The following is a 141,583-nucleotide window of genomic DNA, read 5'->3' as shown; positions in this document are numbered from 1 at the left end:
TATTAAGTACAAATAAATAAAGCTTAAAAAAATTTCAATGACTTGCCTGTGAATAACAATATTCATGTATGTTGTTACACATAAGACTTGGATGTCTTATGTGAAAACATAAGAGAAAATAAACGTCATATCTGTTAATGAAAGGTTCTTTTAAGTTCCTTTTTAATCGTCAATAAAATGTTTGTAACTGAATGCTATTCAAATACATAGAAAATAATAAATTATTATAAATAATTTCTACTGCCTGTAATGTTTATATTTATTAGGATTTTGCATACATGATAGAAATGAATAAGCTAAATATCGCTGTCTTAATTTTAAAAGAAAGACAACATAGTGAATTTTAGCAAATCAGTACATATGTAGGAAATGAAAATCAGGAGACTTGACTCTCATCTGCTCATTCTGTTTATCTATCTATACACATAGATCTCACCCAGCCTCCTTTCCTGACAAACAAGATTTCTTTCCATCCTGCAACTAACTCCCGATGTCGCCTCTCCCTTTTTGCTAGAACAGCTGCTAAGAAGTTTTTTTTTTTTAATAACAACAACAAAACCAACAAAACCCCCCAGGTTCGCATGCCTTGGTCAGCTCCACCCTGCCAAGCCCATGTTGTGTTGTCTACCAGCAAGGAAACTGGTGCTTAACTACCTGCACCCAGGATTCAAACTTGAGGAATGGGATGTTTTCCACTCTTTAACTTAAAGAGATTTCATGCAATCTGAGACTAGTCAGGGACTAATGACACTCTATTGATAACAGCACAGAAGTCTGACAATGAAATCCAGTTACAAACTATACATCCTCAGAGTCCCTAAACCATCACATCTTTATTCTTTTCTCACCTCAAATTTAATCCGCAATCCATTGCATCAAATGGATTTATACCAAAGCAAAACTGATGCTTTCAGACAACTGTGAAGGGGGTCACGACAGGGAGGCTGACAAGAGTTTCACAGCTGCAAGGCAACAGTAGGCCAGACCAGTACCACTATGTCCATAAAGCAGAAGTTTTAACAGTTCTGTGGTGCTGTTACGGCTTCCCCAACTTTAGCTGTATCTCTTCACTCATTATTTGTTACCTTAAATATCTGGGAACTTGATGGAATTTCTGACAACTGTTTCACCTTTTTAGTTTTAATTTCCATGCTAGTTAGACCTTTTGTTGGCTACAACAGTCCAGGCAATGTTAGGTTCCATGACACTGGAAGAACATTATGACGATTTAAACAAAATTCAACAGAGCTTGATAAATGGAATACAGGTAAGAGTAACTCGAAGAAATTAGCTCCCTGGGGTGTATGGGAGGGATGTAAACTGAATACAAGAAACAACAGTTATTCTGTCATTTTTGATAAAATAAATTTAACTTCAGATTATGTTAAAATGATTTTGCAAATTCTACCATTAAGGAAGACCTCGCACACCATAGCAGCCGTTCTCTCAAACCAACTTTCTCAGGTGCATCAGGCTGCTTTATTATTCGTCACAGCATTATATTTCATCTAAAGTTAGAAATATAACAAATATAACCGTGGTTTATCCAGTCCTCATCCGCATTCACTATCCGTTGGTGTCTGTTAAACAGCCAGTCAGGAGGACGGTCATTATGCAGCTGTTTACTGAAATGTTTGTTGCATTCATTTGCCTATTTCTAGGCTAACCATATTGTGTGGTTGGTCACGAAGTCAGATCATGTTGCTTCTATTCTGACAGGAGCTGAACCAAACAATTTAAAATCAGAAGCTGGCTGTGAGGTCTGGATACGATCTTCCAGACAAGTAACACAAGTCCTAAAGTCCATAAAGTTTCCAGCATGTGTAACATTTTCTCCACTGTTCACCGACCATTTGAAAGCATGCAAATAAATATTACAAACACCATAAGTTTTAGTGAGATAACTGAAAGTCTGTATTTATCCAAATGTTTCCACATTATGACTTTTTTCTTTAAAGTTTGTTTATAACCCTAGTCCACAGACTGTGAGCCCAGCACTGCTCTTCTGTCCTTCACAAAGAAGCTCTAAATGCACTCATTTTAACTTGAATGTGTGAATCTTGCAACTTGTTGAAATTTCTCTTTAGAGTCCCTCTCCTGCAGCAACAGGGTAAGTTAAGGAAGAAAAGATTTACAGTCCTCACTTTTTAAAGAAATTTAAAAAGACCATAAAGATACAGAAACTCGGAGAAGCATACAAGTACTCTTGGATCCTGATGTCTACAGTTGAGAGCTGAAGATATGGAGGATCCCACAGATGCCTTACACAGATGTAGATGGTGACTAAAGAGAAAACAGCACAGAATCAATCTCTGAGGATGAGGAGATAACGTTATAATCTGGCAAAGAGCAGATTTTCAAGTGATATAGATTTAAAGAGGAACTTTGAAGAGGTTAGCTGCTGGCAATTTGAGCAGACTATGGATTCAAGCAAGCACACATTATGCTCATGTCATTGTAAACCCCACTAAAAAAATTATTTTTACCTGAACTCAAACATTTGTTTTGCCAACTTGGAACTCAATATTGCATTGCCACGTACAATAATTACAGAGAAATGTGAATGAACCCAAAAGATGTTGAAAATGACTGACTAAAAAGTGACCCCAAATCCAGGTATCTGATGAGGGCCATTTAGCTGCACCATGGCTTCATAAAGCAAATATAAAGCACGAATACTGAGTACATTGCAAAATGACTGTGACTCAGTAGTGAAAGCCCTAGCTGTAAACATCTCCAATATCCCCTAATGTGATTAAAAAGAAGAGAAAAGGAATATCATCTACAAACGACTTGCATTTCAACTGCTCGGTTTTACCTTTTGTTGTAAAAAAAAGAATTCTGATAGTATTGAATACTGAGGAGAGAGACACGCATCCTATGTCCATTCATAAAAACCAACTCTCCCATTTTGTCTGCTAATCTTTACCAGGTAAGTAATCCTTTCCAATCTTGTACTGAAGAAGCCATCAAATGTAAAGAAAACTAATCGATAATGTAATTACTGGTAAACTAATAGCAGAAAATCCAATAAAACAGCCTTTTAGGATCTAATAATGCATCACCTTTACTAATTAAGTAAAACTCCAAAAGATGGAACTGCACTCCAAATGTCCTGCTGGATATTTGCTGTTGAATATGAACAAATAGAATATGAGCAGGAGATAATGATGAGCAGAGCCAAAAAAAAAAAACCCCAAACAACAAAGCGCTGCGGTACCTACGCGTTTGAGAAGTAATGACCAACACATCACATAAACCCAACCTGGGGCGAGCGGCACACAGCGACTCAAGAGATGTCATGTTTCTGGAGTGACAGGTCTGCAGGTCTGCCACAGTTGTGTTTTTTAGAGAGTTTCTCCAAAAATAATATACCTTCCCTCTTCTCCTTCGGTGGTTAGCACTCCTATATAGGGAGCATCAAAGAATTTGGTTCTGCTTTTCATTTAACAATGTTCACATTCTGCTAAAACGGCAATCTTGATAGCTTTCCAGTTAAAAGAAGAGGGATGCATACTGCTTCTATAAATGGATCATATTCTTGCCCAGAAGCAGAGCCTGACAAAAAGGGAGTTTATAGAAAAGGGTCACTTGGAATTACATGTATTTCCACTTAAGCAGTAGAGTAATATCTGGGATGCAGTTGCTGTTATTAAGCATAGTAAGGAAGGGCCAATGCAATTCATTAAAACGTGAGCATGGCCTATATTACTTGCAGATTTTGCTCCACAACCATAGTCTGGTCCTATTCTGAATTTTTAAATCAAGGACTGGTGACCGATCTCACTGCTGGCAACTCCTCAGCTCTGTAGGTCACAATAGTAGAAAAATGGTTTGTTGCTGCAGCTAGGCCCTCTGGATTTGGTCTGCTGTTTGCACCAACACTGAATCGACATCAGATTATTCCATCCATCTATCAGAAATAGTCCCCCAGTATCAAGCTGAAATCTGGGCTTATTTGCCAAGTCGTCTGCTCACGGTTTCCTATTTTCCTGCCTGTGACTTTCTGCTTCCTCCTGTACTTGGGGAAAGGGCTTATGATGTTCAGTTCCAAGGCAAACGCTCTGTGAGAAGCGGAGAGAGGCAAAAAGCAACTCTGCAGCATCTGCTGAAGAGTGCAGAGGCAGGAGCGGCCAGCGTGTGCTGCAGGGCATGTTTTGGGGGTGAGGACATGTTCTCTTCCACCCCATAGCAGACTCACTGGACTGCAGTGCTCTGTCGAAGGCCCAGGTCCTCTGACCGGCAAACGCTGTGAGACCAACCCCTCTATGGCACAAGAGCTTTGGGACTCAAGTTAGCACCGACTTCACTGATGCTACACCCGACTTATACCCACCTTATGACAATACCTTTTCATGGTCAGAAGGGTATTTTCATTATTTTTTAAATGATTATATCAATTGTTTATCAAATAGATAAATAGAAATCAAAACTGGAAGGAAAAACTGAAAAGGATTCTGGGCATCATGTTGCCAATTACGATTCATAGCATTTTCCTGCTTGAACACCCCCAACTCACCTTCCTTTGTATTGACAGCAAAATTACACAGAATTTTTCCAGCTAAATTAAAGTCTTGATAAGAAAAGGTCAGCCAGATCCCAGCATACATTTATAAAGACAAGAGGCAATCACCTCTTTAACATATGGTTAAATCTCTCCATTCGGTACATTACATCCCTAGGAAGCAGGACACCTAAGGTCTTATTCAAAGGGTTTTTAGTTAGAAGTAGCTAGTGGGAGGAGCAGGACTACAAAGGCCACTGAGGGAGGACAGGGAGGACTCCCTCAGCAGGAGGCTGGGCAGTGCACCAGTGTTTGCAGCACCTAGCGCTGAGGATGGGACTGGGGTGGGCGCTGCATAAGGACGGGGTCAAACCCGCCCCACGGCCAGGCTCACATCCCCTTCCTCAGGCACGCCACATGCTGTCGTCAGTCCGAGACGAGCAGCTCTGCAGGGCTGCCACGTCCACCACCCTCCCCTCATCCCCAGCTCTTTGGGCACCGAGAGCCGCAGCAACCCCCGCTCAGCCCCCGGGGCCACCTCGGCCACGTGCCTCCTGCGGCACAGCCGCCCCCAGCCCCTTTCCTCCACCCTGCTCACAAGTGTGAAGGGTCCCAGTCCCGCTAGCTCCATCACCTCCATTTGGTCCAGCGTGCTCTGCCAGCACCCTGTACCCAGCAGCTTCTGCAAACCACAGCTGCCACCCCAGGATGCACCAGGACCACGACCGTCCGGGAACCCATTCCAACCATCCAGATTCTCCTCACCTGAGCAGGAATCTAGACCTGAACAGGAGCAGCAAAGCATGTGCTTGCAGCAAGCCTGTACTTGAAATCACATACCAAACACCAGCCCAGACCGACAAACAAAACCCAAACAGGGGCAGAAGCATCAAATACAGCGTTATGGTCAGGAACAGACCAAACTCTCTGCTGATGGGCTGTCTGGATTCGGGACCAGGCAGGCACTGCCCATGGTGCAACGAGCAGTGCTGGGAATCCAACGGGAATCCAACACGTCACCGTGCAGAGCTGCACAGGGCATCACCAGAGGCAAATGCTCTCAGGAGGGATCAAGATAACCCTTTAAAATGTATATGTCTTTGCATTCCCTACCCAGAAGGTGCACTCAGTGTCTTTTATACGTTTGTATTTGCAGAAGGAAACACGGACAGGCTCCAAATGAGCATCCACGGTGACAAGCCAGCTCACGCGTGGTGCAGGCCTGCACAGAGCAGCCATAAGGAAACGAGGAGAGTGGATCCGAAGCCTCGGGATGGCCACCCCGGGCCGCGCCGGCAGACGCGGCCGCTACAAAGGGTGGCGCGGGAGGAGCCCTCCCCCGGCCCTCGCTGTCCCCCCGGCCCCTGCTGCTCCCTGCGGCGCCGCTGCCCTCCCGGCCCCGCGCACGGAGCCGCCGCCGCCGGGGGGCACCGCGGCGGAGCGGGACAAAGGTGGCGGGCGGGCAACGGTGTCCTGCGGCCACACCTCTGCGCTCCGCCGCAGCGCCGACCCCGGCTCCATCGCGGCGCCGACCCGGCTCCATCCCCGTCTCTGGGCCCTGCCCGGCCGCTCGCCCCGGCCCCATCACCCCCCGGCCCCGCTCGGGCCCCGCGCCCGCGCCGCCCTCGCCCCGGCCCCGGCCGCCGGGCGCTGCCGCGGGCGTTGCCGCTCACCGTGCCGCGGCCAGAGGAGGATGCCGAGGGCGAGGGCCGGGCGGGCCGCATCCATCTTCCCGCTGCAGCGGCCGCTCCAGCGCCGCTGCCGAGGGCGGGCGCGCCGCCCCGCCGCCTCCCCGCGGCGGAGCCTTGCGCTGCCGGGCCGGGGGCTGCGGAGGCGCCGCCCCTGCTGCAGCGCCGCGCTCGGCGCCATGGCAACGCCGCGCGCCGCCCCGAGGAGGCGGCCGAGGCCCGGGCGACGCCGGCCCCGGCCAGCGCGGAGCCGCCGGGGGGCCGCGTCCAGGGCCAAGAGCGCGGCCCGGGGACAGCGGGGCCGCTGGAGCACAAGGAGGTGCCCAGGGCGCGAGGGCATCCCGAGCACGAGGGCGGCCCGGGGACACGAGGGCGGCCCGGGGACACGAGGGCGGCCCGGTCCCGCAGGCCCTTGCCGCTCCTGCAGCTCAGGGCCCCCGGGCCTGCCGAGCCCCAGGGTGCTCCAGCAACGGGGACAGGGTGCAAGGGCCAGTGCCGCAGCCACCCTCGATGGAGGGTGTTGCGATCACAGGATGGATGTCCGCAGCCTCCTGCACGCTGCGTACATGCTGCACAACACAGCAACAGCTGAATTAACTCTAACAAAGATTCCCTAAATAAAAGTCAAATTTTGGTTACTATATTACACAAGGAGAAGAGAATATGAGAGGACAAGAGCTTGGAGAGAACTAGTCAGACCTATTGATAGTATTTCTGGTTTCGGCAACATCCTTTTGAGGAAGTGTATAAATACAGCTGGACTCTAGGAGAGTGAATAACGAATAATGAAGTATTATAACTGAAACTGGATAGAAGTAACATAGAAGGAAAACTGTAAGTAAGTACTGGAGAATACTTGTATCTGTTTAGAAACCAAAGCTTATTAAAATATTAATCTGTAAATGAAATTCATGTTAAAACCTGTATCATCTTTAAAGAGATCTATGAATATAAAACAGAACTTTTTCCCCATACAACAAATCATTAAGGGGCCAATATTAACAGTTCTCTGCAGTAAGACTGCTCCTAGAAAATACTAGGATTTTGACCACTGTTTTTCTATGCCTCCTCCATTAGGATGCTTTCATACATTTAAGAATTATTTATAATAAATGTAAAGCTTGCAAGTTTACTAGAAGAGACAGAATAGATCACCATTATAGTGATCACTAATTGTTATTACAAACTACTGATGTTTTTATAGCTCATTGAGGTTTGTAACAAGATGTGACAATCTTCTTTAATGTATGTACTAGTGCATTCAAAAAACTAGTTAGCTGGTTTATGGTTCTAAATATACTAATAGGTCACATTCCAAAACCGGAACCCATTCCATCTTCAGTCTTAAGATGTAGGTAATCTCTACTTCTGTGTAGTATCTCCTTACTCTTAATAAAGTGTACCCATCACACTTTCGGAGCTGGCAGACAGCAACAGACATGCAAAGCGGCACGTCAGTCAGCACACCTTCACTAAATGCAAGTTTCTGAACTCAGCATTAAGGGCCAGTGCTTAAGGTAAGAGAGAAAAAATGAACTTGTAATGCTTCCTGGGTTTCAGTGCATCCCAAAAACCTAACAGTCACAATTGTTGAACCCTAAAGCATCTTTTACAGATAGGTATTTAGAGTAGATAGAAAAGCTGCCCTCCAAATTCCACTTACTTTCCTGACAATTAAGGCCTTTCAGAAACTCAGCAGGCAAGGTACAGCGCATCAGGTGAAAGCAGTTCTGCTATTTAAATCTGGTGAACACAGTTCTTATAGACTATCTCCTGCAGTGATACCCAGCTATCAAATTTAATACAGGACCTTTAAAAACACCACAGTTTGAGTAATCCTTAAAAGATGTCCAGTTAAAATTTGGAACATTTCCTCCTGAGGAAATCTTTACACAATTGCAGACTAAATAGGAGATTCAGCTATTAGATACACCTGAGGAAACTAGAATTTGCTTAGAAAAGAACATTAGCAGATTATTCATAACTGCTCATTACCAGTCATTTATAGAAAACTCAAGGACTTCTAGAAATAGTTTCAAGCTGTATCCAGTTTACAAGATGAAACTGAATAGAACTGAGAGCATTGGTTTAAATCAAACTGAAGGTCATAAATCAACATAATACTACCCCCAAATTGGTGGTGTTTCTTCACATGTCTCTGCTCAAAACAAAATCACATTCCTCCTAGGAGGCAAAGCCCAAACATGATGCTGTTTGAAGGGCCCTACCTGTCAATGAGCAAGATAATTCAAATCAAAGTCGGCAAAGCTGTTGACTTCTATTCTTCCATTACCTTAGGGAAACTGAACAGACAAAAAATATGTGTAAGGATGTCTGGTTAACTGCTATGCAACATAAAAGACAAGGTGATAAACATCGATTGGTAACAGCAGGTAACTGAGACAGCACCACCCACAAGAACCCTTAAGACATGTTCAAGAGCCGTTAAAGGAAGGACTCAGATGTAACTTTGAAGAGATTTAAGCAGAAGCTTTGAAACCAGTAATGCTGTCATGGGATATTAGAAAGTGTCTTAAAGGAAAGAGCAAATTTGCTGTGAGAAGTCTGAAGAGGATTGTAGGACCACATAAAATCTATCACAGAATGTTTAGAATCTGTCTTAGAAGAAAGCGCTACAGCTGGATCAGGGAGAAACAAGTATGGTAAAAGGGAAGTGAGGGAGAGAATAAAAGCAGACAAATGCGAGTAAGCAGGCTGCTGGTCAGGAGTCTCTGCCTGGCCAAGCATTGTGCTTAATCACCACAGCATATTCTATACCTCTGTTAAACCCTATTTCCTGTATGAGCATGCTTCCTATTCTGGAAGCATTTCTTTCATATGAATGTTTAGAGTCCAGATATGGATGCTGGAAAGACTTATAGTCCTGGTCCGAGACTAGAGAGCGTGAGCATCACTAAGAGCATACCCATGTTCCTCTAGCAAACTTTAAGCCTGTTTTGTCAGCAAGCACGAACAGGATCATGCCATTTCTGCAGTTCATCCAAGTTTCATCCGAGTGCCTGTAAAAGCACCGTCCTCTTGTCTGTTCGTGGCCAACGTGCAGTCCATGCGTGCATCACTATAACTCACACTTCCTCAGCATTGGCCAGATGTAGGCAACATCTTGCGCCCAGCAGACTGGGATGGAAGAAATCTGTATCCTACAGTCCACCAGACCTGGAATAATCCATAGCAAATGAGTCCCTCCTGCTTCACCCAATTTCATTTGCTACAGTATACATGAAAGTTGCAGCATAAAAAAAGCCCAAGGACAGAAACTTTTTTTTTTAATTATATTATCCTACTGACTGCTTTTCTACCCAAAGTCAAAATATGTCAGAACCACAGATTGAACAACAATCAGCTGTCATCTGTGGATATTTGAAATTCCTGACATGTTCCATCTCTGAATTCCATTTTCCCCCCACATAGCCTAGGGCAGATCTAAGTACCCCATCCTGTTCTAATGGAACATCATCCATGTAGTTGAACACAGATAAAAGTCCATAAGCAGCCAAGGCAGGTAACAGTTTCTGATGTTGGCAGCAATACCACCATGAGAGGTCCTCCAAAGAAGTTCAGTAAAGCCAGAGATAACAGAGTAGAATCAGCAAACTTCAAACATGTTTTAACTCAAGCAGACAAGCTCTTTCCCACTCTCAGTTATGAGTAATCATACGTATTGAAACAGGTATGCCCTCTGACTGGAATGATCTGGTGAGATGTACAGCAGATTCTGACGTCTCAGCATAGGCACTTTCATGTAGGCTGCACCTTTCCTGTTTGGACACACCTGCAGACTATAATAATCCATACTCTCCAAGTCAAGGTAGCACTGAATGAAAAGACTTCACCGGAAAAAAAAATAGTTGCAGTAACAGGAACAAGTCCCATCTACAATGCCATATTCAGTGCATAGATTGGTTAGAGGTATCAGCATTGTTCATGGTGTAACAGAAGACAGATTGAGTGGAGACACACGACGTGTGGGAGTGTTGTTGGCTGACAGTGAAGCAGGAAGGAAAAAGGGAGTAGCGATTTCCGTGGACGAAGTTTCTCCTTGGTTGCGAAGTTGTAAAATCTGCCGCAGCAGAGCCTTCCCTTCTTCTCTAGTCTGAAAACAATTTATTAAATAAAAAAAAAAGAAAAGAAGAAAAAAAAGCTATGTTACATGAGTTGAAGTACAAGTCCATTTTCCATGAATGGATGATTTCTGAGTCAAATTCCATACACAAGCAATGTAAGCTACAGTAGTATGGCACTCTGCAAGACTATAAGATATTAAAAGTATTCTCTTCTTTTTCCTGCTATTTAACAAGAATAGTAAGATATGTCAAGCTTTTATTAAATAGCCCTTACTTCATTTGTTTACTTCATTTCCACATTACTTTGATATTTCAGGTTAAAATGGTACTAGAAATCATCAAGAGTGTCCAAATATTTCATCAAAAAGTAGACTGGGTAAATTTCAAATAAACCAAATTCTAGTTCTTCTCTTTCAAGTTCCAGACATCTTTGTTAAGTATAAGCCAAACACCTTGAACTCATGACTACTGAGTCCCCTGCTAGTCTGAAGTTAAAAATCCAACCAGTTCACTTACACCTTCAGAAGATCTTGTGATACTGAGTCACATACAGAAAATAAGTACTATTACATCCTCTGCATTGTATACATACAAACAAAATCAGAAACATGAGCTCACATTAATACTAGTACAATACAAGCTGCCTTGTGACCATTAGGCCCTTCTTCACCCCCAAGATTTTCTACAATCTTGAGACTTCCCCCAGGAGTCTCAAATGCTTTTACTTAGTCAACATGAATCCAGTATGACATGGCTCAGTTTTACTACCTATGCTGTATTCCCCCACCTTAGTCAGTCACGGCAAACAGCTATCATTCCTTCAACAATAGTTTCTGCCTACTCTGAGAGGAGCCAAGATCAATGACAGAAATCCCCTAAGAAGGAAGCACTGGGAAGTGTGCGACTACTTACATCATTGAATGCACAGCATTTCTGAGCACAGGCTGAGGCTTCATCCCAGAGTTTACACTTGAAGTAGTACTGGGCCAGGTAACGGAAGGCAGTACTGACCTCCAGGTGCTCTACTATCTCCTACAAGATCAGGGGGGAAATATCATCTTTGAATACCTTCCAAAGTAATTCTACATCATGTTTATTTCTCACTTCTATTCCTAAGATAGTCTTACCCCACAGGAATAGATATCCTGGATGTATTTGATATAGCACTGAGCAGCCTGTTCAGATTCATTCAGCTGTTCATGCAGCCTAGAAAAGAAAAAAAAGATGAGTCACTGTAATAAAAGGACATTGTGAAAGTTGCCTAGAGCAGGAACTCCTAGATCTTCTTGGTCTATGAGAAGGTACCTATTAAACCTGACCTAAACTAGTCAAGCCTTTCCCTTTATAATTTGCAAGACAGTTGCCATGTCCTGCACTTCAGGAAATAGTTTACCAGCATAAGGCCAGTCAGATGCTAAATGCTAGAAGCAGCTGCAGATATAGTCAAAACAGGGACCTTTACCTATTCTATTGCATTTTCTTTTCTAAACGGACCTTCTCTATCTTATTCTATTTCCTCCAGTGCTCCTTCTTCCCCTTTTATATGCCAAAATCTTTGTATAGCAGCTTCACCTTTCGCTTGCCCCCTTGTTTTTTTTATTTTTTTTCCCATTATATTACTTCTTCCTCAACAAAAGTTGGTACTAAAATTGAAGTCCTCACATTTATTGCAAGTTAAACCCTTCTCCCATGTTGCATCCATACATTTGATAAAACCAATATATTACCTCATATAATATCCAGCATCATGTACTTCTTTCTGAGTAGCTCTCAGAAGTGCTGCCAGTGCCCGCCAAAATCATTCCTAGTTTTAGAGGTTCCTTCCAATATACACTATCCTATGACTCCCTCTCTAACTATCCTGAGGGAAACCTAAAGCTAAGGCTGGACACTAGGTTACTAGCACTAGTAGTGCAGTAACAGTGGTTACCACAGTCCTCTAAGAAGGCTACATTACTACGTTGCTCAGAAAGTAAATATTGCCTAAAAGCAATTCCACTCATTTTCCATTTATTATTTCACCAATAGGCATCATAGTGCTTTAACTTCACTTAATACAATCTTGACGATTCAATGCTACTATATACTCACTTTGCCAGTTTCACCAATGCCATTTTCTCCACATCACCAACAGCATAGGCTCTCCAATAGCACTGCCAAGGGAAAAAAAAGAAGTCAGTCAAGCACCAGACAAAACTGACTCCAGCTCACAACTCTCATGCAAGCATGATACAAAATGAGAATTACACAGCTCTGCAAGAAAGGGACAAGTCCAGGGCATGATTACAAAGATGATTTGGAGACTGCAGCATCTTCCCTGTGAAGAAAGACTGAGAGAACTGGGCTAGTTTAGCCTGGAGAAGACTAAGAGGTGATCTTATCAATGTGTATAAATACCTTAAGGAAGAGTGTCAAGAGAATGGGGCCAGACTATTTTCAGTGATGCCCAGCAACGGGACAAGAGGCAACAGGCACAAACTGAAACACAAGGAGGTTCTGCCTGAATTTGAGGAAAAATTTGTTGACTGTGAGGGTGACACAGTCCTGGAACAAGTTGTCAGAAAGGTTATAGAGTCTACTTTTCTGGAGATACTCAAAACCTGCCAGGATGCAGTCCGGTGCAACATGCCCTAGGTGACCCTGCTTTAGCCAGGGACTTGAACCAGAACATCTCCAGAAATCTCTTCAATATACAATCTGTAGACAACTCTTTTTGCCAGCTGCTCCAGATATATTGAGGCAGAACTATTCAATTGTTATTGCAACAGGAGCAGTTTAAATAAGTCCCCAACAACATACTGTATGCATTTCCTTACATTCTGAGTCTAGGTTCAGGACTGCAATAACTATCAACAGCTACTCAAAGGTTCATCTCTGTCACTCTCCAAGGGACAGTTCTGGCAGTGCTGGCCACACAATTTTACTGCAACTCCACCTAGCGTCCTGGAAGACATTCTAACATCCAGCCTATCTTACTGTGTATTTTAGCGCTCACTTACCTTTTTGGCTTCCACCAACTGGTTGAGTTTCTCATAGCATTCTCCTAGAGCAACTAGCATACGGGAATCATTGGGTCTGTAAAAAAACAATTCCTAAATGTAGTTTAATGAACAGCCAACCCAGACAGTATCTGGCCAGTCCTTCATCTTCTCTCTTACATGAAATCTCACCTAGACTCCTGACCAGCACTCCTCAGTATTTAACTGACAAAGCCTTTGCTAAGGGTAGCAAATACAACTGAAAGAATTTAGCATAGTGAGACTGCACAAATCATGGAGTTGATGATTTTGCCCCTTTTGCCCAACTTATTTCCTGCATATAATTTTCTTAGCAGGCAGCAAGCAGTTCACAGTGAACTCCAAGAAATTTGGCCATGTTCTTAACTCTACCTGAGCTGGTGGGCCCGTCGGTAGTAATAGAGACAGTAAAACGGCATTTTGAGGATTTCATAGGTTTGCCCCAAGCCATACCATGCTCTGTAGTCCCTTTTGTTCACCTCTATTGCATGTCTGTTGAAGAAAAAGAAACACACTAATCAGGGAGCGATCCAGACGAGGACAAAATTCAGCAAAAGACTAACAAGGAAATATAGTAGATATTAATCCAATCCTTGTGTATGCAGACCTCAATGTTATTTTGTGGGATGCATAAGAGATACCTATAAGCTTGAATAGCTGCAGATGTGTTCTTCATTTCCATATACTCATGTCCCATAAGTGTCCAGGCTCCCAGATATCGAGGATTTAGTTTCAAGGCTCTCTGGAAATAAAGTGCTGCTTTTTCATGCTGAGAGCGTAAGCTATAATAATTTCCTAAAGCAAAAAAACAACAACAAAAACAAAACAAAAAAAACCCATAAATTTAAAACACAAAACACAGCAGAGAGATAAGAAACTCATGGAAGAGGCATTATTTACTACCTTTTAACTTAAAATAGCTGTCTGTTCTCCATTGTTCTGTTCAAATCCTTTTCCAGCAGCATGAACCAATTCAGATTCCATCCCTTGCCTTGAAAGCCTATTTCATGATCTAATAAATGAATTTCCCAGACCTGATACAGAACTATTTCTTTTGGAGTGTCAGGACTACAAATGAAGGGATTATGCACTACATGGGTCTTAGTAAGGTTTTCTTCAACTCCTCTTTGCATTGAGGATCTTGAAAGTGGCTTTTTCAGAGAGAAGATGGAAAGGGCTACTCTGTCATTTTGCCTGCATTTTAAGGCTGTGTGAGACCACACTCACAAATTGATTTCTACACCCTTGCTGGTGGATCCTTTCGTAAGAATTATTAAGACTTCCACAGTCTGCAGACAGCATAAGAACAAGTAATAGAACTGGTTCTCACCAATTACACAGCAGGTCTCAACACGATACTTGTCTATCTCACAGAGATTGTGAGCGAGGTAGCTTAATTCAGGCTTCATGCTCTAGTAAAACAAAAATGAAACTGGTGAGGGAAAAGCACATTACACTTTCTGGTAGACGAAAATCTAGGGGGTTGGCAACACACATCTGGCACCTATTCAATGGAGTGGTAAGGGGCAGAAAAAGGCTGAAAGCCTATCTTCAGAGAGGTTACGTAACAGCTGCTTTGCCAATGGGTACAGAACCTCTGATAAATACTAGTATGATATGCAACATACCATAGGCAACATAAAAGGTGCTTACCCTAACATACAGCAAGTTGGAGAAAGTGTCCATGTTTTCTATTCTGTAAGGGTCTTGTTTTCTTAGCTCGTTAAAGATGGATAAAGCTTTGTCAATATCTGAACAAGGAAAAGCAGATGTGAGAACAAAACCTACAATTGCTAAGTCTGCATCAAACGGCTCGGTCCTGCTAGTAAGCATCACTGACCTCGGATGTTGTGGTAGGCAACTGCAATCTGAGAGATGATGTAAGTGCTTTTAGAAAATCCTGCATCAATGAGACTCTGATACTTCTGCAAAGCCTCCTCTATCAGCTGCAGCTCTGTATAAATGTGCGCAAGAAAGAACTCTTTCATCCATGTATCCGGTAAGGACAGGAACTTCAACTAGCAAGAACCAAAGAAGAGATGACAATCAGTAGTATTCTAAGAGCCATGTGTGGCAAAGAATCCATTATCTTCCCTCCTATGGTCTTGTAGATGGTCTTGAGATAGGAGACTTTCCTGTAATCTTTTTCTTAGGCCATAATACCAACTATGAAAGAGCTGCATTAACACCAAGAATATCAGGTTCTTCCACTAGACAAAGTGATGCCTATAAATTAAGAATATTGAAACAAGAAAGAAGCATTAAGACAGCTGGTCTGAAAAACAGTACAATATGAATCACATTCAGTCACTCCCTCTGTGCTCCTGTGACTGACCAAACAGAATGACTGCAATTCTTCTGTAATTTCAACAACTACTGAAAAAAAGAAATGATCTTCTTTTTCATATATGAGAGCATTTGTCTTCTGCTTCTGCTACTGGCCTTACTTCTCCACTAAATTCAAATGGCCTTCAAAATATGTTATTTTTCTTACATATTTGAATATAAACAAATAAATAAATTGTTGGTATTTGTGTTGTGCCAAATGAATACAACTGCAAGTAATCTCATCAGAAATACTTTCCTCTTTTTCCACAAATCCATAAGACTCTCTTCTGTACCATCACTGCTTTTTAAAGTATTCTACCAGCCAGAATCGAGTGAGAATTCCTGGAGTGGTCACATCAGTCCCATGCATAAAGAAAAAAAAATCTTCTAATTTTCTGTATCTAAGTTCAGTTATTTGATACACTCCCTCATTTAATATGTGTGGCTTGTATTTGACAAATGGCACATCTCTCTCTCTCTCTCTCTCTATATATATATATTTTAGTTTGGATGAGAACTACACTTCTGAAGTGAACTTCTCAATTACCCCAACTATCCTATTTTGTTTCACATCAAGAAATTATATCAGAGAATGTAAACTATATTGTCTCAGGATGAAACTAAACTCAGAGATGCACTCTACTTACTAATTACCTATGACTAATAAGGATCTAAGCCACAAAATAGAACATTACAGCTAGTTCAAAGTAAACTCTCCAAATCATGTACAGTGGAAATACAAGGTCTCCAGATAAAATTTTTTCTCAATACAGATTCAAGCCTACTACACTGCACTTGCTAATAATGAAAGAACAGCCTTATTAAAAGCTTATTTGGTTGAATGGCTGTTTACCAAAGGATTAGTATCATTAATATAGACACAATAGTGTCAACAAAACCACAAACTTTCAATCATTCAAAAACGTTACCAATAGCATTTTTATATATAATTTCAGGCCACCAACAAAACTAATTAGCAACTGTGAAACCAGAACCAGATATGTTAATAAGAAAAAAAGAGATCTAATAAAGATCCCACTTACATGGCAATAAATATCTGACAACTATTTCAAAATGTGTGAAGTAGCCATTCTCATGGGTGAATGAGAAGTTAGCCCTGGCTGCAATAAAGATTCTCAGACTACAGCATGGCAAATAATTACAGAAAAATACAATTCAACAACAAATTTACTGTTTGGGTTGCTTCGCCTGACAGAGTCTCGCAGAAGAATAAGGCAGTATGTGGCACTAATCTCATGACAACTAATCTCTTAGTTACTGAATCATGTTAGACTCATTCATCAACACGTCCTGATATTTCCCAGTTTTTACCATCTCTTTATCTGTGATCAAGTTGCAAAGCTCGAGCCAGGCTCCCCAGTGCAAAGGTAAGACGTGAGCAGCTTCCACAAATACATCTATGGCTTCTTTCACCAGATCCAGCTTCCGCAGCACAACACCATACCTAGAGAAAAAGTTACCAAATTATCAGAGGCATATACTCTGTGTACCCATATAAGTGTACATGAGTACATTAGAAATATATGAAAACACTTACAAATAAAGGCCAAATCCGTCCAGTTCTCGTGCTTTGTGTTTCTTACTAAGCTCTACTCTTAATTCTCGTAGAGCTTCGTTTTTCACCTGCCCTTTTTCCAGAGGTCCTGCATGAAGACAAGGTCAAATAGCTTTCAACCAAGGTTCTTACCACAATAATTGTGAAGTCAAGGCTTAATTCAGAGTCTAGCACTGAAAGCTTACCACCCTCTGGTTATTCTTCTCTTCTTAAAAGATAATCTTTAAGTCTAATCAGCTACTTTAAAAATAGAACTACAAGATGCAAATCTGTAACCTGCATCAAGCCAATATATTGAGAGTGAAAGCAAACTATGTTACAGTGCATTATCCAAAGAATCAAGGTGAAAGTCATACAACTGAAATGATTTGCCTGAAGAGGCATTACTGGAAGCTTTACTATATTGTCTTATGTTCCTTGACATCAGAGACTTACCCAAACTATCCACTGTTTCATCATCTTTCTTCTTTTCTCCCGACTGTGGAAAATAGAATAAAAACAAGCTTGTTTTACAGTAGCATATTCCTTAGGTCTTCTATAACTCTAGCAGCAGCACCTCAACTGAGTTTTCAAGAGCACCAGAGACAATTCTACTTGTCTCAGTAAGAAAACAAACAACCAAAAAAAAAACAATCCTCCCCCCATATAATTTGCCTTTCTATACTGTCATTTGGAATGGGACCAAAAGCTAAGGTGTGCCAGCTTCTACAGGAGAGAGGGGAGGAAAGCAGATGAGTTCTGTGATAAAGTGATTTTTCCCATCTGGCTTACCAGGTACCTAGAGTACATATACAAGAAGTAAGCCTTCTGGCTCTTGCAGCCCCGCAGAAAATACGCAGCCCTGTCATATTCCTTCAGATCGAAGTAAGATTTAGCCAGTGTATAGGCATCCAAGTCACGAGCATCCTCCTGCAAGGACAAAGAAGAGTCCAAGACCTCAGAATCTGCTACACTTTAAGTCAATTATCAGTTAGAAACATATCAAAGAAACTGTTCAGAATAGTAAAAATATAATTTATTCATACTCAAGGTATCGGCGGTGTACCCATTGATAGCCTCTCCATTCCTTCCTGTGATTAATTCCTACTTCTCAAAGTAGAATGGTCAGAAACATTTAAAGTAAACTGTGCTATTCCAGAAGACAAACTGTGCCAAGCCACTGGAAGACATGAACTAACTGAATCTAAATCAGATTGCAGTGAATTAAAATCTTTAATAAAGTTGAACAAATCAAAACTAGACAGCAGAACTCCCAAGTTCTGCTTGCGGACTGTCTGTGGCAGGGTCCTACCAACGCGCACTCAGGGCGCTGTCACCCGGGCACCCGCGCTGCAGAGAAACGCGCGCAGCGGGGCGGCCCCGCACGGCCCCGCGCTTCGCTGGCTTTGGGGCGCGGGTCGGGAGCGGGGAGGGCCGGGGGCGCGGGCGCGACGCGCACCTCGGTGAGCGCGGGCGGCGGCGGGAGCTCGCTCAGCGGCAGCGGGTCCAGGGCGAAGGCCAGCTCGGAGGCCCTGCGGGGAGAGAGGCGCGGTGAGCGCGGCGCGGTGAGCGCCGGCGGGGCGGCCGGGGCGGCGCTCACCACTTGCCGCTGTGCTGCAGGCCGCGCTCGCGGCTCCGCTCCGCCACGCTCAGCAGCTGCTTCTTGATCTCCCGCAGGTCCGAGAAGTCGCCGCCGCTCAACGCCGCCACCGCCATCCTGCCGCGCGCCGCCGACCAATGGCAGCCCCGCGCCGCCGACCAATGGCAGCCCCGCGCACTGCGCACCGCCCCGCGCCGCCGACCAATGGCAGCCCCGCGCACTGCGCGCAGCCCTCATTGGGCGGTCTCGCTCCCAATCAAAGCAGCCACAGTGAGGTCGGGGCTCCCTATTGGCCGCCGGTCGCGAGGGCGCGCTCCGGTCGCGCTCCGGTCGCGTAGCGCGGCGGGATGGCGGCGGCTGCGCGTCCCCAGCGGCTCCCCCAGCGGCTCCCGGCGCTCCCCGGGCCCGCTGCTCCCCCTCCTGCTGTGGCGTCTCCGGGCGCCCCCAGGGTTGCTCTACCGCCTCGCTGAGGCGGCCGCGCGCCGGGGCTGTGACCCCCTCGCGCAGGCGTCCCCGCAGCGCTGCTTATCCGCGCGCCATCGTGCCCCCGCCTACTTTCATTCGTTGCGCAGAGTTTTGTTTTCCCTTTCCTTATTTTTTTCGGTTTCGTTCTCAAATATTGTGCACGCCCTTCGTTTGTTTTACATACTATCTATAAAGTTTTCTGTGTGTGTATGTGTATGTTACCTATCTTTACTAAGATAGATAAAATATCTCTTTAACAGCTGCGTACACTGAGGTGTTATCTCACTCACTTGAGCAAGAGAAAGGCAGAAGAAAAAGCTGGTTTGGAGGGCAGCTGAGGAAAGGTTAGTATAGTCAGCAGATTTTGCGAGGTCCTTCTCGAATTAGCATCAGCTGAAAATCTAGTTTCTGTTTCATGTATTTTGCCTTTTTTTTCTTTTTTTTTTTCTTTCTTTTTTTTTTCTTTCTTTTTTTATTAAAAGGTACTTGGTGTGCGTTTTAGACTGGCTATGGTAGTTCCTCAGCATGGATGCAAGTTAGGGAGACTGGTCCAATGACCCTGAAACTTTGTATTTCTTATGCGATCAGGAAACCCCAGTCTTTCCCCATGTTTCTAGCTGGCCAGTTCTTAGCTTATAAAGGAAACAGTTGCTGCTTAGTCTCTGTGTGCTCCCTTGCTCTTAAGTTCCAGTCTTCAAGGCCATCTGATTGCTTCCTATGGTACCTCAGTTTGCCTCTCTGTTGACAGTGCTTCCCAACTTAATATCCTCGCAAAATTTCACTTGTATGCTTATAATTTCTGTGTTGAAATTGTGATTTAAAAATGTTGAGTAAATCAGCCCTAATTCTGGCCTCTCTGGACTGTAATCAGTCCTAGATTGTTCCTCTTCATTTCTGCCTGTTTTTGTTTCCCCCTTCCATTTATCCTTCTCTGACAACTTTACCAGAGTTAGACTGGAATGCAATTTGGCTCTGAGTTTTTTTTTTTTTTCCATGGTGTTTAGATCTTAACAGTACAGAAATGTAAGCACTTGTTTGGGGGTTATCTGCCCCATAACTACCTAAGCTTTTTCAGAAAGGTCTTAGTAGCTCAGCTTGTGCTTATTGCAGTATCTAGAATGGCAATTTGGAGTTTTTTCGTTTGTTTGTTTGTTTTTAAGAAATTAAGAAGGAATACTGTGGAAATTTCATTTCCTTGCATCTTGCAGCCTATATGTTATTTTTTTTTGTCTCTTCTGTTCATAAAAACACTGTATTCTTTGTACGATGCAAACATCCTTCATTTTAACTTCTTTTATTGCAAAAGTGAGTTGAGTCAGAGGACCCAGTGCATGAATGGGTCAAGAGGTCACAGACTGACAATAAATCGATTAGCATGGTGTCGCCACAATTAATTCATGATTATCATAAGGAGAGTGTTTTGGTGGTGGTGTTTTTTGTGTGTATGTGTGTGTGAGCCACTGAGTTTTCAATCCAGATTGATTTCTAAGATCACTTACTTTCTGTTTGCTGAGGAACAAATTCTCAACTGTGCCTGCACATCTATCAAGAGCCATTTACTTTGGAGCTGCCTGCTGAAACAAAGGTGGTTTTACAGAGGTTGATAGAAATTAAAAGCTCAGTTTGCAGTTAGAGGTGGGAAACAATGAGTATCTTATAATTTTTCTTAGTCTTTGAAATAGACAAAAGTTGGTCAGCTGGTTGAAGTCTGTTTTTAATGTTGCACTGTTTTTCTCTTTTAATTTTAGCCAAGTATGTTGCAAATTCTGTTGTAGCTTAGACAGTAAATACCTGTATTATACTGCCAGGCTGTAAACTGAAGATGTGAATAAAAACTTCTTTCTTACTCTATTACAAGGTTGCATCTGATTAGCACACAGCCTACCCGGCTGTCTCGTTCCTCCCTTCCTCAAAAAACAATGATAAGAGAACTTGATATTTTTTTACCAGAAGGTTAATTTTGTTGTCCTTAGTCACTTATGCTCTCCGTATTTGGAGATCAGCTATTAGAGTGTACAATTCTTCTTTATTCCCAGATTTTGTACTTGTCTTTGTTATTTGCCCTAATTTAAGGTTTTTCAGTTTCTATAGGAGTCGAATGACTCTTGGTAATTTTATCAAAATCTGTTTGCCTTCTCTTCAGCTTTGGACTCACAGGATATTGCATGCTATATTCCTGGCTATATGCTAGAAGCGCTCAGAGATTTCGACAGGAAAGATGGAACTGTCTGCAAAAAGGCAAAGTTTTACTGCTGCAGATGCTTGCTGAAATGTAAGTAAAATGTCGTTGATGTCTCGATGTGGATATATGCCATTAGGCGGTTGCAGTCTAGCTGTTCATTTGATTGCTGCTCTATAAAAGCAGCAGCTCTGTCACATATGACATGAAAGTTTTCCTATTCAACAGCTCATTGTACGCGACCAGGGATATTTGAACGAGTGAATGCCCCGCCGTAGTTGCCGTAGAGCGGCAGTGCTCGCTGCTCTCGGTAGGATTTGTGGTTATTAAACAGGAGGTGGCGCTTTGGTCCCTTCCTTGACGCAGCAGAAGGGCCCGGGAGGCACGCACTGATGGCAGAGGTCAGTAATCCAATTTCCCAAGGCTTGTTTCATAATGAGAACTCATAATTCTTCCTGTCATTCCGTTGTTTAATAGATGCATCTTTTAAGTGACACTCAGGGCTGGCTTTTAGAGCAGGAGACTAATTAAGTACTATGTGCATGAAACTGATAATATCTCAGGGACTTACAGATTATGTACTTGCTGGAGACTATTAGAAGAGCAGAATTTTGCACACCATGTCATTGCACAGCTATCTGTCTCTCGTGCTCCATAAAAACATGGTGACAGAACTACTGAAGACCAGTGAAAAAACAAAAATTACGTCCATCACACAGATGAGTTGTGTAGGTGAAGTTACATCAATAGGATTAAATTTTTCAAAGTTAAAATCTTCAAATGTACAGCTGTTGTTCACTAAAATCTAATGTAAATGGTATTTATAAATATTGAATAGTCTTACTGGTAGGGAGAACTTTATCTGTTGACAGACGTTTTAGCATCCAGAGCTGAAAATGTAACCAACTTATACATGATCTGAAGCAGTTTCCTTATTAAAATTCTATCAAACTATCCTTTTTAATCTGTTTAAAAATCACCTCTGACCACAAGTTGTTGCCTAATTTTAGGCTGAGAAGCTTGATTTCATAAGAATTTCTTATCTAGAGTTATGTGACTCCTAGCTTTGCTTGTTATACATGTCTGCCAGGACATCATTAAGCTTAGAGCTTGGAAACCACGTGACCCTAAAATGCAAGGGAAACCATTTGTACTTGATTTACACCAGGAGTGAAGAATAAATCCTCTCAAGCTGTGGCCGAGTTGCAAAAGACAGGAGATTGCTTGTCAGAGATGAGAAATGTTACATTGAAATGTGTATCAACAATGCGACACAGATATTGAGTTCTCAAGAATGGGGTTACTTTTATTTTTAGGAGGATTCTTCAAACTTTTAATTGCAGGCAAACTTTTTCCAATATTCTTCTTATCATGTCTCTGATGACAGCAGCCCATGTTTTTAAAGAAATCTCATTCTTTGCTATTAAAAATGTAATTAGCAGGTGCTTGCCATATTTTTGTAAGTGTTTAGAAAAGAATTGTGAAAGTTTTTGATCTGATATTCTTGGGTATATTCCCAACAGCATATTCAATGAACCATTGAACTGTGTCATCCTCCTGTGATTCTTCTGTGAGATAGATTGTACATATTTGTCCTATAAATGCTGTAAATACATTACTAATATGTAGATGCTTGCAAAATTTCAATAATCAAAATAATGACTGGAAGAGTGTATATAACTTCAGTAGACAGTGACTCAGGGATCTTCTTATTCTGACTGTAACTTTTTGCATTTCTAAGAGAGTCTTCATTGCAGGTATATTCCTAGCCTGAGAGGTTAGTAGTGTGTAGATCTTTGTTAGTGGGAAGTCTTTAGATGCAATTGAACTGTGGAGCCAAATAATCAGCACAGCTGCTTGTGACAGGTACAAAGCTATCAAATACTTGTCCATAGACTGTATTGTATTTATTTTTTGTTCGTTGTACAGCAAAATCTTAGGGTAGATAGGTAGCAAAGCTTCTGTTCTTTTGTATGTTTTTAGGGGCTTTGATATAACTTCTGTCCACTCTAGTGTCTTTTTTTTTGGTCTTAGTGTACTAGGATTGCAGAATTTTGTGAACAGAAGTTCTGGAATAAAATGGCAAATATTTGAAAAAAAATGGTTTGAATATTAAGCAGGGATGAGATATTTCTTAATCTAATAGAAGAGGTGCTAAACTGGGGGGATAAATACTTGTAAGTGAACAGGACGTGAGAAATTGCTTGCGTAAAGAGGAAGCTTTAGCCTGATTGTGATTGCTCTGCATAGCACGGCTGTTCCTGATGTAGCTGTCCTGAGATGGCGCAGTGCTGGAGGTAAGAGACAGATCCGTTTAGGGAATGTGAGAGGGAGAATTAGCAAGAAGACGGCTGCAGGGGAATTAGGAGGATGAACCAGAAGGTTCAGAAGAACAATACTAGCATTATAGGTCTGGAATCTCTTGGATATAATTAGTTGTCCATGTAAGGGGGAGAATACCAAAGAGTGATAGAGCTAGAAGGAAGGGGGTTTTAATGCTATTAATTCAGCCTCTCTCAATTTTAGCAGCAGTTTTTCTGCTTTTGTTCTGATGAAATTCTTACAGAGCTGACTTCAGTAACATCACAGAATGGTTAAGGTTGGAAGGGACCTCTAGAGATCATCTAGTCCAGACCCTCTGTACAAGCAGGGACAGCCAGAGCAGGGAGCACAGGGTGGCATCCAGGCGGGTTTTGAAGATCTCCAGAGGAGACTCCACAGCCTCTTTGGGCAGCCCGTGCCAGGTATCTGTCACCCTCACAGTAAAGAAGTTCTTCCTCATATGGAGATTAAAATTCCTATGTTTCAACTTACACCCTTTACCCCTTGTCCTGTCACCGGCTACCAGAAGAAAAGAGCCTGGCCCCATCCTCCCTACAATCACCCCTCGGGTACTTGAACATGTTGATCAAATCTCCTCCCAGACTTCTCTTCTCCAGACTAAGCAGGCCCAGCTTGCTTAGTCTGTCCTCATATGACAAATGTTCCAGTCCCTTAATCATCTTCGTGGCTCTCCGCTGGACCCTCTCTAGAAGCTCAATGTCGTCCTTGTACTGTGGGGCCCAGAATCGCACACAGTGCTCCAGATGTGGTCACACCAGAGCTGAGTAGGGGGAAAGCACGTCTTTGTGCTTCCCCTGGCCAAACCATGTTTCTTCAGAATGCGTATTAAACAGGTCTGAGGGAAGGGTCAGTCTAGTAGAAAAATGTTTGAACAGCTCAAAGGTTTACAGGCTGCTATTAGGCCATAAGAATAGAGGAGCCACAGCAGCTGGGACAGAAACTGCAAGGTGTTGCAAGGGGTAGGAGGTTGGGAGTGGAGGTTGGATTTATTTGGAAAGCAACTGTCATCCTCTGCCATCCCTCTTTGGGATACTGTGGAGTTTTCAGTAAGACTGATGAGGGGTGGTGAGTGTATTGAAGCAGATTACTTTTCTCTGCCTGCCTGCTCTTGGAAGATCTTACTTTGGGATTTTTTGCACTCTGATGCGAAACAATTGTCAGGACCATCAACAAGATACTTGGCTATGTTAGATCATTGGTTTGGCATTTTTGTGTCACTGAGACCTAGAGAAATCTGTGTGCTTATCTTTCTTCATAGGAACTGGTTCTGGCCTGGTTTATTGCAATAGTGAATGTGGAAAATGTGTGACTCCTGCCAGTAATTCTAGAGGTGATTACTGTACACTGGACGAGTCATCAACAATCGTCACAATTTTTGCAAGTGCGCGAGAGCTTTAGAACTGCCCTGATTGAAAGCATAAAAAAGCAACCTTTCCTTATGATAGACATTATAGAAGCAAACCACTCACTGCAATTTTTTTTTCTTAAATATTATTCTTAAGTAAGAATTTAAATGAGAGATGCAATGCAGAGTCCTGGAAAGCAAGTAGTCTTCATCCACAAAATGATATCATGGGTAACAAAGTGGGAAGCTATGAATAAAATAACTGTGAGAAGTGTGCAAACCCACAGGAGACAGAATTATTTAGTATAAACTGGTGGTTCGACAAGTGATACAGAACTAAGAATGCTACTAAAACCAAACAAATAAATAAGCAGAAGAAAGACTTGCTTGTTAGTGAGGTACGTTGGTGTGGTCAGTGATCTGTTGGGGCAAAAACAAACAGTCCATGCTGTACCACATCTGAAATGCACTGAAAAATGAGATGTTGGTGTTTGAAATCTTCATGCAGGGTGGAAGGGGTGTTTTTTAGTATTGCTTTTCCATCTCCAATTTGTGATTCATTCCCAGTCCCATTATTTCTTCTCTTCCGTGTACGTGCTTGTTAATCTTATAAATCATATGTGCTGCAAGCAAAAACAGGGAGCCTTTATCATTAATTATTGGAAATTGACTGGAGAGTATCTCCTGTGACCAAGGGGCATTATTGTGCTCGTCATCTCTATGACTATGGACTATCTAAAACGTCTGATATCTACAGAGTGTGTTAATGTGAGTAATGGAGCATAGAATGGGATTCTTTTTCCCAGTTTGATGCTGTGCTATCTAGCCCTCAGCCCTTAGGAGACAAACAGTGATAAAGTACACTGTGGGAGGAGGCTTAGAACTGCCCTGATTGAAAGCAGACCTTCCCTTATTACAGGCGTGATGGAAGCAAACCACTCACTGCACTGATTGTGTACTCTTTTTCATTAAAAAAAAAAAAAAGGTACAGTGTAGAGTGCCAGAAAGCAAGTAATCCTCATCCTCAAAATTACAGCATGGGTAGTAAGTTGGGAAACTTTCCTACTGTACTTACATGTCAGCAGTTTGTATTACAATATTTACCTTTGTGTCCAAGGTGGGAATTTGAGGCCGTGAGAGACAAGCAGTTCAGTTTTGCTACAGTTAAGTCTGCTCTACCCACTTCAGACACTTTAATTGACAGTAAAATAAGCAGTTGGATTTCACTGTAAAAAAGATGAGTTGTGTGTAAATGTTCGCTTCTGCTTGATATCTCTGCAATGGCAAAATGTGTAGTTGAGAGACAACAGTTTCTTAAACCGTCGTTGAGAACGAGTCTTGCACAGGCCAGTCTCAGCACCTTTAGTTTCCTTTGCCGCAGTTTCATCATCCTTCCTCGCATGTCCCAGGCTGCTTTTTCCTAATGCCTGTGTCATGGTGGTGGTAGCAATTGCGCAGCCACAGAATCAATTGGATTGGGAAAGTGATCGACCTTTAGCAAATTTTGAATGAGAGAGTATGATCTAGCTTTCAGCTGAATCAGTAGCTTTATCCAGTTTGTGGGGAGGCTGTGGAACTGCTCACATGGATGCCAAAAAGGCTAGGAGAGAAATGGGACCATCTTTTACAGTAACAACTTGGGCTTGATTTCCATGCAAGTGATCTGGGAATCCATGTCTTTTATCCACTAGTGAGGAAGCCAGAGGGGGAAAGGAGCTGTGTTAGGAACTTATGGAGCCGAACTGAAACAACTGCTTGCTGGAATTGACCCAGTGATTCAATATGGAAAACTGTATTTACCCAGACATTATTATTTGTAAAGATCTGCATGAGAACTGCAGAAATGTATGTATTTTGAACACAAAAGATTTCCTGTATTCCTAAAGTGCTGGTGTAGTTTGGATTGTAATAGGCAATTTAACATTCTGAGCATTTGATGTAAACAGCACTATGGTCATAGTTTTGTTAAGCTTACTTGTTTTATGACTCGGGTATTTTGAGCGCAAGATAGTTTGATAATTTCTCGGCATTACTGGGGCTCTACGGGCCCTTGCACTTAGCTACAGCAACCCTTGTGATGAGCCTGTTCCATCTGTTAATCAGAGAATGCTGACTTCATACAGGCAGCAAGTATTCCAGCTCTGAAGGAAGCACTGATTTTTTTTTTTCTAGTATAATGGAAAAAAAAAGTCTTAATATAAGAATACTGACTCATTTCTGATGGTGCTGCTGCATAAAGGGTGGTGCTGGAGCAGCAGTGTTATAAAAGGTTATGACAGCTCTCAGAGTAACTTGAGTTTTTTTGGAAGTAGGAAAAGATAGAGGAGCATCATTACCCAGAAAATGCTATGAGAGTTGGAATTGTTTTTATTCTTCATTCTCAGCCTGTGCAGAAAGGACACAGGGAACACTTCAAATTCAAATAGTGTATTAAGATGCAGTTCAGAAAACTTCTTTAACTTTCAGCAGTAATAACTTCATTGGGGTCTAATCAGTAGCTGAAGTCATTTATCTTCTGTTTCACAGCAGGTGCTGGTTCTTTCTATACTCCTTCTCATATCAGTTTTCCTGTTGGAAATCTGCCTGTGATTCAAGTAATGCAGGATTGTGACATCAGAGCAGGCTTTTGTGTGTTCTCAGTAATGACTTTTGCTTGCTTGCTTGCTCAGATCTAAATTGCTGTCTTGTGAGGTTAATTGAGATGGAGTGCCATAAAATGTTTCTGAGGATTCTCGAGTCATCATAGAATCACAAAATGGCCTAGGTTGGCAGGAATCATCTAGTCCAACCCCCTGCTCAACGGGAACACCCAGAGCACGGGGCACAGGGCGGCATCCAGGCGGGTTTGAAGATCTCCGGGGACGGAGCCTCCACAGCCTCTCTGGGCAGCCTGTGCCAGGGCTCTGCCACCCTCACAGGAAAGAAGTTCTTCCTCACATGGAGATGGAACCTCCTGTGTTTCAACTTGTACCCACTACCCCTTGTCCTGTCACTGGCCACCACCGAGACCAGTTCTTCATATCTGGGAAATCTATTGACTCATGAAAAATGTTTTCAGTTTTGAAGAGATTTTTAGAATTGCAGCTTTTGATGAGCCTGAACGTAGTATCAGATTGTGCATGTATAACTAGCCCAAGCTCTGCCTTTGATGTGCACCATTTGCTTATTGTTTTTCCTGCCAAGACAAAGAGATATCACAGTGACACTGCTAAGAACCGCCTGAGATCTTAGTAATTCTGTCATTTACAACCCTTCATGTTGGTTGCTAAGCTCCAGTTCCTGCTGTAACAGAGGCAAAACTTGCTCTGAGTTTTAGACTTCTTTTTTTTTTTTTTTTTTTTCTCTTTTAAAGAGACCAAAGCAATTGGTTTAAACAATCTTCAAAAAATTATGACTGGGCTGAATCGTCATGGTTAGAGTAATTGGAGTGGATTGTGTTTAGCGTGCTGCTCTGCATCCTGGAAGCCAGGGAGAAGGAAACAGCCTAGGGGTGGTAGGTTGAGTAGTCATCCCCATCCTGTAGGTGAGCAGTAGGAAGCTGTTGCTGATGGATGGATGCAAGCCCACTTAGTATGGAAATGCTGTAACCTGTGGTGTTGCTGTTGCTTTCACCTGTCAAAAATCTGTATTTTTATGGAAAAGCTCAGTTTTATACCTTCCATCCTTGTTTTAATGGTAACGATTGTGTACCTAGATGGTGCACTGATCAAAGAACTGAACAGGCTTGAAGTCCATTGCAGTTTTTTTCTTGTTGTATGTCCACTAGAGCCAGCATAACAGTTAAAGGAGTGAAAAAGCTGGTTTCGTCCTTCCACATTTGTTAGTGGCAAAGATTTATGTTGGAGGACAGATGTAGAAGATATTGATAAGCAGTGATTTTTCTGCCTTCGCCAAAGAATCTTGAGCATAGAAGTAAAATAGTGGCTGAAGCTAATAGTTTACTTATGCATCAGAGCTCTGCTGCTGTAAAAAAATCAGTACAGATTTCTAATGTAAAAACTTTTAAATACGCTTAGTGAAAATCATTATTTGTATTTGGTCTGCCTAGGCATTTTTTTCCTTTTTTTTTTTTTCTATGTGTGTCTCCATTTGAGAAAGGAGCAGGATGTTTCACGGTGACCCATTACTGTGTTTTAAGGCAGCAGTTATTTTGCACAAATTAGAGGATTAATTTTGACATTACGAAGTAAATAAATGACCAGCACCAACAGCTTCTCTTGATTGTAAAAGGAAATTGTGGTTGTTCAGCACTTCATAAAATCAGGATGCTTGGTATCATTTCTGTTTTTGTATTCGTGTTGCTGAGAGAAAGTATTCAATAGGAAAGATGATAGCTTTAATTTGACCTTTTCAAATGAAACACAGTATTTCTCTAAAATCCAGTCATTCTTTTAAGCCTAGTTTCCTAATATTCTGATGTTTTCTGCAGTCTTCTTCAATAATAATAATAATAATAAACTCCAAATAAAGATTTTAGATAGTTTGTTTAAATAAAACAAAGACCACTCCAGCAGTAAAATCTGTTGTGAATGTGTTCCTCATGGGAGTGTTTCTGTGAGGTAAGTGAAGGCCTCAAAACCTTCAGGAAAAGCAGAGCTGTATATTTTTGAAAACAAAAAATAAAAGTGAATATTTCTTGAAAGAATCCATGGTTCCAGAGATGCTGAAAGTGCTAGTGCTATAGGTACTCTTGTAGAAGTTATATTAAAAAATTAGATAGTCTTGGCAACTACAGATAGCTTGTACTTGCTGAGCATCGTCAGTGCTCAAAAGCAGGAATTTGACTGTGGTGTCCAGGCAAGAAGATAGAATTAACATGCTCATCTAATTTGATTTTTTAAAGCCTTTAGAATAAGCCAAAGTCTGGCTAAGTAAATGGGGAGTTTGCAAAGTAGGACTTTTGAGTTTCATGTTATTCTTACCCTGACAGGGGTGGGGAGGCAGAAGGGGATAAGATGTAGGTGACAGGAAGAAACTTGAAAAATAAGCAGTAGCCTAGACAACACTTTGGCAGAGCCCTCTCAATTTGTGAAGTTTGGGAATATTTTTTTCCCTCCCTCTAGTTCTGAAAAAGGCAAATAGTAATTAGGTATTACGATCAAAGCAGAACAGGTTGTATGTATTCTGCAAGGAGACAGCGTCTGAGATTTGCTTCAGATGTAACTTTGAAGAATAGCTCAGGTATAATATTAAGCCTCTTATGTGTACAGCAGTTCAGAGAATGCTTCAATAACATTTTTTTTCTTCAAACTGTCATGTCTTATTATGAGACAAAAAAACCACAAAGCGATTTTGAGAGATCTTGTTACTCATAAGCAGATGCTATATGTTCAAAAAAGTCTGCACAGATTTCTCTGTCAGGCATATTGTATACAGTATGGTCTTGGTACTACTTTTAGAAAAATCAGCTTCTAGCAGTCAGAAGTATAATACTTGCTGTGTTGGCTTTGCTCTTGTGTAGGTGTATATTGTATCCTAGTGCATATAAGTGATATTGGTCAGTAAAAAGTGCTAAGGAAAACACTCTGTGATGTCATGATGTGGTATTTTGGTAGCCTCTGACCTTTTTGGGGCCAAGAAGCCCTTGTAGTCTGAAGCAGTAAAGCTATATGATCCCTTGCGAGGCACAGGCAGTGAGCAGGAACACATGAAACAGTTTGGTTCATTTCCTCCTCCAATTTCCCCAGTTGTTTTGAAATGTAATGGTTTGTGAGCCTTGCTGGAGTGCTGAGTTTCTGGGGACATTGTGAATACCCAAGTAAACAACAACTCTGGATTACAGTTTTTTTTTTTTTTTTTTTTCACTTCAGCTAATTATTTTAGCATTCCTGTCTCTTTAGCTGACTAGCTTATACTGATTCAAATTAAAGATAAAGTAGCACATATGTAGACTTCTGCCACATTAATTGCTGCAAATGGTTTCTGCTGTCACTGTATCTGATATAAATGTAAAATTTATTTCCTTAATATAACAATGTATTATATCATAGTAGATATCCTGAGGAAAATGAAGTTAAATATTACTAACCATGTTCTGCATGTAATTGACTGTGTTTTCTGTAATCAAGAGTGATGCTGTTCTGAAATAAAATTTAGTACAACTAAATTGTCTGGTGCTGACCACATTTTTGCTATATTAGAAAGTGTAAGAAGCTCAATAGTGACTTTTATGAACCACTTTTTTTTTGCAATAATTGACAGAAGTTGGTTTATTAAGAGCCTCTGTTTATCTGTTGCTTTAGCCTCAACCCTCATGTACTGAATACTAGCTAAAGCCATCAAAATAGTTTTTAATCATTTTAATAAGTTTTTAAACCATTTCTGACAGGTATACATGACATTCATCTAGATGCCCAGGTCTTTATTTTTAAATACATATGCAGAGTATGTCTCTTCTCCTCCCTTTTAAGAGCAAGAAGTATTAAGACCCTGTAAACCCTGCTACGTTAATAAACAAGAAATGCAGCATAGGGGAATTTCCAGTTTGTAGGGATGATTGGGGATAATGGAAGTGGATTGACTTTGTTTTTCTTTACTGTCATTCAGAGTTAGGAGGACTCCAAATCATCGTGGAGTGCATATGAAAATAAATCAGTACTGTATAGAAATTCCTAGTAATAGTCTTCACTGTGAAAAGATAAATATCGCACCATATACGTCTACTGCTAGTGGTATATAGCTTACTACTTATCATTCTGCTTTAATAGGTGCTGACATGTTCTGGAAAAACTTGTGCGTCACTTGATGATTTCTCTTCCCCGGTTGCATAGTTGGGTTTGGTCAGGTGACCATTAGTGATTAGGCTCATAGTGATTTAAACAATTACTGCTTCTTTTCTGGAGTTATCCCTTCATCTGCTGAAGGGTGACTATATATTATTCTCTGCTCATCTGTTGTAATTGAAAATAAAACAGGTTAGCTTAAATCACCATGGTGTTTCAGTGGACTAGAAATGTGTAGCAATCATTTGAAGGATAGTCATGTCTTAAAAATGTTCTGACTTGTCTGAGGTGGTCTTGCCATATTGCTATTATCCTGTCAGGTTAGATAGGTAGCAAGAGTCTATATCCAAAGGCAAAAGGAGGCTTTTTATATTCCCTCAATCAATGCTTTCTGACTCTAATTGAATATTGAGAGCAGATCAGATGCATTTGTTCTTGTTTATATAACTTGAAATTTTTCCAGCAGTTCAAGTTCAAGGAACTGTCCTTCCTCAACTTCTTGACTGCTCTAGATTAGCAGGCTAAAAGAGCTCTGTTGGTACCTAGCTCATCTAAATAATTCATCTCTACAGACATATTCAATTAATAACTAACAAACAAGGACCAAAGAGCAGTGCTTCCAAGAGTCTGAGTCTTCTGTGAGTGACAGGTACAATAAGCGGAAATGATTGGACTGAATCCAGTCAGTTAATAAATGGAGCAGTCGGCACTGGTAGCATGTCACAAGAATGTAAACACAAGATTTATCCAAGGAACATTTAATTAAACTGGAAGGTAATGGATAATGGAAGATACAGTGTGTAGCTCTTCCATTACAGAAAGTACTGCATGGCTTAGATGAGTTATTGCTGGGGGAACTAATGGCCTTATGTTTTCCAGGTCACAATATGAAAGTACTATATAGCATTTTTGAAAGCTACATGGATTACATTGATATAACCTTCAGAATTTTTCTTAAGCTAAGTTTGTTATTGGACAAAAGCAACAAATTCTGGCAGCATGTGTGAAGAGTTTTGGGTACTGTTGTTTAAAGAGTACATTTGACAAATAATACAATAAGTCAATAGGGGACACAGTGTATGATCTGATTCCTTCTGTCGATGTCTGTTTTGTGGATGTCAGCCAGCTCTTGATAGGCACGGCACTTTCTTAATATAGTCTGTAGTGTTAAAGCCTGTCATCTCTTAAAATGTTGTTACTGTTCTTCAGCTAAACTTGTCCTATTCTCATTGTACCCCTGTCTGTCCCTCTCTAATGGAGCGGACGTGGGTGACCATGATGCTTGTTTGCTAGAGACTTAGTGCTGCATATTTATTCTCTTGGGAGGATTCTGCATCTTGTACTCTTGGGAAATTGCATAAAGGGAAACTAATCTTTGCCATGTATTTTTGCAGGGGGCTTGCTCTTATAAGACAGTACTAGCTGAGGGTTAATTGAGTAATACTTTCCTGTTCATGCTGTAATAAAGTGCCTTTGTGCAGTGCATGAATGTTCTCTTCATTTAAACTTATTCTCATGCCCTTTACATTTGCTGACAAGCATCCCTTTCCTTTCTAATACTTGAGCTGCTCAAGGTACACAGAATGGAACAAAGAAACTTTGATCCAGAAAGAAGAAGAATTCAATATGGGAGACAGATTATTATTTTGTTCTAAAGCATCAGAATGTTTCACTATTGTCCCTTTGACTGGAAGGTAGTATGTAAATGAACTAGCCCTGTGAAATCTGGTATTTAGACCTGTTGCAATCAAGGCACTATTCCTCCTTGAGCTGTCCTGCTACTGTCCAGTGTCATGGACAGAAGGAGGTGAGATGAGACCCAAGATCTGTCTTCATATCTTTGTCTCCGTAATAAATGTTATAACTGGCTGGTAGAAGCTGTGCTGTTAGAACCACCCTTTTTTTTTTACTGAAAGTGACACCTGCCAAGTCTCCCTCATTTCCGAAGGAATCTCTGCTTCTGATACGTTTGGAAATTGATGTATGTGTTCTGTTCAATAGCCTCTGGTGGATGTATTCTGTCTGAACTTGTGCACAGCTTCTTTGAATGCACTTCTATTTCTAGGGTGTCCTTATATTTCTTGAGTGCACTTTCCTCGTTTTTTGTGTTGTATGATATCCTTGATAGGGTTTTCTTCAGTCTGCTATAATGTTCTATGTTATCACATTTATCGGTCTGAATGGCAATAATGGAAATTCCTTATTACTACTATTTACTACTTTACAGACACTGGTCCTCCCTAACGCTTTGTAGATATTGTAACCGTTCTTGTCAGACTGTAGTGTCAATCAGTGCTAGCAACAGTGCTGTCTGTTGCTGGTTGGGTATGGAGCTTAAATTTGCCAGTTCTGTGGTGTTCTTTAGTACAGGAAATGAATGTCTATTCCTCCTGAAGTGTCAAAAGCATTCATATTGGTCAGACATGTACAACTTAATAATATTCTGTTTCTTCTTGTATCACTGTCCTCTCACAGATCTACTTATTTTTTGTCTTAAATTAGGTAAGATTTTATTCAGAGGAAAAATTTGTCTTTGTAGTTTCCCAACAGAGCAGGAAGTGTATAGTCTAATTGCTGTGCTGTATGTGAAACAAAGCTGAGGTTAAAGATAACATCCTGGTTAAGTGACAGGCAGTATTACAGTTTTACTTAGGGAATACTCACAATGAATAATGTTTTAATTTATCATCAATAGTGCTTGTGCTGCTTCATAAAAAAAAATGCAGTGTTAAATTTTAAACTAGTGGATATTTTTGATTGGGTATTTTCCAGTTACTAACTTGCTGATTTCAAGTTTGTTTTATAATCTCTCCAGAGATTATAAATCTAAGGAAGAAGTTTACAGTCTAGTTTGACAGGTTCTTGAAAACAAAGCCTAAGACTGAAATTGCAAAAGAGGATGGACCTTCAGTTGGGGATATGGAGGTGGCTGGGCTTCACAGGATAGAGCACCTGTATTTAAGGATGCTTTTCAGTCACTTTTGCTTAAGGTAACTGTGAAAATAGTGCCATTAATATGTATCATTAAAGCCTTGCTGCCTTTATAGAAATAAATCTGGCTTCTCCAGACTGGGGACTGCCAATCCCGTTTGGGAGGGCATCTACCTTAATCTGACATCTTGTTTAGCAATGATAACACTGGAGAGTCCAATTAAAGTATTTCAAGAAGACATCCCAATACAAGACTACATTGATTGTCCGCTAATGCATATTGAATTTTAGCTAAATACAGCCCCGGGTGCTGTACTGGAAAACAGGGGAGCTTGCTGTCCAAGCTCTTAATTCATTTTATATCGATTTGGCTACTAATGATATAACCTTCTCCTCTAATTAACTGACATCTGCATTAGGCTGAACAAGAGCTCCCCTGCTAGGATCTGTCCACTAGGTTGTGTTGTGAGATATGTCCTCCTTTTATGTTAGGTTGTGTCTAGATTACCTTGTTCCCTGGAAAAAAAAAAAAGATTGCATAAAAGATTGACTTTTTGTAAAATAACTTGTAAAAAAAAGTTTGTCTTTCTGTTGCCCACATTCCTGCCTATGTGCCTAGTATTCATGTTGCTGTTGAGTCTGGCCAGGGCTGGTTGACTGCAGGATCCTTCTCTGTGCACTGTTTGCTCCTTAGACTAATGAAAGCCTGCCAAGAAAGTAGAAATGCAGACAGAGAGAAGATATGAACACCTTAGGGTAAATGGATCATTTTGTATGTCTCAGAGCATCAAGCAACCCTCAGATGTAAAGGATATTTAGCTCAAAACTTAGTTAGGATAAAAGGGGTAATCTGCATGTAAATCTGCACATGATTTATTACCAAATCCAGAATCTGCCAGTTCTCAAGGCTTTGTTTTGTTTATAGTTAATGAGAATTTTTAATTTTGGCTTCTGAATAGCTAGAATCTGATTTTAATGCAAGACACTTTTTGCAGCACTTAACAGATCAAAGGCCATTTGTTTATAGAAGTGCATGAAAAGCAGCTGTGTTTTTTGTGCTGTGTGCTGCTGCTGTGTATGAGTTTATACATGTTTATACTGGGAGGAAGTTGTGAGTTGATCCTGAGTAAAGGTGATGTTAAATCAGGACTCTATGTTTTCAGCTTTGGAAGATGAAGAAGTTGAAGCTCTCTTTGCCTACAATGTGTTGAAGGTCTTTTCTTCTTCTTTGAATACAATCCAAGCCACCCTATTTTTCCATGTTATTTGTAGAGTTGACAGTCTCCTAAGAAATTAAGGTACCATTGGTCATTTGGTTGCTGTTCAGTCAATTGGACAGCTAGTAACTGTTTCCAAATGTCTGTGTTCCCCTGCACTTCTGAAGCAAGTACCTGTGAGGAGGAGAAACCGAAAATTGTCCTCAGAGAGAAGTTTGACATAACTTTTCATTCAGTGTGTCAGAAAGCAGCTTTTTCAGTCAGCGTGTGAGGATGGAGTCACTTAATGGTCAGCAGCTACCCCATCCGGGACCGGGTGTAGCATTTTCTGCCTCCTGCCTGGTGGGGATATGCGCAGGGCTGCGAGGATCATCAGGGGCCTGGAGCATCAGCCCTATGAGGAAAGGCTGAGGGAGCTGGGCCTGTTCAGTCTAGAGAAGAGAATGCTGAGGGCTGGTCAGTGTCTATAAATGCCTTAAGGGAGGGAGTAAGGAGGATGGTGCTGGCCTCTTTTCAGTGGTGGCCAGCGACAGAACTAGAGGAAACGGCCACAAACTGAAGCACCCGAAGTTTCACAGGAACTTAAGGAAAAATTTCTTAACAGTGAGGGTGACACAGCACTGGAACAGGCTGCCCAGAGAGGTTGTGGAGTCTCCTTCTCTGGAGGTCTTCAAACCCGCTTGGACGCAGTCCTGTGCCACGTGCTTTAGGTGACCCTGCGTGTGCAGGGGGTTGGACTAGATGATCCCTAGAGGTCCCTTCCAACCTTAAACATTCTGTGATTCTCTGATTCTGTGATACTAAGAACATGAGCTTACTGTGGTGTGTGTACTGTTCAAAGACAACAGATTTGTGAAATGAGGCTGCTTTATTTCTCTTAGGGAGCAAGTTGGTTCCTGTGTTATTTTAGTCCTATACTGATTAATGTGATCTGTGTGTAACAAAATAGTTCTAGTTCTGCTTTAGATACACTAAAATAATGATTGCATTCCTGTTTCTGCTCAGAAAGTGCACAGATTTCAGTTGTAGCTGATGTTTTTATTGACAACAATAGAACTCCTTTTTTCCTTATTGTGCCATGTTTGATGCCAGTAATAAAAGATAAAAACATTCATTATATTGCTTTCCTAGCATGCCTCTTGGAACATATTTAGATGCGTAATCAGCTGCTGAGAGCAGTCTTTTTTTTTCACCCCTCAGTGTTCTTCAGCACCCAAGGCCTTTGCTTCCCTTTACTTTCTCTTTACTAACCTTCTAACCTTTCTAACCTTTACCAACGTACTAACCTTTAGTAATACGTTCTTGCACAATTCACATGGCCTTTCACAAAGTTACTAGAGCAAAAATATAATTGATTTCTACAGTCTAACATACTGATAATGTAACGACAAGAAAATTCAGATTAAATAGAATGTAATGCATTGGTCTTGCATTGTACTTTTATTTTACAAACACTGAGAATGACTGGATGTAACAATATCTCATTGCAGTTTCAGTGTTGATTTGCCTTCTATAATGATCTCAACAAATGCTTCATGGTTTGTACTCCCTGAGTATCTGGGCATCTCAAGGTCACTATCTTGTCCAAGAACTGGAATTTTGCAAATGGAAAGCAGGAATCTTCATTTCTAAGAAGAGGAATTCTTTACCTTGAAACATTAATACTTCAGTGCTGACAGAATTAAAATGCAGTGAAGTTTTGGGTTATTGTTCAGTGCAGAGGAGGCAGGAAAGCTCAATTAAGACAGCTTTTAAGTCACACTGATAACTAAATATGTGCTTAAGTATTGGTGACGGACAGGAAAAGTGGATTTTCTAGACTGATGCTTTTCCTCCGCTGGCAAGGAGAGCTCAGGAAACCGTGTGCGACAACTAGCCTATACTTTTTTGTTTTATCCTATTGATTCCTAGTTATTCCCTTGAGTATATATTCATTAATTTTGCTTGAAGGAATCAGGACAACAAGTCCTGATTTAATTCTTGATCCATCACTTTGTTTTGTTTTTTGTTGAAGGGGCTTGCATGTATAATCAGTGCTGTCACCTTCTGTTAATACAAGTAGCCCATGCATTCACTTTAGGAGCAATGATGATATATTCTAGTAGGCCATGGCACAGATTTTGCAAAATCCGGTTTCTTTCCAGCTATTAGCTGTGCACAGCGAACAAAGGGAATGAGGAAAACACAATCAAGAATGTAGAGGAATAATAAATATTAACATTTTGTCATTGTGAAAAAATAACATAGGTGTGCCCCAAAGGTATTTAATGCCAATTACCTTTAATTTCAAAATTATCAATAAATGCAAGGAAGTAAACAGTACCCATAAATATATAGGATGCTTGAGGTAGTCATCAAAGGGATGCAATAAAGCTGAAGGAGTAGATGAGATGATTTCAGATGAAATTTGGTGCTGGCAGATGTTAGAAAATTGTATAAGGAGTGATCAGAATTCTCATTCTTATTAGAGATAAGGGGAGTTGATTAGGTGCACTCGACCACCTAATGATCTAGGTCAACATAGTGAATATCACTTCTCAGTGAACAACAGTAGCAGTTAGAAGGAAATAGTCTATCTTAAGATTTTGAATTTAGAAGTTTGAGAGTCTCCAAACTCTGAAGCCTCCCAACAGTTACGTTTTAACTATCCTTTGACTTTCTTGTATGAGCTATTCTACTTTGAAAGAGAATAAAAGTTTAAATCGGATAATTGCAAAAGGCACAGGCCAAGAAAGTGTTTTAGCTGGGGGTTCTGGTTGATACCAAAGAGACCAGTGCACTGACTGCCAGAGCCCACTTGCAGTAGTTTCCATTAATCCAGTACAAGGAAGCTGAACAATTCCGAGAAGAGACAATCTCCCTGGGAATTTACATGGTCCAGCCTCTGCTGCAGGCGGTTTGGGGCTGGGGGTGTGTGACAGTGGTTGGATAGTGGTACCATGGGCTGGCGAAGACAAGAGCATACCGCAGAGCGATTGATGCACATCCACACTTGAGTTTGTCTTTTCCTTCAGAATCGTTACTCTGTAGTTTACATGTAGATGGAGGGTTTTTTTTTTCATCCCTACCCCCTCCCCGGCGCTTTTTCCCCCCCCAGTCATCTGGTTTTGTTCAAGAGCTGAAAACAAAAATACAAGTGTTTTGTAAATGTACAGGATACATGTTTGCAGAGGAAAAAAGATTTGATTATTGAATGGGCAGCTAGGCTAGGTCATGGAAGAGGAGTTAAGCCTTAACACAGACAACCAGATCAGAGCTGAAAAGGTTGTAGTTGTAAGTCTTAAAATATAAGCTCCAGTGCATACAGGAGGAGTACTGTTAGCATAAATGATAGTTGGATTTTGGGTGAAATCTGTTAGCTGAGTTGAGGTCAATTTAAAATAAATGAATAGTAATTGATCTAATAAATCAATCAACCCATCATCTTTTTCCTCTCCTTACCATTTTGTTTTGCCTGATTCACTGCACTGGATATGTAATTTGGTGATGCTTGAAAAGAAGGGCCAACCTGGATCTTCTAGTATTGCAATTTTAGCTCCATGGAGCGAATGTATGTAGTAAGAATAAAAAAGCAGCCGAGATTTTATTCCCAACTTTTCAATAAGTCCCCTTGTGACAAGTCATGGCCTCGCTATTCCTCAGTGATCTTCTGTGTTTAAAACATACCTATATACAAACAAACATACATCTTGCATTTGCATGTGATTTGCAGGTATTTAGGAATATTAAGCCTGAAGTAATCAGTGCACTAAAAATATGCTTCTAGTGTGATATACTGCAGTTCCAGGTTGGATGTAGAAGAGCAAGCAGTTGTGTAGTAATTATCAAGACTCATACATTAAAGATTTTGTACAATCTGGTTTAAAAAAATGTGAGAGGGGTAAAGAAAACTCTACCTTACTGTTTCTGCTAGTCCTCACACAAAATACAAAGGTCCTGTGATTTGGAATAGATGTTTTTCCAAAGACAGTGAAATCCAGAGAGCATGGAAGAATTAGCTGTGAATCTCACATTTCTACAAAAAGACTGAGCAATTTCTGCTTTATTGCTCTGAAAACATAATGGAGCCCTAGGGACCACTGCCACAACTAGCTTCTGAGAGCCACTGGCACTTAGCAAAATTGACCTCAGTTAATCAAAATAATATTTTAAAAAGCTTCTGTGCTGATTTGGGAAGCTGCAAAAGAAGTAATGGTATGTAGATGGTTAAAGAAATTTCAGTTCCTTGAAGAGGAGCTCAGTGGTCTGTAGCACCAGTTTGTAAGGGGCAAACTTAGATAAAAGGGAAAATAATTTAAATGCTAGACTAGCATGAAGAAATGAAATGGAGGAGAGTAGAGCATGACAAGCACAACACTCTTTGCTCTTCCTTTATTAAAAACACTTCTTGAGGATATTGTAAATGAATCCGCAAGCACATAAGAGACTTCAGCACTAATAGCTGCAAAGAGAACAGAATTATCCAGGGTGCATGGAATATTAACATGCTCCACTATGAAGAAATATTTGCCGTAGTTCTGACTCATGTGCCAGGGATTTTGAAGTCATTTTTCCTTAGTGAAAGGAAGGATTCATATACCTGATGATCCACAGTTCTTGAGAGTTCTTGAATTTTTTTGAAGAGCCTGTGGAGCAATTTCTGATAGTGGAATCTAAACTGGCATGTAGGTTTGAGGTCAGTTGGGCTGTAACAGTGTCCTTTTTTAGGGGAAAGTGTATCGTATTATGCTCTGTTTATTTATTACTGTGGAGTGCAAGATGTTTTAATATAAATCATGAGGGAAAATATCATCTGTTGTATCATTCCATTTGAACGTCCGGTATTATTAAGAACAAAACCAAAACAACTAAAATAGCACATATGTGATGAAAACAGTTTTGAAAAAAAATCCCACTCCCTCTGTTTAGTGACTCAAGGCTATGAGGTCTTTCTTGTGTCACCACATCCAGTCTCCTGCTATCACAGGCTAATACATCCTTTTCTGAGAGTAAATGTCTTATGATTTCTGTGTCTCACAATAACTGGATAACTTTTTTATTTCAATGGGATTCAAATTAGTTGCTTGTAGATGCCCGGGAAATTTATTTTCAACAACAATTCCAGCATTATAAAACAGCCTGCAGCTTTTTCTTGATAAATATTTCTCCGTAAAATAAATGAAAACCAATAGTTCTGACTCTCTGCAAGTGTTGCAATGCCAGATGCTTCCATTAAATGTTTCCCCTGACCAAATGCCAGGGCAAAGGAAAGGTTGGGAATAGGAAAGAACATAATTTAAAACAAGAATCAGCATTATAGAGAACACACTCCTACCTTACTTATCTGAGCTGCATGCTGGAAAGAGGAAGATTGGAACACACCAAAGCCTTTAATTTAGTTCTGTCTGAGAATATACATCCCCTGGTACAGTGTGGAATTCTAGATTCTTCTTGCTGGAGAAAGAAAATGGAAGCCTCATGCAACAGTTATAGGAGAATAAGATGTACAACAGAATATATGTGCATGTGTTATACAGTTGTATAGGCCTTTTCTTTTGAAAAGGAGTTTCAGTTGTTCCAGCTCTTGGTATCTGGTGCTTTTCTATAATTTTGCTCTTCATTTTGATCAGCAGTTAACTCTAATAGCCTCCCCTGTTCTCAAACTCAGTAAATTATTGCTGCAAAATTGCTTCTAGAGGCTCCAGTCTGCGTATCTTACTCTTCAAGCATCTAGTAGTGTGAATTTGGGAGTCTTACCACATGGTGAAACAATAGGGGAAGCTGATTTTGTCTTAAGATTAAAATTTTGAATCTTGCATAAGAAAAAATGTCATTTGATTGGTCCTACCTGTTTTCCTATAAGCAGAAAGATGAGCAAAGAATCATGCAAGGAATTATTTAGCTTAGTGGTTGTGTTGCTCTGCCCAGAGGTAAATACCTAGTTATCTGCACCACTTATCAGGTATGTCATTTTAGAAGAAACTTGTTTAAAATCGAGTAGAGCCTCTTTTTTTCATCTTAATTAGGCAGTAACTCATTGATTCCAAGTGGGCCATCATTTTCTAATTATTTAGTACCTCATATAATGTCATTAAACATCTTTCAGTGGATAGGATTGCTCTAAAAGCTTTAGCTCCAGAGATCTAATATTAGACTCTTGGCATCCATCCCTGTGTGTGAAAAGCAGTCAGTTTGTTTACCAGGAATTTGGATTCGCATTACTGGGGGAATTAGCAGTGAGCTATTAGTCTGATTCAAGCACTTAACAATTACTGATCATCTCCTCCTAGCCTGTGGATAATGGAGATGATCAGCTGTAAATGGAAGGGATGTGGGGCTATTTTCATGAGGGCACTTGGAGAAAGTGCTGTATCCCATGACCTCTGCTAACCCTGGGTTTTGCAAGAAACCCAAACAGCGAATCGCTTCCTGGAGGAGGGTTAATCACCTATAAGAAGTTCCATTAGAGACCAAGCTCAACCTCAACAGAACCTCCCTCATCTTGAAAAGGGCTCAGCCACAAAATCCCTGAGGTAGAAGTGATTAGCTACTGATCATATTTACCATCATCTGTTTTGACGTGAGAAGCCCCTGCAGAATAGCAGTTGGTTGTGATTCCACAGCGGTACTGGTGGGTTTCGCACTTCTCTGCTGTCATGCCCAAAAGCTTTGGCTGCTGCAAAGACTCCTTGGCAATTACTCTTGAGTTTTCCCTCATGTTATTCTGTAAAATTGGCTTCTTTTTTTAGGAATTATGGTGACTTGTAATTTGTATGGTATGTTGAAAAGATAACTTCATTCTTTATGGGTGCTGAATTCATGGTGTTGCCCCCTCAGTCTGAAGTTATTTTTTAATGTGGATTTTTAGGAGTAATGGCAGGGATTTGTAGCCGGGAATTGTTTGAAGCCAAGGTTGGGTTTTTTTTGCATATCTATGATAGACATTGTGCCTCCCTTTGTGCAGTTACTTGGTCCTTATTTAAACTTAGGCAATTGTTGGAGGAAGCGAGAATGATTTTAAGGAAGAACAGGTACTTTCATCCTGAGCTTCCAAATTCAAGGCTTATCTCTGGCATCAGCTTACTTTTGACTGTAGGCAAGAAATGGGTATTCAAGCCTGTTGAGCATGAAAAGTCTAATATGGTGACTCTGAAGCTTACTGCTGTAGAAGAACTATCTGACTGCCCTTCACAAAAGCTGCATTATACCAAGTGAAGGGACTTCAAACACAGAAATCTGTCACAGCTTTAAGTCCCTGACAGTGAGTGATGTCTGTGCAAGTTGTTTTGAGACTGGCATGTAAGAGCACCTGTCTAATTCTGTTCCTTGGATTCCGTTCTCATAAGGCCTTTGATAGGAGTGTAGCTTTCACTGAACGCAAAGAAAGGCAGGAGACTTCCAGAGCTGCAAGATAAGTTTTATTAGTGTGATTTGGCAGCATTATACACTCTTAAAAATAACTTACATTACAACAATGAAAAGATTTCCTCCTTTCTGTGTGCTTGCTGGGAGCTCAACGTTAAGAGTGTCAGGATGCAGAATTTCTATTGGATTATTTTTGTATGTAGACAAAGATACTCTGCAGGATGTTGTATTCCAGTTTCTGGGGGCACTGAAGCTGAGTGGTTTTTGTTTTGTTTGTTTTTTTTACTCCTTTAAATTCCATCATAATAGAGATATAAAGAACTATTCTGGATGGCTTTGGGTAAGTCTGCTGGTCTTTCATCATTCATGGTGTTGGCAGAATTGTACTGATACTGATATTGCAAGCCAATTTTTATAGTTACACTTGTGCATGCATGTGTGCTGTGCGGCTGAACTGTGATATTTGGAGATCAGGTGTTACAAAAGCCTAAGAGAAAAAGGATTTGTGCAAATTAGTGTGAGCATCTGTGAGTGCACAGAATAACTGTTTGCAGTTATTGATGGAACAATCATTAGCAACTATGTATATAAAGGTGCATATCTACATGGAAAAACTTATAGCACATTTAGATAAAAATCTGAAATGTCGTGTTTTGCTTTAACTTCTGTCTATAGCAGGATTTGTTTAACTGTAAAGCATCTTCCTTTGTACTACAGGGCATGACAGGAAGTTGCAACTGCAATTCATCACCCTTTTACAAGAATTAAGAGGCTACACTTCACACAAGCTGATATGGCAAAACTTTAATATTTTGTTGTTAGCATTTTGTGTACAATAAATAAAATACAAATACTTTTTCCCAAATCAACCTGTGTGAGAGCACTGGTAGAGGAACATGGGATGAAAAGGAAAAGTTCAGTGCAGATGGCTGGGAGATGAATGCCAGACCTAGCACAAGTGCAGATTGCTCGGGGAAAGCTATGCTGTCATTCTTGCAGATGTCCTCCCTGGTGCATGGGTTATGGGGAAGAAAAACATTTTTCTTCTTTCCTGTCACTCTCCTGTAAACTCTGAAGATGGTGGAGCCTGCTACATTACAATCAAGAGACTTGACACAGATTTCTAGTTTTGCCATGGGGAAGATGGCCAAATGTAGATCTCAAAGTCCTCAGATAACATGAACTTTGCTTTCATTAAAAGGGGGGAGCAAGTGCTGTCTCTTGATCCAGATAGCCACATTTCAGTAGGGAAACGTCAAAATTCATATTCCTTTGAATTAAGAATACTAAACACTCTTTGTTCCTACTGCATGGAAAGTTGTTAATTCTCTGCCAGACAGAGGAGGTGGTTCTGCTCCATGCAGTGATTTTTCTGCTATAGCTGTCTAGGCAGTAAAGAGAAGGCTGCAATTTGAAACTGAAATACCACTGCAGGAGGACAGTGATTCCTATGCATGCAGCAGTGGGAAAAGCTCTAGTAAAAAGGTATCTGACTGGGAATCACAGCATGTTACCTAGCTGGAGTCTTTCTGGGCACAGATAAAGCAGAGTAAAGAGATACCCACTTGCTCTGCATCTATTAAGGACAGTAATATTGCTCAGCTGTGCATATTATTCAGATTTGTTGCATCTCACGGGATATGCAAGAGAAACCCTGTATATATGCACAGAAGCTGCCTGGACCTGACTTCTTCACTCTCCTGAAAGCATAATCTGACTGATGAGGCAACTCTTACAATTGATTGTAGACTATTAACCTATGCTCAGAAATCAATATTCACTTTAACACCACATTTTAACAGGCCAACGCAAAAAAAAAAAAAAAAAAAAGAGCAGTTACACGGTGCACACTTTTACACGCAGAATAAACAGGTCCTGAAATGGAACCTGGCAGCAGAGGAGGATATTGGGCAGTGGGGCAGCGATAGGGGAATATGGGGAAGCGCAAGGCAGTTCCAGCTCCCAGAGGTCTGAATGTCCCAGGGGGATGTGGTGCACATAGCTTCAGTGAGCCTACATATTTTCTCAAAACGTTGCTAAAAAGACACACTCTTACACCAGACAAAAGGTCAGGGTTATCTGGATAAGGCTGATTTCACTGCGTTTGAGTATGGAAAGCCATCCTAACCTATAAAAGCCATGCCTCTTAGTACCACTGCAAGGGCAAAACAGACATCAAAAATTTAACCTGGAGCACAGTGTCTTTGATCTGGGATGGTATTTTTCATATGCCTAAAAAAAATGGATTTGAAAATTTTGAAAAGGGAACTGAATGTAATACAGAACTGGTGTTCAACAGCAACTTTGGCTATGTTTACCTAGATACAGATACAGCCCATCCTGGAACGTGAGGACTTTCAGTTTTTTTAGGCAAAGTTTTTTGCTGTGCTCCCTGCCCAAGGAAGAACTCCAGAAGTTTGGGCAGTAGGACACTGTCATTTTTTTCCCTGCAGTCAGAAAGCACACTCCGTATAAGTTCTGGAAAAAAAAATCAGCCTTTTTTTTTTTTTTTTTTTTTAATATTGCCTTGGAAATTAGTCTGACTGATTGTTCCTCAACATGCTAACACGGCAGAAGTGCCAGTGGCAGCAGATCTGCAGCTACATCACGGGGAAAGTAAGGCATAGGCCAGGAGGAAGTTTTTAGTGACTGCAGGTCTGGGTTAAAGCTGTTCTATGCCTCTTTTTGGAAGCTGTCTGTTTGCCAAGAGTCAATTAACAAGGAGGTGCCTGGACAAGGGGCAAGATTAATAACATGGGGGCAAGAAATGCAGTTTGTGTCAAGTCAAGGTGGGCTGAGCAGCAGGGCCAGGAACAAAGCCAGAGATGGCCAGGAAATAGCAGCTCCAGAATATACAGAGGAAGCCAGAGGCATACTGCTGTGTTCAGAGATATCTCGTTGTGTCTTCACTTCAGCCACCTAGGAAATGTAAAGGAAGAATTAAGCCCAGTTAGACCTACTCATGCTCAATCCTCTGGCTCCAAAGCCTCCAGTCTGAGCACTGGCTGGAGACCACAGGAAGCTTCTGGGGCCAGGCAGTGTGGCCTCCTGTTTTTGTTTGCCTGTGGAAAGAATAGTTTGAGTTGAGGTGGCCCAAGGTTCTACACACTCATGCTCCCTCCCTTTGATGTCCAAAGTGGCATGTTTCCAGATGCTGGTTTTTCTGCAAATATTCTCTCTAGGCACCTTTACTCAGTGTTTTGTGCAGGCAACAAAGCAGTGCATACCTGGGACATTTCTGAAGCAAGAGATGTACTGGCGCTGTCACCTTGGAAGCTTAGGGATGATGAATAAAACAGTTCTTCCTGTCTTTCCAGAGCTGCCTGCTTCAGGTGCATTTGAGACCAAATTGCATTTTCTGCAAACAAAAGTAAAGCAAGAGTCTTGCATGTTTTTCTTGCACACACCTTGGAGATTAGCACACACAAGTGTGGGTAACTGTATCAGGAAATGTGCTCAGTCTGTATGTGGCTGCCTTTTGATACACAGAATGCATATTCTTTGCTCAGTGAGTGGCCTGTTACTGTGTGGGTTTATCTGAGACCTGCAGGAGACTGCAAATCAGATTGGCCCTATACTTGAGGACAATGGGGTCCCTTTGGAACTTTGCCAGCCATTTCTTAAGCAGCAGATATGTAATATCTCAGGTTTGCTGTTTATGCTCTAGGCATATCTGTGGTGCTGGGTGTAAGGCTTTTCTATATAGCAATAAAAATATTTAAATATTAATTATTTACCTAATGATTATAGTTTCTTTATTTGATGTCCTTTGGAAGCTTTTATGAACATAAAATATTTAAAACTTATTTAAGTATTTTGCTAAAATGCCAGGGAGATAAAAGAAATGCAGAGTTAGGTTTGCACAGTTGTATGTAACAAGATTTGGGATCTACTGCTATAATGCTGAATCTAAACACAGGGGCTGTGTCAGGAGTTACAGGTCTTGTCCTAGTAAGTGAGGGTCAAAGACAAGTATGAGAAAGGAGGAAAAAAAAAAAAGGCCTCTCATAATCTTGCTGCATTGATGTTGCTGCTCAGCAACCTATAGAGATCTGAACCTCTCTACTGACGTTGATTTATGTATTTATCGCAACACCTTCATTTGAGTGTTGTGTGGAAATAGCTTCAGGGACAAATGCTTGAGATGAACAGACATTTTGGTAAAAGATACAGAAATGCTTCTGAGCGCGAATCAAGGCTGGTTGCACAGGCTGGGCAGGACAGCATGGAAACAGTTAAGAGGAAGAGAAAAGTACATTTAGAAGTACAATGAACTTCTCTGGATATGAACTTCTCTGTGCTGAGCTGTTAGTTGCTCTGTGACACTCACCAAGGCATTTGTTACTTTCAAACATGCTGAGTATCTGGTCACACTTCTCCTTCTGGTTGCCGCTGCTCTCACACGTGCACCACAGGGAGACCTCCACACTGAAGTTACTGACATAGTTGGGTGTCATAGGTGTGCCTGTCCCAAACCCCCAGAAAGTGGAATCAGGTTTTACTTTAACCAAATGAAAGAAGTATGATTAGTCTGGTTATCTGGTTATTATTACACCAATTACATATATTATATATATAAAAAAGCCTTTTGCCAGAGAAATGCTGCACAGCTGTACTGTGCCATTTAGCCAGAGTTCATTTATCATGGAAAGGCAAAGACACTTGGAAAACCAAACTGTATCATCTAGATGCTGAGCTGTTCCCACTCTCTACAACTCACCTTTTAACAAGATGCATGTGGTACAGACCCCCAGGAAGCCACTCACAAGGGGTATTAGCAGACTGACAGTGAATGTCTGGACCAAGACAACCTTCCTTCTAACAGCTGGCAGTTATCTGCATTCACGTTGTTCTCGCTGGCTCTGAGAAGCTAGTATATACAACTTCTACAACCCAGAGGAGTCTAAACACTCAACAGTGAGGCAATGTCAGGTTTAACAAGGATCCTACTGGATTCTGCTGTGATGGCAAAGCTTTGCAGTGTAGCTTCTGCTGCAAGTATGGTTTGTTCATACAGCAAAGAGGGACTGGGTGTCAAACATTTATAGCAGTTTGCACCAGCTGCTGCATACAGGAGGGCAAGAATCCTGGGCAGGTGCTGTTGCTCTGATAGCAGAGGATAGGACTAAGGAGTCCCATGAAGGAGTCGTGGGCTGCATTTACATCACAAACAAGAAGGAGCACTAGCATCAGGCTGGGGCACATTCGTTGGCACACTGAGCGTTATGACCTGCAGCAGAGCAAGACAGTCTCCCACAACATGAGTGTGCCTGCAAGCTTACTACCTGTAAGCATCCAACCTGTATTTTCCTGCGGGTATCACTTACCAATCATGCCCATGTAGGCCTGCAGGCATGCAGCATGGTTGTGCTGAGAGCAGCCATCCGGGGACATGTCCGTAGGTTGGCAGTTTTGCTGGAAATCAGCCAGTCGGGATCTGTAGGAAGGAAAACAAGACCATCAGTGTCTATTCTTAGTGTCTCTCCATCTGTTCTCTTGTTTTGGCTAACGTCTTATGCTGCCAAACCTACTTGCAGATGTGGTCTTCCAAACAGGAGTCCAAAAGCCAGAGGCAGTTGGGTTTGGTGTTATATTGGAAGGAACAGTCAGGTACAATAGTTTTCCGGCGTCGTTCCCCACAGAGTTCATCTTGACATGGGCAGAATAGGATCCTTTTGGTGAAATCCTCAGGGACTTTCTCAAAGAAATTTCTTAGCGCTCTGTGGCATTTGCGATGATCGCACATGTCCTCACTTCCTGCTCCTTTAGTGCAGATAGAAGCATAGTCTGTGCGCAGACGAACACATTTTTTGCTCAGATTACAAACGTGAGTTGCTTTCAGGCATGGATTTGTTGTATCTCCTGCTAACTGTGAGCCTACAAAGACAAAAGAAATCCCACAGCAATTAACCATTTTCATTGATGATGTTAGGGTGTTTCTTTCAGAGAATGCATCACTGTAAGTTACTCCCTGTTTCATGGAGTCTGGGACTGTGCAGTATTTACACTTGGTAGGGGCCATATGTAGGCAAGTACCCAAAGAAAGCAGGCTTCTGATTAAAGGTGTCATTACCCAAACCATTATTCTCCCTTAATAAATTTCAACCCCTGAGAAGTTAATAAAGGGCAGCATTATATCATGTAGCCTCTTACAATCCCTACCTGATACCAGAGCTGCCAGTTTATTGTAATCTGTCTTCCAGTGTTCTTCATTTGCTGGACTCTCATATGGGGAGGTCTCCAGATTGAAATAACCTACGCAAGACACAAAATGCTTTATGCAGTGGGATAAATGCTCTGTGATTAGCATATGCTTTGGACTGACTTTGTTATTTGTGTTTGACTGTTTCCTTGGGCTGGAGCTCAGGAAGGCTCTGCCTTGCTCAGAGCTGACCGCCAAACACGGTTCTGTTGGAGGGATGAAGTGCTATTGCGCAGCAGGAGCATCGCATGTTGCGACTGGATTTCCTCCAGCTGCAGTTGGCTTGTGTGGTCTGGCTCAGCACGGGTGAGCGTTAGCCATGTGTGTGCTCCCACTGGTGGAAGCATCCCGGCGAAGCTGGAGAAATGCAGCAGCCTTAGGGTGCCATTACATGGTGTGTTATCGACACATGTCCGTTTCCAGGGATGGAAAGAAGAGACTCAGGTGATTTTCACAGGAATCTGCCCTCAGCACTCAATTTAAGTCTCTTAAAGTAACTATCTTTGTTTAGTAGGATTCCTAGTATATTTGAAGGGTCAGTCCCAGACTGGATCAGTTCTCTATGCTTATCGAACAGAGCAACAACTCTTTACTAGGAAATGTGGTTCCTAAGTGATACCTGCAGTGTTGGGAAGTGGCCTCTGACAGCTGTTTTCAGGTGGGCAGGCCTACTAACACCTGTAAATTTACAATCATCTCACCATCTGTCATGCTGGAGTGAACGGTCCAGAAAATGCGCAAGCAGTGCTCCTGTCTCCTCATGCGCCGGTGACACTTGCAGTGCAGTAAAGAACTGTTTCCAAGGACCAGCTCTGCATGCAGACATCTATCCCTGCTTTGGTGATCCAGTGGAAGGAAGCGAGTCCTAGCAAGGACACAGCTTTCCAGGATCCTGTAGGTGCCATTGCAGGTGGAGTCCAAGAGGCACAGCTGCTCCGCTGCTATGCAGTCACTCCTTGGCAGGGCCAGGAGGTCTCCTGGGCAAACAGGGAAAGGGAGGGGGTGTTAGGAGTTCCCCTGTGGTGAATGGATGCACGCAAGTACCTTGTCCTTGTTGCTGTTGGGATCCTTTTTTCAGCAGACCCCTCAAAAAAGGCAGAGCCATTGGGGTCCTTGTACAGGGTACTAGGGAACAAACACTCTAATCCTTCAGAAACAAAGGGGTGAGTACTAATGCAGGAAATGGGGGAGAAATGACCAAAGGATAAAAATATGTAATATTATCTGTAGCTTTCAACCTGGGCAGGGTCAGGAGTGCTCAGTATTTGCCCTGAGCATTAAATCCCTAGGGGAACCTCAGTGTTGTTGAGAGCTGGGTCTGATACAGCTTCAGAGAAAGCAGCAAGCACCAATATCATACACTGAGTGCTGCGAGCTGGGGCCACTGCCCCTGCCAAGAGGTGTCCTGAGGAGGGGTGGAACAATAACTTGGAAACTTAGGAATAACCACATGTATTAGCTCCATAGTAGAAGAAGCCCTTAGTGTTAGATGCAAGTACCTTCATATCAAAGAAGTGCCAATACGTGAACAATCTACAATATGTAGAACCCAGTCCCAAAAATACCTGCCAGCAGTGCCGAGATGCGTGCTTGGTTTGCATGCCTTCATCTCGTGGTCCCTTCTGAACTCTGTGCGTCCATTTGTATTTTGTAGCATGCACACATATTCATATATACATACACACACACACACATATATATGCACACACTCATTTCTCCCTCTTTTTTTAGAATAGAAAATCTATAATGTAATTCTTCTCTATGGTATTAAATAATCCCAAAATAACAACATAATCTTTAAAAGTTGTCTCCTTTTCTGTTTTTTGGTGGTGGTGGTGGTGGCTGGTTGGTTTTCTGTTTGTTTTTTTTTGTTACATGGACTCTGCTCTCTCCTAATAATAATATATGAGGGACGGGGAGAAGAGGGCTCTGATATGATCTGGTCTCTGGCAAAAGTCAACAGTAGGTGAATTAACTGTATATTCTTTCTTCATTTGTGTAGCATATCAATCTGTGGTTACAGTATGAGTACAATGATTGCTAATAGAATTTATATACACGCTAGGACACTTCCCTTTAGGATAACATTGCTTAGCTGCTTTTAGGAAATGACTGCACTGAGCCTAACATCTACTTTGGATGTTCTCTGGGTATTTGTTCTTGCCTATCTTTCCCTTGTTCAGCAGGTGCAGTACTACTTTTTCAATCTGCTTACTCTAGAGGTTAGAAAAAAAATCTTGGTGTAATTCATATTATCTGATATACTGTCTTCACTAGCTAGTTTGTTTTCTCACTTTCTTCTCTGTTACTGACTTCAGTAGTTTATTTGCTGTAAGCAGGGGCCCATGCAATTCCATGCTAGTCTTCTACTTTTCCTACAGTCCAGTAATGTTATCTAGGTGTCTTCCTCCCACTTGTACATGTTTCTTGGCTTTTAGAACAACCGATTGTACTTTGTGTTGATCTGGCTGTGATGTAGAGACTGTATGACTTTGTAAGTGCTCTGGAAAAAAATGTATCTCTCACCACAAATGTTTTATACGCAGCAGCTCGGGTTTTGGTTAGTCATTACTCCTAGGTACTACCTTAATAACCATGCGATTACATCCTGTAAGGTTGCAAGCAATGTAATTCCCAACAGTAATGGGTCCATTATTTCCAGTAGGTTGGAATTCTAAGCTGAGCAAATGAATATACCCCAGCAGACAAGACGGATGTACCATCTCTAGCACCGTCCCATCTCCAGCTGTGACCTACAGCAGCTCTGTAGTAAGTTTATAAAAGAACAGGACATATTTCCAAGCCTTAAGAATTCTGCTTAACAAGTACTTGAGCTTGAAGTGACATTTTAGAAACCTTAAAGTGATATGGTAATTGCCAGACTAGATCAGATCTAGGTGTTAGTGGATAGACTGTATTTTTACCACAGGCCTCTTAACAGTTCCTTTGGGTAAAGCTATAGAAAACCTTAAAGCAGAAAAATTGAGAACAATTATCCTCTAGGAACTTCATCTTTAAATACTTATGCATTGTCTTAAATCCTAATACATAACACTTTATTTCATTATTAAAAGTATTTACTTAGTATTTATAGCTCCACATAATCACATAAAAGAATTAACATACTACAGTCTAGGCTGCAGAAAGTATTCAAGTGTGTATAGGAGACCTTCTGTAATTAAAATATAGGGGGGAAAAAAGCTAATAATATATGCACTATCCATTATTATTTATACCTTGGGACAAAGGGATAGCTAACATAATATATTTTTATTTTTCATTTCACCTCTTGTCATATATTTATTGCAAAAGGGACAAGTGCAGAGGGGAAACGTTTCCTTTATTAAATACAGATTAACTAAGAAGCATTAGTATTTGGAAATAAGAACTTGGGGAAATCTATGGTGATCACACAGTGGTAAGTGCTACTGAGATCTCAGTGCAATAGTCCATTTTGCAGTCTGTAGCAGCAGCAACTGCAGCTTTGAGGGTCTAGGGGCACTTCAGAGCAGTTTCCTAACTTAGGTAGTTCTGGTCAGCGAGCTAGACAGACCCCATGAAAGACGAAAAGCAGAGTTGTTTCTGACCTCAGCTCTTGGTACTTAGCAATAGTAGCTGCCAGGGCAGGACAAATGGCTTAAATGCAGAGCTGCCTCTTTGTAGGAGCCCCTTAAATTGGTCTTTGCAGAACTACTAGCCTGAAACATTGCAGAAGCCCAAGGTCTGCATGGAGGAGGGTAGTGGAACACCAGCTCCCAGCAAAGTAATCAGTGAGAGCGGTAGGGTAGGGATGTGCTGAGAAAAGTCTAGTGTCTCCTCCAAGAGTTAGAAGAGTTCTTGGCCAGAGAGAGGCATTTTCTTCTCCCTGGGCATCACTTCACTTTGGTCACATCCACATTTGCAGCTCATGTTTCGAGTCAGGGAGGCAGCGTGGATTCCCTGTTCAGAAAAGCACCTCCCCGCACTGCTACCCGCACCCCGGGGCCGCGGAGTGGCCATGGCCAGAGCCGCGGAACAGCGTTTCCCACCTGGGACACGCTGCCAGCTCGGAGCAGCCATGGGGAGCCCCGACCCCGCAGAAACCGCCAGCTCAGCGCGGCCACCGGGACCGCCGAGCAGGGTGCCGCCGGCTTGGCCCCGACGGGAGCGCCCGACCCCGATGCCCATCCCGGCCCGGCCTTGCCCGCGCCCCGCGGCGTTACCGGCTCGGGAGAGGAGCAGCCCCAGGAGCAGGACGGGCCCCATGCTGCAGCTCGGCGCCGCCGTCGCTCACTCCGCGCCCTGCGGCCGCAGCTCACATGCTGCGCGCAGCCCGCCGCCGTCTGAGCGCCCGCCGCCTCGGCTGCGCGCCGCTCGGCACAGCGTGCCCGGCTCCGCTCCGCTCGGTTCGGCGCGGTTCGGCTCAGCACAGCGTGCCCGGCTCCGCTCCGCTCCGCTCGGTTCGGCTCAGCACAGCGTGCCCGGTTCCGCTCGGTTCGGCTCAGCACGGTGTGCCCGGCTCCGCTCCGCTCTGCTCGGTTCGGCGCGTTTCCGCTCAGCACAGCGTGCCCGTGCCCGGCTCGGCTTCGCTCCGCTCGGTTCGGCGCGGTCCGGCTCAGCACAGCGTGCCCGGCTCCGCTTCGCTCGGTTCGGCTCAGCACAGTGTGCCCGGCTCGGCTCGGCTCCGCTCTGCTCGGTTCGGCGCGGTTCGGCTCAGCACAGCGTGCCCAGCTTCGCTCGGTTCGGCTCAGCACAGCGTGCCCGTGCCCGGCTCCGCTCCGCTCGGTTCGGCGCGGTTCGGCTCAGCACAGCGTGCCCAGCTCCGCTCGGTTTGTCTCAGCACAGTGTGCCCGGCTCGGCTCCGCTCCGCTCGGTTCGGCGCGGTCCGGCTCAGCACAGCGTGCCCAGCTCCGCTCGGTTCGGCTCAGCACAGCGTGCCCGGCGCGGCCCCGCCCGCCCCGTCGGGTGCTGTCGCCGGGCACCGCCCCGCGGCCGCCCCCTCCCCCGGCGCGGGAGCTCCGTCCCGCGGGCGCGCGGGGCCGCGGCGGGGCGGGGAGCGGAGAGAGCGGCCGGGGCGCGGGGGTGGCGGGGTCGGGCCCGGCGGGATCAGCCCGCGGGGGCTGCGAGGCGCCTCCCGGCGGGGCCCCAGGGCCGTGGGGCGCGGGGAGGGGGCCGCGGAGGTGCTTCCCTCCGCGGAGGTGCCGGGGGTAGCGCGGGGGCAGCACAAGGCCTGTGAACCAGGGGCTGCCTCCTGGGGAACCCCCGTGTGCTCCCTGCTCTGGGGAGGGTGGCCGTGAGCTTCTGGCTCCGACCCGCCGACTGCAGCCTGAAGGGCTTCATTTCGGGATCTGGCCTGCTCCAGCTGTACCGTGCTGCGCTGCCTTTCAGTATTGCACTGAGGACGGTGTAGCTGAGAGTCTGGTGTTTAGGTGGCTGTGCTCCTTGTGGGACAGAGCCTTTTATTAGTCAGCAAGAAATAAGCTAAGGCAGAAAAAATAACCCTCTAATGCACGTGCATCAAACATATACACAAAAATACACTGTGTAGTGTATACACTATTAGTGTATACCAGAATATACTAACAGATCCAACCTTCTGTGAATATGTTGTTTGCACAAGTAGAGACCTACTCTTTGTGCCCCAAAAGCACAACAGAAAGGGTGATAATTATGCAAGCAAATTAAGTATTCATAATCGAACTCAGTGCTGCCGTCTTCATGGATTTTGAAACGGAGGAGTCCTTATTGCTGCGAGCTGATGTGAGAGAGTATTTCTGGATGTGAGCAAGTTGTCTGCAGCCACCGAGGGCTCTTACTCCTCCCCAGAGAGGAGAGAAAAGCATCTCACTGTGCCTCAAAGTCTAATCAGTGAAAGAAGCTTAATGAACATGGTGGGTGGAACTGAGCCCTTTTGTAGTAAAGTGCTTGCTAAGATACCCTCCAGGGGAGGGAAGAGAGCAAAGTTAAGACTGCAGAGAAGCTGAGGGTGAAAGGGCTGACAGAAGACAAAAGACAAGGGCAAAAAGGGGAGGTGGGCTGGTCCTGTGAATCCTCAGCGCTTTCGTGAGAAATAGGAAGAAAAAACATGCGGAGCTGGAAGTCAAAATTACAGTTTTTACAAAGGAGAGTGGTTGGGATAATTACTATGGCTGGACTTGTACAATGGACTTGCCAAGGACTACTACAACTTGCTCTACAACAGATAATTACTTTTATAGGTAGGGGAGAAACAGAAGAGACCCTCTGTCCTGGAGATCTTTTAAAAGCAGCTGTAGCCAGACCAGTCTAGTTGAGCTGTTCAAGAGGACTGGATCAGAGAACCTTTCAAGGTCCCTTCTAGCCTGTTTTTCTGATTCTGTGGTTATAAATCTTGATCCAAAGCCCACTGAAGTAATTCATTAACTTCATTTTGAATTATGCTCTGTAGCAAATTAAAGGAGGAGGGGAAATTCTTTTTATGTATTGAAACTGGATGCTGTGGTAGCATTTTCAGGTTGCCTTGGCAAGTGTCCAAGCAAAGGGATTGTAGCTGGATGTGTTGGTCACACAGGTTGGCCATCTCTCCAGTCACCATGGCCCAGGACTGCAGGGAGCCAGGACCATTCTCAGCTTGTGAAAACTTCCATGAATCTTTGCCTGGGAACCAGTGGAACACAATATGGTGTGGATGGTTTATTCTCCCCTCGCCCCCACAGCACAGACACACACACACACACACACATTCTCCCTCTCTCTCTCTGTAGGCAGTACTTTAACCTCATTACAGATCTCAGAGAATTGGATAATTACCAGCCCCTTATGACAAGAGCTTTCATTGCTCTTTCCATTTGAAATTGTATAGTCCAACTGTGACCTATGGGGGGTCACATGCCACTTTAATGTGGAATATCTCAGGGATCAGTTTCTCTAATTCCCTGCAAAGTCCAGGCCTTTGACCTACTCAAGCAGCTGCAGAAACTGTGATCAACTGTGGTCTGATTTCCTCAGCTTTTAGTGTTGGTTTGATGGTCTAATTTTTTTTTTCTCTCTACAGGTTCAAATAGGTTCTGAATGATTTGGGGTTGGCTGATGTCAGTATGTCTTGCAATGAAAGAGACGCATGACTATGAACCATAGTAAGGAAATTCTTGTGAGAGCTTTGTCAATATTTTGTGTATCTGGCACTATATCATCACTTACTTAAACATGCCAAGATACACACCAATTCATTCAAACTGTTATCCTTGTAGAGCTGTCACCTCGAAGCACTGACCTGTCTGAACTCATAAAGGAAGTCAATTTGCATGCAGATTCTTCAAGGGCAGAGCCAGGCAGTCACATTCATCTTTCTTTCCAGAGAGTCTATGGAGAATTTGCTCCTGAGCAACTTGCTGGTAAAGGGTGTCCTTTCTGCACATACTCGTGTGATGGGCTGTCCTTTCTGCTGAGCTGAGGGGAGCATTCTGTAGTCTGTCCTGGCAAGGCAACCGGTTATCTTACAGAGTCAGAACCAGCATTAATACAAAGCTGCATAGTTCCCTTCTGCCTAGCTTCAAACCCATGAAGACAGAACTTACTCTTCTTTGGCTCCAGGAGCAGACCACCTTCCCCTGCTTTTTTTCTGTCATGTAAATGCTTTCCTGCTCAAGGTGCATTGAGACTGAAGAGGACAGCTGTATGTAGGCTGACCAGGCATCAGGTTTGTACTGTCTGTTTCATAATCATTTACGTTTCAGCGAAGTTTTGTGGTTTTAACTGTTGCTGCTGAGAATCATAAACCAAAGAGAGATAACTGCTTTTATAGCAGTCATAGGAACCTTTTCACCACTACACTACCGGCAGCACCACAAGTGCAGTGTTGTACAATTCCTCCCCTCACTCCTCTTTCTACCGCCTTAGTTAGCTTCCTGTTTTTGTTTAATTATTCATGATTCTGGATCCTCAGATCCTTGTAATACAGATTACAACCCAACAGCCTCTAATGAAGAATAGTAGACCTGTACTACCCCGTGTACAGGGTTCTCCAAAGCATCACAGTAAAAATAATTTTATTCTCTGTGTAGGTGTGAACCTACAGCATACGTGCTGCTTTTTCCTATCAGTCAGCTGATTTACTGGTGGAAAGTACTAATGACTCTCTTGAAATATTGGATAGTAGCTATTAGAATAAATTAATTAGCATAAAATTAACTCTTTGTATGTCCACAACTCCATAATGAAAGGGGTTATTAAAGCTAGTTAAGAGTTACATAACTACTGAGAGATCAGCTTACTCTTTGTTTTACTGTTGACTAAATGGATATAGAGCAGTGATTGGTCAAAGGACATTCAGTGAATCTCTGCTAGTAGAGTTGACTATAGAAGCCACAAATTTAGGATCCTAGTTCTCGGGTTGTTATTCACTCCAGGGCAGTAGATGTGCTATTGGCATACATGTCATATTATTATATAACTATGTTTTGAAATAAAGGAGAATATTTGATTACTAACCTTGCAAGCCAGCAGCTATACTACTTTGGGTGCTTGTTCACATGCTACCTGTAGGAGTGTGGACAGCACAGGCACTTAAACTGAAAGACTTTTCCCCTTATACAGTCTTTAATACTGCATTTGTTTTCCTCTTCCCACAAACAACACCTTCCAAAATGTGGTTAAAAATCTTAAACTTCCCCTTCTGGATTCATTCTCTCATTTTTCTTCACTTTTACGTCCTTTTGTAGGCTGATCAGTTAATTCCTGTCATGTCTTGGCTTCCATCACTGGTTAGTGCAAGTTATACAATTGGCTCTTAGCCACTGGACAACTTGGCTGTTATCAGACAACTGAGCGGTAAGAAACCTTGTGAAATTCAACAAGGCCAAGTGCAAGGTCCTGCACCTGGGGAGGAATAACCCCAGACACCAGTACAGGCTGGGGACCGACCTTCTGGAGAGCAGCTCTGCAGAGAGGGACCTGGGTGTCGTGGTGGATGACAAGTTGACCATGAGGCAGCAGTGTGCCCTCGTGGGCGAGAAGGCCAATGGGATCCTGGGGTGCATTAAGAAGAGCGTCTCCAGCAGGTTGAGGGAGGTGATCCTGCCCCTCTACTCAGCTCTGCTGAGGCCACATCTGGAGTATTGTGTCCAGTTCTGGGCCCCACAGTACAAGAGGGATGTGGAACTGCTGGAGAGAGTCCAGCGCAGGGCTACAAGGATGATCAGGGGCCTGGAACATCTGCTCTATGAGGAGAGGCTGAGGGAGCTGGGCCTGTTCAGCCTGGAGAAGAGAAGGCTGAGACAAAATCTGATCAGTGTCTATAAGTACATCAAGGGAGGGAGTGAAGAGGGTGGTGCTGGCCTCTTTTCAGTGGTGGCCAGCGACAGGACAAGAGGAAACGGCCACAAACTGAAGCACCCAAAGTTTCACAGGAACTTAAGGAAAATTTTCTCAACAGTGAGGGTGACACAGCACTGGAACAGGTTGCCAAGCAAGGTTGTGCAATCTCCTTCTCTGGAGATCTTCAAAACCCACTTGGACGCAGTCCTGTGCCACGTGCTCTAGGTGACCCTGCGTGTGCAGGGGGGTTGGACTAGATGATCTCTAGAGGTCCCTTCCAACCTTTATGATTCTGTGATTCTATTGATACTGGAACCTTTTTGCTTTCTAATCCTTCTGCCCTGTGCCCTTTCAGAGTCCCCTCTCCCATGACATTTTATGTCATCTTGGTGGGAGAGGATAAATAAGGGCTGGTCTGTTTCTCCTTGAGGAGAAGGGCTTTGCAATGTGTATTTTTGAACTCAAGAAGAAAAGGATGATGTTCAGCCTAAGGCAGCCAAATGCCTTCATGTGCAAAGTTAAGAGGATGTCTGACAACTCCAATGTTGTTGACCGTTATGAGGATTAATTTACAACTCTGACATAAAGTTTGCCAACCTTTTGCTTCCCTACCAGAACAGTTCATCAAAAACATCCACAGCTCACAAGAAATTGAGACCACATATCAAAACCTTCCATTGGCCTTGCTGTGGCAATAAGAATCTTCACAAGGGTCCTAGTAACAATGATGTAGTTCTTTAGATTCAACAGAGTAGCCCAGATGGATGCCTAGTTACTAGAACAATAAACAGTGAGTACAACTCAGTTTCTATGATAGGAAAAAAAAATCTCTGGGCTTTTACCAAGAGAATTTCAGTCGGGAATTCTTTGTGTTGTTCTTCAAGTTCATTGAAGCTATCACATTTTGTCTCCTCAAACTGCTTCCAGGCTATGAAGGAGTTGATACAGTGCATAAAAGTTATAGTAAGAACTCATTCAACTGGTTTGGGTGCATGGCAGTCCATATCCATGTTACATCTTATTTTAGAGTATGCGTGAGGTGCAGGCAGTCATCTATGGATCAAGTCCATTCAACATGCCAGTGCTGTTTTATCATTAGTTGCTCCTCTCTACAGTGGTGGGAAGATCCCTGCAAAATCTGCAGGAGGATATTGTTTCACTTTCCTCTTCTGGACACTGGGGAGTTCATTTCTATGAAATGAGTGCACAAATCTTTGGTCTCCTTCTGAAATTACTGTATACCACTGTATTAAAGCAGGCAGCAATATGTACCGTGCATTTCTACTCTGCATCTGGGGCTGCCACAGCCAGAGAAGAATGGATTTGACCAAACAAAACTTTTTTTTTTGCAATATGTGCTAAATTACTCAGTTGTATCTTATTTTATTTAGTATAGTGCTCATCTTCTGAAGATTATAGCATATTGGCACTTTTGCTGCATTTTACAGAATTTGATCACTACAACCCTTTTTGAGTCAAAACCAGAGCTTGTCACTGAGCAATCTCGCTGTCTATCAGTGAGCAGAAGATGCTGAGACTTGGGCAGCTGAGCCTTGACCATTTGTAAGACGTACTAACAGGGTACTACTGCAGGAGGCAGCATAGAGGAAGGCTGTGCAAACATTTCTTTGCCTGGGCTAATATTTACAGCACCACACTCTGCTCTTAACAGGGCTAGAGACAGACACCAGACACTCACAACTCACATTAACACCTGTACACTATGGAAACATTAACCTAAAACAAACAGGCCAGCAGAAGTTAATGTCTATATTCATAGAAAACCAAACAAAACCTTTTTCATTTCCTAACATGAGTGCTAGTGCCCTATGAACAGCTCTGGCTGCTCATTGCCAGTTCAAGGATTTGCCATCCAAAGCAGCAATCACCTTTTTTTTTTTTTCTTCAGTACCTGTGGTATTTAGCCACTTGTGGCCCCAATAGTCCTATTATTTTGTTCTATCATTAAAGTATTCAAAACTGGTCCTTTATTCTGACCTCAGTTTTGTTCACAACAAGATTAAAAGACTAAGACATTTAGGTGTCTGTCTGGATAGTTGCAACATCATGTATCTCAATAATTCTCTTTAAGTCATCCCACAGAAAACAGGAACTAGCAAATCTATGTGATAATATTTGAGTGATCAGAGTGATTGATGTGCTGAACAACAGAGCTTCAATGCAGAGGGACCTTGACAAATTCAAGGGCTGGGCCAACAGAGACTTGTGATTTTCATGAAGGAGCTTGAAATTCTGCAACAGGGCAGAATGATCCCATACATACAGACTGAGAACTGGCTAAGAAGCAGCTCCACTGGAAAGAATTTGGAGGTTGCACCAGTGTGCCATCATCCTGACTAAGACAAACTGGATACTATGCTATATTAGGAAGAGAATGGTTAGGGAATTGAAGAAAGCTTTTCCTTTCTGCTTTGCACTGGTGAATCTGCATCTGGGAATACTGTGTGCAGTTTCCTACCCACCAGACTCAGGAAGGATGTGGAAGAACTAGGGAGTGTCCAGTGGATAGCTACAAAGATGGTAACATATGATCCTGCAAAGAGAGGTAAAGGGAACTGGCTATGTCTGGCAGATGACATAACAAGTGACAGTGGCCACAAGGAGTAGCCTGAGGGATTCAGATAGGACGCTAAAAAGCTTTTTCACTAAGAAGTTAATGCAATACCTAAAGCAATTATTCCAAGAAATGTTGGAGTCTCCATCTTTGAACATTTCTCAAGACTTAAAGGAAAAGCCTGACCTGCTCTGGTGTTGATGATAGTACCACCTAGAGCAGACTTTGGACTAGAGACTCCCTGAATGGACAAGCCTTCCCACCTGCTTGTCCAGTTGCATGGCTAGTGTGCACATGTTTGACTGTGAGGTTCTGGTGCAACGTAAGTCGTGAACAGCTCAGGAGACTGTTTGTAAGGGGAATCACAAAGTCTTTCTTAAAGAGTGAAAAGAACAAGTTCCTTCTAACAAACAACACTGTTCTGCTACTTTGAGCCTTATTTTTTCAAAGACAAAAATAGAACAAGTAGCGATATCAGCCCAGAGTTAGTGTTATTAACTCATTCCACTAGATTTTGATTAAAAGACATTTAAGTGAAGGACTACGAGCCCTGCAAATGGAGGATTGTTGTTTTGATCCTGATATTGAGAATGCATATTGCCAAAGCATCTGCTTGCCCTTTCCTTGCCTAAAGTGAAGCTAAATTAGCATGCAGGACAGCAGACATGGCAGCAGCAAGACAGACTCGGGCACATACTGCAGTACTTGCGAGCAGTAGCTGCAGAAACACAAGCTGTACTGAACATGGTAACAGAAAAATAATGGAACTGAGAACAAGATTTTACAACTGCTGTAGGCTGACAAGGTATCTAAACAAACACAAGAGAATCAGAGTGACAGAACATGCATGAGACTAGTTTCCCTGGATTCAGTAGCAACCCCACCAGTAGTGAAATGGCTTGAGTTTCTGTTCATTCGGAACCATCACCCAGGTGGAGGATCACACTGGAGTCAGCAGGCTCCAGCTGCTTTCAGTAGGGCTTTATTTTAATCACCCGTGCACATTTTCACCTTTTTGGCTGTGACGGAGATGGGCACATGGCAGAGCAGCCGCACAGGGGCTGATGTTTACTTTGCATCTTATCAGCAGCTTTAGATGCTTTAGAGACTGCCAGGAAAGACCCGGGTACGAGCCGCTCCCACATGGCAGGACTTTGAACCACGACATAGGGCTGCTGTGTCCAGATGGACAAGGCTTTTCTACTAGTCATGCCCCTGGCAACAAGGTTTCTAGGACTGCCAATTTATTTGTTTTCCTTAAAAAGAAAGAAAAAGAAAAAAAAACACATCACTCTCTCTTTATTATTTTATTTCATTTTATTTTATTTTGGCATACAGCTAATTACTAACCCTAAGACCCTAAGAACTATCCACGAGATACATGGTTAGCAGCCTGGGATGCTACCTCACTGTGAGAGGCTTTATAGAAACCCTATCACTAATATGCTCATGCATCTCTAAAGACTTAGGTAATCTGTAATAAAACGGAATATGCAGTTCCAGCTAGAGGCCCAGATCAGGGCCCTGCTCACTGCGTGCTCAGTTGGGCAGGCAGTATAGCTAGGACTAACACAGGCTAGTACCCAGCTATCTCTGCCTGATCACGTATATCATGGTAGAGTTCCTGTATTGGAGTCTGTCCAGGTTGTGAGGGCTGAGGCTCAGGAATATGAGACATCCTGCTGGGCTCTGCAGTTTGTTTGTGCTGTCTTTCAGGAGATACCTGTCCTAATTTCCTCTGCTTTTTCCTAGGAGCGAGATGTGCTGGAAGAGCAGTTGCTGTGCCAGAGCATGGCATGGCCCCTGGCCGTGCTGCAGGAGTGCCATCTTGTGGGTCCCTTCCCCAGGCGGTGCCTGGTAGGTCTGGACAGAGCCCTCCTGGGTGCACAGCCAGGGAAGTACCCAACCCATTAAAGACAAGCATCCACTAAGTGGTGTGAAGAAAATAGATAGGGACAGTGCTATGTTTATTCCTATCATCCCAGCAGATGCATGGAAAAGGTGATTCTCTTCTACCACTGAATAAGATGCTAGGGCTCTCGCGTGGGTTCTGCAAGGTTAAGAGCTGATAACTGAATATGGATCCATCTTCTGAGGTTCATGGCTCTCAAAAACATTTCTCCTTGGGGCAGAGAAAGTTAAAAGATGCCAACAGAACAAATGGCTGATAGATTACAATTTTTTCTCCTTTGTCGTCTAACTGCATTTCAACAGAAAAGCAGTATTTGCTTCTTTTTATCCTCTGCTACCATTGCCTCCATTTTGTGCCTTTTTGAATTGTAGTTGCAAGCTCTGTGGTGAGGGGTAACTTGGCTAATATACAGGCTGCTACTCTATGATAGCTTGGTAATATTTTAACTTCAGGGGTCACAAAGCTAAGACTGTTGTCCCATTATGCACATTCTCGGCGCACCTTTCAAACCTTTGGGGTGGCAGAAGAGGCAAAGTAAGAGCAAAGTCTCTGAAAACAGCCACCCTTAGTGGTTCTATAGGAGGATGTAAAAAACGTTTTCAGAAACAATTTGAGCAGCTGTTTCCTACAGAAAGCTGTCTGCTAACCTCATCTAGTGGCTGCTACTACATATGTAAAGCTATCAGAGTTTCAGCCTTGTCTTCCTCGCCCCAAACAGTCTAAATGGAGATAGCAGCAATTCAATTACAGTGAGCTGCTATTCAAGAATTATTTGCGAGTGTGGTTTAATAGCTGATCCTTGGGAAGGGCATGGCTGACATATCAATAAAACACAATACAGAAGCTATAGTTTTTCTGACTCTCACTGTTGATCTTTAATGGAGGCGGTTTGCTGGAAACTGACTTGCTAGGCATACTGATCCTGGCTGGTACTGGGCTAAGAAAGCACCATTTTAGATAACCAGAAGCACATGCATGCTTATCTTTCTTAACACTGAATTGCCACAGGGAGGGAAGAACCCTGCTAAAAACACCTTGGTTTGTTCTAGCTGTTTATTATTCCAGTCATGACAAATAACAACAAAAATCTACATTAAACAAGAACATGGAGACTCATGTCTGGAGCAGGAGGCTGTGAGAGCTCAACCCATGACACACCATCTTTCAGCCTTTATGCAAGATAGCCTAGCAGGAGGTTCAGTCTTTACTGAACAAAGCCTGTTCTTTCTCCAGGCAGTTATGCTACACCTTTTATTTGTGGCTTTCTCTTGAGCCTGTGTCTTTCAGAGGCAATATCAAAACTTTCAAAACAGATCTCATTCGTCCTTGCAGTCTCAAGGGGACAAGGCTTTCTTTCACCTTTCCAGTCTGGCTGTCTTCAGAGACCATAGCTTTGTTGTGAAAGACAGAGTCATTTTATGAAGCTTCTGCTCCAGGTATAGTTTCGGTGCTCACAGTTTCATGAGACGAGTAATCTGCTCACGCTTCCTCCGCTCCACATTCCATGACTTGTTCTTCATGCGGAATTTCATCAGCTCTGCTTTGAAATCCCGATGATGCATTGGACAGTAGCTCTGAGGGTTGCACAGATCCTGAGGAATGAAGGAAAAATACATAATGTTCATTAATTGGCAATGAGGGAATGGTGGTCAGATACAACCAGTAATTCTGTCACAGGAGTCAGTATGTTCTCACTGTGAGCAGAATAGCCAAGACCTACAGGTGAGACAGGGGCACAGTCCACTGTCTTAGGCAGCCTGAGAAGTGTTCTCAGGCTAGAGAACACTTAATTTGAGTGCACTCAAATCCTTGGGATCTGATGGGATACACCCATGAGCACTGAGGGAGCTGGCTGATGTCCCTGCAACTTCACTCTTAAGTGAAGTTCCTCAGGACCAGAAGGTAACAAGTATCAGTCATCTTCAAGAAGGACAATCTGGAGAACCACTGGCTGGTCAGCTTCACCTTGATCCCTGTGAAGGTAATGGCACAACTAATCCTTGAAACTATTTTAAGACATAGGAAGGTGATCTAGAATAGCAAGCATGGATTTAAAAAGGGGAAGATTGTGTCAGTGTATTCTCAAGGAATTTGCTCCTAACTCTACCTCTTGCCCAGAGGTCCTGCCATTACCTTGTACTCAGAGAAAAAATCCTTATAGCCCCCCTTCAGGACATACAGCTCAGGGTAATGCAGCGCAGGGTACTCATTCATGGCACGATCTTCTTCCCTAAGATAGCGACACCTTTGAATGCCAAGAAGGATGCAGTCAGCAAGGGAGGGAGTTACATCTCAGCATGAACCATTATTTTTGCTAAAGGCACTTTCTTCCCACCCACCAGATACAGTGAAGGTCAGAGCTCACATTTTGGGACCCCTCTCAGAGGAGAATTCACAGTGAAACACAAGGATCAGACGTTTCTGTGGCACAGAAGGGAGAAGAGGCTTCTTCAGGAAGAACTCAAAGATGTCTTCCTGCCTGTGAAAGTTAACAGCTCCCTGCATGGAGAAGACAACCATTGGCCCTCAGCAATGTCACCTCTTCCAACAGTCTGCCATGACAAATACATTTAAAACCATGGGAGACAACAGCATGATTGGGATATTGTTTCATCTCTTTAAGCCTCTCTACCTATTCTCCTTCCCCTCCCTCTCAGCTCCCTTCTACCATGGCTTAATCTAGTTCCCTCACCTTGATGTGCCCCCCCTTGTATTCATAAGGGTAACGGCAGTCAAGGATGTAGAACTTGTCAATCAAGCTTTGAAATTGCCCAGAGAGCAGAGCAGCCACCTGTAAAACATAAATGGAGTATTTTCATAGAGTTGTAACACAGAGTTGTCATGGTGAAAAATAAAAGCAGGGAGAGGGGGATGGCCAAGACAGAGTGCTCTGGCTTCAGAGTAAAATCTGTCTGGGAAAGGGCCATTTCACTGGGTTTAATATACATAGAACCATGACCTTAGCTAACATCCAGAAACAGCAGAGGGGCTGCACAAGTGACACAGAACACCAGGTTCTACTAAACTCCCTGGATATTGAAGCATATTAGTGAGGAAGGCAAAGAAGCAGTTGGGCAGCGTGGTTAGGTAACAGGCAGAAAGACACCCAGTCTCACAGGGAGTGGACAGAAGGAAAGACCATTGCTCACAGTCTCTGGAGTGATGTAGCGCAGATCTTGGTGCCGTCCTGACACTGTTGGTAGTGCATACACCTAAGGAGACAGCAGTAATAGCTCAGAAAAATAATTACTGACACACTCCTTGTCCTTGAAGCCGAATAGGTTCTCAGGATTCACCCCCAGAGCAGCTGTTCCCACTTTCCCTCCCAAAATACCCCAAAATGTCTATCTGAACACATAAATTGATGTGCTTGAAATCGTCAGCATCTTCTTCCTTATGCCCCCATATGGCAGCAGGTATTTCATTCAAATACAAGTTTGTTTCACAGAAAGACCAAATTAATTCCTTTCACATTTTCATCTTGCTTTCATCTTGTTTGCTGTGCAACCAGGAAAGTCATTCAGTCATTTACAAACCAAGTCTCCAGCAGTCCTTCCTCTCAGTTATCCTGAGAGCAGGGGGCTAGAGCAAACATTTACTTTGGAGAAGTCCCCGATGAGCTGTCTGAGACCATTGTCCTCATCTAGGAGTTTGATGATGTCCATGTTGGAGAGTGAAGCTGTCTTCTTCAGAGTCGCACTCTGCAACAAAACAGCCATCATCAATTGTCTACAGTATGCAAGTACTGCAACTGAGGTGCAGTCTTATAGATTGTCAGGCTTCTTCATCTGCAGTCTGGACTATCCCCAGAACACACTGCCTGAGCTGATTTTTGTTTGTTTGTGCAGACCCAGATGTTGCTGCTTCTAACTGCAAAGAAATGTAAGGGCAGGGACCAGACTTAAATACCACAACATAAATGGAGAAGATTGATTCCCAAGCTATCTCCCTTACCCGCTCTGCTTCATTATGCACTTGGCTGCACCTCCGTTTCATCTTTACAGGAGTTTCATTATCCTGGCACATGACTATTCGTTTCAGTACTGGCCTGTTCAAATTCTCTGGCATTGAAGGAGAGCGGTACAGACGGCTTCTGTTCATGGAGACCTGGCCCAGAATAGGAAAAAAAAAGTCACAGAGGACATAATGTTGACAGAGCAGTGCTGTAAAATTTGCAGTGGGATTATGCAGGTCGCCTTTTACAGAATGCTGTCAAGTTACAGGTAAAAGCTGTTCTTGCCATGACAAACAGCGGATACTAAATTATGCAAATCCAAACGACTACAGGCAAAAGTTGTTGCCGCAGATCCCGGGCCCTGTTTAGGTCCTTTGCCATAAGGCATTGTAAGGAAATGCACTCACCTCGCTGATACTGATGTCTTGGGTGAGAAGGGGTCCAGAGAGCAAGACAGCCATGCTGGAAGACAGATCCCCAGCTACCAGTTTCTGCTGAGCGGGAGATGAAGTTGAAAAGCACAGGGAGCATTAAACATGCAATTGCCACAACCAGGGGTAACCTGTGAGTGTTTGCATCCATAGCTGATGTGGAAATTATGCTCAAGTGAAAAAGCAATATACATTTGAAAAAAGCTGTCATATATCCAGGAAGGCTATTCTGCCTGTCTCAAGTCAACTGCGTTTTCCCAGATACAGAAGAGCAGTAGGTCTACACCTTCTATCTGCTACACAGCATCCTATAACTTCCTCTAAATAACAGCTACTAAAGCTGTCCAGTAACAACTTAAGAACAGTGGAAATGCTCTCTAATGCATACAGGCTTATGGTACCCTTGAAATTCAGGCCAGCAAAAACTGTGCAGTGCTAACTTCTCCACCCAGCAAGTCACACCATGAAGCAAAACATACTATGCTTACCTCCCTGCTTACCTCCATCTCTTCTTGTTCGTTGGGGAACAGCTCTGCAAAACCATCCACGCTCCCCAGTATTCTCTGTGTATAAGATTCTGTGACAGCGATTGGGCTGCCCAGATCTTTCATCTCAGACAGCAAGCTCCCTGTGTCCTTCCAGGGGAATAGAAAATGCTTATATCATATGCGACCTATATGCAAAAGTAGCTGCAGACAATGTAGCTTTCTTAGCACAGCTGAGCAGGTTAGTCTGTGAGCATTAGCTATGGCTGGACCATAGCAAAATCCACTAGCTGCATCACAAAACCACCATACAGTAATATATGTGTACACAGGCATCTCCATAGTTTCCAGCCAGAATTTCTTCAGATAGCAGACTCTGCCCTGTTCTTTATCCATAGAGGCAAGATGAGACCCTCCTAACCTAGGCTTGGGCTACCATGACACTACTGCCTTAGCACCCTACTAGGAGACTGAAGCATGAACTCACAAGTGGAGGAGTCAACAGGGTCAGAGGGTCTGGGCCTTCCTTCTGAAACAGCAGGCCTCATGCAACATGATAGCCCAAGTACTTAAACCAACTACTCTCTCCTGAAAAGGATGAGGAGAAAGGCCTGAATCACTTCAGGGATGCTCAAAACCAGCATCCTCAGTCCCAATATCTAGAACTCACAATGAGTGACTGTCCTTCCCAAACTGCTAGAAGGATCTGCAGAATTCAGAGGCTTTCCCCCTCCCAGATTCTGATTCCTGTACCAAGGAGTCTCAAGCTAACAGGAAACATCTCTGTCCTTTACCTGTCTGAAAGCAAGCTCACCTTTGGGGGGCTATCAGTCTCCCTGCTGTCTTGCTGGACAGCATCTTTGAAAGTTGGTGTAGAGCACAGCACCTGTGGCTAAAATGGACAGAAAATATTCACTGCGGATCCTGAGAACCGCAGCCAGCAGCCCAGTACTGAAGCTGCTCACAAACACTGCCTTCCTTCTGGCTGTCCCTCACATGCGTGGCAGCCCTTCCTCCAGGGAGTGGAGCTGCTTACCGGTAAGGGTCTCACATGCTGCTTCTGTGACACTCTGTGGGGAATAAAGTTGCCAGTCAGATTTGCAGCAGGCAGCTGCATGCAGTACGCAACTTAATTTCACCTGTTCATGAAACTGCTGCTCTAAGTGGGGTAAATGCAACTTTCCATTTAAATCTGTCTTCTCCCTGAGGCTGCTGTGGAAGCAGTAGTTTTTTTTTTTTTTTTTTTTTTTTTTTTACAAAGTATAAGCCTGTCATCCAAGAATTACCATAAGTGTCTTCAGAAGCGACAGCAGCAAATCGCTCAGAACATAGTAAAAATTATGTGTGGCTAGCATTGGGCCAGAAGGACGCTCGTGTCTGTCACTAAGATCTCCAGCAAAGAAGTGATCTTAAGAGGAGGCGTTTGGAAGGGCTGCTCAATGAGCTGTCTTATGGAAGCCAATCAGACGGCCGCACATTAACTCCCCTGTGGGGGCCCACGGCCGTGGCCCCGCGCGATCGCCAGCGGGCAGGGCCAAGGCGGGGGCGCCCCGCGGGAGGGCGGGCAGGGGCCGCGCCGCCGCCCCAGCGGCTTCGGGAGAGAGCGCGGCCGGGACCCCCGGCCGGCCGCAAGGACTCCTACTCGGGCCCCACCGCCGCTCTGCGCAGCCCGGACCGGCTTCCCTCCCCCGCCGCGGGCCGGGCCCCGCCGCCCCTCACCCGGGCGCCGTGCTGAGCCGGCGGAAGCCGCGCGCCAGGTCGGCGAGCGGCGTGCGGGGCCGCTCGGGGCTGCTGGGCGGCGAGCGGGCGGCCCCAAGCGGCGGGAGAGCGGGGCGCGGGCGCGGCGCCCCGGCCATGCCGCCCGCGGCCACGCTTGAACGCAAATCGCACGCGCCGCCCCCCGACGGCCAATCACGGCGCCTGCCGCCCCGGCGGCCAATCGGGTCGGCGGGCGGGCCGCGAGTCCCGAGAGAGGAGACGGACCCGTGGGAGGGTCGTGCCGCGGGAGGCTCGGCCAATCACGGCCCCGCCTGCGGGAGGCGTGGCCGCGCCCATAAAGGGAGGCCCCGCCCCCGCGCCAGAGGCTGTAGTGGCTCGCGGGGCTCGGCTCGGCTCGGCTCGGCTCGGCTCGGCTCGGCTCGGCTCGCCCCGCCCCGCCCCGCCCCGCCCCGCCCCGCCCCGCCCCGCCCCTGAAGCGGCCGGGCCGCCCTCGCGCCTGCGCCGCCGTCTCGGGGCGCTGTCTCGGTGCCGTCTCACCCGCCGCTTCCGCGGCTCCGAGCGCGGGGCCGGACCGCCCGGAGCTCTCACCCGGCGAAACGGGCCTTAGGGGGCTGTAGGAGCTGGAGCTCCCGTAGGACAGGGCAGCCCTGGAGCCTGGCTGCCAGCTGTCCAGTCTGCAGAGCTGCCAGCTCAGTGGTTTCCTCGCACCCGCGCAGGCCTTGTCGCCAGGGCCTTTCCCCTCGGCGCGAACATGATCAGCGTTGGCGTGGGGACCAGGACGGCCATCTCACACACATCCCGCTCAGCCTCCAGGTCAGTGCTGGCACCTGGAGCGGCAGCACCGGGGCTCTGCCCTGCCTCAGCACTGTCCTTCCTCCCCAGGCCAGACGTGGAGCGAGACGAGGCTGTCCTGCGAAGGAGGCAGAAGCAGATTGACTATGGCAAGAACACTGTGGGCTACCAGCACTTCCTTCAGCAAGTCCCCAAGTGAGGCGGTGCTGGGCTACAGAATTACCCGCAGTCCTGGTTCTGGTCAACTGTAAATATTCGTGGGGCAAAGCGCCTGCAATGCCCGTTTCACAGCCCTCTCCCTTTGAATGCAATAAGAATAACTCCATGACCTTTTCTTATTTCCGCTGAGGGTGTATCCTCGTGTTTCATCAGTCTCCTGCCAGAAGCTGGATGTCTTCTGCATGGCATTCTGGCAGTTGTGGGGAATGGGGAGATTTGCTGCCAGATAAGAGGGTTTCAGTAAGGTTCATTACTGCTAATGATACTGTACTTTGCTCTTAGGGCTGCTCGGCAGCCAGGCGTTCACCCTCAAACTCCAAACAAGTACAAGAAATACAGCCGCCGCTCCTGGGACATGCAGATCAAGCTGTGGAGACGAGCTCTGCATGCCTGGGATCCTCCTGACAGGTGTCCTGCTCAAGATGCACCAGGACTTCTGGAAGACACTTCTGTCTGTTGCCCTAGGTGTCTATTCAGTTGTATACAAGAAAGATCCTCTTTGAAGGAAGGAAAAAGGGGGAAATCTACTCATGCTAATCTTAGATGTGTTCACACCTGTGGGTTCTCCTCTGTTTGTTGGTGTTTTTCACGCTTGGGCAGCTCAAGCTTATTAAATGGCATTGGCTCAGTGTGCATAGCAGGCATCCTGTGAGATTTTGCACTCTGAAGCATGTGGGGCTCCTTAGAGGAGCGACCAGAGGCTCTCAATGCCTGCCACTTCTTGTGGCTGTTCAGCACCTACCGCTGCAGTCCTTCCAGCTCCTCTCTGTGGACTGAAGAATTAGGTGCTGCCACCTGTGCTTGCTGTCACCCAGCTTTGTTCCATCATTGCTGACAACCCCTGGGACGTACAAATCCAGGCTGTGGGCTTGGGTCTGTTACTGTAGTGCTCATGGTGCAGGCATTCTTCTGTAGCTTAGAGGGAGGGGACCTGACCACTTAACCCATTTCAGAGAAACAGCCCTGGCTTTTGGCGTGTTTAATGCATCGGGCAACTCGACGGTGTTTCCTTCCTGGCCTGGTGAAGATGGCTGTTGGCCTGCACGGCAGGGGCTGGGGGCTGCAGCGGTGTGCTCCTGTCACCTGCAGCCTGAAGAAACCCTGTCCAGAGGTGCAGCGGAGGGGCAGGTACGTGCAAGCACTGGGGCGCCGCAGTGCTCACCAGGACGCGGGTGCTACGCTGCGGCACGGCACTCACCGGCCGCTCTGTGCCTGGCCTGCAGCTCGAGCCGGTGCCGCTGGGACCTGCCTGGCCGTGGCTTCCCAGGGAGGATCCTGACACCTGGCTGTGCCACCCGGGAGATGCACAGACCTGCCCCTGCTGCTGCTGGATGACACTGTAGTGGCCCTGGGGTGGCCCGACCGTGCTCGGCCCCATCCATTCCTGCCCGCACTACCAAGACCGGCCCGGGGATGCTTCCACCAAGGTGCTCGGCACTCATGGCTGTGGCAGAACAGGTGGCAGGTGTTGGAGGAGCTGCTGCTCAACGAGTGCCTGGTGTGGCAGCTCCTGTGCATCATTCCTGGACTGCCTTGATGGGGCTGCAGCAGCCATTGCTTGCCATGGACCCCTGTGGTGCAGCTGCCACAGGGCACCTGGGCAGCGGGGCCTGCTGACACTGAGTGCACCCTTCTGGTCTTGCTTGGTTTGGCCTCCTCCTCTGCCTCCTATTCTGTGTCCCTTCCCTTTCAGCCTGTGACCCCAGCTCAGGAATGAGCTGGCCACTGGCAGTCGGGGAGCAAATGTGCTCCTTCTTTCATGTGCTCCTTTGTGTGGATGTCTGAGATGCTTCGACTTGGTGTCATCACACTCAATCAGCAGACTCTCCTGCTATTGCTTTTGGAGAAACACAGATAGTGGAGGTGATCTTTCCTTTACATCCAGGCTCCCACTGTGATATCTTAATGCTCTGCTGAGGGAAAGGCGAGTTAAGTTTTGGTTATGCAGAATACAGGCTGGGATGAAGAAGATTTATCACTCACTGTGTCCTCAGCTGTCCTGTCCTGCTTGCTCCATTTGCATGTTTTTTTTGCCACCCCACCCTTCCCACGAAGTTTGCAAGCTTCCTCACTTGATCAGAAGAAAAATGTTTAGGGAAATTTGGGTAGAAATGACACTGGGACCTCCGGCCAGAAATACGGCCATCACTAGTAATGCTGATGTGTTAGAAACTTCTGTGTTCCTATGCGGCTCCCTCGCATAGGGAGCACAAGCAGTTGTGGTGACTGGGTGGGAGGCTGGAGCATGCTGACAGCCAGTGCACAAGTGGGGCCAGACCCTCCTCCAAGATAGGCAGTGAGCATCCTCCCCCAGCAGACAGCTCAGAGCAGGACTTTTCTCTAAGGAGTTATTGCTACATGGGATTGCGGAGTGCTGGGCTGATGGCGTGGTGTCTTCGCAGGACACGTGTGGGGAACATGGCTGAAAGGCAGAGTGGCAGAAGCAGAGATGTTCTGAGTGGCTCCCTGTTTTGTCTCCTTCCTGGGAGTCCTGACCCCACATCCTAGGATTAATCCTTGCCCAGGCAACGTAGGCTTTGGTAACCGCCGTTCCTGGCGGCCTCCTTGCAGCTAGGACACCTCTCAGTGCTGAGCTGCATCTTGGACATCTTGGGGCCTCTTCCACTTGGGGAAGGAGTTCAGTTCCCTTTCCCAAGCTCGCTCTCTGATCCAGAGGAGCCGCCTTGGCTGAGCACAGCCAAGCCCAGGGCGCCTGTGTCCCCAGTTCTGGTAAAGCCTCTGCCGTCCCACTCCGGTGCCAGGTCGGTAACGAACAGAGTCACTGGGCCCCGTCACTGAGCGCCTGGGACCCGGGGCACCCCGGGCTGCGCCGCTTGTCGCGCTCGAGTCCCGGCCCCTTCGCGCAGCGCCTCCCGCTGCAGGGCGGCCGCAGCGGAGCGGCCCCGGCGCCCTCCGCACGGCCGCGCTGCGCAGGCGCCGCGAGGGGGCGGGAGCGCGAGGCACGGGGCGGGCGGGCGTCGCCGGAAGCGCGTGGCGCTCTGTACTGCGGCGGCTCTATGGTTTCTGGGCGGGCTTGCAGCCGGCCCTTCCGCTTCCGTCCGGGAGCCGCAGCGCGGCGGGCGCGGGCGGCGGGTGCCTTCGCAGCGCCGCGGGACGGCGCGGCCCGGCCCGGCGCGGCCCATGGACCGGCACAAAGTGAAGCGGCAGCGGCTGGACCGGATTTGCGAAGGTGAGGGGTGGGTGGGCACCTCCGTCGCGCCCGGCAGCTCCGCGCAGGCCCCGTGGCCCCGGTAGCGCCGCTTCCTGCCGGGCCCTGCGCGGCGGGAGCCGGTGTCGCCGTGGGGCCGGTGCAAGGCCGAGACGGCGCCTCAGACGCCCTGCGCTGCCCCTGGCTGCGGGGGAAGCGCTGGAGTAGCAGTCGCAGAATCGTTTTTTTTTTTCCTTCCTTCTTCCCCCCCCCCCCCTTTTTTTTTTCTCTTTTCTTGCTGGCTCCTTTCTTCTAAGATCGGTTTTGCTATTTGCTTCTTTTGTTTGGACTAATTCCTACCCAAATACGGCAGACATTTAAGTGAGTGAGTGGCTCTTTCTGGGTAAAGAAGCATTTAGACTCCCCCAAACCGCGGCTGCAGAAGCCCTGTGTTGCACACAGTCCCTTGTGCTGACTTCCCTCAACAGGCATTCGCCCTCCGGTTGTGAACGGCCCCATGCCGGCTCGCCCGCTGGTTGCACTCTTGGACGGAAGGGACTGCACTGTGGAGATGCCCATCTTGAAGGATGTTGCTACGGTGGCGTTCTGTGATGCTCAGTCAACTCAGGAAATTCACGAAAAGGTGCAAACGAATGTGTGTAAGCATTTGAGCATGAAGGTTGGTTGATAGAGATTATTTGCTTGACTTGGAGTGATTTTTATTCATAGGTGCTGAACGAGGCGGTAGGCGCTCTGATGTATCACACCATTACCCTCTCTCGTCAGGATCTAGAGAAGTTCAAAGCCCTCAGGGTCATCGTGCGCATTGGCAGTGGCTACGATAATGTGGACATTAAATCGGCTGCAGAGTTAGGTATGGCAACACTGTTAGCCTCACTGTATGTGGTTCTCTGCCTTTACCTGGGTGTTTTTAACACTGTTAAGTACAAAGATTTTGAGCTGTTTATTATTGGGCATCTTTAGGAAGAAGAAAAATATCTCAGCTGGTAGGTGGCTTAAGAATGATCTGGGTTTCTCACATTATTCTGCTATAGATGTCACAGAACCTTTGCTACTGTCTGGGATTCAGAAGCCTAAATACAGTATCTAGATAATTTCTTCTCAGTGAGGTAATTTGGGGTTGTTTGTGGGAAAAGCATTGAGCAAGCCGTGATGTCTGAGCATCTGCGAATGTCTATGTGGGGTAAGCTCACTGTAGATACTTGACTTTTTTTTTTTTTTTTTCCTCCCCCTGTTAGCTTTTATGTGCAGGTAGGTTCTGAGTCAATGCATCATTAGAGATTCTTTTTGAAGCTTGGAGTCCAGGAATGTGCACTCACTGGGTCAGATGACAAAATGCTGCCTTTTTATTAAACACACGGCAATGTGACATTTGGACCCTGTAGCCCTCTTGGGGAGGCTGATAATTTAAATGCCCCTTCTTTTCTAGGGCTGTGTCTGTGATTTGAAACCGTTCCTAATGCAAAGTGGGTTTAAGCTTAAACCAAATACAAGCAGAAATTTTTAAAATTCAAACAGACAACAAATTTTCAAAATCTGTAAGAACAAGTTAGTTTCAAATAAATGAGGAACACCCATCTGTGCGGCACTTGAATTAGGTGTAAAAACTCACTCTGAATGATTCAACTGAATATTCTCAAGTGTTCCTGGCAAGATTTTTGGCTGTCATCCACCCATTACGTTTTCAGGAAGCTAGACCATGCTTGTGGCTCTCTGCTTTTTATAGTTGCAGTTCTTATTTTTGACTCATTCAGAATCAAAGCTTTCCTTTTTCCTCACTGAGAATTCTTTTCGCATCAGATTGTGCTTCCTGCTTTCATGTGGGGGCGGGAAGGAGTGTGTGGTGTGCCTTAGGCATGCGCAGATCTCCTCTCACAGATGTCTTCTATGCTTAGCCTGGCCCCTTAATTCATTTGGAGACGTGGCACCATTCTTTACGAGTTCTGAATATTCAAGTCAGACCCGATAACTGTGGTGTGGGTTTGTGTTTTCCACATTTGTACATTGTATTTCATGTAAATACATGTTTGTATCTTATCTAGTTATATAACAGATTAACTTATGTAGCTTTTTTGAAGTTGAATGAAATGTTGAGCAGGTTAAAAGAAGTTAGGTTTCCATCTCCCTTCTTCATCTTGCCTGTGTCTTCCGTATGGTATTACAGCACAGTTGTGAAAGAACAAGAGAAGAGGGGTCTGATATCTGGGATTGTGTTATTCTCCTTGTTCCTTTGTGAGTGTATGGTCTGAGTTTGTTTAAATATCTGCTCTGCCATAGGCTTTCAGTTATATTGTAAACTGAATTGTATGTGCCTTCAGTCATCACCCAGATTTCATTCCTACTTTTCAGGTAGCTGGTGGACTTCTGGGAAGAAGTTGCCTTGGCTTGTCAAGTGGCTCGGGTTACACACGGGGGTTTTAATCTAACTAGTTGTTACCAGAAGCTTTGCCAGCTGAAAAATTCTGTTGTATACATGTGTCCATTCAGGTGGTAAAGATGATTGAATGAAGGATGGTAGCAGTGTAGTAATGTTATCAGCCTGTTATTCTGGTGGGCTGTTCAGGAATGACTAGGTTGTGCTGTAGTGCTTAGACATGTTCCTGTTTGCTGTCAGTAATGTATGCTTTCAGGACCTTAACTTTGCCATTAGTGATTTACCTGATCATTATAGACGTGGCTTTTATGGTCCCTTGTGGCTAGATGTTATCTCTAGAGTAGGAGCATTATGTGTCACTATTTTTAGATGCAATTTCAAATGGATTTCAAGGGGCACCTATGGTTTCTGTTTGCATTTAATAAGTTATTGTCACTCCTGGGGAGGCTGATGCTTGCCATAAGCATCTGGAATCCAAGGCCTGAAAGAGATCAACCATCTGTCTTCTTAATTCTTCTATACTCTGTCAGTTAATCTGTCAGGAATGCCTCTGGTATAAGTTTGTCTTTTGGATACAGACTTTTTCAAATAGTGATTTTCTTGGGCTGCTTTTATAATCCAGTTTTCTCATTTCAGACTGATTATCTGGTGATGCTGACAGTCTAATGATATTTAGAAGCAAGCAGTTGTGTTTTCCGGAGGTTAGAATGCTGACTGCTCTCATTCATTTTGCTGCAGAATCAGCTCCTGAAGTGTATCCTGTGTGTTTTCTTGGCAGTAGTTTTGAAGCACAGAGTTGTCTTCTAGCCCTTGTGCCTTAAGAGCTGCATGTTGGTTTAGTGTGATGCTAAAAAATCTTATTTGAACTCTGTGGCTTTGTAGGCATTGCAGTTTGCAACATCCCTTCCTCCTCAGTAGAGGAAACTGCTGACTCCACTCTCTGTCACATCTTGAACCTCTATCGCCGTGTTACGTGGCTACATCAGGCTATGCGGGAAGGGAATCGAGCCTCGAGTGTAGAACAGATTCGAGAAGTGGCTGGAGGTGCTGTGCGTATCCGTGGGGAGACTTTGGGCATCATTGGACTTGGTAAGTGATGGGGATTGTTAGACTAAAAAGTAAACTGTGAATGTTTTGGGGAACTTGGAACTTGGGAATCACTGACTAAAAGGTGGATAATTTTACAGCTGTTCGTTGTGAAACACACTAACTCATATGGAATGCTAGTGCCCTATTCTGTGATGCTGGACATCTTCAAGAGTAGGGTGTATGTCATGGGATTGGGGCTTTTCTTTACTCAAATAGAAAAAATGGAACATTCAGACAGCTCTTCCTAGTGATTTTTTCCCGGTGTGGCAGGCTCTGTATCTTTAACACAGCCACCTGAAAGCTTCCTCGAGCTCTTGTAATCAGGTTGTTGCTGCCTTACTGCCTCAGAGTACAGATCTGACTTGAAAAACACCTCCTTTAAGGCTAAATGAAGGCTATTGCATGGGGAAAGACGAGAGTAAGCAGCATGGGATCAGCATTGAACAACCTTCTCTGGATCCCTGTGGCAGTCCAGGGCTGCAGTATCTTGGGCCCTGGCAGTAAACTCAGTCTGAGTAAACTCAGTCTAGGATCCCAGTCTCCCTCAGTATCTTGTCTTTAAAGTTTGTTTTACCTTTCCTTGATGATTGTGGGTTTTCTTTTGTGAAGGCCGAGTTGGACAGGCAGTGGCTCTGCGAGCCAAGTCCTTTGGCTTCAACGTGATTTTCTATGATCCATATCTGCCGGATGGAGTGGAGCGATCCTTGGGTTTACAGCGAGTAGGAACCCTGCAGGATCTACTAATGCACAGCGATTGCATCACATTGCACTGCAGCCTGAATGAACATAACCATCACCTCATCAATGACTTCACTATTAAACAGGTGCAGCAGGAGCTTGGTTTCCCCCACAGAATACTGTGGAAATGAATGCAAACGCAAACTGCTGCTTCCCCAGAGGCTGAGAGCGTGTGAATCCTGCTGCCTCTGCTGTGTGCCTCCTGCTGCCTTTGGGGTCTGGGAGCGTGTGGATCTGGGTGCCTGTGCTTTGTGCTGTATAGAATTTCTTGCTAAGAGGAGAATAGGACTGGCTCTTTTTGCTGAGTAATTTCACTTAGAATGTTTTAGGTGATCGAATAGTTTTAAATTACCTTTAAAATGAGTAACTGCTGGTTACAGCCAGGTGTGGTGTGGCTGGGACTAAGCTTCTTTATGCAGCTCTGCCAAAACATCTCTGCCCAAGCCCACTGCAAGCCCCAGTCTTGGGCTCTGTTCCAGTAGTCTAAATGTCTTTAAGTGCTTTCGTGAACACCAAAGTCCAGCTTTGTATAACAGGATGCTTGATTCATGTCCTCTTTTTTTTTCTTTTTTTTTTCTTTTTTTTAGTAGTAGGATGACTATGGAGTGCAAAACTTGAGCTCCTCCACTTCTACCCTTGTTGTCTTACAGTTTTATTTATTTATTTTAAATTTCTTGAGCATTGCTTGCAGGCATTTCCCCTGTGTTTAGCTTGGCAGTGAGAGCATTCCTAGTCTATTCTCTGACTGTCTAGGCCTCTTCTAATCACTGCAGGCTCCTGCTCATTTCCAGTAGACTTCACTTTGCTTCCATGAAATAGTCTCATTCTCAACCCATTTAATTTTTTTTTCCTTTTCCAGATGCGCCAGGGCTGTTTTTTGGTGAACACAGCCCGAGGAGGGCTGGTAGACGAGAAAGCCTTAGCACAAGCCTTGAAGGAGGGAAGAATCAGAGGAACAGCGTTGGACGTGCATGAGTCTGAGCCTTTCAGGTAACACTGCATCTATGTGCTTGCTGCTGTTCTGCAACTCCCCTGCACGAGGTGGTTCTTTCATTCTGAGTTACAGTGATACCTGGGAGGACAGATGGGCTTATTGCTTTTGGGGAGAAACCTTTTTTTTTCTTTTTTTTTTTTTTTTTTCCCCCACAGCTTTGCTCAGGGGCCCTTAAAAGATGCACCCAATGTGATCTGCACCCCTCACACAGCCTGGTACAGTGAACAGGCTTCCATTGAATCCAGAGAAGATGCAGCTAAAGAGATCCGCAGAGCTATTACAGGTAAGGAGCAAAGTGGTGTGCTCTGCAGCTGCTGCTGGATTAGGATTCTTTTGTTAGTTTGCTGCAAAGATTATGTAATGGGAACTGCTGACTGTTCCTAAAACTTACAATCAATGATTTGTCTCCCAAACTAGACTATGATTTGGTAATTGGCTCTCTATCTTGCAAGAATCTTGTAGCTGTTACTGGAGTGGCACTTTCCCTCTGTGAAATAGATTTGTACTTCTCACCGTGTACATCTTCTAAATTCTTTGCAATAATTCCTCAAACAGTTATACTGTCTATCTTATTCTGGAGTAGCACATACCGTCTCCTGGGAAAGGTGAGACCTGACAATTGCAGTTTATATGGCTGCTAGTATCTCCAAGATCCCAGAAGTGAAAAGGAAAGCTTGGTTTCCTGTAATTTTCCAGAGACCAGTTTTTCATAAGACAAATCTCCCCTGCCCAGTGTTATCCTATGAGAAAAGATGAGAAAGGATACTGAGCATTTCCTTTCTGCTTTCCTTTGCAAATGCTTCTGGAAATAAGTTTGTCTGTCTCTGTTTTTGTTTTTCGTTTGTGGTGCTCCTACAGGTCACATACCTGATGCTTTGAGGAACTGTGTTAATAAAGAGTATTTGCTGTTAGCAGCTCAATGGTCTGGTATTGATCCTGCAACTGTCCACCCTGAACTCAATGGAGCTGCAGCTTACAGGTAAGATAAATTCGTTATCTGAGTTACTGCTTTTATGAATAGATATCTTTCTGTTGAAGCAGACTAACATGTCTCCATGTCTGAGAATTCCTTATGCCTGAAATCAAATATATTCCTGTATGATCTGTGGTATAGGCTCTTTTCAATAATCTAATAGCAACATGTCATCAGGTGACTTAGAGACACAAAGCTTCAGGAACTGTACCAAGATTTAAATGTTTTATTGATTGTCTTTATTATCAGTTAATTTTTATAAATCCTTGCAAGATATGCCCAAGAGACTTATGATGTTTGAAAACCTGCTAGGTTTTCAAGATGGCCTGAAAAGGGGTGTCTTAACATTTAAAAGTTGTTCATATTATTATTGCTGTATAAGCAAAAAAACAGTTAGCTGTACTGCAAGCTTGGGCTATAAATAAGAGAATTGTTTACAAAATATATTGATCAGTGAATGGGGCATGACCTAAACAAGGTGTGTTTCAGGCTATTTGTCTGTTAGAGACCTGCCAAGTCATTGTGGGCACATTGCTTCCCTTCTGTTTTTCACCCATGTGTAAAGTAGGAAATATATTCTCTAAGACAGCTCCAGATATAGTGACAGAGAGGAAGAATGGAAGGAAAGGGTTTATTAGACACTTATTAGTTTCTCCTATTTTTTTTTCATCTTATATTTGCCTATTTTCTTAATTTAGCTTTTTTTTTTTTTTTTTTTTTTTCTTCCCTCCCTGTCTTACAGCTAGTGAGAGATAACTGACAGCTTGCACTTCTGCTGGTGGGGAGGGAATTTCCAGCCTTTCATGGTACCTCCATGCATTATCTCATAGCATTTTCTGTTGGAGACAAGTTTTGTACCTGTTTTGTAAATGCTTAGTATGCAGCCTGACTCTCTCTCTGCCTGTCTGGTACTGGGAAATAACTGACACTCTTCAGCCCTGTAGATATTTCCTGTATTCCATCTCTGAGTGGCTTTGTTAGAGATTTGTATTCAGCAGGTGGGTGAGGGCACAACTTCTTTCCCTTTGCACAATTCCTTTTGACAAATGTGTAATTTCCATGTTTCTGTTGGTTTCAGGTTTCCTCCAGGAGTAGTGGGGGTAGCAACCCCTGGGCTTCCGGAACCACCAGTAGTGGAGGGGATTGTAGCTCATGGGATTCCTTCTGTTTCTCACTCTGCTCCACGTACCCCTTCCCCAGGAGAGACGAGCAAACTGGATGCAGACAGAGAGATTCCTGCTGACCAGTAGCAACCTCTCCTCTTTTCTGGCAACAGAAAAAGAATGGGAGGGTATGTCCTCCTAGGACTTTCTTTAACACCCTTCAGAGACTGTTCCCTGTTCATACAGGACAGGAGAATGCATTTCATTACTGGCAAACTTAGCTCTTGCCTTTATTTTGTAACCTATTTAGTTTTAATCTCTTGATGAATCTTCCTCCTTTTCTGGGGCAGGGCAGCAGTGACCTTGCCTCCCCTTGGAAATACTTGGTTTAACCAATGTGGTTTCCCATATATCTGCCTCGGTTGTCTGTAACAGGGAACTGTCCTTGTGCACTTGAATACAGGAGAGGTGGGAGCTGCCTGATAGACAGGTACTAACAGCCAGACATCAGTGCACATTTTTCAGCTGTGATGTATAGCAGCTTAAGTTTCTTTTGACTGAATATCTTGACGTGTAAGCACAGGGAACATTAAGACAGGATTACTGAACTGGAGAGGTTATGAATACTGTCTGTATTATGCCCTAGGCAGAAGGCTCAGCTCTCCCTTACCTTGCTCATTAACCTCAGTAAGGTTTCTGAGAGAACAGGTATGGTGCAGGCATTCCTAGTTCTTGATCATATGAAGTTTTGTCTATGCAGTATTAGGCCTCAAGGTAAAATAGGAGATAGTGACAGCCTCACATTCACTCTTGTAAATGATTTGGAAGTGATTACAGTGTCCTCAGATATGTTTTGGTGCCATGTGTATTTGTGAGGCTTCAGAAGAGTTCACTCTGGAGTCTTGTTTACCTCAGAAAGCAAGAGAATGCAGAAATAGGAGAAACTTGCACCAGAAGGATAGCAAGTAGCAATAATTTGCAGCTGCAATCACTGATTGATTCCTCGCACACAGTACCTCACAGTCTAATAATGCTGTTTATCTACAAGATAACTACTAATGTTATCTGTGCTACAGAATTTCACTGATGTAACTGCATCAACTAAAGTACCACACCAGTGCTGGTGATGTGCGTGTCTGTGCTGATGGAGAAGGCAGCTTTCAACAGTTGACCAAATTGCTTCAGGTGGTGCATCTCTGCTAGCATATACTGCATCTCCAATAATGGGCTGTGCCGCCAGAGCAAGGCAGACCCTTTTAATATGAGCAAGCCCTGCAATATAAAGGGAGAAAGAGAGCACAGTTACCTCCTCATGTGAGGGCAAGTCAGAAGTGTTTCTTTCAAGGCTTTTCCACTTTTTTACCAAATGATTGAGTATGCACCACTTCTTTGAGGGTGGAGGAGTCTTTGGTATAATGAGTTCCACTGGAGAAGATTTTTCTTAATTCTAAGTCTTCTTTTAATTTCATCTTTAGTTATGGACTTTCCATGTACACTGAATTGACAGTTCTCTTGAGATGCAACAACTCCTGATTGATTTCTCTTGCTCAGGTATATTAAAAAAAAAAAAAGTTGCTGTTTGAGGCACATGCTATGTGTGGACCTGTCTGCCTTTTCTCCTTCTTTTTGTGTGTCTCTTGGAGCTGAACAGCTGGGAACAGAGTGGGAATACAACTTAAAGGATGAACAGTTCTGGTATTGGAAGCATCTATTGATAGAACTGCATAAGATTCAGTGAGGAGTGGACTAGATGATGATTAGGTTGTTCACAGTTTGCAAAAGTGAACAAAGCTTTCAGACTCTAAGTTTTCAGGCTTTTTTAAATGGTTTTAAGTTATTCTTCAGTCCTGCCTTCGTATACTGGCTTACTGTGTAACTTAACTGCTGATACGGTGAGGTGAGTGGTTCTGTCTCCACCAGCTTTCTTGGCAATTCAAGGAAAGAAAATAGGCAGGAAGTGAACTTCAGGTGTTTTTCTTGTGGATTTTTAACTGTGTAGCGCTAATGAGACGATGTTAGTTCTGTAGTACTGAGTGTCTTTTTTGATGAGGATTTGTATTGGTACAGGCTCTTGGGTTTTATGTTTTCCTGATTGATGCTGATTTTATTTAAAATTCATGTACCTCTTTGGCTGCTCATGTTTAGCAGGCCAGACTAGGAATTCATGGTAGGCACTAGTTTAGAGGAGAAATTTTTGAGCAGAAGCCTGAAGCTCAGAGCACTTCATTTGGAGCTGTACCTGCAATAACCAGCAGCAATTTGTCTTAGTTCTCTGTCTCCAAGAAATCTAAATTTAACAAGCTACTGGCTCAGAAAGCTGTTCCTACAGGCTGATGAGAAAAAGATTTCTTTAGGATCTGAGAGCAGATTTTCTTTCTACTGCTGTAGTAGGGAAACAGTCTGTCAATAAATGCTGTTTTCTTATTTGCTACTGAAAATTTCTGCCCTGCTTAGAGGTTCAAGCATACAGATTATTTTGTGGTAAGGGGCTTCTAGTTATGAACTTTATAAATGCAGAGGCTCAGAGTCAATTAATCTTGTCTCTTCTAGAGCAGAATGCAAGATACATTTTAAGAGGCAGCATTTTTTTCCCAACTGTATTTCTCAAGATCTGTCAAATAAATTCTCTGAGCAGAAGTGGAGAAGATCTCATCTGGGGGACACTGAGTTTCTCAATTCTTGTATTTGATGACTAGATAAACTGCTGATTGGTAAGAATAGGACAAAATAAATAGTGTCATAAGAAATATTTATAATTGTGGATATGGAGGAATTCAGCCTGACAGCACTGATGATGGTGGCTCTGTTTTATCCAACATCACGTAGACTTCTGATTGGTATGAAAGCAGCTTCTCACTTGATTAAAGCCACAGCAGAAGATGCTGAGGTAAAACTTTGTTGAATCTGTAACCCCACCTCAGATAAGGGCTCTAGTCTTATGGCATTAGTACTTCAATTAATATTGCAGACTGAGCCTGCTATCACAAGGCTGTTTTGAACAGATTGTTCAAAGAAAAACTTCTCAATTAAGTACTGTGTTATGTTCCCCATCCCCCGAGTGCCAAATCCTTCTTTGATAGCACCCTCTCCTGTGTGATACACTGGTTTGCAGCTCCCTCTCCCAGGTTTAATGCAGTATAGAGAAGTGGAAGGATTTTTTTTTTCCCCTCACTTAAAATACCACCAGTACTAGTGTGGAGCTTTAATCCCAAAGAACAGAAGTCTCCAGGGTGATGCAGGAGTGCCCTGTCTGCACTTATCTGCTTGCAGGAGGTGCTCACACTGTCCTAAGGTACATTCTCTTTGTCAGGGTCACTGCTGCTGACCAGCTTTTTTTATAGAGGACTCAGAGTTTCAGAAATATATTTTTGTAGACAATGACTAAACTGTGAAATGTTTAAAAAATAAAGCATGTAAACAAAAACTTACAGCATTGTCCCCTGTACAGATGTTTTTCTCACTTCAGTTCTCTCTTGACTCATTAGAAAATGTTTGATTATTTCTTGGATATATTTTAATAAAGTTCTGCGAAGAATGTGGCTGCTGTTTGTGGAGGGGTAGCCTGAAATGCAATTTATTTTGAAGGGGAGGGTGGAAAATCCGTACAGGTAAGGGGCAGCCTGAGTCCCACTTTCTTTCTCAAATTAGGCGAGTCACATCTTCCCCGTCACACTCTTGACCCATCGCTCTGGCAAGTGACGTTCTTGCATTGACTGTCACTTGGACTGGAGTGTGCTGCATGGAAAGCAGACCCCTTACTGCTTATGAGCCAACGTTGGAGGTAGCCTGGAGCTTGTCTTAGCCCATGACTTAGGACAATTCAATGTTGGGGTGAGTGTTTTTGCAGCCTGCTAAGCCTGCATCCACAGTACTTTACTGTCTAAAGGTAAACTAGTATTTGAAATTAATACATAGCAGAGTTAGTCTGGGAAACTTTCTACTCTAAGGTACAATAAAAGCCCAGGGCAGTAGAATTTTAGAATGGTTAATATTTATGTAGTTATGGGAATATAAATTTAATTCATGTTATAGGACCTACATCCTTTGTGTAAATCGTTAAGATAAGTTTGGAAGCCTCTCCCCTTCTTTGCAGGTTACACTACTCTTTCTCTGCAGCGATGGAGGAAGCATCCCTGTCCCAGCGGAAGGTCTGCCTGTCGTCTAGCATTAAAGGAAAGAGTCGCAGGAATCGCCTCTGCTGTCACGTAGAATCTGCTCCTGGCTCCGTTGCAGCGCCGGCCCCCGGCACAGCGCGTTACCGGGGCGGCCTGGGCGCCCACGGCCCGGAGCGACCCCGGGGCGGCCGCGGCGCCGCCGCCCGCCGCGCGCTCGGCCCTCAGCGCGGCCCCGCCCCGCCGCCGCTGGCGCTGGCGCCGCGCGGGGCACGCCGGGCCGGAGGAGGCGGCGCGGCGCGGGGCACGCCGGGCCGGGGGCGGGCGGCGCTCGGAGGCCCAGCGCGGGGCAGGCGCCTGCTCGCTCGGCTTCTCAGGACGGCGGCGGCCGTCGGGCTCGGCCGGCTGCGGAGGCTCCTGCCCGGCGGCGATGGCGGACGCGGCGGCCTCCCCCGTGGGGAAGCGGCTCCTGCTGCTGCTGGCGGCGGGGCCGGGCGAGGGCGAGGCGGCAGGGCCGGAGCCGGGGCCTGCGCTGCCCTCCCGGGCCTGGCGGAGCGGCACGGTGCGGGCCATGAGCGGAGCCGTTCCCCAGGACCTGGCGGTGAGGCACGGGGACAGAACGAGACGCGACGGAGGGCGGGCTGGGGCCGGGCCGCCCGCGTGGGCCGCGGGCCTCCCGCCCCTGGCTCGGGGCGACCTGGGCAGGGCTGCGGGCGAGACGGCGCGGGGGGCCGCGGGGCGCCCCCCGCTGGGCGGGCGGCGTCCGCTGCGGGCGGGCGGGAGCGGCGGAGCGGGGCTGGAGCGGGCGCGGAGCCGCGCGCAGCTCGCGGGCCCTCGGGGCGGCCGGGCCGCCGCAAGCGAGGTGGAGAACGAAACTCCCCCTTCGGGGCCCGGGCCGGGCCGCGGCGGCCGTTCTCAGCCGCGGCGCGTTGTGTAACGTGTTTACGGGCCTCTGTGTGTTCTCGGCCGGCCTGCGGCAGGGCTGGCGGGAGCGAAGAGCCCGCGGACGCGCCTGTCTGCCGTTCCCCTTCGCACGCGTTTGCTTCTCAAGGGCTCTTAGGGAAGCTCGGTGGGAGGCCTCCTTGTAACAGCGAAGTACTGACTTGTGGCTGGGGCATGCAGGCCTGTGTTGGCAAAGCGTCACATTAGCTCTGTAGGATTAGAGTTTTGAAAAGTTTTATTGTTACTGCAGTAAGATTTTAGGTTATCTGTAGGGTGCTGGTTCAAAGTATTTACTTGATGTCTTAAAGTGGTGCTGCTTTCCTTGGTCTTGCTTTAAAGCAAGAGGGGTTTTTGTTTGTTTAGTTTTGTTTTTGTGCTCTAGTGGTCACAAGGATGAATTCAGAGAAGTCCGTGCCCCTTTCTAAAGAGGCCAGGCTGGACCCGAACACCAGGTGCTCTCAGTAGGAAGCCGTGTGCCGCCCTTCGCTTTGCGAGCCCTGCTCGTGTGGCCCCCATCTCTGCACCGGGGAGTGTGGATACACCTTAGCTGCTCCCTGTTGGTGTCAGGGGGAAATAGACACACAAAAGGGGGATCATTAGGCAGAAATTGAGAGCTGTGTTTGAGGCCCCATTTGAAAGATGAAAGTTTATCCAAGCTAAGGACTGATCTGGAGAGCTGCTCCTGTAGCAGACTGTATTAGGTGTGTTTGTTGGTGTCCTGGCATTACAGTATCATCTCCTCAACACGAGCGGGTTGAAATGGATTTCTGGTATGCCTAATTCTATGACTATTGTAGCGAAACTGGGGGAGCGTTGCCTTTACTTGTGGATTTTTGCCCAGCAAACAGCAGTCATTTGTTTCCTGGTTAGTCATCACTGTCCAACCGCTTGAAAGTTGTGAGACTACGTAAGAAAGCAAAGAACGCGCTCTGTGCTTGGTGGTGCATGGGAAATAAATATTTTGAGAATTCATAACTTTTATTAGAATCACTGCACTTCTTAACTCCTTTTGTTAATTATCTGCTTAGCACAGTTTGTGTTGCAGTTGTGCAATGCCTGTCCAGGGATTCTTGAGTGTGACCTGTGTTTTTTTTTTTTTAAAAAAAAAACCCTGAATGCATAATTTCCGGAATTCTGTAATGTGGAATTTTTAATGTTGTTACAGAGCCTTCATGCACAGTGAGCACTTATTTGACAAAACTAACTATGTCCTATCAAGAAAAGTCTTTTTTTTTTTTTTTTTTTTTTTTTTTTTCAAATTTGTTCGGCCAGGATTAGTGAGGATTTGGCACCACGTAGGGAACCCCAGTTTAAGGAATTACAGATCTAAGGTAAAGTAATAATGTGAGCTGTGTCTGAAGAAGGTTAGAAATAGTTTATCTGACTCTTTTAATTACTTAAGCCTGTGCTTTCTCACAGTGCTCTGTAGAGATGGTTTCGTTGTGCACCACGTAGTCTGGTTGGTGATAGGCCTTTAGCAAGGTGAAACTGGCTGGAAATCTTCACCTTTCAAGGGAAAACACTGGGGGATAGATATGGAGCTTTACGTACTTCAAAAATCCTCTAAACTGTCTTCTCACTTTGAGAAAATGTTCTCGAAGTGAGAAAATGTGGAGTAGTCTAATTATGGTTCATCCACAAAAATACAATGATCTACCCTATTTGATCCATCTTCAGAGCACCTGGAAATACAGAGGAGAATCTGCCCTGCTGTTAGAGAGCAGCCTTGTGTCTTCTAAATAGAAACAGATCCTACTCCTTCTCCCATATGGTTATTAGGACAGAGTTATAAAGACCTATCAAGGTTTAAAGCTCGTTGTGATCATCATTGCACTGGAAAAGCACATTACAGATTAATGGCAAAATAGCTCAATGTGAAAGGTACCTGGCAATATTGCTTTTGCTTATGTGCAAGTCAGGGATGCAAGAGGATTACTTTCATGAGTAGACAGGCTGTGCAATTACCTTATGCCCTAGACTTCCTAAATGTGCTGTAAGTTTTGAACTTTTTTTTTTCTTTTGAAATGACCAGAATATATTTATTGGAGCAGATGGATATTTTTCTATCCTTATGGATTATGAGTCATGTCTGACATAAGGTCTTTTTTTTTTTCAGTCACTGAGCTTTACGTACCTCATGCAATACTCTACACCTAGAATTTGATATGCTCCAAAGTGTTTGTAGACCATGCTATATGTTTTTGCTCCATATCTTTTTCTTCAGTAAGGTTTATTCTTAGCAGTTATTTGGATCATGAACTAAGCTCAATTCCGATTGCGACTTCACTTAGCAGACACCAAAAGGTTTGAGTTAGACCATAGATATCAGGGTATTTCAACCAACTTCTCCAACTAGGTCACGCTGGAAAATTGTGTTATATCCTCTGATGAGTGTATGTTTGTGGATGAGTGATGCTGAAATGGTCTAGAGCTGCACATGCTCTCGATGGCTTTGAGATACTACTTGAAAATAGTGAAGCATGGAGAAGCCATGAGCGCGTGCCCTGTGTGGGGCCGGGTGTCTGCAGGGTCTTGCCAGCTGCAGGCATCTGCTGGCTGCAGCATTTCAGTGCTCTGATTGGAACTTGCAAACTCCTCTTTCAACATACCCTGCACGAGGAAGTCTCTGCAAGTGAGGAGCTGAAACTGGGACATTCTGGAAGTGGTGAGAAGGCTTGCAGAGAGCTAGGACTATGTGTGTGGGATATCCAAACTGCTTCCTTTGCCACTGCTTTCACCTTCACTTCCTTCAGTCCCTCAGTTATGATCCTGCTTCAGAATTCAGGATCCTGTCAGCAAGACACTGGATGGGTTTGTGTCTTGGGAGGGAATGTGAGGGGAAGGGACCGCAGAAAGTGGTTCTGTCTTTACCTCCCTTTCGAAGCAGCAACAGCTGTTGCAGTTGAAGGCCAAATTCTAGGCTGGATGGATTTGGTCAGGTCCATAGGGTATTTCTTCAATATTTGTTATTATAAAATAAATATTTTAGAGCAAACAGGATGTTGAGGGGTTTTTTTTTTTTGGGTAATAAATTTTATTTGCTTTGCAAATAAGATACAGCTCTTTGAAGGATAGTTGACTGCAAAGCAACAAAGGCATGTTTGCTCTACTTGTTTTATGGTTCCTTTTTTTTTGTGATGGCCCAGGTACAAAGTAGCGAATGCTTATTATGTCACAGTTTTTCTTGTTGGCCTTTCTTATGTGAGAAAGATGACAACTTTGAAACATTTCAGTTTTCCCAATGTCTTTTGCAACCCCATTCATTACCTTTTTCAGAGCTTAAAAGGGACAGGCTTATGCTACTGTAGTGCAGGGAACAGGACTCATGTAAATGCATCAAATACATCTATAGTTGTGGATTATGTAAGTATGTTTGCATGTTTTATTAAGAAAAAAAGGAAACTTTGTCTGCTTTGGTGATATCGTTGCAGTAGAGGAAGGTTGGCAGGGGTCTCAGAAGGATTCTTGGTAGATCTGAGGTGGACGCACATTGTAGAGGAGGCGTGGCATGGAAACTTGGCTAGCTGTCCTTCCTGTCCGGTGTCCCCCCTGGCAGGATGTCCCCCGCTCCCCCGGGGGGCAGGTCACAGCAGGTCTCAGCAATGACGTTATCGGGGCTGGCATGCGAAGGGTGCTTGTCCGCGCGTGGCTGTGGGGCAACAGGAGTCATGACATTTGTGTGACAGTGTGCGGTGGGTGGTACTCGTTAGCCTGTTAAAATGCATGCACAATGCTGACTGTGTCCGTGGGGTTTTTAACCCTGCTGCCTTCCACATGTCTATTCATCAAGGCATTCTGGGTTCCTGTTACCCTGCCTAAGGAAAAGGTTTTGTTGTTGTTTTATTTTACTTGAGGATATTTCTTGAAGTTCCTTGACACCAGCTAGCAAATACTGTATGTGTGCAGGAGTTTACATTGAACCGTTTTTTCCTGGGGGTTACGTTTTGGTACTCCGTGTGTGCTCACTTGCATACATGCAGTGCTCGGCATACTCCAGGAAGTGTCAGATTTCTGATTGTGAGCTATGCCGATCTGTGTGTGTGCGCAGTTGTTTTCTGGTGGACATGGACAGAATGAATATGGAGACATCCATGTAGAATTTTGAGCTGTATGTTGAGAAGACAATTTTCAGGCAGACGGATACCTGATACAGAGAAATGCTGCCTTTAGTACAGGAAACAGAATATTTTACCTTTATTGCAGTAAAAGGTCAGCTGTAAGAAATGAGATGAAAGGTCCCCCAAGTGTGCCTTCACCTCTTCCCTGGCTCATCTTGCCTTTCAATGGTTGTAAGTTATGTCCACACACTGCTATGAAAGGAATCAAAGTCCTTCCACCATTAATGGACTACAAGCTATATAATTTCTGGAATGGAGCTTAGCTGGAAAAATATACAGGGCATGACTGCTATGTATTTGCATCAGTTGAAGGGCAGTAAAATAACTTCTTTCTCATGTGGTAGTTGGTGCTCTCTAGAGCTACCTGATACTCAGTTGACCTTGGAGGTTGGTCTGTTCTTTCTCCTGCTTGCTGTGAGTTACATCAGAATCAAAGTTTCAGTCCAGTTTCCCTAGTTCAGAGCTGGTGATCCACATTTGTCTCTGGAGAGCTGCTGCTCAAATAGACTTACTGCTAAAAATGCTTACTTGGGGGTCTCTTCATAGAGTAGAACAATCTTAATATTTGTATCTGTAAGTTCTGTAGTGATATAAACATATGAGGAATCATAGGATTATTGCATGTTAAGTTAATATAGCATATTCAGATGCAGTTCTTGCAAGTGAGTGGTGGCATGTTACTATTAAGTACTGCAAAATGTCCGCAAGAAGCTCTTCAAAGGTAAAAGGTTTGTTCTGCAAATGCAAACACTTTAAAGAAGCTGAATGTTTTAGGTGCAAGAAATTTAGAGGGTTCACCAAAATTGTTTTGGCTGCTTATTGCTGACATTCAATACTTAAATAAATAAGAGAAAAAGGCTAGAAAAATTATATATATATATACATATATATATACACACACACACACACACACACTTTATCAAAACCTTAGGGTTTTTTCCCATCATTTGCATAACATAGTGTGTTTTTCTTCTGACACTTTATCTTCTCGAGTGGACAGTGTATGTACTAGGTTTGCTTTTTCCTAAATAAGTTATCATAAACTGGCAAAGTAGAAACCATATGTTTTGTGGTCTGTTTCATAAATATATAGCCACTTCGTTTAGCTGATTTTTAATTATGGCTACAGAAAGCAGGAGACTCTAAGAACTATATAAATAGAGTAAAATTTAACAAGAAGAATACAAATATATATAATCGTAATTGAGATGTGTGTCCTGACATATTTGTTGATTTTTTTTTTTAAGGCAATTGTATGTGTCACGCCTAGGAAAAAAAAAAAAGACCAAATCATTAATTTGTAATGGCAATAATTCAGCACTAGCATTAATGGGAAGCTTTTTGAGTTATAGACGTGGAACTTGGATTGATTGCATTGCTCAAGTGGTAGCAGAAAGTCTGATTTCTCTAATGGCTATACTGAGGTTTTTGTTTTTCCTTCCTTTTTTTTTTTTTTTTTTTTTTTTTTTAAAAAGTTTATGGCCAGGATTACAGTACAGTGCCTGCTCCAGGAATTCCTAGGAATACCAGTATTTGCTTACTCTTTCTGTCCGACTCTGTCAGTAGAAGACCAGCTGTTCGGTACCAAGTGAAAATATGTGGACTTCTTTATATGGAACAACTTCTACTTTAAAAGCAAGCATCTATAGCAGGAAGTTGGGAAGTGAGGTGTGTGTTTGTTGTTGTTTTGCTTTGTTTTTCCTGAGATACTACAGTCTTACATTTCTCTGCTTAAATGATAGTCCATTTTCTGAATGTTTTAGATGAAGGAGAGGTTGGCCAGTGTTTTAACCAAACAACAGCTTCAAGAAATCTGTTTTGTATTTTTATTTAAGGTACAAGACCTTCATTTTTTTCTATAGTAGAACTAACTACATTCTGCATGTGATATGCATGCGCATATTCCTTTGGAGTGCTCAGTACCTGTTTTATTTTGGCCGTTTTCCTTCCTTGTTTCAGTGAATTCCTTGATTTTTTAATTCGACTGACCATTCTTTTATTTTTTTTCTTCAAGGTTGATATCACAATCACCCACGTTTCTAGAATTTATTTTCATGTGCGTGCTTTGGTTGCTTCATGATGCTACCAGTTGTCTTTTTTTTTTTTTAATAACAGACCTTTCATGTCTTTAACCTGCTTCCAAGCTGACTGTTTCTGTATAACCACATCATGTTCTAGTAGAAATGCTTGTAAAAAAGCAAAGTAAAAGAGGTAGGCATTAAAAAAAAAAAAAAAAAGACTTGCAGAGTTGTAGGGTTTTATTTATTCCAAAGGGGGTCTGTTTCTGTCTGTGCCTCAGGAAGGGCCCTTGTTGCAGGAAGTTGCTATAGGAGTGCAGACATATTCTGAGCAAAGATTCTAGAAAGCGATGCATACACCACAATTACCAAAGCATTTTGCAGCACAAGGGATGCTAAATAACTGATGTGAGATAGAACTTACGTAAAGTGGTCCTGTGTCTAGTAGGTGAGGCATTGCAGGTTTTGAAATGATCACTCTTGCAAGCTCACCTTAATCAGGAAGCTGCAGGGCAATGAGTTTGCTGAGCTTAAGTTGATGTTTGTTAACAGGAACCTGACACAGTCTCTTCTGGTTTGATGTGGATCCAGACTCTCCAAATCGGTTCATATCTGGAAATCCTCAGTTGTTTGACTGCTATCATGAATCCTAGTGGATAAACCGTGCGCTACAGAATATAGGAGAGATGATAGTCCAGTGTTTATGTTGATACTCAGCATGTGTAAGAAAAGGACTCATCAGTGAGGACTCCAGGGCAAAAGTTCAGTTTGATCTCAAGTCACTGTAATAGCCAGCTACTTTCAAAAGGAAGTAATCACCCTTCCCATCTCTTGTGTGAGATGTTTCAGTGGACTGTAGTGAACTTGCTTGGGTAAAAAAATTGGCGGAAAGCTAACGGTTCTGGGATTGTCTATTAGATCTTTTTCAAACTTTTAACTGTGGCTTTTTTTCATTTGTTCCTGTTTCCGCTTGAAATTTCTGTCACTTCTTAAATCTTGCAATGTTTATTTTCTTCTCTTTTATTCTAAAGTCAAAAAAGGGAGGGAAAACTGTCTTGTCCCCAAAGTGTCAAATGAACTGAATAAACATTTTTTTCAGATGTGATTATTTGTAGGCACTCTAAGATCTGAACTGTACTGTAGAGGATGCCATATGTTCTGTGCTATCAGAGCATATGCAGTCAGTGTATATGATCGTAATGTCTGTGCAGAGAGATCTAAGTTTAACAAGTTATTTTGATTCAGTAGCTATATGAAGTGGGAAGAATTTTACAACTGATTATTGCTCTGTTGAGTCAGACAGCTTCTTTGCATAAAGAACATTTCAGAAAGGCAACCGGTACTGATTTGGTTCTCCATCTCATATTGTCTTCTCTCTCTTTTTAATCTTGTTCCGTAAGTGGTTGTCTCGGAATAGCAGTAATACATTTTCTCCCCTCCTACCCTGAGCAGGTAGGACTGCACTGTTATTTCCACTGTTTACTTTGGAGATTTTTAAATAGGCTGCCAGTTTTATCACTGGTGATGTGTCTTGGTCACTGATACATCAAAACTAAATAATATTGGACTAAATTCCAGTTCTTGTTGAGATGTGCATAAAATGTTTCGCCCTCAATGCTAGGTTAACAGATTTTAATGCCTTTAACCCATATTTCCTATTTTGTCTGTACAGTACTGTGTAGCACTAATATTTCACAGAAATATTGTGAAAACATGTACTTTTTTTTTTTCTAATTTGAGGTAGACCTGTCGCCTACATAGTTGTATTTTCGTTCTCATGCTGTGGATCCTTTTATTTTGGCCAGAACTGCTGTTAGGTTCCCTCTGCAATTGGATTCCTGTTTTGCTTTAGAAAAGATGGAGATTAAAACATTTGGATTGAAAATTATCTTTTTTGATCATTTATTAACAGCTTGCTACCCCTCATTAGATAATAGCCTTAATAATGTTAAGATTTCTCTTTTTTTTCTTGTATATTTAAATACTTCTACTTATGCTGATCTTGGCAAAGACTTTTTTTCCTTTATTATTAGTATGCATTGCTAGCATAGAAAGGTGCTAAGGATTTTAAAAGAAAAAGAGTATATTTTCTAAATTTATAAATATTTACTGTCTTTACTTTATATCTTAATCTGTATCAGCCTTTAAGTACAGTGTAGTTGTTCTCTCCAATAATTACGTTTTCTGAAGCTTTTGTAGGGGCTTGAGGGTGGGGGAAGAAGAATTCCTAAATGTAAGTTATTTCAAATGAAAAATTTTCTTTTTTGTTTGTTTGCCTTTTTTTTTTTTTGGTTAAGCGCCTATCATTTGTGTTTCAGATAGGAACTTTCTTTATTTGCTTCTAAGAATTAGAGTTTAGGCGTGATTATTGGTTTGGGAGATGATGGTTTTCTGGGCGTAAGAGTTGTATTCATCTTTTTCTGCCAAACAATTCCAAAGCAATACTGTGGTTACATTATATATTAGAAAACTGCTGTAGTTTAATTTTTTTTTAAAGTATAATAATAGCTGCATGAGACCTTGGGTGCATCTCCCAGAATAAAATCTCAGTATCTACCTTTCTTTTTATTCTCTCTCACATGTTGACAGCATAATTCTACTTGTTAATGAGTAAGTGGTCGTGGACCAACTTGTTACCTAGTTTTATTTGGTAGTCTGCAACAAATTCCTACCAATGCCTCCTTTCTGGGCATAAGTACTATTATTCCAATTTACAGATGGGGAAACTCAGCCAGTGAGACTAAATGGCTTGACCAAGGTCATGCAGGAAGCCTCTGATGGAGCAGGGAATTGAACCTGGGTCTCTGGCTACTCTCTAGCAACTGATGGACCATCCTTCCTTTCAAAACTAGGTAAAATTTAAGACCATTTTAAGGGATTATTTTTAAACTTGGATTTTTTTTTATGCCATCTTCTGCTTTTTTAATATATAAAATCCTAAAATGTAAAGGTTTTCTTATGTTTTTCCTTAGATGGCATCTACTGTAGATCTTTGTGCAAATTCTAATGAAATAAGCTCCAGCAGTTTTTCTGTTACAAATCATGTTTGGGCTATGTGTATCATGTGACAAAAAAGACAGGTATATCTGTCTTATCTAAACTTTGTTCCTCTTATTGCTACCACTTTTGTAGTGGAATGGATTTTGGAAAACAACTTTGGAGGAAGTTCCCATCTGAAGAAGCCTATATAGTTTACTAGGGTGTATTACAGTCTGAATGTTAATATAACTGGGTAGACAAGAAAGCATGTTCTAGAGAGATGCTTCAGGCTGTCAGATAGAAATCTATCTTATGTCAGATTGAAAGCAGAGCAGTGGGTGGAGGGGGAGAGGGGAGATGTCAAAAAGCAAAGTTGTGGGAGTGTTGGGAGAATGTTTGTATACCTTCTACCATTTATGTTTCAAGAAAATTGCAGATGAAAAAATCTAAAAATCATTATTATTTGTAGTAGGATATTGCTTAAGGAATGCTTTCTCTTTCCCTGTAGGAGGACTTGGAAGTCTTGTAGGTGCATTTTGTCTAAGCAGCATCAGTTATTTCTCTTGATAAGGACATGTTCACACAAACTGTTTAAGCATTGGTATTAACAAAGCCCTTTTGCTATTGTTATGAACAGCTCGTCTAACTGGATTGTGAGCAGAGTTAGGAGAGTCAAGAGAAGATGTTGTCTGGAGAGGTGACTGTATGAATTATGAGACCACTCATACATCTGAGATGTAACTTTTCTAGCAATAACTGTTCTAATGTAGCCAGGGCTTTCGTATCCAGACCTTTCCTTTTTGACACAGAGTTATGGTTTTTAAAAGGAGTTTGAGAAATAACAGAAACTTTTTGTTATAATGCAGCAGTTTTCCTCAAGGATTCTGGCTTTTTCAACAAAGTTGTTTTTTTCAAATGTATAATATTGCTGTTTACCACTTCACATATCAAAAGCAAATGTTCTATTCTCGTATCTGTCTTGTCTGTCCTTATTTTCTTTGATTTTTTTTTTTTTTCCTGTCAGGATTCCCTTAGCTTTTATATATATGTATATATATGTATGTGTATGTATACGTGTGTGTGTGTGTGTATATATATATATATATAAAATTTTTTTTGCTTGCTTCCCCACCCCCCACCAGAATCTAAGCATATTGGGCGTCAATTCCTGAATATAGCTGTAACTATTTCCTGTAGTCGTACAAAGCAGTATATGTGCAAACATTCCTAGTTTTCTGTGCAAGTCAGCTTCTGCTTCCATCTTCACACTTAGAGTACTGCAGATCCTGGAAACAGAAAGTGAGAACATACCTGTTTGGCTTGTAAGTTTTCTGCCTTTTTGTTGCTCTGTGGTCTGCTTGAACCTACTGAGGTATTTTTTTTTCCCAATGTAACACTCAATATTGCATGACTACCCTGTGTATCCATATGTGGAAAAATACTCTGCTTGGTATTGGTTTAGAATTGATAATACCTAAATAGTTGTAAATGAAAGTTTGGCAAAACTTACTTGCTTACATTGAATATGCAAAAATGAAAGAAAACTTAGTATTGGTATGTATCCAGTGTCTGCATGTAAGATAAACTTGCCATATCTTCTGCTGTTTTGCAGCAGTGAGAGAAGGGCATCATATGACTGCGCTGAAAAAATCTTTTTTTTTTTTTTTTTCCCCTTTGATGCAGTCATGGGCCTGTGGATTCAGAAAGGAAAACTTAAAGGTTTGTTTTCTGAGTGAAGTAACAGCAAGTATTGCTGCTGCTTTGCTTATGACAGGTGTCCCAATATCTAATGCACACCTTACAAAAACATGGAAGGTCCATCTTGAAGTCCATCATAGACTTTTTTTTTTTTTTTTTAAACAAGAAGTGAACTTAAATTTGCAACTAAAAGGACTGTTCCACTGCAGCGATTCATAGAAGTGTGAGGTTAGGACTGGAAGAAATTTCAGACAGGTCTTGTTTCATGTATGTTACAAGGTAAACTTACTTGCATAATCTTTTATGAAGTAATACATTGAAAATAGACTTAGTAGGAATTCGTTTTCTTTGGAGAGAAGGAAAAAGTACACTTTATTGCTCCTTTGAATTTCTGTGCTTTTTAGTATCTTTCACAACTATTTCAAGGGATATTCCAGTGAGAAGTCTCTTCTGGTTTGATCAAATCTCCACTCCTTTTTATTCAGTTCTTGGATAGCTTACAAAAGGCATATGCGCCAGAGTTGACATCACATAGGTCTTTTTGACAATTTTCTGTATGAATTTCACAGTATGAGTGTCGTAACAATATATAAAAGCACATCTTTCCATTTCATTTATTGTACACGACAGTCCTCTCTTTATATACCACATTCTACTGCCGAAGTAATGTAGGTACATTATCAAGAAAGATGTGTGGGCCAATAAGGCAGGAAAGGCATTCAGACCAGTTTCCACTGTGTTGCTGAGGCTGAGTTTGAGGAAAGATGTCTTGAAAAGCCCTGTCGCCTTTCTCTGGAGGACAGTTTAAACAGTAATGAAGTTCATGAATTCAGCAGGAAGCTGCTTTGTAGTCCTGCCTGTCTGGGGGGAGGGATGAAGAGGTACGAATGATCTCTAATGCCCCTTTTAAGAAGGATTTCTGCTTGAGCAGAGAGCTGTCTGGCTGCCACTTTCAGTGATTGTGTAATTGTTGTCAAAGTCTATATTTCAACTATCCAGTTTGTTTCTTAATTAATTAGTGATAGTTTGTGTAATATGCAAGTTGTCTAAGTAAAAGTTTGAAACATTGCTGTGTTTTAACACTTAATAACTCCTACTGTTAGAGGGGAATGAGGCTTTGTAACCTATGTTCGTGCTCCTAGCATTTTTGTGGCTTTAACATTTGTCTTCTTATGGTATGAAGAGGATGCTGAGAGTTGTAATTCAAAATTGAACATGGTTTGAATTGTCACACTGAAAATATCTCACAAAATATCTAGCGAGTATTTATGGATAATATAATTTATCATCAGAAATACTAACATTTGGTCGGGGAATTTAGTGATGTACAAGGCAACAGAGAGGTTCTTACTTAGAGAAGGCTTCATGGACAGAACTTTCTCAAAGGAGTGTGAGTTACAATGCTGTCCATAATGAGACTAGCCTTCTGTTGGAATATTGGGTAGAAGTGTTTAAAATCTCTAAAATTCCTTATGAGAGGTTTGCTTTGGGTCATCCGTTATATTTTGGAGTAAATGGGTTTCATGTCCTTAATCTTGTATGGGAAAAGCAGGATTTGGAGCTAATGGATTTGTGGTGGTGGTGGTGGGTTTTTTGTTTTTCAGCCAGAGCTGCTCTCTCTCTATTCCTGAGGGTTATCAGAAGTTTTTTTCTACTTAGTGACTGAAACAAGAGTATAAATACTTTTTCTCTTTTTCTATCCTCAGATCTTTGTGGAATTTGATGGCTGTAACTGGAAGCAACATGCCTGGGTGAAAGTCCATGCTGAAGAAGTTATAGTATTGTTGCTGGAAGGGTCTTTGGTTTGGGCACCTCGAAGTGAACCAGTTATGCTTCAAGGGACTCGAGTCTCTCTGACGCAATGGCCAGCACTGGTGAGTATTCAGCCATAAATCTTTGTGTGCTCTAAGATTCTCACCACCGGCCGTACTTAGAAACATAGGACTTTGAAATCCAAAAGACTGACATTATATAGATACCACAAAAGAAATTTGTGGGTAGGTCTTCTTTTGATTGTTAAATAGGAGAGCAGGGAGCTGTAAGTTGCAGTGTTGGGTCTCTGAAGAAAATGTGGTGCATACTTGGAAAGATTGAGTTGTGTCAGAACCTACTGGAAGACTGTTAGAAGCAAATATGGGTTCATAGACTTTTGGAAAAGTGTTTCCATCCCCAGTAGTGTGAAAAACCATCTGAGTGCTCAAACTTTCACTCAGCTCTTTCAGCCCTACTCAGATAACTGCATGGGAATACTGATTGGGTTAACTAAAGAAGCAAGTGTGCATATATAAAATGTGAAGAATTTTGAGAAAAGAGCTGCTTACCATTATGAAGGTGTCTTTTTTGAGATATCACCTCTCTGTGTTCACCCTGTATTGCCTCTAATTTCTTCAAGTCCTGGTCAACTCTAGGAGATCCAGTTTTAGATGAACTGAGAACATAAATATGCAATGCCATTTTTGTTTGTATAGACAGGTACAGGAGAATAGGGTGCAAACAAGCTTCATGAGAGCTGTTAGAGCAAAAATGTCATAAATACTTGTGTGTTAAAAAGTTGTTAGTATCAGCATGAGATGCAGAAAGTAAATTCCAAAGGTTCCAGTCTTCAGCAGCAACTTACAAGATTATAATTCTGACTCTGCTAGGCATTTTTCCATGAGTAATTTATCCTTCAGCTTGGATGTCAATACTACACATGATATAAATTTCAGTTTTGCATAAAACAGTAGTAACAAAAAATGCTTCCCTTTATTAACATGCCTGCAGTGATGTTTATTCCTGGACAGAATTCAGGTGTAAAGGTGGTTCTTTCAGAAGATCATATAAATTGTTTCAAACAAAGCTTTTATTATTACCTAAACATCAGAGGATCCTTACTCTATGAAAATTAAATACTATAAAAGGCATTTTTCAGTTCTGCCCTAAGTTCTAAAGGAGTCTATATTCTCTAATATTCCTTTTTCTATTATAGAATGCCACACTTGCAGGAAGTATTGGCTTAGACATAATAAGTCATGATTTGCATTAAAACTCATGGACTTGGGAAGTTCAAGCTGAGAAATTAAACTTTTTATTCTTTGTTATACTTAAATAGCATGTGAAAATAACTCTTTTTGGTCTCTATATATACTTTTTTGTTTTGTTTTTTTTAAATAACTTTAATTGTTGTTGTTCATCCCAGACCTTCACTCCTCTAGTAGATAAGCTGGGTTTAGGCTCTGTGGTCCCAGTGGAGTTTCTTCTGGACAGACATCTACGTTTCCTCTCTGATGCCAGTGGATTACGCTTGTTTCAGGTACTTGAAATATGTTAGCACAATAGCACAAATTTAACTTCAGGCTGTGCTTGTCAGATTTTAATGTTCCACTTTCATATTTTTGTCTTCCTCCTTCCACTGCCCTAGACATTGTGGTTTGTCTTCTTGCCTTTAAAGAAACTTACACGAACTTCCATCAGCATTAAAAGTGTTGTATCTCGTGTTTCATATCAGTCAGCTGGAGAGCTAGTTGTCGAATATCATGCAGCCCATAACTGCAATTGAAGTAGTTCCACGACTGCTTTTGCATGGCTAGCTAGTCCCTTTTTTCTCTTGACATGTTTAGCAATGTTTCCTCCTCCTCCTCCTCCTTTTTCTTCTTCTTTTGGTTTGTCCTTCTCTGAGAGCAGTCCAGGATAAGCTGTAACTCAAAAACTAATTATTCTGTTATGATAAAAGACTCTACTTTTATGTTAAAAGATTTCTTTCTTTGTAGATGGGAACAGAGAGTCAAAATCAGATTCTGCAGGAACAGGCTGCACTAAGAGAGTCTGTCAATACCTTGATCAGTGACCAGAAGCTCCAAGAGATATTTAGTAGAGGTAAGAGTAACTGATTTTCCAGTCCAGAACTTTTGACTGTTGTGAGACTTCTGAATTATGCTGCATTTTGTGGAGAACAGTGGCAGTATGTGTTACGATTTGTCTTGGAAGATCAGCTTTCTGTGGTCTTTCAGAAGTTCTTCACAAGGAACACTATTTCATAACCTACTGAAAAGTAGGTAAAGGAGGAGAACATACAAGTGGCCATGCTCGTGTGTTTGTAGCTTTCTCATTTTAAGTCTTGTAGGTTTGAATTTTTTTAAAGCTTTCATTATGATCTAATGTGGATATTTTGGGAAATATAGGACTGAACTTTAAAGACAGAGAAGAATTTATTTTGTTATCACAAATATGAATTTTGCTTTTTTGACAATTAATACAGTAATTATTTAGGTTCTAAATTTGGTGGGACCATGGATATTGAGCGCAATGTTAGTACCTGGACTGTTACCTGGATTGCATAGTTCTAAGCTTGATTATAGCATCTGGTTGTCAAATAGGGATCTTCTTGTTCATGGGGTAAAATGATTAGCAATTCAGAACTTGGATTCAGGGATCTCATGGCCTCCCTAGAGACAGGCATTGTGTTACATTTGAAAGGGAAACATTTACATATTTCCTAATGGGGACTTGGTGCTTTTTGATTTAAGAAAATATTTACTGATACAAGTGATACGAAGAGAATAGTTCTTATACAGCCATGTAACTTTGGAATTGTCCAATATAGGACAATTCTCCTAGATTCTGAAGCATCTAGGAGTGATTGCATCAGGTACATGCTTATTAGTTTGCATGAATCTTGGTAATCTAATATTAACTTTTTTATTTGGATTTAAGACAAGAGGAAGACTGCATGCTGATGTGGAGACCAGGGATGTGTTGTGGGGGACCCTTTCAGTAGCTTATTTTGATCTTTTATTCAGTTCGCAAATAGAAGAAATGTGAATTTCATCTTTGTAATGTCTTTGTGTTACTACTGTAAAGGTTTACTCTTTTCAGTGGAGTTACATGGCTTGCACAGGATTTGCAGCAGATGCCCCACTGAGAAGCTGTTGCTTTAGGCTCTAATTATATGCATCAAACTATTTTTATTACATGACCCTCAATTGCTATGGCACAAAGCTTGTCTGAAATTATACTTAAAACACTTCTTTTCCAGGTCCTTACAGTGTCCAAGGCCAAAGAGTTAAAGTTTACCAGCCAGAGGATGAAAATAGCTGGCTATGTGGTGTTGTGAGCCATCAAGACCCAATAACTCGTCTTATGGAGGTGTCTATAACTGAGGTAAAAAAAAAAAAAAAAAATAGACAGACAATACTTTGGTTTTCTAAAACACAGCTCCTCAATATTCCATGAAGAGTATCAGCTTTACCACAGCTTGAGCGTTTGCTTTTTAGTTCATTGTTTTAAAGATATGTAGTTATTCACTTTGATGAAAAAAAAAAAACAAAACTTTGTCATTATGATGACTTTACATAAAAAAAATGATAATACACAACTCACTTCATCAAGAGGCAAGAAGAAAGCCTTTGAAAATGGACTCTTTGTAGGGAAAAATTGAAGTAGCTTTCTGGATGGGAAGTGTTCTCATGTACAGAAAACTGGGGTTTGGGAGTATCTCATGCTATGGTCTTTATATGCTTTTTCTCTTAGCTCCTATCTGATGGGCTTTACAGATAGTTTGAAACAAATGTATGGTAGAATATAAAATTCGAGTCTAAAATGTAAAGATTGATGTATTTTAGCTTAGGCTATTTGTTCTTTTTTGAATTCCAGACAGTAAATCTGGTGGGCATGGTAAATAGCACAGAATATCTGTGCAGTATGAGAGTCATTTGGTTTGCTTAATGGGGTTCTGTGGAGTCTGATAGTTTTAACCAGCAACCTGCTCTTGATTTGGGAGACAACTTGGAATTGTCTGGTGGGGTGAGGTGTACATTACTGCGGCAGCAGCAGTGCCCTGTCGGGGCAGGGGAAGGAACTGGGGGTTGTTCCACCAAAGCCTTTTTCTATGTCCGTAGAGTGCATGTGCAGAACGAGTGCACTGCGTGTATAAAGTACTGTTAAGTCAGCCTGACATTCTGGAGAGCCTGGCACTGATGTTGTGGAATATGTGCTCCCAGCATAGGCATGTCAGGAAGCACTCAATTTACCGTCTGAAATAAAAAAGGTAGCATCCATGCACAGCCATAAAAACTGGTTGTTCATTGCTCCTTGCTGCATTCAAGTACCTAACAATTTGAGACCACTTTTTTAGAAGTGATTTTTAATTATCTGCCTTGAATATCCATGATGAGGGCTGTAGCATTAGTTTCTAATCTTACTTTTGGGTGGACACTAGTGGGGAGAGTTAACATGATCTGATGCATTTCCTTTCAGCAATATTTTCCACATCCAGCAGTGTGAATATGCAGAAAGCTCACACAACTCAAATGACATGGAATGAGGAGAATTGTGTTTAATACAATGAATACCTTTAAAGATAAATACAGTACAAATGTATGATAAAACAACAGATGGTATCAAATCTGAAAGCTACTGAAATAGAGAAGGTGCAGAAGGATTAATAATTAAACTTGATAAATTGAAAGGCTTTACAGAGAGCAGAGGAAAAAAGCCAAACGGTAGAGGGGTGACAGGGTAACCTTGTGCTTAAGGTTTCTGTTGATACTCTACATGCTGACTGAAACTTTTTCTTTCTTTCTTTCTTTCCTCCTTAATGCCAATCTGCATAAAAATCAGAGTGGTGAAATAAAGTCAGTGGATCCTCGACTGATACATGTTGTGATGGATAACTCTTCTCCAAATGAGGTGCTCCAACAATTCAAGTCTCTGTATATACATGGTGGAACTTCATAAAGGTCAAATGTTTTAGATGGGAACAACTGAAAACTCATGCTGTGTTCATTGACTGAATTTGAAAACGGAAAATTTTCTTTGTCACTGTGACAGATGGCTATAGGTTTCTTTAAATAATCTATTTTTACTGCTAGTTGAGCATTATCTTACTAAGTTTTGCCTAGATCTTGGTGGATTTTTGGTATTCAAAGTTGTGCTCCATTTCAAAAGACAGTGCTCTGATAAGGGTGTTTCATTCTTGTTACAGCACCATCGTTCTGTGCTTCTCCACTCATCCTTTCTAAAGGATGCTGTCCTTTAGAAGGCCTTTTTAAAAAGAAGGCCTTTCTAAAAGATGCTGTTCAGCTTCCCTGAGGCAGGCTGTATACTAGTGGCATTTTAAGAGAGGTCTTAATGACCTCTCTCTCTCTTCTCTTTTTTTTTTTTTCTTTGCCTTAGCCTAGAACATATACTATTGTCTGCAGCCAAATAGTGGAGATTCTGGCTAGTGGACCAAAAATGTGCAGTTCTAAAGAACTGTGGTGGTTAGACTTGTACAATAAGTAATGTGCAAATAGTTTTCATACGTCAGCAAGCACTACTTTGAAATATGGCTGCATGTTTCCAAAAATCTGCTATGATAAGGTATGTGCTGTAGCAAAATAGCTCATCTCAATAGCTCATTATGGAGATACTGTCCTGGCATGTTAAATCTGTCAAATTGTGTTTAAAAGAAATGTTTCTAAGCTTAGAGCAGTTTGTTAATTGTGCTAACAAATAAAATGTTATTTGAAATGAGAATGAGATATACGTGTCCGTTCTATATAGTAATTGCATGGCTTTGTCTTTTGTAGGGAGGGGCTCTCAAGGCAGCTAAATCATCCAAAGGGAAAAAGAAGAAAGAGAGTCTGGAGGGAAAGGATGGACGAAGGAGGAAAAATGCTTCAGATTCTGGATGTGATCCTGCAATGAAGAAGCTAAAGGAGAAGGGTGAGACAGATAGCAATAGTAGTGACGGAGGCGAGGCAAGCAGAGGTCCTTGGAAAGGAGGCTCCAATAGTGAAAAAGGACTGGATCCAAGGGCCAAACAATTGCCTTCGTTCATTCCTCAGATTAATCGCAATATTCGCTTTGCAACTTACACCAAAGAGAATGGCAGAACACTAGTAGTCCAAGATGAGCCAATTGGTGGAGATGCACCAATATCCTTCACTCCATTTTCCTCTGTGGCTGGGCCAGCACTGTTAGTTGGATCTGCATGTAAAGACGCAGGAAAATCACTGGAACAGGTCAGCCAAAGCACAATGACTTCTGCAACAGCAGTTACGACGACTTCTTCAACGCTGACAACTGTGAGGATCTCTGATACCAGCATGTCAGCAGTTACAGGGCAGGAGAAATTGAAAACTAGCCGATCACAAACTCAGGGAGAGGTGAGTAACTCACAGTCCAGCATACAGGGCAGAAAAAATACATATTTGCAACATATCTTTTGTGATTATATTGCTATTAGAAAAGTGTGTTAACAGGACTGAGAAAACTGTTTCTCTCATGAATCTCTTCCTTCTCACCCCACTGAGAAAAGAGCCCTTCCATTACCTGATGCAAAGAAGAATGTGAGAGAAAAGGATGCTGTTTTGACAAAGGAATTCTAAGACAGCTTTTTATCACTCTTATCTTTATTGAGCCTTAATTTGAGAAATACAATTTATTGCACAGTGCAGCCTTAAAGTAACTAAGCACTGCATTAATGTAATTAATTTGGTAGTGTCACATGGAAGATAATGAACTTAATATTTCGTACATTATCTCAAGAGATAAGCATAAGAATATGCAACAAATTGTACACATAAGGTTTTTTTTAAAAGAAAAAAAAAAGAAAACTTGAGGAATCATGTCCAGATGGATTTTGCATATTTCTGGAGAAGGAGACTCCACATCATTGTCTTTTGCATTTGCCTAATGGAAAGGGGAGAAAGTGAGAGGTTTACCTTTGGGGAGAAAAAATTACTAGATAGTAATATTGAAAGGAAAAATAAAACTGCGGAAAGCGAGAGAGCTTTCTGTTACTGAGACTGCAGAAAGAACCAGAGTGTAGAGAGCAGTTACATATTATATATGTGAATGGTCAAAATTATTTTTATTTGTGGTGCTAACTAAGAACTCCTTAGGTGTGCTGAGAGACTTTGATAAAGTCAATTTATTTTAAATCATTATTAATACTCTGGTCTCAGAATTTGCAGGTAGACCACTGATACAGAAACTAGCACCATTTGAAGTGGTATTTTTCCACAGTTGGGGAAGCGGCAGTGGCAGTGATGAAGAGTTTTATTTAAAAAGAAAATGAAGATAGTTCACAGTTGGTTTCAGACTATCCACTTTGTCATTGTTGCAGTGATGGATCTAGTGAAAACCTGAAAATAAGAAAATTCTTCCATATTTAAAGAGCGTAGCAATTAAGACTTTTGTGCTTAATCTCTTCTGAGTAATCCCCTCAAAGGCACCTCTTCATAGGCATCAACCTGTCAGCAGATGTGGTTTGTGTTGCTCAGGAGCAGTCTGTTTGCTAAGTGCTTTAAGTCCTTTTCTTTATTTAATTACCTTTACAAGCTAAGTTGATTTCCCTAAGTATGCTCACTAGGTAAGAGAAGATAATCAGAGTGATGCTGGGGGAGGAGGAAAAGAAGGGAGGTTTTTGAAAAGTAGTTTGAATTAAGGTTCCTTTCTTGTTGATTTGAATTAAAGCAATCAGTACTTTAAATCACTGACATATTTATGAGACTGTCTTGTCTTACAGTGCATATTTGCTCTCAAATGTGATAAGGCATCAAATGTTCATCTTCTGCATGTGTCTTCAATATGTAAGAGACATTGTTACTTACTAGTTTGATAGCTTGTCAGTTGAAGAAATTAATTAACAGAAACTTTACAGGAAGTTAGTGTAAATATTTCTGCTGAGTTTCTGTTACAGGTGGACTAGTAATGTTATTGTGTAATTAGCTGAACCAGAGTGTTGTTGAATCCAAAGAAGAATCTTTACATTGGCCGTTGCTTTTTAATTTTGTTTCAGAATTCCCGAAACTCGCTTTTGGCTTCTTCTGGGTTTGGAGTCTCTCTCCCAAGCGCTTCCCAATCCTCGAGCTTTGGGAGTGGAAGAAGCCAATCAAATGGAGTGGTGACTCCAGAGAGCAAGCCTTCTGGATTTGCCTTTGGTTGTAGCACTGGACAAGAGACTCAGAAAGATTCTGATCTGTCCAAGAACTTGTTTTTTCAATGCATGTCCCAAAATCTACCTTCCAGTAACTACTTCACAGCCATTTCAGAGAGTTTGGCTGAAGATGCCTCTAGTCGGGATCCATTCAAGCAGTGTACAGAGAATGTGGGTCCTGGGATCTGTAAAGGTAAAGTTGTTCTTTCAACGGACACTAAAGCTGGAACCCAGTCTGGCAGTTCTGTGGAGCGGAAGCTGCCTGCGGAATCTATGCCAACCCTCACTCCCGCCTTTCCCCGAAGCCTTTTGAATACTCGGCCCCCAGATAATCATGAAAACCTGTTTTTACAGCCCCCGAAGCTATCCCGAGAGGAACCCTCAAATCCTTTCCTGGCATTTGCTGAGAAAGCAGAACTTAATCCTTTCAGCAGCTTTGCATCTTCATCTCAGACAGGGGTTTCTACTCCTTCTACACCTGCGGGTCCTAAGGCCACTTCTGGCTGGCCAGAATCACTCACCTCTGCAGACTGTTCTCTAACTAAGAAGAAAACACTGTTTATAACGACTGATTCCTCAAAGATGCTCTCCAGTACTCCAGGTTCAGCGATTGCTGCTGGTATTCAGAGCCCTTCCACTGTGGGGAACGGCCGTTCCAACTCACCGACCAGCAGCCTGACACAGCCTATCGAGATGCCTACGCTTTCCTCCAGCCCAACAGAAGAAAAGCCGTCTGTTGGGCCTGGGCAGCAGGACAATCCTCTTTTAAAAACTTTTTCCAATGTGTTTGGCAGGCACCCATCTGGCTTTTTCTCTTCACAGACAGAGTTTCCACAGGAGAACAAAGCACCATTTGAAGCTGTGAAAAGGTTCTCTCTAGATGAGCGGAGCTTGACATCCAAACAGGACTCAGACTCTAGTACCAATAGTGACCTGTCGGATTTGAGTGACTCTGAAGAGCAGCTCCAGGCCAAGGCTTGTATGAAGGGAATCCCAGAACATTTGATGGCAAAGCTAGGCCCCAATGCAGAACACAATGCTGAACTGCTGCTGGGAAAAGGGAAAGGGAAGCAAGCTCCAAAGGGGCGACCTCGCACGGCTCCTTTAAAAGGTAGTGGCTTCAATGGCAGGTGTCTTGGAAACAAGGAGGGATGGGATCCTTGGATGATAACTTTCTCTATGGGAAACTACATAATACAACTTCTGTGTATGCGCGTGTATTTCAGGACAGAGCTGGTATGTGATGGACTTGAAAATGTAGGAATTTTCTTGTGGGTTTGTTAAGTTTACTGCTGTCCAAGTGTTAATTAAAGGTTACTGGTCACTGACCTGATGCGAGTGGGTTGTAGGTGATGTCCAGTGTATCTGACTCCCATGCGGAGACTGAGAAGAAACAACTATTCCATACCTTTTAATATAGCCCTAATTTAATCAGATGACCCTTCATTTTACAAAGCTTTTTTCTCTAAAATAACCATTGTTTCAGTGGCATGTGGCAGACTGGTAAAAATGTTTCTGCAAGTGCATGATCTTAATGGGCTGATATGGGTGTGACTTTAATGGGAATATATTTTTAAAAGATCTTTGAAAATAATTTTGGAGGCCAGCTAACTAATGGGTTCTTTCTTCTGTCTTATCCCACCTAGTTGGTCAGTCTGTGTTAAAAGATATGAGCAAGGTGAGGAAGCTTAAGCAGTCAGGAGAGCCTTTCCTTCAGGATGGCTCTTGCATCAATGTAGCCCCACATCTGCACAAGTGCCGGGAGTGCCGTCTGGAGCGGTACCGCAAGTTTAAGGAACAAGAGCAGGATGACTCAACTGTGGCCTGTCGCTTCTTCCATTTCCGGAGGTGCTCAAATCCTTCCTTCCTTCGTATGTAGTTCATGTGCGGAGCTTGAACCTTCTCCAAACACAAACTGTTTTATTTATTTCATTCTTTGGTATAATAATGAAGCTCTTGAGTGTCTTCCATCTTCCATCATCTGACTAGAGTGACCAGTAATCTACTGACTACTGACTACTCGCTGGGTGGCAGAGGTGGGGAAAGAGCTCCTACTGGGAGACACAGCTGTGTGGACACTAAGGGAACCTCCAGGTCTCTAAGGAGATTGAATTGCTTTATTGAGTAGAACTCTACTGCTGGGCAGCAGTTTTTACTGCAGTAACTGTTCTCTCCCTTCTACATAGGAAACTCAGAACAAAATAAATCTAATTCAGTTACCAAGAAACTAAACATTGCCAGCATGAGGCTAATGTTTGGCTAAGTTTTGAAATTGGGCTGTAGAACTGATTTCTAGGAATAGAATGCTATTGTCATTCCTCCCTGTGGTGCATATAAGCCATAAAGTTCTTTGACCAGTTCTGTTCCTCTATATCTGTTTTTCTGTTCTTTATCTACCTAGTCTAACAAGTGCAATGCATCATGTGAAAAAAAGGTGCTGACTCGCTTTTTGACACATAAAGGGGGAAGTGAATCTTTACCAGATTGATTGCACACACTAAAAATTTTAACTGCTTCCCCATCTGAGCTTGCTATTAAAAATAATCTGGTATTGCAGAGAAGATTGCTGTTGTTGGAAAACAAAGTTAATTTTAATAGTGGCAATAGACATTCAGGGTCTGGTAACCTGTGTTGTTACACCTCTTCCTACACAAACACCAGGATAGTCAACACCTACTGATAAAACAGTTGAGTGGGGGAAAGCAGTAGCTAGAACACTAGATATGATAAAAATTTGTATGTTTTGTAGCATGAACTGTTCTAACAGTTGCATGCCAGCAGCATTAGCAAGAAGTGAAATGTGTAGTTCCCAAAACCTGGGGGTGATCTTCTGAGCTAAAATAGAGAATGAACTGTGCCCGAGTATATGAACAGTGTGGTTTAGTAGACCAAATAAATTGAATTTTATCATCTTATGTTGTTAATAGTGTATTAAAAGAAAAAAAAAAAAAAAAAAGGTTTACCAAACTATAGCAACTTCCTGTCTGTGGGATTACCCAGTAATGCTTGCTGGGACCTGGGTGTTCATTCTTACAGTTTTGTTTGCCATTGCCTTTTATTCTGCTTTTTTGGCTTTCTGTACTAATTGTATTGGCTATAGAATAGAGCTCTACAACTCAAGCTTTTTTTTTTTTTTTTTTACCCTGATATATGACATCATTAGTTAAAGACTGTTGAACAGCGTGTTCATTACTTTATTTTGACTTTTTGGCAGACTGGTATTTACCCGGAAAGGTATCCTGCGAGTAGAGGGATTCTTGAACCCACAGCAGAGTGACCCTGATGCCATGAGTCTGTGGATTCCTTCTTCCTCTCCTGCAGAGGGGATTGATCTGGAGACTTCAAAATACATCCTGGCTAACGTTGGGGACCAGTTCTGCCAGCTTGTTATGTCGGAGAAGGAGGCAATGATGATGGTGGAGCCACATCGTAAGCTGTTTTTTTTTCCCCCCTCCCCACAAAGAGAAGGATATGTTTTCTTCATTTTTCTTCATTAGAGTATGCGTAACTGTGGGGCCGGCATTTGGGGTATCTCAGTGCAACATTTCTACTAAAGGAGCTAATGATAAATTTGTCAGACATCATTAATTTATTTTTTCTATAACAAAATACAGAAATTGGCTGACTCAAGCTCCTAAGAAAATAGAAATGAGTCCAGAACACTTATCACACTGGCCAGCTTTGCTTTAATGGGCAGTTTTTCTTATATATTCCTGTCCTGTTATGCTCCAGGGACATCACGTCAAAAACACAGGATTTTCTAGGGAGGGAACAGAGCCTGCTTTCAGCCTGCAAGGACTCAGCTGAGCAACTAGTTGACAGTGTTGCCACTACAAGGGAAGTGGGTTTGGAACAAATTTTCTCCAGGTAGCCAGTCCAGCCTATCACACAATGGCTCTGATTATCTGATTTTTTTTCCCCTCCCTCCTTACCTTCTGGAATGCACAAGGGCAGCCAGCTGGGGAGGGCTTCCACTTCCACGCCTGTTATGTTAAGAGTTTGGAATTCATAGCATTGGCAGGGCGCTCATTAATAAAACCAAATACTCATGCTTTGTAGTTTTGTACATCTGCTATATCTGCACATAGAACTAGCAGAAGTTTTATGATTTTATTGTAGTTTCCTTAAGTACTCCTTAAAATTCACTTACAACATAATAGTTAGGTGTCCCATGTCTTGTCTTGGTATTTTAGGAGTTGACTTTACCACCCTCTCTTTGAAATGGTGATTGGTAGTGTCACAAGACAAGCAACTCAAGGAATGTGTCTTTTGTTGTAAAAAGCCTATTTCTGTTTCCCCTCCAGACAGCCATGTTTCTGTGATTTTTTTTTTCATAAGTGTTGTTACAATGCAGTAGCAGTAATTTTTCTTGTTCTTCCTATTTGTAGAGAAAGTGGCATGGAAGAGGGCAGTACGTGGCGTGAGGGAAATGTGTGATGTATGTGAGACAACACTTTTTAATATTCATTGGGTTTGTCGCAAGTGTGGCTTTGGAGTCTGTCTGGACTGTTATCGGCTGAGAAAGAATCGTCCACGTAGTGGTGAGTATTGGGGTTGCTCTCTAATCTTTGAAGCAGCTAGCTTTCAGTGGTGATAGTTTCTGGGAAATTGCTAAAGTTTTGTAGGAGAATTAGAGTATTAGCATGGGAGATGGGTAGTTATGTAGTTTGTCAGCACTGTCTTACTGTTGCTGTTCCTTTTTTCTGCTCCTTAGATAACTGTATTTTATCTATGTAGTTAAAATTTGTATATTAAAACTGTAACATCAACAGACAAAGGCTGTGTGCTGTGGCAGACTGTCGTGTAGTTCCATTTTTGGCAAGAGGTTATGAGTGAGTGATACCTTACCTGTTCTAAATGATCCCAAAGATACGCTTTTCTTTGGCTTTGTAAGTAGAGCTGATTACAGGAGAGTTTAGTTGCTTCTTCCTTAAACTGATCTGCAGATACTCTTGTGAAACAGCCTGGAAGATGATGACAAGTTAAGCTAATGTTATTCTATAATTCAGGAAACGAATAAGATAATGAGACTATGATCTTAACAGGAGTTAAAAGCTAAGTTTTGGGGTAGTAGAAAACCAGGAGTTACCAGGATGAAGGGAAAATAATTAAGGTAGTTCATAATCTGGAACAGCAAGGAAATTGCTTTAGATCCTGTTGCGATGGTATCTGTTTGTAGTTTATTTCAGAACTTGCCAAAGTAGGAGTAAATTCATCTGATGACCTGAAGAAAAAATGTTGAAAGCATTATTCAGAATTGTAAATCTTTAGTGACTTTCATACAAAATTTAATGTCTTTATTCCAGAGACAGAGGAGATTGGTGATGAAGAGGTTTTCTCCTGGCTGAAATGTGCAAAGGGACAGTCTCATGAACCAGAGAATCTTATGCCAACACAGATCATTCCTGGCACAGGTAACGCTTGAAACCTGAAGGGACGAATTCTGAAGTTCTTCCCAGTTTTGAGAAAGCAAATGAAAAAAATAATACCATGGTTGATGTTCTAGTTGTTGTTTTATTTGTCATTCCTGTGGAAGAGAAAGCAGAGGAGGGTTCCCTTTGCTACATCAGAAGGGTTGAAGGGCGAGTAGCCCTCATGAGCTTCAGCTGCCAATTCAAGGTGACCTACTCTTTTCATATCAGCAATGACTGCTTTTGCTCTGTTTTTAATAGAGTTCATTAAGTTCATTTGAGAAGGATCATTTTATTTTCCTGTAGAAGGGAAAATAATTGGTCAGTGGTGGGAGTTCTCACAGTCGATCCTAAAAGCTACTGTGCAGTTTTGCACTATTTGGAGATAAATGTGTGGTGTTATAGGACTCAAAAATAGTTAGCAGTAATAATTAGAAAAAAAAAATCTGTGTATAATAAATAAGACCTTATTTTAGATTTCTTTACATGTGTTGTTAAAGATTTTTATCTTTATTTCTAGCCCTCTACAATATTGGAGACATGGTTCATGCAGCACGTGGCAAATGGGGTATTAAAGCTAACTGTCCTTGTATTAACCGTCAGAACAAATCAGTGCTGAGACCTGCTGTCACTAATGGAATATCACAGGTATTCCCTTGTTTGACATAGTATTTCATTATCTCTTTAAAATGTAAGATTTTTTATATTAATCTATCATAAAGCACAGACTTTATTTTGTCAGTATGTATTGCTAAGTATTTTGGCTTAGCAAAGATCTTTTGGGACATTTTTGGCTAGCAGTGGGAAATTTTCAGGACTGTGTAATGTAATTGTTACTTTTTAGGAGATATTTGGGCTGAATCTTTTCCTTATGTAGATTTTTGGGTATAAAACCATTCATATCTATGACGTAGCTTAAAACAAAGTACTTTGATAGTAGCTTGTTATTTCTGCCACTACTTCAATGTGGTTCATGATTGTTAAGCTGACATGTTGCTGCTCACAATTTTTTTTTGAAGAAGGCAAAAACAAAACTAAGATTCCTATACAAAGGAAATGAAAAGCCTGTATTTGTCTTAAGAAATGACAAAGCAGTGCATGGTAAATAATAACCCTATAATGGGTGGTTTGAGGTATACAGATTATAAGTTCCTGCACTGTCATGATACATAAGCACAAGGGACTCCTCTGTGAATTTAAAGGAGATGGAAATACGGGATAACGTATTCTCTAGTTCATCTCTTCTCTTTATTCAGCATTTAACAGATGCTTGTATTTTTGTTTTAGCTTCCAAGTATAAATCCTAGTGCGTCAGTCTCTGGAAGTGAGAGCACCTTTTCCACTGGAGCAGGGACAACAGGAGTGGGGCAGCTCGAAACGGACACTGTTTCAAAATCTGAAGCAACTGATGGTAGGATAGAAGAGTCTGCAAAAACAGAGACATTACCAGCCAGTAACACTGGTGAAACAAAGACTAACAGACCCCTTTGTCCAGAAACAACCCCATCATCAGCCTTGCACTGGCTTGCAGACTTAGCAACACAAAAAGCAAAAGAAGAGACAAAAGGTAAGCAGACGACCTGCTTTCTGCTGCTTGGTTGCTATATTTGGTGAGTGTCTAACCTTAAATAGAAAAACACATTGTCTTTTCTTTTGCCTCTTCCAAACTTGTTTTTTAATAGGCTTAAATATATGGAGTACCAGAAAGATGATGAAATAGCATACAACTGAAGATCAGAACAGGGTCTTACCACTTCCAGCTTATTTTAGTACCTATTTTTATATTATTTCCAAAGTAATAAGCAGCTAGTGTCCTGCTGTATAATAGTAAATACTCATTTCAATTGCTTATGAACTAAAGAAGTTAATAAAGCTGTTCTGCGTGAAAATGTGAAGAGTGCATTTCCTCAGAATTTGGAGATTAGAGTCTGCTTGGAGAATCAAATGAAAGCTTAGAACTTCTTAGTACTTAGATTGAGAAAGTCACTCCCAGTATGAAACAACTGTTTGCAGAATATGATGTTATGTTGTCAGAGGCAGCACGGATATAATAGCATTTATTCCTGTCTAATTTGTATCTATCAGAAACTCTTTTACATGCCAGTCTAAGTGTTCATAACTTTCACTAATGTTACAGGGTGTAGCCATTTTATTTTTTATTTCATTTAAACCATCTGAAATATTTTGTACTATAACATTAATTCAGTGAAAGAAATGTTTGAAACGCTCAGACATCAAACACTTGTTTGTGTGTCAAACACTACAATTCAGATAATCTGCTGTACTTTAAAAAATAATTAAAAAACTTTAACAGCATACTAAGGATAAAATGTATCTGTAGTATATGTTGTGTTTGTGGTTCTCTTTGAGATGTCCCATTTACTGTTGGGATAACTTATATTTACCACAAGGTGCTATCAGTATCATATTTAATGTAAGAACAAACTATTTTACAGAACTTTGATCATTTGAGCATGCTTTTTTTTCAACTTATCTTGATATTTTTCTTGCAGAAACAGGATCGCTGAGGTCAGTGCTTAATAAAGAGTCCCATTCACCCTTTGGATTGGATTCCTTCAACTCCAGCACAAAGGTTTCCCCACTAACCCCAAAGTTGTTTAATAGCTTATTGTTGGGTCCAGTGACATCTAGCAACAAGACTGAAGGCTCCAGCCTTAGAGATCTGCTACACACTGGGCCAGGAAAGCTTCCTCAGGTCCCATTAGACACAGGAATCCCCTTTCCTCCAGTCTTTTCTGCAGCTTCGACAGTAAGTCATTTTGAATTTATTTGGAAAAGAATCTCATCATCTAACACTTTTCATCAAAATTGTTAATTATATTTTATTCTCAAATGTTAGATATAAATATGCTAATGTTCCTTAGCTTACCTGTGCCAGAATTGAGTTAACTTTTGCAGTAAATACGAGGATGTAGAGAAGAGACATTAATGAAATTCAGAAAAATGTAAACCATTTGTATCGTTAAGGTAGTAGAGGTTGGATCATGTTCGTATTCTACTCAGACAGTTGCAGTATTTTGTCTAGGTGACCTGCAGCAGTTTATTTGTTTTCTCATTATAAAAAAAAGGAGCATGATTGTTTTTGTTGAATACATGCCCCTTGCTGTACTGATTTGTGTACTGTTGTTTTTTTGATGGCAAAATGTTCTTGACTGAAAGATGGATGGGAACAAATATGCATTAATATGTATACTCTTGCAAAACTAAACGTACATACTGATTTACATTTTCCAGGGGGCCAAAGGCAAAGCAAGCCTGCCTAATTTCTTAGACCATATCATTGCTTCTGTCGTGGAAAATAAGAAAACATCTGATCCTGCAAAACGAACTAGTAATTTGGCTGAAACGCAGAGAGAGGTGAAGGAAATGGTAATGGGACTAAATGTGCTGGATCCACACACCTCCCACTCTTGGCTGTGTGATGGTAGACTCCTTTGTCTTCATGATCCTAGTAACAAAAACAACTGGAAGATCTTTAGGGAGTGCTGGAAACAAGGCCAGGTGAGTTATGAAAAACAGCCAAGTCTTACTGCTATAAATATCTTTGAAATTGTAACCCATCCTCCTTTAGGAACATGTCCATTCAAACTTTAGCCGGTTGGTCTTAAGAACGTATGGTGCACAAAGATTTCAACTTTAGCACTATAAACTGGGAGGGACAGAGGAACTCTGTGTACTGACTCCACTGTGAATCAGTACTCAAGCCTGTGTGCACTTGCACACTGACCTTTACTCAGCTTTTTAGTGTGAGGATATATATTGTGACAGTCTTTTTAGTTGTCGTGTGATTTGTGCTGAACCTGCTCAGCCATGGGGAGAAGTAGGTTCCATTTGTGAATCAACCATGATTCATGCATGCATCCTAACATCTCCTGTACTTGATGCTCTACAGCCTCAGAGAAAGGTCCATTCCTTCCAGTTGCAGTACATACAAGAATACAAGTACTGAATGGAGCAATCTGTAGAGAAATTTTTGGATGTTCTTTATGCAGTGTCTCATTCTGAGACTTATATGAACCCAAGTATTGCTTCAGTCTTCATGTTACATGCACTTGAGCACTCTCCTGAATTTTCTGTGCAGTCATCCACCAGTTAAATCTTCAGTCCAGAAGAACAGGCCTTAGACCTGCTGCCAGCATAATCTCCTTTCCAGATCTCAGTCCATAGTGCTCTAGCTGTTAGTCCTCTTTAGAGAGCCATAAGGATTGGTTAGATAGGCTAAAGCTTAAGAAACTGATGAGCACCTTTTGCTGTGTCCTTGGGACTTGATTCTTCAGCTACCTCTGGAGCTGCTACCCACGCTGACTACTGAGAACCATGACCACTGGAGTTAGACAGCTCTGTCCCTCATCATCTTTTCTGGAAAAAGTCCTTGTTCTCTATCTTCTATTATTGTGCTAATGCTCTTGGAACTCCCATTCCTTGCCTTTTTTTGGAGTGCTGTCTTGCACTTGTTGTTGGCTTCTCAGCTGTGAGGAAAGAACAGATTACACTACATATTTCTCTTCTGAAACTCAGGATCTATTTCCACAGAGGGCAGAGTATTTTTCAGTCAACTTTAACCTGTCACTCGGTACTGTGCATTCTCTGAGGCCCCTAGCCTCAGCAAGATCATCACAAGCATGATTAGCACATGGCCATGAGAACTGCATAGAGGAATGTGTCACCACCATCCATAGAGTTTCTAGTTCCTGTTCCTGCTGGAGTCAGTACTCCTCTAGCCAGGTCTTAGCCGGTAGCAGAGATTACCGTGCAGCACATTCTCACTTGTCTGACTGGAAACCTAGCTTGCTACTGCTATTGTCAGCTTTCCCCCTAATTAAAGTTATCTTGTCCTCCTGAATTTTTTTTGCAATGTGCAGGGATTCCTCCTGTTTTGAACTTGTTGCATTCCTCTTACTCATGAAGGACTTCTGATCATTCTTTTGCACCCCCATGGTGTCAGTCAGGTGTAATTTTCTTGTCATGGCTAAGAACACTTGGAAGCTTCTGGTAAGTATCCCTTGGTAGTTTTCTCAAACACTCCATCAGCAAACAACTGATATATTAGAGTAAGGTAGCTGCACATAGTCTTAAAACTGGAGGTTGCTTTGACTCCAATTATTTTTCTGATATACGGAAACTGGACATGTGGGAAAATAATTTCTAGTGTTTTTGATGTGATGGTAGCAAGGAGTTTCAGCTCTTAAACTGTGGTTGCATACGTAGGAAACTTGATTATGGTGGAGTAAGCATTTGTTCTTTGTATTCTCAGCCTGTGCTGGTATCTGGTGTTCATAAGAAGTTGAAGCCAGAGCTCTGGAAACCAGAAGCTTTCAGCTTGGAATTTGGAGATCAAGATGTAGATTTGGTGAACTGCAGGAACTGTGCCATAATTTCAGATGTGAAAGTGCGTGACTTCTGGGATGGCTTTGAGATAATATCTAGTAAGTAATACCTAATGGCTGTCTAGTTTGGTTGAGCAGTGTCTTGTTACATTGATTGCCTTCTGTTTTTCCTCCTATTTTATTGAAGGACAGAGGGAAAAAAAAAAGTTCCTGATAGCTATCAGTCTTGTGCAAAGAAGCCATTGCCCCTTAGGTGTAGGACACCCTATAAAACATTTTACTGGTGAAGATTAAGGCTGGGCTGCCAAAGTATTTCAAAATACAAAATCTTGGCTGTATTACAGCGTGTTTCATGTGCTGTTTTCATGTATCAGGAGATAATCCATATCATGGGAAACTACTACTTTGAATGTTTCTCAGTAAAAATGATAATCAGAATCAGTAACCATTACTAAGTCAGTGTGGCATTTGACTACCCTTACTCTCCTTTCAGTATCAAGCTTTATTGTAAAACTAAAGGGAACTCAAAAAACTAAATCAGGTTGAAGTTTGTGGAAACTAAGATTCGGTGGAATATGCCAACTAAATAAACTTGAGTTTATAAATTGTTTTTATTGCAGATCTAAGATTTATAAATGTTAGAGAATTGTAATGGTTCATTGAGATGATGCTTATTCTAAAAGTATGTCTGTAAAATGGTTCTCTATATTTTTTAGCACAAATAGTTGACAAATGGACAATTCAGTGGAACGTGGGTTTTTTTGTTGTTGGTTGGGTTTTTTTTTTTAAATAGCAAATAGGGTTATATATTTCATATATTTGTGGATCGAGATACATTTGTGTTCCCCTTGCCATTTTTCAATTACAGAGTTCCCATCTGTGCGTAATGAACAATTTAAATTAAATCTTGTACTTTGTGCTGTTAAATTGAATTCTATTCCTGTTACTACTGAGAATTAAATGACCTAGAAGGATATAATGGTATTGACTGTGTTGACAGTGATTGGGAAACTTTACTCTTGTGCTAAGGTCGTTCATGAAAATAGTAAAATGATGTGAATGAAGTTATCTTCAAGAAACATTATATGTAGCTTTTCTCTGTCCAGATGCTTCCCTTTCAGCAAATTGCACTGTTGCCTGCCTTCTAGATAGTGTCTTTACCATCCTTCATATAAGAAATGTTAGTGATCTACACTGGAAAGCGTGACTGTATTTGCTAGTGTCTTTTAAATACGTTGTAATTAGTATTCAGCCAATTCCCAGTTCAGAAGATCAGTATTCACCACCAGTCAGAGATTTCATATGTGAATTTATGTGGAAATGGATTAGAAATTATATGGTGACTAGCTTCTCTGCATTAGGTCAATTTTAGATTTCTCAAATATGTTGCTGTTTTTATTTTCAGACTCAGTTATTGAAGAGAAGCAGAACAGCTTACTTTGCAGATGGTATAGAGATGATCCTGCTATCTGATACTTCATTTATTTTAGTTGATTTTAATATTGTGCTGTTTGCTTTAAATATATTTGAGTTTTATCTAGATTTCTTGCAGTTCTTCATCTTGATTCTTAAACCTGCTTTCTTTTGCTAATCAGTTTTCTGTTTTTTATGCTGTTTCATGTAATTTGTGAGAACATTATGCTCTCCTTCAAGTAGCTGTTCACTCTGTCTTTTCTGACTACCTTCCTAAAAGATGCTTCTCCGTGTTTGGATCAAAGGTGCATGATTTTGAATTCAAAGAGGTTTCAGAACTTCTCATATTCAAGATTTTAAGTCCTTGAGGACCTGATTCCAGTTCACTTGCCAGTGTAAAATTCTTAGTTTATAAAAACTCATTTCCTTTAAATGAGTCATTTTGTTCTACATAGCTGCAATTCTTTCTTCCATTTAATTTGAACCAAATTGTTTTTAATACTGTAACCCAGGAATGTTTTCCATATCTTCTTGATATGTGCTGCAGGAATGACTCACAAGTCCTAAAGTCCTAGTTTTAGATATGTGTTCTCATTAGGTGCTGCCAGCAGGAATGTTACACATTCTTAGATACAACTAGTTGCTTCTTGCTCAGCTGATAATTTTTGGTGTGGTGAAGGGTTTTCCTTTTGGGGGAGAAGAGATGTGGGGGTGTCAGGCGGTGGTTCTTTTTGTTTTCTAAATGATGGCTTCATGTAGAACTGTGAAGTATCTGGTAGAGCTGTGAACTTTATTTCCCTATAAATGTTGTCAGTTTCCCAAGGTTGCGTTTACTCACTTTTGGAAGTTTTCTTAGCCATTCTAACATTTGAGGCAAAACAGCAGTTTATATTATGGTCAATCTGTCATATCATACACCCAGTCAAGAAAACCTTTGCTATGACATTTGAAATGTCTTCTTTCTGTGCTAACAGTCAGGTCTCAGGGTAAGACTCTTGAAGAAGTTTGAATTTGGCATCCTTCCAGTTTGCCTCCTGCAAGGAAGAATTTTGAAAACCAGAAGCCTTTTCCCGCCACGTTCTTCAAAACGACTTCTTAGATGAAGTTTGTGTTTTAAAGAAAACTAACAGACGTGATTTATCTTAAGATGTGGTCAGCCTGTCTGAATGATTCCAATCTTCCTTCAGCATTCCTCTTTAATCAAAATGGCCTATGTTACAATTCAGTCATCTTCAGCAATTCTCAAATATCCTACTCTGTGAATTAGGAGGAAAGTGTTCTGATGGTAGGGCCCCTTGGTAAGCTCCTTTTGTCCTTTAGCTTTTTAAGTGTGGTATATTGTCGTTTCTTGTCTTACAAGACACTAGATTTAAGTCGATCTCAAAATATTAGCTGATAGCATTTAATAGAAGCACCATTCTTGAAATGGATAAGAGAAGAAGCCTAGAGAGAGGAAGCCTTGCCCTGGGTAGAGGAAGATTGGGTCAGAGAGCACCTAAGGAAACTTGATACCCACAAATCCATGGGCCCTGATGGGATGCACCCCAGAGTGCTGCGTGAGCTGGTGGATGTCATAGCTAAACCGCGCTCCATCGTCTTTGAAAGATCCTGGAGAACAGGGGAGGTGCCAGAGGACTGGAAGAAAGCCAATGTCACGCCAGTCTTCAAAAAAGGCAAGAAGGAGGACGCAGGCAACTACAGGCCAGTGAGACTCACCTCCGTCCCCGGAAAAGTGATGGAACGGCTCATACTGGCCGTTGTCTCCAGGCACGTGGAGGACAAGGAGGTGCTCAAGAGTAGTCAGCATGGGTTCACCAAGGGGAAATCTTGCCTGACTAACCTGATAGCCTTCTGTGATGGAATGACCACCTGGATAGATGAGGAGAGAGCAGTGGATGTCGTCTATCTTGACTTTTGACACCGTCCCTCACAACATCCTCCTGGGCAAGCTCCAGAAGTGTGGGATAGATGAGTGCACAGTGAGGTGGATTAGGAACTGGCTGGATGGCAGAGCTCAGAGGGTGGTGATCAGCGGTGCAGAGTCTAGTTGGAGGCCTCTAGGTAGCGGGGTCACTCAGGGGTCAGTCCTCGGTCCAGTCGTGTTCAATTTATTCATCAATGACCTGGATGAAGGCACAGAGTGCTCCCTCAGCAAGTTTGCTGATGACACGAAACTGGGAGGAGCAGCTGATACCTCAGAGGGCTGCGCTGCCATCCAGAGGGACCTGGACAACTGGGCGGTGAAAAACCTCATGCAATTCAACAAGGCCAAGTGCAAGGTCCTGCACCTGGAGAGGAATAACCCCAGACACCAGTACAGGCTGGGGACCGACCTGCTGGAGAGCAGCTCTGCAGAGAGAGACCTGGGTGTCGTGGTGGACGACAAGTTGACCATGAGGCAGCAGTGTGCCCTCGTGGCCAAGAAGGCCAATGGAATCCTGGGGTGCATTAAGAAGAGCATCTCTAGCAGGTCGAGGGAGGTGATCCTGCCCCTCTACTCAGCTCTGCTGAGGCCGCATCTGGAGTATTGTGTCCAGTTCTGGGCTCCACAGTACAAGAGGGATGTGGAGCTGCTGGAGAGAGTCCAGCGCAGGGCTACAAGGATGATCAGGGGCCTGGAACATCTGCCCTATGAGGAGAGGCTGAGGGAGCTGGGCCTGTTCAGCCTGGAGAAGAGATGGCTGAGAGGGGACCTGATCAGTGTCTACAAGTACCTCAAGGGAGGCAGTGAGGAGGATGGTGCTGGCCTCTTTTCAGTGGTGGCCACCGACAGAACTAGAGGAAATGGCCACAAACTGAAGTACCAAAAGTTCCACAGGATCTTAAGGAAAATTTTTTAACAGTGAGGGTGCCAGAGCACTGGCACAGGCTGCCCAGAGAGGTTGTGGAGTCTCCTTCTCTGGAGATCTTCAAAACCCGCTTGGATGCAGTCCTGTGCCACGTGCTCTAGGTGACCCTTCGTGTGCAGGGGGGTTGGACTAGATGATCTCTAGAGGTCCCTTCCAACCTTAAGCATTCTATGATTCATTCTATGATTCTATGAAATGAAATGCAAATTTCTTTTATACTGAAAGAGGTAAAGCAGAATGTTCTAGAAAATTTTGGTTTTGGAGTTAAAACTCTCTAAGATTTGGCAGTTATGCAGGATCTTCTAAATATCTGCTGTAGGCAGTGATACTACTCTGTATCTAATGTTACACTCTTATTTGGTCAGGTATTGTAATGTTTGGGAGCCCAAAGAAAAAATAACAGTATCTGTTTTGCTGTCTTATGGAAAAGAGCTATTGCTACAAATAATTTATGGCATAAACAAGGTAATGGGTTGTAATAAATGATGGGATATGCATAATCTTGATTTGTTTCTTGCAGAACGGCTCAGGTCAGATGACGGTCAGCCAATGGTACTAAAGCTAAAGGATTGGCCTCCAGGGGAGGACTTTCGGGATATGATGCCCACAAGGTAAGTAAGGCTTAATAACAGTGCACGCAGGACTGTATCTGCGTAGGCTGTAATCAGCTTAGAGATACAGGCATACCGAAAATGAAGCTGAAGAAAATGTGATTTTTTGTTCTTCTCTAGATTTGAGGACTTGATGGAAAATCTTCCCCTTCCTGAGTATACTAAGAGGGATGGCAGACTGAATTTGGCTTCTAGGCTGCCAAGCTACTTTGTCCGTCCTGACCTGGGCCCTAAAATGTACAATGCCTATGGTATGTGAAAATGGTTTTCCTAATAGTTGTAGATGTTGATGTTTTTGTGTGACTCCATATCATATTGCAAGCATTTGCAATGCTGTTGCATGTTCTTGACTGTAATCAATAGTCCATGTAGCATACTTGCCTAGGACATGCTGTCAGCAGTATCAAGTTATTTACCATAGCAACGGCCTTTGATAGAATCATGTATTCTAGCATACTTTGTGGCAAACGCTTAAGAGTGACTCATCTTTCATTATATCCTACTGCATCTGGCAAAGCACACTTTTGAAGCTGGAGTTGTAAGGACTCTCACCTTAAGTCAGTAATTAACCTAAACTTTTTTGCATATGCCAAATACAGTGAAACCTGAACTATTGCAGCTACTCTCTAACATTGGTTTCTACATTTGTCTTTAAATAGAAGTAGCATTCTAGAGGAAAAACTACTTTTTTCAGAGAGGTCACTTTTGTGAGAGTTTTGTTATAATATGCATTTTTTTTCTCCTTTTAATAGGCTTGATTACTGCAGAAGATAGACGAGTTGGAACTACCAACCTGCACTTGGATGTGTCTGATGCTGTTAATGTCATGGTGTATGTGGGCATTCCCATTGGGGAAGGGACCCATGATGATGGTAATGTTTGAGGAAAGCTGTTTTTTCTGAAAATTAGTGATATGTGTTAGGAAGAAGCATGTATCCAAGATGTCAAGTGTCATAACTATGAAATAAAACAAGCCGCCTCTGATATTTGGGTTATGTCTACAGTGCATATTTGAAGTGTGGCAATGTTTCATTGGTTCCCTATAGTGGAAGCAGTGGCATTTTGCTGTAAATTGGATACATCTTCAAGAAGGTTCAGAAAACTCTGATATTATTCTTCCCCCTCATGATATTTGAATAACTGCATTAGTTCAGTGTGGTTCGGGGCAGGGGGAGGAGTGTTGATTAACTGTTAATTGACACAGTTCTTGAATTTTGTTAAGATGAAGGTTGATACACTTAAGATTGTTGTAAGATAGAGCAGTTGCAATAGATGTATGACTGGATTTAGTGCATCAAAAGGGTCATTCCTGTTCTGTATATCAAAAATCAGAAGCTATGTAGTCATACTGTTTTCATGTGGATCTTCTTTCAGAGGTCCTGAAAACAATTGATGAGGGAGATGCTGATGATGTAACAAAACAGCGAATCCATGAAGGAAAAGAAAAACCTGGAGCATTGTGGCACATCTATGCTGCCAAGGATGCTGAAAAGATACGGGAACTTCTCCGGAAGGTATGTTTATGATGAAGGAAGATTGGACCTAACACATTCTCTGATGAGCTTATTTTTAGCAGCTAAATGATACAGATTGCTGTGGTCATCAAGTGCATAGGTATTTCCATGCTCTCCTTGAGGACATTAGAGGTAATTTTTTCTCCCAAGCTTTTGTGCCTGATCTGCTTCATGTTACTCATGCTGATCATGCTGATGTTACTCGTTAAGATCTGAATCATCTTAATGAAAGTAGTGTTACACTTTGAAATAGTTTAAAGTTAACCTTGTTATGTGGTTTGGCACACCACATTTTGTGGGCCAGCAATATAACGTGTCTTTTTTTTTCTCCATATCCTGGCACTAGGTAGGAGAAGAACAAGGCCAAGAAAATCCCCCGGATCATGACCCCATTCATGACCAAAGCTGGTATCTGGACCAGACCTTACGTAAGCGACTCTATGATGAGTATGGTGTTCAAGGTTGGGCAATAGTGCAGTTCCTAGGAGATGCCGTGTTCATTCCTGCAGGTGCTCCCCATCAGGTAAGTGTGCTACTTACAGGCCATATTGACAAGTAGAATTAAAGCTAGAGCACAGTAGAACTGAGACTCCCAGATAACTATTAGTTCATTGCTGACCTTGGTTCCTTTTACTGTGAGGACAATTCTTATAGGAACTATTTGGATTTGGCTGTTAATCCTTATGTTAGTGAAAATTATATAAAAATCTGAATAATGTGTAATTTGATAGAAATAAGAAAAATAATATTTAGATTAAATAGTGATGAAACATTCCTACTTGTGAAACTTCAGCCTAGGGAATAGAATAACTGAAAAGTACAGAGAACAGATGTGGCACACAACTGTGTGTGAAATTAAATAGGCTTCATTTCTATGCACACACACACACACGCTTTGTATGGTTCACTCTGTCTTGATGTATTTATCATTTTCTATGGGTGTTTTTTTTTTAGGTCCATAATTTGTACAGCTGCATCAAAGTGGCAGAAGATTTTGTATCTCCAGAGCATGTGAAGCATTGCTTCCGTCTGACCCAGGAGTTCAGGCATCTGTCTAATACTCATACAAACCATGAGGATAAACTGCAGGTAACTATTTTGAGGGTAGTCATTAAATATACCCTGTGTTTTGACAGGTTGGTTCTGTCTTGTGATTTACAAGAAAATTTAAAGGTTTATCTCATTTGATAAATACTTTGAAAAATAATACATTTACATCTACAATATTAGGTAAACAAAAATTAGTATTGTTTTCTGGCTTTCCAGAGAAGTTTCTCTCTGAACTAACACATGTATCAGTATTAAATAGCTTATGAATGATCAAGTCCTAAATGTGAGTAAAGCACAGCAGACAAAAAGATCCATATTAAAATAATTTTTTAAAAGCTTTGTTTTGAAGAGAATCTTATTTCACTGAGGTCATTTATATTTGTTTCTTCATGAGTTGCGTAAAGGAGAATTGCTCTGGAGATCAAGGCTTGCATATTTAAATTTTGATTAATTCCACATAACAAAAACTTAAATAATTTGTTTTAGTTTGAGGAAATAAAATTGCTTAAACAAATATTTATGTAGAGAACATATTGTGCACTGAGCAGAAGTGCATTGTATCCAAGGGAGTAAGTTCTACAGAGAGAAGACTGAAAGAGATCTTGATTTCACCTATATATGCTTCTAAAGAGTTAATAGCTGTTTAGTTTGCAAACTCTCCTGCAGCGTTTTTTTTTGTGTATTAGTAACTATATGCATGTAAAATGGAGGGATGGACATCTGCAAAGATGGCTTTTCTTGCAAGCAAGTTTTTATTCAGTGTAACCATCCTTAAGTATATCACCTAAGAATGTAAGAATTTGCCATATTAATTCTTTCAGAGAAGTCAACAAAAATTTACTATAAACAAAACTTGCACAAATTGGAGTCTTTAGACTGCACAGGAAGACAACATGATAATTTATTGCATTCTTTCAACTTAGGGTTAAACTGTATTATTTTCTTTCTCCTCCTGGGAGCCAGATTCATATGAATCTGAGCCACTAACTCATCACACATTCTTTCAAAGTAAATCTGTATCAATGACTTAATAGTGTACTTTTTCCTAGGCGCTCACAGAAAAGTGACTTTACTCTTCATATATACTTCCCAGCTATTATGAATTTAACTACCAACACTGATTGTTATGCAAGCTATGGAAGACTTTTCTCATTAGTCTGGAGGTGCTGATTTTTTTTTTTCTTGTTCCAGGTGAAGAACATTATCTACCATGCAGTGAAAGATGCTGTTGGCACACTGAAAGCTCATGAATCCAAACTAGCTAGATCGTAGGAGTTGCTAATTCCAAATCCCCTGTGAAGTAAGCCTTTTGCTCACAGTATATACAGGGACTGCACATGACTGCCTCTGCAGGAGCAGAGGCTTCTCACTAAGAGCTGGTGTGGTCAGTATTACGCCCACTCTTCAGCCACTGTTTTTTATGCTGCCTCAACACTGAAGGCCTAGAGGAAGGTCGCACTGTTACATGTAGAATTCCAGATTCTAATGAGAGGTGCCATGTCCCTTTCCTGTGGCCTTTTGCAAATTGGAATAATGAGGAAACTGCAAGGTGTTCCTGCATAATTTGATTAGAAATGGTATAAAGAGTGTGGATGTTTTTTTTTCCTCATGCCTAGTTAGTCTCCACAGAGTTAGAAGGAATACGCTGGAGGTGGGTTGTCCTACTGCAGATTAGTTGATAGCTGCTGAAGGAGTGTGACCAGCAGTAGCCAAATTGCAGAAATTTAAGCAATGTTCCCATGTGAAATACGGGCCAAGGAAAATGATAAAGCTATTCTCTGCACTCCCCTTCTTGTAGCCATTTCTCTATACACTGTAGAGTTGCAGAAATAAAGGGAGAACCCACTTTTTTTTTCCTTCCCCCCCAGGAGACTCCTGAAATAGGAGAATTGTGTATTTAGTGAAAAACTAGGTTTGTAGTGAAACAGTTAATATTTCATGAAAGTAGATATTTTTAGTATTTTTGAAATACCACAACTGTTCCTGGATTTCCAAGGAAAGGCGCATTACATTTAGTCTTCCTTTCAATAAAATCAAGAAGTGATTTTTAGAAAGCAGTCCAAAATAGCACAAAAGCAGCCAAAGGAGAGAGAATAGAATTTGACACCCCACCTCCCTTGCCCATATTCCTTGCCCCTCTTTTCTACCCTGTCCCTCCCAGCTTCCTTAAAACGAGAAGGAAGAAGGAATATGAACTCTGTTCTCATGTGGAGATGTTGTGCATCTCTCCCTGCACTGGTAACCACAGGCAATAGTTCACCCAATGCCAGTGCTAGTTCAAGACCTGTATCCTTTTCAAAAGTGAAGGAAAATTTAATTTTCAGTATCAACTTTGTCCAGAGCTATTTTAAGTAAAACGTTCCTGCTTGATAGAACCGTATTCAGAATTTACTAATGTCAGCACCGATGGATTTCATTGTCTGGGTACATGGGGAAATATATCTACCTTATATCCAGCTGTACTGTAGTGCCACCTGCAGGCCTGTTAATATGTTCACGGTTATTTCATTTTTTTAAATAAAAGTCATTTACTGTAACAGCCTGTGGAGTTTTATTTCAGACCTGGGCTCTGACCTTGCCTTGAGGCTGTCTTGGCTTCTGCCTGATGTTGCCCTGTGTCCAACCAGAAAGCTTGCTGTGTTTTTAAAAAGGGGTCTGGAGTCTCGAGTGGCATGTTCTTGATTCGCAGAGAGGAGCCATCCTGTCATGAAGCACATCTCCCATGATGTGCTCCCCTCTTCTCATTGTTTTCCAAACAGGCTGGAGATCAGTGCTGCCCTCCCCAGAGGAGCTATGGATGACATGGCAAAGATCCCAGGTTGGATCCCTTGGAGGCAACAATTCCTGTTGGCTGGTAGTCTCTGAGGTAGATTTCTGAGTGCAAGTAGATCATTCCTAGGCTTTTGCAGCTGCCCTGTGAAAAGGATCTAATTCAGTCCGCTGCAGTTGAAAAGGAAATTTGGTCTGAACATAAGAAAAACCTCTTTACTGTGAGGGCTGAGCACTGGAACAAATTGTTCAGAGGAGGTTGCAGAATCTCCTTCCTTGAAGAGATGCTCAGAAACCATCTGGACACATGCCTACACATGATAAACCTGCTTGAGAAGGAAGTTGATCTAGATGATCTCCACAGGTATCCTTCAACCTCAGCGAGTCCTTGAAAAGGATCATCCTAGCCCATGAACCATTCAGCTTCAGCATGTTTCTGTTGTGAAGAGTCTCTGCTAGGCTCTAGGCATACAAACAATTCTGAATGAATTAGAGCTGAGGTGTTTTCTTGATTTTGTTATATACCAGCAGTTACTAGAATTGGCCATGGATTCAAAGATTTGACTACATAGAATAGCTTGGGTCACTCCAGGTGTAGTGATCTGCACAAGTGATCTGCATCTTGCACTGAAGCTTTCTGCTTGGATTTGGTCCACCAAACACTGTATTTCCTCTGTCAGTGATCATGCAGTATAATCAACCTAAAACAATATTCAGCCAAAACCAAAGGAATTATTAGCACACAAATTGTGGGTTAAAACTAAGAAATATGTAGCAATCCGGAATTTTAGAATATCCATAAGAGCATTACATGAGTTCGTACTGTAAGTTCTTTCTTTGAGAGTTTGGTTCTCCTTTGTTGCAATCGGCAGCTTCAAGCTTCAGAGTGAGGGTTCTTTCTGTGTTCTTCTACTTCACTTTTCTTCTGAGGATGCATATTTACCCTCCTAAGCTTTTCCAGTCACTTTAGTGCTCCCAGTCCATCCTGACCTGATCTTTTTCCCTTTTGTAGCAGCTTGAACTCCTGTGGTGGGATCTCCAGCTCCAACCAGGCATGTTCAAAGTGTGGCTTTGCTTGAGCGGCTTTTAAGAAACAAGTTAACTTCTTTTTAACGTCTCATTTTTTAGGCCATAACGGATCATTAGTCACCAGCTTTAATCAGCAGCAGAACACAAATAACTATGTCTGAGCTACTCCAGCAGCAGCATATCTGCTAGAAAAAGAAATTGTCTTAATTTGAAAACAAGTAACGAATTAATTGCTATTGTGGATAAGGCCTTAGTATCTTAATTTAATGACGCTTTCAATATTACAAATAACTTGATGACAATAATAATAAAATACTACTAAGAATAAATCATTCTAATTTACTCTGACCAGCAGCTGGGTCTTCATATGTCTTTTACCAGCCCTCCAAGTACCCGGAGCTTCTTCTTGAGAGAACATAGGTTAATGAATTAATTTCTCACTCATCTTTGATAGGGAAAGAAACTGAGCTCTTTATCATTACCTGTAAATTACTAGCTTAAAATATCCTTCCTGCACTCGTTCTAAAGCTCAGCATTGCCTCTTGGCAATGAACTCCTGCTTGTGACATCCACAAGGCCCACCAGCTTTGCTAAGGTTCACATTCTGTTGTTCTTACCACCGCTTACTGGTAATGCACCATGCATGTTAGTGTATTTTTCCTTAGGCAGCTTGTGGTACCGTCTAGGACACCAGAACCTGCGCTGTTGTTCAGTACTCATGGCCTCTTCCCAGACCGAACAGGACACCGCACGCTGCAGCCACGACGTGTGGATGCAATACATAATGCTCAGGTACCAAAAGCACTGCTTCTCTGAAGCCTGGATGAAGCTGGTGGTTGGTAAGCAGAGGGGAGGGTTCTGCATGTTTGTACAGTTTGAATGTGTTGGACAGATGCCTTGCTAGTGGTAGGTCATTTATCCAGTCAGTGGTGAAAATGTGCAGTCCCTTACAGAATTGTTTTGTATGATAAAATGCACTTTGTTACTCTGTGTAAGGGTGGTTTTGGAAAGGGGAGCTAAGGGAGAGCTGCTGCCATTGTGTTTCTCATTGCAGCTTGTTAGGCTGGAGCTCCTGCAGCCCAGAGAACATTCCTGCCCCTTTGTTCTGCTCTGCCTTGCGTGACTCTTGGCTGTGCAGAGGAGCATGGGCATTTGGCAAGCAGCGAGGTTTTGCCTCGGTGCTGCTCCAGTTCCCTTGTCCCCCTCCCTGAAAAATCCCATTAAGTTCTCTTGCACAATAATAGTGTTTTTATGTAACGTTGGGGTTCAGGGCTGCGTGTGCAAACTCACCTCTCTCCACAGAGCAGGGGGCAGTGCTGGCCCCGGACGAGGAGCCCCGCGCAGCTCAAGGCCCCTCGTGCTCGCGGCTGAGTCGCTCGGCGGCCCCCGGGGCGCGATGGCTGCTGCTCACCCCCCTGCCCGGCGACTTGCTAGGAGCAGCCGGCCCCGCCCCGGCTGCGCAGCGCCGCCTCCCGCCGCAGCCCCCGCCGCAGCCTCGGCGCCCCCGGAAGGCCGAGAGCCGCCTCAGGGGACCGCGGCGCGGGAGGCGCCCGCCACCGCCGCGCCTCGGCCGTCGCCCCGTCCCGCCTCGGGCGCCCCCCGCGCCGGGGGCGCTCTGCGGCTCTGCGCGGCTCCCCGGCCCCGCCGCAGCGGCTCCTCCCCGCGGGGGCCGGGCGGGGCTGCGCCGCTGCAGGAACCTGCCCGCCCCGCGCCGCCGCCGCGCTGCGTGCTGGCCCCGCCGCCGCCGCCATGGTCTCCTGGATCATCTCCCGCCTCGTGGTGTGAGTGCGCGGGGCCGGGGGCGCGCGGGGCCGAGCTCGCGGTGCGCGGGAGCGGGGCGGCCCGGGCTGCGGTTGTGGCGGGGCGCGGCCGGGGCGGTGGCGGCTGCCGTGTGGCCTCTGAGGCGGCGGGTCCCGGCGGGGCGGCGCCCCTGAGGGTCTGTTCTTGCCGCAGGCTGATCTTCGGCACGCTCTACCCCGCGTACTCCTCGTACAAGGCCGTGAAGACCAAGAACGTGAAGGAATATGTGAGTAGGGAGGCCTCCTCCCCGCCGCAGGCCGGGAGCAGGCACTGCCTGAAGCGGAATGCTGGGCAAGGGAGGGAAGGCAGGAGGAAGGGTGCCCCGGGAGACACTTGGGAGCCTGGCCGTGAGTTCTGTTCTCTGCCTCAGCCCTTGGCTGGCATCCCTTTTCCTCTCTTCCTTTTTACTTCAAAAAGCCAGGCAATTCTTGGATTTCATCTTCCTGCGCACCTGGTCAGTGCTTCCTGGTAGCCAGCACTGTCCTCTGCTCCCTGGGAGCTTCCCTCTGCCTATACCACTTCCACCATGGCAGTGCCTCAAGCAGCAGGCGTTTTTCAGTGACTCCTTGTGCCTACAGAGACCTGCCCCGAGGTGGCCACTGGGGCCCAGGGCTGTTTGGCCTGGGGTGGGATGGGCTTCTACGCAGGGGAAGCAGCAGCTGCATGGAGACCAGATGAAACACTGGCAATAGGATGTTCACTGTGTCAGTACAGCTCAGTTGTGGCTTGTTGGTGCAGCCCGTGACTCTCCATTCCTCTGCTGTGTTCACCCCTTAGGGAGTGACGTGTTGACAATATACATTGCAGGATCCAGGCTTATTGTGTCTCGTGTTTCCATCTGCAGGAATTGCACAGGCTCATTCTGTCCATTGGCTTAAAATTTAGCCAGCTAGTTTGTGAGAAGAACTGTCACTGGGGTGAGAGTCTAGCTCATAGCGCACAGATTTACAGAGCAAAACATGTGGCTCAGGATCTTTTGGGTTTTGGTTGTTTGTTTGATAATGTCAGTCAGGGGGAGTACCGTATTCCTTTCTGAACTACTAAGTTTATTTGTGATTACTGGATGGAAGAAACTATCAGAACAGTCACATGATCCTGTGGTTTCATAATTATCTGTGCAATCCTATTACTGCCTTCCTTGGTCTTTCTCTTCTCTTTCCTCACAGTTGTTTATGACCTTTGTTTGTTTAAGCAAATGCAGATTTTACTCAGAATTTTAGTCTTGCTCCTGAGTGTCTGTCATGGAAGGGTTGTGTTCTAGCACAGGATCCGTGTTAACTTTATGACAGACTCAGATTTCACAGTTTGAAATTGCACTGTTGAGAACTTAGAAAAAATCTCTCTTTTTTTTTTAATGTCTTCTGGCATGCTTGTTCTGAAGTTCAGAAACCTAGAAAATATGGGACCCTTGAGTTTGTAGGCACTCTTTACAGGAAACTTGCTCATTTTCCGTGAGCAGCAGGTTTAGAGGCATATAGTACTATCCATCTTGCAGAATGCAAATGTTATAGTGACATGATTTTGTTTCTTGGTAGATAATATCTAAGTTACCAAAAGAAAAGTCACTAATTTGACTTTTAAAAAGAAATAAGATAGAATACTGGGTGTCATAAAGATTCATAAAGATATCCTAGCAGTAACATCAAAGAATGTCAACTAATCTGTCTGTAAGTCCCACTGGTGCCCTTGTGGAAAAGTCTGACATTTGTGCTTTACTGATGAGTTTTCTTGAAATGGATAGTTCTGGATTGCTGCAGCAAAGAACTTGCTCCTAATCTTGGTTTAGGTGAAAACACTGGAGTTGATTCAAGATACTATATTTGAACTAGTGAAATAGATCTTATCTAGAAATTATTTTTGCTTTAGAGGACTATATTAGATATAAGCATTTTGATATTGGATTACATCTGCTGCATTTGTTAATTATTGGAGGAATTTCTATTTCTCAACAAAAGCAAGAAGACACAGATATGAAATTTTGTTAAATACAAGCAAGGGGGTAATATCTGTTCAAACTATTCTTCATGTGAAAAGGCAGTGGAAAACTGGAATGCTGTGCTGCATGTTGGGGCCTGGAGCATCTGCCCTGTGAGGAAGGGCTGAGAGTTGGGCCTGTTCGGCCTGGAGAAGGCCAAGAAGAGATCTGATCAGTGTCTATAAATGCGTGGAGGGAGGGAGGAGGATGGGGCCAGCCTCTTTTCAGCAGTGGCCAGTGACAGGACAAGAGGAAACGGCCACAAACTGAAGCACCAAAAGTTCCACGGGAACTTAAGGAAGAATTTTCTCGTCAGTGAGGGTGACACAGCACTGGAACAGGCTGCCCAGAGAGGTTGTGGAGTCTCCTTCTCTGGAGATCTTCAAAACCCGCTTGGACGCAGTCCTGTGCCACGTGCTCTAGGTGACCCTGCGTATGCAGGGGGGTTGGACTAGATGGTCTCTAAAGGTCCCTTCCAACCTTTATGATTCTGTGATTCTACGTTTGCACCGCAGCACTATCCGAGCATCACTGTTTCCTTGTGGTGCTGAAGAGCCAGTGCGGGGCGTGTGAGAGGACAGGCTCACAGGGTAACATCCATGCTAGAGAGCATGCTGAGTACTGCACTGGCGAAGATCAAGGTATGAAAAGCAGTTCAGCCATAACATCACAGAGCACAGTGGAAAACGTTCTTTTAAAACACTTTTTTTCCTCCTCTACTAATGAATTTTTAGCACCTCCTGGACTACTCTAGAAAGCTTTGGCTTTTAGAGACTCATTTTATAGTAGTTATATACCACTTGTGCTTCTGCACATTTTTTAGTTCAGCTATATTTTTCTTTTCTTTACCTGTAGGGGATGGGATGTTGGTGGTAAGAGGCAGCAGGCAAGAACCAGGCCTGTGTCCAGCACTGAAACTCTGAACACATTGTGTGTTTAAACAGTGACATAATGGTGTTTTCAGTTGTACTTGTTTCCAGGACGTTCTGCTAGCACTTAACAAGTCTAACGAACGTTGGGCTTGTTGTTTCCCCAGGCTGGCTAGGGTGACCCCTCCTGAGGGTAGGAGCTCATTTGTATCCCCCCAATAGCAGTCACTGTGGAAAAACAAAAACTGCCTGGTCATTGCTTTGTATTTAATGACGCTGAGCGATAAAGTGGTCAGCTGAAGAGCAGTCACTTTAGATGCCCGCTTCTGAACTCTTTCACCAGCGCTCAGCTAATTCCCTGCGTGGAAAAGTATCTTCTGTAAATGTTGTCGTGTCACCCTTTTGTCATATCATCATCACACCTTTTACCAGTGCCAAGTTGAACACTGATTCCTGTGGGATTCCGGTAGCTACCTTCCTCGTTGTGAAAAGTGACCATCTTTTTTTTAATCTCTATTTCCCTATCTTTTAAATAATTGTTAATCCTCAGGAGCCCCTTCCCTTTTATAATTCTCTAATAATCTTAGCTGGAAACTTCATGGGAATGCCATAAACCAGGTTTGTAAGGTTACTCTTTTTTTTTTTTTTTTTTTTTTTTTAGCAAAAAAACTCTTATTCTTCATCATGTCTATTTCCATATCCGTATCTATTTATCTATTAATTACTTTTGTTATGATTTCCTTATGATGATTTCTTTCCCTAAGACTAAAGTTAGATTTACCGGTATGTAGCTTCCCAGAAATCTCCCAGCAATGGATGAGGTCCCGTTTGCCTTTCATTCGTCATTATTTGCACTCTTTCCTGCTCAGGGGCTGGTTTAAGTTGCTGCATCCAGTCATTAATGATTTGTTCCTTAGGGTTGCTTTATAACTCAAGTGAATAATTCCTGTTCTTTCCAAACTGGTGACATCGGGGATGGGGGTCGGGGGGGAAATAAAGCAGGGAGAGGGCGAGAGCCAGAGAATACCAGTTTTGCTACATTGTGATTTGAAAAGTTGCACAGCAAAGTAGAAATCAGCTACGTTACTAACGAATATATAAAAGCAGTCAACTATTTTAGAAGGTTGGAGACAGCATATATATATATACACACACATATATATATATGTGTGTATATATATATATAAAGTTCCTGAACCTCTTTCTGTTACAGATCAAAAATTTACCATCTCATGTAGGTTTGGGGATATATCAGCCTTTATAATTTTCCTTGCTGTAACTGAAAATATTGCTAAACTTTTAATGTCATTTCAATATGTGAATTACTGCTAAAAATTTACTCCAGTGATATTAAGATCACTATTGCTAAAAAGATCTCGATGTTAGAATTTTCTAACTCTACAAGCTAACAAGTGTAACTGTACAAGATGCAAAATGCCTTTAAACATCTGATAGGAGAAAAAAAATAAAACCAATATGATACTTTTTTATTTATAGAAAATTCAATACAGAATTTCCATAATTCGGATCATTTCTCCTATTCTTGACATTGAGAGTCAAGTTTACTTTAAGCAAAGGTGACCTCCTATATCTGCCACACATTTGTAGGAAGAGACAGAAGACTCTACTTTTTGGGTAGCAGGTTTTATAATTTGACTTTTCCTTCTTGGAGACTATTATTATTTGGCCTGTAATTGAGCAACCTGTTACAAAACCAGTAGTTGGGGAGGTGGAGTAGCAGGGAAGGGTTATTTTGTGTTTACTTTGGAAGAAATATTTTCTACTTCAGGGAAGGGTGTGAGGAAGTAGGAAGGTGAACATTATACTGCAAGTGTTCCTTAAGAGCACTAAATACACTTGATATACTAGACTGGAGCTTAAACAAGAAGATAAGGATAGGTCTTTGTTTTCCCGCTCCTCTTACTAATACATTATTTAAGAAAAGGGAAAAAGGTCCCATATGTAATATCATTAATGTAGTCCATATGTGTTAAAGAATATAACTTTTTAATGAGAACTGCTGGGTGTTTTAAAATCTCTTATGTGGGATCACATCACTGTTTTTATATCATGATATTGCTACAGGAGAGACATTTTCCTATATATCAGTAGTCTTTTATCTGTTTTCCCAAACTATAATGTAACATCTGGTACATAATCCTCTGTCACCAATTGAGTATGCCTTCTTGCTCTTTACTTTTTCTTAATTTGTGGAAGTGGTGAGTCATTTTTACAGATAAGATGTTTTGCTGGGTTCTGATGAATGTCTAGTGAGTGACTGTTCTTTTATAGGTGAAGTGGATGATGTACTGGATTGTCTTTGCCTTTTTCACCACAGCAGAAACGCTTACAGACATTGTTCTTTCTTGGTGAGTATCTTGGTTGGCTTATCTTTTTATATAGCATAGATAACTAAGGCCTTTTCAACCCACATTAAGAGTTTGAAGGTTTCTAGGCATTGTGGATAGCAGTTGTTCTCTTAGCTGTTTTGTCTCCTGTAGCTACAAACAGCTAAGATGGGACCATAAAGGAGTCTTCATCCATTTGTTGCACAAAATGCTTTTGAGAAACGTAAGATGGACTAGTAGAATTTGGGAAATAATGATCTAAAAGATCATTATAAAGACACATTAAAAAAATAGTGGGAGGAGATTTGTTTTCCATTGCAAGGCTGTTGTGTAGAGGAGCAGATTAGATGCATGTCTCTGTTCTGAGTAGTGTTTTATATGATAAGAGTTTCTCCTGGTGTCAGACGTGGGAGACAGAGAGCAGCTTTTTAAGCTTTTCAGTGCTATTTATTGTGCTTGACAGTATCTGTACGGAGACCTCCAAAACTGACAAGTCATTGTTTCACATCTCTTACTGGACTGATCTTTGGAACAGGAAGTCTTCTGTTTCTTCATTGCATTAGTGTTTTTGCTTTGCACGTATCTCTGAAACAATCCACCCTAGTTTGAGTTGGTTCTTTTAAAGAAACCTGATTTGGCTACGACTGTCTTACAGAAGTGCTCAGCAGTTTTGCATCTTCCTGCATGAACTTTGAAAAGTAAATGAAGATCTAAAACATGCAAGAGCTTTGGCTTGTTTATGTAGTAAAAATGGGTCACAAAATACAGAAGTGTCTGTCTTACTACCAATATATGCAGTAGAAAGTTTGCATTCAAATACTTGAATCTCTGCTGTCTTTCCCAGAGGCTTTACTGAATGAAGGGTGAAGGTGAAGGACTTATGTCTTTTTCATTTATGCTGATCCTCATTTTTTGTCTCATCTGAGAAATACCTGCTGGAAGTTTTAGAAACTGAGCCATCAGCCTTAGCAAGAACTTAAAGTTCTTGAAAGCCTAGTTGTAAGTCTTGGAAAATAAGAGGGAAACTACTGTAATATTAACTTCCAGTGAAGGTCTCTAAGCAAATTTCACAGTGGTGAGAATGGCTATCAGATTGTAACTTGGTGTGTTTGCAGGGCTGAGGGATGCCCTGTTTATGAAGTATTCATGGCTATGGATGAAAGACTAAATGACACTTGAAGAAGGTATGTCCTAAGGTTTCAAAGAGGGGTTTGCTCTTCTGACATGACATACTGATTCTTTTTTTTTTTCCTGAGTCATTACTCTCTACTTTGTTCTTTCTGCTTATGCTGCTCTCTTCCAGTTGTCTCCCTCTGCCTCTGTACTGATCTTGACTCCAGTTCTCCATCTTTCTCTCTCTTGTTTTTTCTTCCCTTTCTTTCTCTCAGGTTTCCCTTTTATTTCGAGTTGAAAATCGCATTTGTGATTTGGCTGCTGTCCCCTTACACCAAGGGCTCCAGTGTCCTCTACAGGAAGTTTGTGCACCCAACGCTCTCCAATAAGGAGAAGGTATTTGCTTGTTGTCAGGAGATATTGACCTGTCTGGAAGTTGACTGACTTCTGATTCAGTTATGCCACAATAAAAATTGAAATGCATGAGTCACTGTTGTGCTGACATTAGTGGATGTAGAATGATTTCGTCTCTGACATAAAGATGTCATACTGCAGCTTACTGAAGATGACGATATAGTCAATTGTTTCCCTAATGCTTAGAAAGCATGTTTAATTAATGTAATGAGATGAGCCCATGTAGTCACTTTCAGTTAAGCTCACTGAATCATGACAGAAGCAGCATGTTCTGTAGCCAGGCTGTTCTTTCATGTTCTCAGTGTAAGCAAGTACATTGTTTGAGTTGTTATAAATTCAAGCAGCTTTCTGTAAATCACCACTGCATTTGCAGGCTTTCTGTAAATAGCAAGACAGATACTTGATCAATGGCAGTTAATGCTGGTAGCCTTGGTAAAGGGATTCTGATAAGCTCTGTGTTTTTAAAGGTGATGATGGGGGACACTTTGCTCATATTTGTAACCAGGGCCTAAATGGTTTGTTCCCCATTGCTTTCCTAGGAAATTGATGAGTATATCACTCAGGCTCGTGACAAGAGCTATGAAACCATGATGCGAGTTGGCAAGAGAGGGTTAAACCTGGCTGCCAATGCAGCAGTTACTGCAGCTGCAAAGGTAATCCCACATCTGTGTATTACAAACAAAATGTAAGCTTCTGTGACATTTCATGCATCCACCAGCAGTTTAGCTTTGTGTCAGTCAGTTAGTGCTGTGGGTCTCTTACTGATGTTGATAGTTTTTCAGACCAGTCAACTTTTCCTTTCCTCCAGTTTTTCTTGCGATTAGTCTTATGCTGACTTACAGGAAGGGGAGGTAGGGGAGGATGGAGTTTGCTGTACTTTGCTTTTTCTTTTTGGTCATGGAACATACCTCTCTTTTTTTGTTCCTTTCTCTGTTCTTTTCCAAGTGCGTTCTTTTCCTAGTGTGGAATGAGGCACTTTTCTACTTCTGAGATGATCTTGGAGAAGACAAAGTGTCCTTGACACTAATTTTCATATCCTTTTAGGGTCAGGGAGTTTTGTCTGAGAAGCTGCGAAGTTTCAGCATGCAGGATCTTACTCTGATCCGCGATGAGGATACTGTGCATTTGCGAAGCCACGAGCCACAGTTGCACCCCTCTACTGGGAGCCTCCTTGAAACCATTGAGGATTCAGGTACAGAACAAAACTGCTGTTCCAGTCTGTGAGGTCTTGTATGGTGAGCTGGGATGGGATCCCTGTGCTTCATGCTTTGAGTCCCACAAGGACTACAGGACTGCAGATTACCTAGAGGAAGCTGTGTTATCCTCCCTAATCCCTTCCCATCTTCTAACACATCTCTTTGCTGTGTGGGTTATTTTTCATAAGGATTGTTGACATCTCTCCTCCATATGATCCTTAATGACTTCCACTTGAGATTTCGTATACTTTTCTTTCTTTCCCCAAAAGTCTTTAATAAAACTTTTTATTATTTTTCCTTAGCTTCCTGTTACTCCTCAGGAGAGGAGAGCAGTGTGGCACACAGATCTAATGGAAACCCATCTGAGGCTAGAACAGACCCATCAGATGAAGATGCAGGAGACAAACTGCCAAAACGTACCCAGAGCCTCAAAGCTTCAAAGAAGATGTCAAAAACTGAGGTGAGCTACTGTGCAAGTTACTTCAGTACAGGCACTGATTTGTGAGCTTTGTTGGGAGGCGCTCTCCTTGCAGTCTCACTGAGTTTAAAAGCTGTTTATATATCGACTTTGCTGGAGTAAGCTTTGCTCGAAGAGTCCTACAGGAGAACACTCGCTGTCTTAAGGTGCACCTATTATGCAGATGTCCAGCTTCTCTATTCTTACGATGCCTAGAAACCTCTGTCATAACACAGGACCTGAATTTTTCTTTCATTCATATGTTATGTTTAAGGGCAGGACATTAGGTTTTTGTTGTTCTTAGTATGTTTTGTTGGCTGTACTCCCTCTTCTGTCTGTTGCAGATGCTCTGAATACATAGTACTGCTGTGACCTTTATTCCTGGGTCATCATTTAAAATACAGATGTTGTATACCCTCTGAGGCCTTCCTGAGCTTCTGCATGTTTGATTTAGCAAAAGTATAATTTGGGGCCCATTTAGGTTTTGTCCTGTTAAAGTAACTAGTCATTGTTGAGCTCTCTTCCTGTGGCCATGTGATGCTCCCAGGTATTTGCAGCCTTATCGGATGGGTGTGAGGTTCCTATATTCATGTCGTTGAAACACACCAAACATAAAAGTGAATGCAGTTGTGTTTTGTAGTAGTTTAATCATCTTTCCATTCAGAAGCTAGTGTGTTTTGTGGAATATGCCCTTCAAGCTGTTGCTTCCCATGTTTTGGTCTCACTTGATTTTTTGTTTTTTATGGTTTGATTTGTGCATGATAAAGTACAGCTCCTTTTTAAGTTGGAGTCATCTTATATTGTTTGCTTGGCTTAAATCAGGCTCGTATTTTTTTATTATTTATTTTTATGATGAAGAGTGATGTATGACTAGATCATGTGGTAGAGCTTTTCAAGCTAAGTGTAATAATTGAGTAATCTGGCTAAAAATAATCAGCAAAATGTGTTAGGTTGTACTTTAGACCTTGAGTTTACAGTGTACAAGACCAGTTATATGTAATTAGGCACTGTAAAGTATATGACATATATGTCTGCACCTTTTCTTTGTTCTGTTAAAAATTAAGGTGTTAAAGTAAACTAACAAGACGGCTCTTTTTTTTTTTTTTCCTCAGCTTCCAGTAAGAAGTGTGAAAGCTCGCCCCAAGAAGAAAGCTGCAGGCTCTGTTGCTTCTGTTGAGTCATCCTAAGGAGACCTCCCCCTCCCCAGCATCTGTCTCTGTCCCAGGATTTGCCTGTCACCTTCGAGAGGAAGCTTCAAAGGAAGGGAGCTGAGATTCATGTACATAACAGCTACTGCTTTGTAGAGCCCTTTCCAAGGCAAGGGGGAGGCTGAGATTTAGAATATGAATTAGAGGATGCATATCCTCCGGAATTTTCTCCTTTTCATCTTTCTGTTGGAGGGGATGCCAGTATGTCTGTACATAGTCTGTTGCTTTGGGATTCCCTCTGTATAAGCCTTGTTGGGGAGAATCTTTGCTGGAAGAACTGACTAGGGTTAGAGACATCCTTTGCAGAAAAGATATTAGACATTGGAGTTCCACAGGGGTGGGTGGCTCCCCAGAATGTCATGTCTTGCTCTGGGTAACCTTCTGCAGCTGTGTGTTCCTAAGAAGTGCCCAGTATAATAACTGTCCTTTAGAATGACCAGTACCTGCCATGTCCAGTCCCTTTCACAAGGGGACTGAAGCGATGTGTGCTGAGTACTTCTGAACATAAAAAGGACTGTCTCCTTGGAGGAATGCTGCAGATTCCAGTTCTTGGTACTGGAAAATAAGAGAGTTTGATTTTTGTTTTATTTTATTTTTTCAGAAGGTCACGTGAGGGAATTGAAAACTGAGTTATGAAGAAAAAGTTCTAGTATACGCACGTGTGATGGAGCAGATACAGGTATTCGTAAGAGTTAACTCGAGAAGGAAAGTGGGGTATCTGGAAAGTTTTTGTCTGGTTCCTTGAAGCTGCTTGAATTTTGTTTCAAGTTCTGTTGTTCACTTTGATACCTGTAAGAACATCAATGAGAGAAGGAAAAATGGGCAGAAGGAATGTGGGAAGGGAATGATTGAACTCTGTATCATCCTGGTTGTTGTTCCCACAAATTCTTTCATTATCATGATGAGCATAGTTTAATACGGCCTGCAGACATACCTGGGAAATTTCAAGATGCCCTTGTCTCTTGACTTTAGGAAAGCCAGTACTCAAAGCATAAAAAGTGGAAAAAAAAAAAAAAAACAGTTTAAGTATGAATTTCACTAATCCTGGAATTTCATTTATGGGGAGAGAGGAGGAAAAAAAAAAAGAGCGGGGCACAGTTTTGAGATTAATCAGC

At 42.6% G+C, this 141,583-nt stretch overlaps 6 protein-coding genes across 8 annotated transcripts; 3 read left to right on the top strand and 3 right to left on the bottom strand.

Moving 5' to 3' along the window:
• Nucleotides 1-9,462: 9,462 nt before the first annotated feature.
• On the bottom strand, nt 9,463-18,895 carry CDC23 (cell division cycle 23). The gene is made up of 16 exons (XM_088521575.1): nt 18,778-18,895; nt 18,637-18,709; nt 17,970-18,107; nt 17,634-17,676; nt 17,181-17,286; nt 16,955-17,087; nt 15,135-15,312; nt 14,948-15,045; nt 14,625-14,706; nt 13,936-14,089; nt 13,667-13,786; nt 13,277-13,352; nt 12,369-12,430; nt 11,405-11,483; nt 11,190-11,309; nt 9,463-10,306 (listed from the first exon to the last, which is right to left on the bottom strand). Exons 1-16 carry the CDS (start codon nt 18,891-18,893, stop codon nt 10,136-10,138), a joined length of 1,749 nt encoding a protein of 582 aa, XP_088377701.1. The 5' UTR covers nt 18,894-18,895; the 3' UTR covers nt 9,463-10,135.
• A 27,154-nt stretch (nt 18,896-46,049) lies between these two features.
• On the bottom strand, nt 46,050-53,798 carry GFRA3 (GDNF family receptor alpha 3). The gene is made up of 8 exons (XM_088521316.1): nt 53,728-53,798; nt 50,227-50,502; nt 49,486-49,578; nt 48,855-49,200; nt 48,651-48,760; nt 47,654-47,788; nt 46,551-46,681; nt 46,050-46,242 (listed from the first exon to the last, which is right to left on the bottom strand). The coding sequence occupies exons 1-8, from the start codon at nt 53,768-53,770 to the stop codon at nt 46,108-46,110; spliced, it is 1,269 nt and encodes a 422-aa protein (XP_088377442.1). The 5' UTR covers nt 53,771-53,798; the 3' UTR covers nt 46,050-46,107.
• A 10,799-nt stretch (nt 53,799-64,597) lies between these two features.
• On the bottom strand, nt 64,598-70,012 carry CDC25C (cell division cycle 25C). Its single transcript, XM_088521692.1, is given in 13 exon segments — nt 64,598-64,877; nt 65,419-65,530; nt 65,651-65,784; nt 65,978-66,076; nt 66,435-66,497; nt 66,885-66,986; nt 67,240-67,392; nt 67,648-67,731; nt 68,172-68,306; nt 68,644-68,739; nt 68,971-69,048; nt 69,193-69,226; nt 69,876-70,012. Coding segments are annotated over 13 exon segments (1,368 nt in total). The 3' UTR covers nt 64,598-64,736.
• Nucleotides 70,013-73,950: 3,938 nt separating this feature from the next.
• LOC104571372 (C-terminal-binding protein 2) lies at nt 73,951-83,577 on the top strand. Its single transcript, XM_088521663.1, has 9 exons — nt 73,951-74,076; nt 74,523-74,677; nt 74,764-74,908; nt 77,312-77,518; nt 78,128-78,342; nt 79,116-79,246; nt 79,406-79,533; nt 80,109-80,229; nt 81,302-83,577. Exons 1-9 carry the CDS (start codon nt 74,028-74,030, stop codon nt 81,471-81,473), a joined length of 1,323 nt encoding a protein of 440 aa, XP_088377789.1. The 5' UTR covers nt 73,951-74,027; the 3' UTR covers nt 81,474-83,577.
• A 2,195-nt stretch (nt 83,578-85,772) lies between these two features.
• Nucleotides 85,773-127,827, top strand: KDM3B (lysine demethylase 3B). Of its 3 annotated transcripts, XM_088521622.1 has the most exons (25): nt 86,014-86,039; nt 95,234-95,368; nt 98,900-99,067; nt 100,372-100,485; nt 100,943-101,048; nt 102,208-102,332; nt 103,791-103,859; nt 104,741-105,319; nt 106,957-108,205; nt 108,741-108,942; nt 110,309-110,523; nt 111,483-111,635; nt 112,401-112,508; nt 113,026-113,153; nt 113,793-114,072; nt 115,019-115,275; nt 115,761-116,027; nt 117,781-117,952; nt 122,636-122,726; nt 122,847-122,977; nt 123,479-123,598; nt 124,101-124,240; nt 124,587-124,763; nt 125,195-125,329; nt 126,482-127,827. In XM_088521622.1, exons 3-25 carry the CDS (start codon nt 99,023-99,025, stop codon nt 126,560-126,562), a joined length of 4,944 nt encoding a protein of 1,647 aa, XP_088377748.1. In that variant the 5' UTR covers nt 86,014-86,039; nt 95,234-95,368; nt 98,900-99,022; the 3' UTR covers nt 126,563-127,827. The 3 variants fall into 3 exon arrangements, with proteins under 3 accessions (XP_088377742.1, XP_088377748.1, XP_088377756.1); XM_088521616.1 differs by lacking the exon at nt 95,234-95,368 and having other exon boundaries at nt 85,773-86,039; XM_088521630.1 differs by lacking the exons at nt 86,014-86,039; nt 95,234-95,368; nt 98,900-99,067; ... (1 more) ...; nt 100,943-101,048; nt 102,208-102,332 and having other exon boundaries at nt 103,816-103,950.
• Nucleotides 127,828-130,755: 2,928 nt separating this feature from the next.
• Nucleotides 130,756-140,995, top strand: REEP2 (receptor accessory protein 2). Its single transcript, XM_088521565.1, has 8 exons — nt 130,756-130,869; nt 131,042-131,114; nt 136,025-136,101; nt 137,469-137,589; nt 138,147-138,260; nt 138,652-138,799; nt 139,106-139,263; nt 140,373-140,995. Exons 1-8 carry the CDS (start codon nt 130,838-130,840, stop codon nt 140,445-140,447), a joined length of 798 nt encoding a protein of 265 aa, XP_088377691.1. The 5' UTR covers nt 130,756-130,837; the 3' UTR covers nt 140,448-140,995.
• The last annotated feature ends 588 nt before the right edge of the window (nt 140,996-141,583 follow it).

The sequence above is a fragment of the Tinamus guttatus genome, unplaced genomic scaffold, assembly GCF_059628265.1.
Source record: "Tinamus guttatus ecotype Peru unplaced genomic scaffold, ASM5962826v1 Tinamus_guttatus_pri_ptg000007l, whole genome shotgun sequence".
NCBI lineage: Eukaryota > Metazoa > Chordata > Aves > Tinamiformes > Tinamidae > Tinamus > Tinamus guttatus.
The sequence above is the reverse complement of the archived record's forward strand: the minus strand, read 5'-3'. Positions and strand labels throughout refer to the sequence as shown.

Excerpts from the sequence above, each read along its gene's own strand:
- KDM3B (XM_088521616.1), top strand. The coding sequence starts at position 85,869 with ATGGCGGACGCGGCGGCCTCCCCCGTGGGGAAGCGGCTCCTGCTGCTG. Across the intron at positions 110,524-111,482 it reads GATGATGGTGGAGCCACATC|AGAAAGTGGCATGGAAGAGG; the intron begins GTAAGCTGTTTT and ends TCCTATTTGTAG. Across the intron at positions 124,241-124,586 it reads TACGGGAACTTCTCCGGAAG|GTAGGAGAAGAACAAGGCCA; the intron begins GTATGTTTATGA and ends TCCTGGCACTAG.
- LOC104571372 (XM_088521663.1), top strand. The coding sequence starts at position 74,028 with ATGGACCGGCACAAAGTGAAGCGGCAGCGGCTGGACCGGATTTGCGAA. Across the intron at positions 78,343-79,115 it reads ATGACTTCACTATTAAACAG|ATGCGCCAGGGCTGTTTTTT; the intron begins GTGCAGCAGGAG and ends TTCCTTTTCCAG. Across the intron at positions 79,247-79,405 it reads CATGAGTCTGAGCCTTTCAG|CTTTGCTCAGGGGCCCTTAA; the intron begins GTAACACTGCAT and ends TTTCCCCCACAG.
- GFRA3 (XM_088521316.1), bottom strand. The coding sequence starts at position 53,770 with ATGGGGCCCGTCCTGCTCCTGGGGCTGCTCCTCTCCCGAGCCG. Across the intron at positions 49,201-49,485 it reads ACTGGCAGCTCTGGTATCAG|GCTCACAGTTAGCAGGAGAT; the intron begins GTAGGGATTGTA and ends TTGTCTTTGTAG. Across the intron at positions 47,789-48,650 it reads GGCCTACATGGGCATGATTG|GCACACCTATGACACCCAAC; the intron begins GTAAGTGATACC and ends GGTTTGGGACAG.
- CDC23 (XM_088521575.1), bottom strand. The coding sequence starts at position 18,893 with ATGGCGGTGGCGGCGTTGAGCGGCGGCGACTTCTCGGACCTGCGGGAG. Across the intron at positions 18,108-18,636 it reads CGCCGCCCGCGCTCACCGAG|GAGGATGCTCGTGACTTGGA; the intron begins GTGCGCGTCGCG and ends TTGTCCTTGCAG. Across the intron at positions 15,046-15,134 it reads TGCCTACCACAACATCCGAG|ATATTGACAAAGCTTTATCC; the intron begins GTCAGTGATGCT and ends TTCCTTGTTCAG.
- REEP2 (XM_088521565.1), top strand. The coding sequence starts at position 130,838 with ATGGTCTCCTGGATCATCTCCCGCCTCGTGGT. Across the intron at positions 130,870-131,041 it reads ATCATCTCCCGCCTCGTGGT|GCTGATCTTCGGCACGCTCT; the intron begins GTGAGTGCGCGG and ends TTCTTGCCGCAG. Across the intron at positions 131,115-136,024 it reads CCAAGAACGTGAAGGAATAT|GTGAAGTGGATGATGTACTG; the intron begins GTGAGTAGGGAG and ends GTTCTTTTATAG.